Source organism: Carettochelys insculpta, chromosome 3, assembly GCF_033958435.1.
Source record: "Carettochelys insculpta isolate YL-2023 chromosome 3, ASM3395843v1, whole genome shotgun sequence".
In the NCBI taxonomy this organism is placed as follows: Eukaryota; Metazoa; Chordata; order Testudines; family Carettochelyidae; genus Carettochelys; species Carettochelys insculpta.
In genome coordinates, this window is record NC_134139.1 from 179272300 (window position 1) to 179377800 (window position 105501).

The following is a 105501-nucleotide window of genomic DNA, read 5'->3' on the forward strand; positions in this document are numbered from 1 at the left end:
TGTCTTTAACATTGTGTTATAACAAGACGTTCAAAGAGGTGTGTCAGTTAACACAATTTAACTGTGTGGTGAAGATGACAAGATTGTCTATTCAGACCCAGTTTGTACTACTCTGGTACAACGGTAGGAAAATTTCCAACAACAGTGCTGTGACAGGCTTGTGAAAATGTTCAAGTAAGGTAGAGGGATGAGCCCAAATACTTCCTGTGATTTGAAACATGCAAATTGTAGCATGGCCTAAAACAATCTATTCGTGAAGAGATGGTTCTGGTTTGTAGGGGCTGCAAGAATTCCCCTGTATAATAGCGATCCCAGTGTTCAGAGGAAAGGTGAAGAGTAAGGAAACACAACTTGCTTAGTTCACAGTTTAGTAGAACAACGTTCCCGAGAAAACAATTCCTAGCTGGCTCTGCAACAAGTCCTGCGTCCCGTAGGAAGGAGGCCAGGGCTCATCTAGCAGAGTCAGGTCGTGCCTAAGTGTCCTTTCCCCTGTGTTTGGTACCAGATCTGGGCCATGCTGAGGCTGGACCAGAAGCAGGTTAGGGGTAAAGTGTGTGGGAGGGGGGCCCATGGGTGTTGCTCTGGGAGGGGCAGCAGGAGGCGTGGCTCGGACGTGGGGTACGGAGCTGTAGTGCGGAGGGAGCCTGGAGTTCCACAGACACCTGCCCAGCGAGCCGGGCCTCAGCCTCCGGTCGCCGAGATTCTACTTAGAACCCAGGACGCTGCTAAGCCCCGCCCTTCCCTCGAGCCGTCTAAGCAGATGTCTCCCTCGGGAGTTGGGCGACTGAGGGCCCGCCCCCCAGGGAACTCCGCGAGCCAATAGGAAGCGGGCCACAGGTGCGAGCCACCTGCGGATCCCAGAGCCGGCTGAGCGAGCCAGAAAAGCCGACAAAACCCGTTTGTGCGGCAGGCTGCGCGCTCCTCCGGCTCTGCCTCCTCCCCAGCGCCCGGCCGCCGCCAGCCGCAGTCCCAACCCGCCCGGCCAGTTCTGCCGCTCGCTGGCTGCCAGACATGACACAAGACTACGACAAGTAAGTGAGCGAGCGCGGCTGCGCCGGCGGGGGAAGGGGCGAGGGGGTGATCCTCGCCCCTCGCCCCGGCCCGTGGGCTCCTGCCAGACGGGGGCCGGGAGGAGAGCGCGGGGGAGGGGCGGGGTGGGGCGGGGCGGAAGGCGGCTGTCCGGGCTCCCAGGAGGGGATGGCGGTAGCCTCGTCCCCTAGGGGGAGCCGGGCACCTAACCCTGCTCCCAGCGGCCGGGGCTGGCAGATCCCGGCCGTCCCCCGGGAGCGGGGCTGGGGGGCTCCGGAGCACGTGCTTCTGCGGCTGCCGGGGGCGAGGTGCGGAAGCTGCCGCCGCAGACCCGCTGGGTGCCGGTGCTGCGCGGGCTCTCGGGGCGTGCGGCGGGGTCTTTCTGCCCCTGCCCGCCCCCGGGCCCGGTGTGCCTGGACGCTCTCCCCTTCCCTCCGCCTGTCGCTGGTCCGATCGCTTTCTGCGACCCGCGCGAGCGATGCGCCAGCCGGCTCCCGGCTCCGTCCCATTCCCCGCCAAGCCCCGCGCCTCTCCGGCAGGGCAGGGGGGGACTCGGCACGTCCTCCGCCTGGGAGGGGCCCTGCTGGCTTAGCCCGCAGCTTTCTGTCGTGGCCGCCCCCTCCCCGGCTCCGTGCAGCCAGGGGACCTCGCCCGGCCCGCTGGGGCGGATCAGCTGGTCACCAGGCTGAGCCCGCGTGGGAAGCTGGGGTCGGGTGTTCGCCGGGACCCGCTCCCTTCTCCGCCCCTTTTCTGTCGCAAGCGAGCGACCGAGGAGACGGTCCGGCATTGAAACGTGACACCTGGACTGAGGCGTTGGTCACCGTGATCTTCCCCCCCTCCTCCGCTCGCCACGGCTCTGTTCGGAAGAGCCTCTGGCAGCCTGCAGGGGGCAGGGGGCGTCGGCACCTCGCCCAGTGCCCTCGTTTCGATGGGCTTCTCTGATGCCGGATCTGACAGGACTGCTGCCTGCTGTTTGGTCCTCTTGACGGCTTAAGAGCAAGGGCTGGCGGGTGAGAGCCTCGTTAACTGGAGCATCGTTATTGGAGGCCCACCTAGAGGATTGTTAATGACTTGAACGTTGGTGCCCTTATTTGAAGAGGTTTGCTGGGCTTGGCCTTTGGCAGTAGTACACCTTGATGCACAGATTTGTAAAAAGAAAATAGCAAAACCTCTTTTAAAGTACTACAAGCTTATTACATGTTATAGGACGGAGCTCTGATGGATTTTTATGAAACCCACCCTGCTGAAAAAATGGATTTCTCCAGGTAATCTGCTGTTTCTAGCAGTGTCCCTTGGGGCGGGGGTGGGGGGGGAGCCTCTAACAATCTTTACCATATTCAGACGGACAAAATATCGATTGGGAGCAGAGACCTTGTGTTATAAAGGCATGGTCACTATTTGCTCTGTGCAGGTAGGTGCTGTGGTGCAGCTATAGTAGTCTTGTATCCAGACAGACGCTTTGACTTGCATACTTGCTGGAAGCAGGGGTGGGGAAGGGGGAAAGGGAGGTGTTGCAGCACCCACTGACTTGAAGTCGTTTCCATTATATACAGACTTTGCAGTTTGAGTCAGTGGCTCTCACCACCCCGGCTATAAAAATCATTCCAGCAGCACAGTTGACTGGTCCTTATTGTATGTGTAATACACACCTATTAAATAAAAAAAAAAATTCAGTTGCAAAGAAATAGTTCAGAACTGTTTGGGATTTCTTGTGACATTTGCAACATGGATAATGTAGGTGGTTTTTCATTCAAGAACAGGGCAATACCTAAAAACTACTTTCTCAGTGCTTCCTCTCACCCCCCACCCCCCGATCTATTTTAAAAACTCAACTTTGTAAAACTTTTTTAAATGTTATAACATTTAAAATATAAGAATGTGCTCTTTAAATCTCTCCTCTCCTATTGGGAATGTGTGCTTGATATTTGAAATATGGCTTTTTGTTGTTTGTGGAATGCTCCTCTTTCTGAGGAAAAAATAATCATGTATGTATGTATGTATGTATGTATGTCAGATGCTTATTCTCTGCATAGCAGTTTGTTACTCATTCCAGTAATGCTAATCAGCCAACCATCAAATATGTGCAGGACTTCTTTGTGAAATATTTCAAGGTTCCTATTAGTGGTTTTGAGATCCATCAGTCAGTGAGTTACTGGCTCTAGATTTTTGACAATGTAACTGCTAATCAGGAGTAGGATTGCAGCTCATTGGAGAGTATTTAGCAAAAACTTGTGTGGTCAGATAGATGATTGAGGATTTTATAATGTATTTTGCTAACACAATATAGCACAGCAAAGGGTCAATGTTTCTGTTATAACGTATCTGTGATTAAAGTGTTGGATGTTAGTAGTTTGAATTCAAACTGATTTGCAGTTACATTGGCAACCTTTATCATTAGCCGTCTATCTCAATATTTGTGTCATGTACTTGTTCTTTTGTGTATGTACAACCTACCACAACAGACTCCTGGTCAGTGATGAGGTTTCTTGGTGCTGTAATAACTATTCAAACTTGTTCAAGGTGACCAAATAGGGTGATCGGTGCCAGTTAATTACAGAGACCAACAACCTAGCTAATTCACAACTTTGGCTTGGATACTCATTACAAATGACTACACCTTGTTCTTTTACTTGATAAAAGTAGGAGCTGTGCATCTGAATTCATCACAAAATATGCTTTTTTCATTTAGGTGGGCAGTTGTATGATGGGTTTTTCATAAAATGTCATTCTAGTAAGAGGGCTGTATCATAAAAGCCTAAAAAAATGGGAGACCTCGCCAATGTTCTCTCTGGACTTTTACATTCATCTGTGAATTTTTTTTCCATTCATGTGCAGAATGAAACTTTCTATGTGCACTGAGGCAAGTTCAAATGTGCGCCACCAATAGAAACAAAAAATCTAGTTGTAAGCACTCTGCTAATCAGCTGGGTGGCATTTGAATCTGTTCTGAGTGTCTGCAGAAGGACCCAGCTTAAAGGGACCTCACTGAGGCCCTCTCAATCCCCTGGCATTTTGTTGAACATTTTCTTAGGGAGATGAGGCCTCACAGTCCCATGTCTAAACCTCATTCTGTCGTCTGGATTGTAGTCTCTGGCTCAATGAGTTTGTCTTTATCTCTGTGTGCTATAGCACCAACCACACACTGTGTGTGTAAGACAAATAACAAAAAAATGCTCTGCTATTGAGTGTGCTAGTAACTGAATTGTGACAACAGGATTTCTTCTTTTTGACAGACAATAGTTTGGTTTGCAGATTAGGAAGATCAGAAGTAACAGGTTCTACTATATGAACAAAGTGGGTGAGGGGGGGAAGATTGAGATCAGTGTTCTGCTGTTGCTACAAAATCACAGCAATGCAGAGAACAAATGTTCCTGTGTTTTTTTTGTTGTGTTTTTTTTTTTTTTTTGTTCCCCCCCGCCTTTACTTTTTAGCAATTTGGTCAAGCAGAAAACAGACCAACTTTTCTGAAACACTTAAATGCATGACAGAAGACTTACTTGCAAACTTGATAATGGCATCCAGTACTTTTTGTACAGATCATTGTGCCAATATACATATCAAAACCTAGAACTCATCACGGGTCAATCATCAGAAAAACAAATTTGATTGTTTTCTATAAATATGTTCTCATTTTCCTAAAAGAACCTGTAATCCTCTTAAGATGTTGAATTCCTGTCAAACCCTACACTTTCTTGATAATTCTAAAGATAATTCTTTCTACAATCTTTAAGATGAGGTAAATTACCTTTAGGGCAATTGTGCATTTTATTTGTGTGTTGCAACGAGAAACTAGTCTTGCAAAAATGTAGTTTGTTTCCTGGCTTTCAGATAGAACTGAACAGGCACCTGAATGTTTTTGTATTTGAATTAATTATTATCCCATATGAATCTTCTCACATTGATGAAGGGGAACAGTTTTTTGTGGTCTGAATATCAAGTTTAAATGCCAAGCAAAGTTGACTCAGCCCTTCAACTTTCAGAAAGTAGATTAAGTAAGCTCCTGCAAGCTGCTACTACATGTGGCTCAATCTTTTATATGACCTTAATCCAAAGGCCTGTCTAGTCTGTGCAGACATCTATAAGTCCCTCATCATTTCCAAAAGAGCCAGTGTTTGCCTTGTTTTTAAGAAAAAATTTAAACTCATCCCATTGTCGCATAATGTGCGGAGAGCCAATCTGCTACCTTGTGCACCAGAAGTGGTTAATTTTACAGACTGACACCTAGCTGCTTTGTGTGTATATATAAATTCCCTTTCATCCAGAACTAGCAAACCCTTACTCATATAATTTGTCCTTAAATCATGCTAGTGGTCCCCATGATGTCAGTGAGCTCGTTTGAATGATTCAAATCCGTAGTTTGTAACACACTAATAACCCCTAGATGAAAGAAGTTATAAATGTAGGGTATTAAGTTGGTTATGATGTTTCATTCCTTCAGTATTCTAATGTTACAGTCTTTGAATAATCCTGCAAGTAAGGTCTACAAAAAAGATTCTCCCCTTTCTTTGGGGGTGGGTGTGTCTTTTTTTTTTTTTTTTTAACTGAAGAATTAATATATTTTTGTTTTTTCTTTTGAAAAATCAACCCCCCCAATTCTATAGTAATCATCATCAAAGCCTTGGTGCATGCTGGGAATAGCATGGGAGAATTGTTTGAACTAGTTTAAAACCAGTTCACACTAATGTGGTTTAAACTTTTTGCCTGAACAATGTATATAAAGCATATATGTTAAAAATGGAGTTCAAAAATGTTACCTTGTTAGGCTGGTAAAACTGTTTTGCTGCGCAAACATGTTTTCTTCTGTGAGTGCTTGGAGTTTTTCTTCACATAAGAACAAAATGTTTTGAACAAACTGATTGTTTTCATGATAGTAATACACCCAGTTTTGCCCCCCAAAACATGGGCATGTGTTTTTGTTTTTTTTTTATTCCCTGGTAGTCCACTGGGATTGTCTCAAGATGTTTTCATAGGTTATTTCAAAGGTAAACGATACAATAAACAGCTTGGCTTCTATTGGCAGAAAACTGCACTGCACTGTTGATTTATGGTCCCCTTTGGCTACATTCCAGGTATAGTATATAGGTCATAGCAGCTTTTAATAACTTTTAAAATATACCCCTAGGATTTTAAACAAGGTGCTTTTGAGGGAATTGTCAGACATTGAAAAACAGAGTTAACTTGGTTTTGTAACACAATGGTGGTATTTGATAAGGAAAACTCTTTAGTCTTTCATGAAACTTGGTTATAACCAATATGGAGAGAGTATGGATGAGTCAGTAGCAGTATCTTTTTGTTTTGTAACGTCAGTAGTATTGTAATACATTCATAACATTTTTTTAAATTTTCTGTATTGGGTTCCCATGTTTGTTAGCAAGCCAGATATCATCTAGGGATTTAGGGGTCATAGTGGACCACAAGCTAAATATGAGTCAGTGTGATGCTGTTGCAAAAAAAGCAAACATGGTTCTGGGATGCATTAGCAGAAATGTTGAGAGCAAGACACAAGAAGCCATTCTTCTGCTCTACTCAGTGCTGTTTTGGACTCAAGTGGAGTACTGTGTCCAGTTCTGGGCACCATTTTTTCAAGAAACATGGAGAAAATTGGAAAAAGTCCAGAGAAGAGTGACAAGAATGATTAAAGGTCTAGAGAACATGAGCTATGAAGGAAGACTGAAAGAACTGGGCTTGCTTAGTTTAGAAAAGAGAAGACTTAAAGGGGACATAAAGGTGGCTTTAAAGTACCTCAAAGAGGGTTACAAGGAGGAGGGAGAAAAATTGGTCTCCTTGGCCTCTGGGGATAGGACAAGGAGCAATGGGCTTAAACTGCAGCAAGGGAGGTTAAGATTAGACATTAGGAAAAACTTCCTAACTGTCAGGGTGGTTAAACACTGGAGTAAGTTACTTAGGGAGGTCGTGGAATCTTCATCACCTGGAGATATTTAGGCATCTGTCTAACCAGCTCTTATCTGGGATGGTCTGGTGTTTGGTCCTGCGGAGGGAGCAGGGAGCTGGACTCAATGACTTCTTGAGGACCCTTCCAGTTCTAGCGTTCTACATTTTGATCCTCAAAAGTTTTGATATTTTGCTTAGACTGACGTAATTCCATTCTATTCAGTGATAGAACTGATTTCCACTGACATACTTGAATTCAGAATCCTATCCCAAATCTTTCTGCTGACTAACCATTGACCAACCTTAAGCTGTAATATTAACAGACTAAAAATTTGACAGTTAATTCTAACATGTTTAAAAAGCTTGTGAAACATGTATATAAATAAGCTTCTTGGATACATTGTAACAAAGTTTCATATTTTTATGACCAAAGCAAAAGGCCGGTGTTGGTTCTTCAGAATGAATCTCTCTACTCCCAGAGGCGTCCATACACCAGCGAAGATGAAGCCTGGAAGTCCTTCCTCGAAAATCCCCTTACAGCAGCCACCAAAGCCATGATGAGTATCAATGGTGATGAAGACAGTGCAGCTGCTCTGGGATTACTGTATGACTATTACAAGGTAGGTTGGCAGCAGTAATGTTTAACAGCCAAAGATGTGCTTGTTTTGCCTGCACATAAAATAGTAATTTGCTAGGGAATGTAATGTAGTTGTTTGCATAGTAGCTACTAATATTTTAATGAGGACTTCTAATTTCATGGTTTCAACTTTTTTTTAAAAAAAAACAAAAAAACAAAACCTAAAACAACTTTGCTTTTCTGACAATAGATTTCTTTAAAGATTCCAGAATCAGATTTCTAATTATCTTTTGTAATACATCATGGTACTTGTGTAGGCTTCTGACACATTTTTCGGGTTCCAGTTTTTAATAGGTACTGCTGGAGTGAGGTGTAAATGAGTGAGTATATGGGGCAAGGGACAGTCTTTTTGTGTTCTGCTTGTATAGTACTTAGCACGATGATACTCCTGACCACAACTGGGCCTCTTGGGTGACTCCACAATATAAACAAATAATAATACGAATGAGCTTTAGGCTGGGATTTTTTTGAAGAGTCTAAGAACAGCCTGAATCCCATTTGCTTTCATTGTTCTGTCTGCAGGATCAGAGCAGAGATTTCTTCATTTGGGGTCTGAAAGAGCACAGAATATCCTTAATTTACTCTCAATCACAAATGTATTCTCCAGCCTTTTATACATGTTATGCACAAAGTACATGCTGCCTATTAAGAGTTAAACCAATTTTTCGGGAAGTATAGTCACTAGTATAATCACAAAAGTCAAAAGTATAGTCATAAAACTTCATGGGGTTTATATTTAAGTATTGCATAATCTCTAATGCAGAGCTCAGTTTAGTCCTTAATACATGTGGCAAAATACTTAAAATGTCATACTCCTCTTTGTCAGTGTCATGGAAATAGCCTTCCCGTTAAGGATTTTAATTTGGCAAACACATTTTTAAATTTGAAAAATTGTAAAAAAAAATTTGGTGAAAGCAGGGGTGAAGAGCATTAAGTGAAGCACAAATAACTTGCTGTGCTTTGGTGTTTATTCAAGGCTTCCTTCCCCATACCTGCCATTGGTAGGCTGTATGAAGGGTTTGGGGAGAGCAAACTTGCATGCAAAGAAGATATAAAATGTTGGAAGACGTGCTATTTCTAAGCCTAAAGTAAAAGAGCAGGTGGGAACTTCTAAGATCTGGAATAGAAAATTAAAGCTTGTTGGGGCTGCCACCTACAAAGGTTTACTTTTGGGGAAGGGGGGGGTGGTGGGAAATATTTTTTCCTTTTCTCCTGAGACAAGAAGAGCCTAACTCTGACAGGATTGCTTGGGGGGGGAAAAAAAAAATTGCAGCAACCATTTCAAAAGTTACTAGTGATTTTTATTTTTTTTTTGGGGGTGGGGCATGTAGAAGGGGGTGCCACCCTGTGATACCTTGAAAGGGATTCATTTTCAGAAAGTACAGAGCCTATGCCCTCTGAATATTGGGGGCCCTTGAACATGTCTTAAATTAGGCACCCAAAAGTGCAGTTTCCCAAAATCTTTAGTTACTGCAGAAAATCTTAACCCACGTTTTGTCTGATACACTTACATTCTCTACACCAGGCGTGTCCAGCCCCCGGGCCGCATGCGGCCCTGGACACCTAGTAATGCGGCCCCACAAGATCGTAAACTTTTAACATTATTATCTGATTTATATACATTAACTATATTATATATTTTATTTGAGGCCCAAGACAATTCCTCTTCACTCAGTGCGGCCCAGACAAGCCAAAAGGTTGGACACCCATGCTGTACACCATTTTAAAAACCACTGCATTTTGAAGTTTTTAGTTGGAAGCTATTTAGAAAAGTACTGTTTCTAATAGGATTTTCTGTTATCCATCTATAATTACTATAGCAAAAATTAGGCGTTTCCAATATAATTTAAATAGTTTGCATTTGTCAGGTAAAGGTGCAGTATTTGATTGTGCTTATGCAGCATGTTTCGGTGCTCGAAGGTGTGGAGTTAATTCCTTTTAGTGTGTGAATGTATGAGCTCATTTACACAGTATGTGCTATCAGTATATGCAGCTTTTGTGTTTTATCAGAATAGCTTCTAACTTTGGCATAAATAACATGTAATGACCAAATAATGAGAGATCAGCATTTGTATTTTAACACTATTTAGGAAGTTCTGACCAGCTTATACATCCTTGCCATGTAAATATCAGAGAAAAAATAACCATTATAACAGTCATCTTAGAGCTTGTACAGGAATATTGTAACATGAGCTCTGTCTTTCAACAGTGTATTCATAGAATCAAAGAACATTAGAACTGGAAAAGACCTCCTAGAGGTCATCGAGTTCAATTCCCTGCCCTTTTGACAGTATCAAGCACTGTCTAGACCATCCCCAATAGGTGTCTGTCTAACCTGCTCTTAAATATCTCCAGTGATGAAGATTCCACAACCTCCATAGGTAACTTTATTCCCCATTTTAAATACCGTGACTGCCTAAGGTCCAACCTAAACCTCCCTTGCTGCAGTTTAAGCCCATTGTTCCTTGTCCTATCCTCAGAGGCCAAGGAGACCAATTTTTCTCTTTCCTCCTTGTAACCCACTTTGAGGTACTTGAAAATCACTATGTCCTCTCTAAGTCTTCTCTTTTTGGAACTAAACAATTCCGGTTCTTTCAGTTTTCCCTCATAGCTCATGTTCTCTAGATCTTTAATCATTGTTGTTGCTCTTCTCCGGACCTTCTCCAATTTCTCCACATTTCTTGAAATGTGGTGTCCAGAACTGGACACAATACTCCAATTGAGGCCTAATCAGGGCAGAATAGAGCAGAAGAATGACTTCTTCTCTTGCTCACTACACTCCTGTTAATGCATTTCAGAATCATGTTTGCTTTTTAGGTAACAGCATTACACTGTTGGCTCCGTATTTAGCTTGTTGTCCACTATGGACCCCCTAAATCCCTTTCCACAGTACTCCTTCCTAGATAGTCGCTTCCCGTTCTGTAAGTATTAATCTGATCTTTCCTTCCTAAATGTCATGTTTACCTCAGACTGCTTCTCTAGTGTGTCCAGATCATTTTGAATTATGAGCCTATCCTTCAAAGCAGTTGCAACCCCTCCCAACTTGGTATCATCTGCAGACTTAATAAGCACACTCTCTATAACCATATTGAATGCAACAGATCCCTGCAGAACCCCACTTGTTATGCCCTTTGACTATGAACCATTAATAACTACTCTCTGAGAACAGTTATCCAGCCAGTTATGCACCCACCTTATAGTGGCCCCAGCTAGGTTGTATTTGCCTAGTTTATTGATAGGAAGCTCATGAGTCTGTGTCAAATGCCTCATGGATAGTTACCATGGTACAGAGTGAAATATCCTTACGCTACCCAGGGCATGTTGTCTCTAGTGATTTTTGTGACATGGGGTGATCTCTCTCTGATCTGCATTTGTAGGACCTAGTGGCACAGTGCGCTAAGATGATGTCTCCAAATACAACAAGGGGCTAGATGTTTATATTTCACTTTCCTCTACAGCATGGGCCACTGGTAACTTGTAGGTTTACACTAGTCTGAATGGTGAAAGTCTTTAAGACATGATTTGAGTACTTCAGAAACTCAGACAGAGGTTGGGGATCTATTGCCAGAATATGTGGGTGGGTTTCTGTGGCCTGCCAATCTGCAGTAGGTCAGCCTAGAAGATTGTGATGGTTCCTTCTGACCTTAATCTGAGACTGACTGCAAATATCCTGTGGAGAAGTATCCTGAATTTAGAATGGGGATGGGTAAAATATGGCTCTCCAGACCTTTGCATGTGGCACACCACCACCCCACAGTGCCCTTGCATGCTGCTCTGAGCAGCTGGCTGCAGGGGATATGTGTGTCTCTGCATGCTGCTGGAGGGCTAGGGGTCTTGTGCACTGTCCCCACTTCCAGCACAAACTCACAGCTCCCACGGGCTCCAGCTCACAACACCCTCCCAGACCCTGCTCCCCCTCCTACACCGTGGACTGTGGTCGTAACCCCTTTCTGGGCCCTGCATCCCAATCTCCTGCTGCAGGTCACAACCTCCTCCTGCAGCCCTTACCCCAGCTCCCTTCTGCATTCAGCTTTCATCCCTGAGGCCACACCTCCCTCATTAATATCATAGATGAGTTCAGACCTTGACTACTAACTGAATTCTTGGAGCGTCTCCTCCAGCAAAAATTAATTCCCGTCCCTGTGTTAGAAGATCTTTCTTTAATCCCTAACACATTTCTCCCCCACAAGTTTAAAAAACTATTCTGAAATTCTTGTTGGGGTTTGTCAGGTCAGGACGGTGGCTAGGCTTTATCTTTAAATAGTAAAATGTTATGAAGTAGAGAACTAGGTGGCTCAGAGGACATGTGGTAATGAAATATAGATCTTTTTTTTTTTGTCCTGGTTGCTGGTTTATATTTAGCCCAAATCAGTAGCTGATGAAAGCCATTACTGAGAGCTGGTCAGTGACTTACATCAGAGCCATCACGATCTCGCGGATAGACTGTCACCCCTTTACGTTAATGTCTAGTTATAAGACATTACTACAAAAGCAATAAATATTTTAATACACTTCTGGAGTCCAAAAGGTCAGTAGGTTGCTTATAACATGGTTTATAGTCTTCTATAACAGGGGCGAGCAAACTTTCTATATTGGGCACAACTTTTCTTCTGTGCAGCTAGCAGGGTCCCCCCGCAGCCTATTGAATGTAATCCAGACTGATGAAAATTTCAGTTTTGTTCATATGAAGAAACTAAGAAAATACGTATGTAGAGTGTAAAAACGTAGTCATTAAGTAAATGTGACTACACAGACCTAAAAACAGTAACATATTTCAACATTTTTAATGAGATGGATGAGCCTGAGACCCAGCAGCCAATCGTATTGCACCCTCATGAAATTTCATACCCCCCACTTTGTGCACCCTGCTCTGTAACATCTGATGTGTTTATAGCTATATATTAATCATGTTCAATCTTTCATACTTTATATATAAACAGTAACACAGAAGGAGCTGTGTTAGTCTATATACTATCAAAACAAAAAAGCAGTCAAGTAGCACTTTAAAGACTAACAAAATAATTTATTAGGTGAGCTTTCATGGGACAGACCCACTTCTTCAGACCATAGCCAGACCAGAACAGACTCAATATTTAAGGCATGAGTGTGATTGGGAAGGATATGGGACCCAGTGTTCAAAAACTCAGCCATGTTCTGCTGTGGATTTGTTCTGTGGCCTTGAACAAATTGCTCAGGGCCAGATTTTCAAAGACTGACTGCAGTTGGAGTTGTGGGATTCAGATCCCCTGAAGAGCAGGTCATCAGCCTCTCTGTCTGCTTCCCATCTTCAGAGTGAAGATATCATTTACCTAGGGGCACAGTGAGAGTTTGCATATTGCTGTGTCAAAACGAAAGACTATAAAGGACAAACATTTGCCATTTTTTAAACAAACTTAGTGGACTCATTCTAGTTCCCAGGGAAAGTGACCAAGGCTGGTCCCAAAAGTATCCTACCAAAAATCTCCACTGAGGCAAAGGTGTGACAAGGCAGGGGGAAAAAAATATCTAGGTAACCCTTGTGGGTAGATGGAGTTACTTTCCAGGGCTGTTGAATGGATCCTTTTCCAAGTAATGAAGTCCCCACCCAAACTGAAACATGTTAATTTTCTTTTTATCAGACCTACTAATGTCGGTTCTGTATTTCCCTCCAATTCCAGTTGCTGGCACTTGATAAGAGATGATCTTTCCAGCCAGGTTGGAAACTTGGCCCTGTCTTAAGGTTTAAGTAGTTTCTTATCTTTCTATGCAGGAATCCAAATACCAAAGTACTATCCCATTATATTAGCTTGGGATCCTTTTAGAAGAACTTTACAGGCGTAATCTGTGCTTTAAATAACTGATGCATAGCAGAGTGATACCTGGCTTGCCAAGCTGGGGGTGGGGGAATGGTAGTGGGGGGTGTTAGGATTGGTCATCCTTGCTTGGATAAGAACAGTTCAACTCTCACATGTCTTGTCTTGTACCTCTAGGTTCCCAGAGAAAGAAGGACTTCAGCAGCAAAATCAGATGTAGATAACCCTGACCAAGATCATGGCAAAAGGTATTGGATTCTACAGTTACATCAGGATGTCAGCTGAAGCAAGCATCACTAATTGGCTGCTTAAATGAAATTTGCTGCCATACCTGCAGCAGCTCACCTGTGTTTGTAATGGAACAGTCTTTTCTTCTGCGCCACCAGGGCACAGTGACTCTTGAAACAGCCCAAGGGCTAGGCAGTAGAGTTACAACAGACTTCCGGAGTCAGGGACAGCAGGTACTTGAGGTGCCCCAGGAGCAACTAGGGTTTGAATTTTGACTCAGTCAAGGCTCTGTCCACTTCTCCCTCCTCACCAACCACCAATGCAAGAGATGGAGGAGGAATGCAGTGGATCTGCTCTCTTCCTCACCATACATGAACTAAAGATAGTACCTCTTTCAAGGGGAATAAGGTAGCTAATAAGCCTTTACTCCCCATTGTTTACACAAGGGTTTTTTGACTGAGCCTTGTCTTCCAAGCACCCTCAAGGTCAAGTCCTTACGTGAACCTCATCAGTTACTAGGAGCTACAGCACTAACTACATTTGAAATAAGTGGTTGGGATTAATTTGAGTGGGATGCCATAAAGCATTGTGATGTATTAGTAGCTCATTAATGTGTGGTTCTGATTGTACTAAGTTTCACTTGCATAAATTTGGGGCCTTTTATTCAAGGATGGAAGAACCCACCAACAAACTGGGGATTGTGACATATGAATATAAATTAATATTAAATCACACTCCTTGCTGCTCTCTTCCTGTAACACTAAGCTGAAGAGAGAACTGATCAAGTTAGACAGGTTTTAATTACTCCAGCTCGCCTAACAAGATGACTGTCTGTCAATGAAGACCAGAAATCAGTGTGGTGGTATAAAATGTAAAGTTACATCAGCCAATCAGATGAGTACCTAGGTGTGTGGTGCCCTGTCAGCTGGGTCTTTAATGTATTGTTTTTTGGGCTGTTAATGTTAACCTTACTTAAATTCTGTCTCAAAGTTAGGGTGATAAGAGTCAGAAAAAACAGAGTTTTATAAATTCTAGAGCCCTCACCCCTGGTTTTAGTTGAGTTATTACCAGAACAGGGAGGTGGTATTCTGCATTCCCATAGCCAAAAGTCTAATAAATGTTTATAGAGGTGCTGTTAAATGTTTGATTTTTTTTTTTTTGAATCTTTTTTCTTTTAAAGGCAGAGCATCCCACCAGAACAATCACTCATTTCTGCTGCAGAAAACAGAGTGCAGGTTCTGAAAAATGTGCCTTTTAATATTGTTCTTCCTCACACTACCCAAATGGCCATGGACAAACGAGGTCACCTGACAACCCCTGACACCACTGTCACCGTGTCCATTGCAGCAATGCCTACGCATTCAATTAAAACGGAAACCCAGCCACATGGCTTCACGGTGGGCATCCCGCCCACAGTCTATCACCCTGAGCCCTCTGAACGGGTCGTGGTTTTCGACAGAAATCTCAGCGCTGATCAGTTCAGTTCCAGTGCTCAGCCTCAGAACTCCCAGAGGCGCACGCCGGACTCCACCTTCTCAGAGACCTTCAAAGAAGGAGTACAAGAGGTACAGAGATAACCCACCACGTTCTGTGTGTGTGTGTGTGTGTGTGTGTGTGTGTGTGTGTGTGTGTGTGTGTTTGCGCAACCCAATCAGTGCCTCAGTATCATGTTGCACCTCTAATAGTTATGTAAACCTGAAATCTCAGGCCAGCGGATTAGCAACAGAAGACCTTCCCAGAAAGGTCCAGTGGATTAAATCTATAAAACAAATCATTATCAAAAGCAAATGGGTAATTTTACACATGATGGAAGCTTTGGCTACGTAGCTTGTGGAAATAATCATCTGTGCGCAGCAACAGAGAAATAAGTAACCAGGCAACGTTTCAAGAGCTCTGCAACCAACAACTCTCATTTTGGCAGCTAAATAAACTGGTCAGATGCTCACAAATGCTCAGCTTCTGTTGTCCTTCATGAGAGGAGCTGGGCACTTGTAAGAAAATATGGCTGATGTAGGTGCCTGAATGAGTGCAGAGTTCATATAAAATATTTCTTGTTTGTTTAAATTGTCTTATTGCATCTATTGGAAATCTACAGGTTCACCAAAGCTTCCCTTTAAATTCTCAGCATATATTAGAGAGATGTGTACACAACTTCCATTAGCTACCAGGCTGTAAGAAGGTTTGATTTAAGAGGGGGCCACAAATTTGGTATAGAGTGTGCTTGCTAAGTCTTGTGCTTACTTGGCATATAAAGCATTATTGGATGGGCCCCATAAACTGCTTACTCTGTCTGTCTGCTAGCTACAAGCCCTAGTCATCAGATATTTAAGCCAGCTGAAGCTGAAGCTGGCTTGTAACTTCAGCTGTTGAATCTTGATTCTGCTGCTCTTGACTTAATTATTGGTATTTTTAGGTTTTCTTTCCCACTGAACTAAACCTGCGGATGGCCGGCATGAGTTCAGAGGACTATGTTTTTGACAGCATTGCTGGGTAATATATCAAGTTCTCTGTCCCTTATCTGCCTGATCTCTTGAAGCCAGTTTATTCATGACTAAAGGGCGTGGCTTGCTTATGGATTTTCTTTCGCATTACATTGCCTTTCTTCAGGCATTATTCTCAGAGGTGCTGAGCACACCTACAGCACCTGTTGGTTTTAGCTGGCACTGCATGCTCAGCAACCTGGAGGATTATGCCGGCAATATTTAGGAAAATCATCTTTGTAGGGTTGATAATGACTCTGTACTGCCACTTGGGAGTCTTATGCTGATTTTTCCTACCAACTCGGTATGTTGTGATCCATCTAATCATTTACTGCAGAACCCTCTCAAGTGCCTCATCACAATAAATTCCCAGAGATGCTTGTCTGCTGTCTCCGTGCTGAGAATTTGTAGCAGGCCCTGGAGGCTTGCTGTGTGGATTTCTGTATGGAGACCCATGATGCAGAGCGTGTGTTAAAATTGGAAAGGAAAGATTGTCAGGGGGGTTTGGTCATTTATAGAAACTCTTCTGTCATGTAAAGGAAACACATTGCGGTAAACCTGAATAGGCAGCCTGCCATCCTCCTGCTTGGCTGCCTCTTGGCTTTGAGTGCAAAGAGCTTTTCTAAATGTTTTCCCATGAAGGGCATTGATTGTCGACAAAGGGCTGGTCCTGCTTCCTGCTCCCTTCCCTAATAAGCCTGAAATTCCTCCAAATTAAGCATAAAACATTTAGATTCCTGGCAAATTTTTAAGCAATAAATGTCTTTTGTCACCTAGAAATAACTTTGAATACACCCTAGAAGCTTCCAAGTCACTTCGTCAGAAGCCGGGGGACAGCACAATGACGTACCTAAACAAGGGTCAGTTTTATCCGATCACCCTTAAAGAAATCAGCAGCAGTGAAGGAGTCCACCACCCAATCAGCAAAGTCAGAGTGAGTGGCAATTCTTGCAGCTTCCTGGCAGAGGTGTTGTGGGTATTTACTGCTTATTGGAGGTGCTGGACTGACTGTCTTGAAGTCCCCTAATTACAGCTGTCCTGGGGTGGGTGGAGCAGTTCAGGGCCTGGGGCAATCCCCTCCCAGCATCCCAGGCATGGGGCCCCAGGCAAACTCCCCGCCCCCCACCCACCCGCATGCTGCTGGTCCTGCTCTGCTCCTGCCCTCTTACCCCCCCTCCCCCCACTGCCCAGGCAACAGGGCCTGGGGATTACTTAGGGCTGAGCACTGTGGAGACAATAGTGGCTGCCATGTGGGTGGCTGGAACAGTATCCTGCTCTGCCCTGCTCCGCCACGCTGCCCTCCCAGCCTGCTGCACCTGCTGAGAGGCACAGCTGGCTGGGAGGGCAGTGTGGCATGGCGCAGCAGGCTGCCTCTCTTGCTGCCTGCGTGGTGAGTGCAGTGGGGGGAGGGGGAGGCAACCCCTGCTGCCACCACCACACCCAGCCCTCCGTCCCAGGTAACTCTCCATCTTTCCTGCCCATAGGGGCAGCCAGTGTGGGGCCCCCAACAGCACGGCACCTCAAGCATCTGCCCCAATTCGTCCCGTGGGTGGGACAGCTCTGCCCCTAGTCACACCACTGTCCAGACTCAATGCCCACAGCAGCAGGCCAAGCTTTCCCACCCTGGCAGGCCAACGAAGAGCAGAAGAGGCTAAGTCACTCTCTAGGTCTAGGGGATCATGCAGCATAGATGCCTTGAAAGAGAGCATCCAGCTCTCTTCAGCTGGGCAAATTCTGACCACCTTGATCTTCCAAGCCATAAAAGAACACTAGCGTGTTTTGTTTCCAGGCTAAAAGGGTGCTACCAGGTATAAGTCAGCTTTTCCTGTGTTTTGAATGCCAAATTCAGAAAACCTGATACCAAGTAAAAGCTTCCAAAACAAATTTTCTCTGGCCTTCTAAACATTTTTTTCCCCCCTCTTTCACTGCTCCATCCTTCTTCCTAAAGAGCGTCATCTTAGTTGTGTTTGCTGAGGATAAAACAAGAGAAGATCAGACGAGGCATTGGAAATACTGGCACTCAAGGCAGCACACAGCCAAACAAAGGTGCATTGACATTGGTAAGAACCTCTCTGGTTACTGGTGCCAAGCTCTAAGTCTACTTTCCTTGGCAGGGTTTGACCTTCTTGTGGCACTTCCTTTTTAAAGGGAATCTTCAGTCCAGGCTGAACGCTGCCCCTATCTTTGGCAAAACCCAAGGAATATTTTTGGGCAAGGTATTTTCCAAAGGGACTAGGGATTTTGGCAGCCTTAGTTGGGGGCATTTTGGAGGGAGTGGAAGTGGGGTGCGATAGAAGTCAGATTTTTCAGAAAATACCTCCCCACCCATCTGAAAGACTGGCCTTTTCCAAACTTCTCAAATTTGAGAATTTGAAATGGGAGTTTCCCCACATAGCTGGTTTGCAGTCAAAATCTTGGCCAGTGTAGTTAAACTGTGTCTGGACTCTGCAAGCTTCCTAAACAGTCGCTGTTTTTTGTTTTTTGTTTTTGTTTTTTTTTTTTTCTCCCTCCACAACCCCAGGAGACAAATCTCCCTGTTGAATTATTTCAGCACTCTTCAGTCTCCTTCCTCCTGCTGCTCTTGCATCAAGTCCTCAGTTGAATTAAAAAGAAAACACTGCAAATTTCCACTTGCCTACAGGCAAGGCTGTGACTGGCTGGCTTCCAGATTTCCTTGGTCGAAGGCTGGGTTGTGCTCCCACCCCCTTCGTTCTGTGAATAAAGGCAGGGATTAAGCCCTGGGCACTTAGAATTGACGCGCATGCAAATCTATGTTTGTTATTGAAGGAGCTTTATTGAGAGTTTATACGCTTGTGGGCAGTGTGACATTTCTCATATGTAACTATAGCTTATGGCACAGATATAGGCCATGCTTGGCGTCGCTGCCTTCCCCCCCCTTTTTTTTATTTTAATTCTTTTGTCTCTATTTTAATAAAGAACTGCTTTCAGCCTTTACTAACAGTCCGCCTCTGACAGCCTTTCAGAGGGTTTAACCCTTAGAGCATTGTGGAAGAGCTGCAGTTGCTGTTCACTTGGTCTGCTTTGTCCGATTTAAGATGCTGACCTCCTCTCCCTCCCGACAGCTGACTATAAAGAGAGCTTCAACACAATCAGTAACATCGAAGAGCTTGCATACAATGCCATCTCCTTCACTTGGGACATTAATGACGAAGCAAAGGTATGTGACCCAGCTTATGTTTCCTGCTCTTCCAGCATGTGGGGAAAGAGGGGTGTGTGTGTGTGTGTGTGTGTGACCCAATGATTAGCATGTAATGAGTTTGTTGACAGTCTTGGGTTAAGTAATAAGCAAAATCTTGCTGGCTGAAAGGGCTTGTGTGAGCAAATATTTAAAGCTGTGCAGTGGTTTTAGCAGGGAAATCTGTCCTTAGCTGATCAAATAGTGACCGATGAAAGTTCCAAATTTCTTCCTAAACAGTGCAGCAGAGGTGGTGGTGTGATTTAAGGTAACTGGGGGCCAACATGTGGTGTCCTGGTAATTGCCAGTTACTTTTTGTGGTGTTCCAACACAGAAGCCAATGTGGCAGGTTACCAGGAGCCTAGATTGCTGCCCCTAAATTGCATTAGACAGAGGAGATTGCAGCTGCCTTTACTTGTACATGGCTGTGTGCCGCTGAGATTCCAGAATGTGGCATGCAATGGTCCATCTTATTCCAGGTGGCCTCACTGAACCACACCCAGTGCTTTGGGCCACTGTTGGGTGGTCGACGTACTGTGTCAGTAGCTTTCCCAGCTGGTGTGACAGTTAATTGTAGCTGTTACTGTTTGAAGCTGTAACACAAGTAAATATGTAGAGGAGTTGTGTGACTGTCAAAGTACTAGAAAACCTGTCCGAAGAGAGCAGAGAGGATCCAGTGGCTCAGACTGCCCATCTGATGTAGCTGCAGCTACAAAGTGGTGTCAGAGGGTTTTCTGGAATTTATTGACTCTTGCTGGTCAGTTACGTAATAGACCAAGGGTCATCCCCTTGCTGATGGGAGAGGGCTTTCTCTGTAGAGAGTGTTTCCCTTCCTTTTTGAGACCAGCTTGAGCATATCCTCTCATCTCAAGCCTGCAGCTAGAGGCTAACAAAATGAAGGTGGCTAAAAAAGTACACAACGTTTATCATCCAGAAGAAGTGCTGCTCCTGGAAATAGTACTAATAAGGCAATGGCAAAACTCACTGAAACACATCTCCGTGTTGTCTGTCTGGAGCTCAACATCGGTGCTTTACGGAACCTGTCGAAGGCCAGGCCAGTGCTCTGCTCTCTGAAATGCACTGGATGATGGCTCAAGAGGGAGGCGTGGAGACCTGGGCAGGAGGAAGGAGCATTAATAGCTTGATGAAAGTGGGTTGTGGAGAGAAGAGGTGTTTAGCAGATGGGCAATGGGAAGCTGTTCCAAGTATTTACTGCTAAATAAAGTAATAAATAATCTCTACTTCTCACTGCCTAGCCCTGATGGTTTCTGTGCCTCCAACCTGAGTTTTTTTTGTAGCAGCTTGTGTTCACTGAAGCAACATTACTAGTAAGTCTGGCATCTGATACTAATCTTTAAAATTCATAGACCTGAGAACCTAGTGTCCTAGCCTTGCTCATGACACAGGGGATGGCTTTCCATTTTACCATGGAATTAGAGGGCAGGATGCCTTTTCCAGGCAAATGTGCTGAAAGGTTGAGACGTGGAAGTGCAGGATCATTCAGGAAACTACCTAGAATAAGAAGTGCTATTGGTAGACTGTATGGGACCCAGGAGTGGAGAGGTACACGCTGTCTCACTGCCGTAGGTTAGATTAATAATACTTCCATCCAAGGAACTCAAAGTCCTTTACTAATGCCAATTAACTGCACTTCACAATGACCAGGGAAAAGTAGGTAAAAGCTATTTGGAGATTGAGATGGTCTGTTTCACTGTTAGGAAGAGTCTGGTTTAGTTCTTAAGACAGTTGTGGCTTGTAAACGCACAAACAGGAGAGCAGACAAAGACGTGAACTAAAGTTTCAGTGTTGATCTTATATACCAAAGTGAACTTCATTTCAGTTCCTGTGAAAGCTGCTGCATACCTGCCTCAATAGGGAGAAGGTATTTTCTGGGCAGGTGGGTTTCAGAGAGTTGGGTGATGCAGAGAGGGGAACCATGCTATGGAATCACTGGCTCAAGTCTGAGGCAACATACTGAGGACTGAAGTCACCTCTGGAATGTTGGTCTAATGTCCTGTGTGAAATAAACAACTGGTCTTGGTTCGTTATTCTCGTGGATGGGTGTTCACATCCAAATTACCATGGACATAACTGGCACCCTTCCTGGGCCCTCTGCTCAGACTGCCAGGGAGTGAAGTTCCCCCTGCTGCTGCTCCCACTGGTACATGGTTCTCCAGGTGGGGTGGAGGCAGGGTGGAGGAGTTGTGTGGGGAAGATTGTGCTGTGCTTGTCTTGTGGCTGAATGGAGAGTGGCCGCTTCCAGGGCTGTCAGTTTGGCCTTAAATCCACACACAAGCAGCTTCAGCTGCAGGTTACACAGCCCCCCAAATTGGTGCCATCAGCCACTGAGCATGAGTCCTCACCTAGGCTGTCCCTAGCAGCCATGGTAACCTACACAGCCCAAGCACCTGCATGCCACTGCCCCCCACAGGAGGGGCATGGTCAGGGCTATGGGGGCAGGACCTGCGAGGACAAGAGCAAGACAGGGAAGCAGCGAGGGTCAGGCCCAATCTGCGCTCACCCATGGCTGCAGGAAGTGGAGCTACCCAGCCCCAGTCCCCTCTACGTCTCTGGCTCCCTGATGCATAGGTAAGGGGAGGTGCTTAGGCCAGGAGTGGGACTGCCCTCTGTGCTCACCAGCCATGGGAAGCAGAGCCATGTGACTGGGATCTGGTGGAGTTGAGTGGCCTGGGGCCAGGTTGCTCTGCTTCCCACCGCTGCTGGAGAGTCTAGTGGTGGGCCTGGCCCCTTGCTGCCAGCACCAGGGCCTGGAACTACTGGGGGAGGTGTCACTTAGGGGCAGAAGTGGAGTTCGGGTGGTGCCAGGACGGGAAGAGGTTGAACGGATTGGGGGAGATGTCCTGGGCACTGCACCCCTCCAAGGATGGCCCTGCAGAGGGGCCAACCAAGGAATGGGACTGGCCTCAGGACTTGGCCCCTCTGCAGAGGCAGCTGCCTACAGCACTGCAAAATCTGGGGTGGTTTGGTGCCCCAAATTACATGGCATTCCATGTGGCTGTGTATTGGTAGGGATGGCCCTGATCCCGACTGTTGGAAACTTACCAAAGCAAGTGAAACTGCAAGTCTGCAAAACTTCCCCGCTTGCTTCATTTTGAATGGAACTTGTTGGGCTTTTCTGGTGTGGTCTGTGCTTAGCAGACTCTCTCCACAGCATGGCTGCAGGCAAGGCTCCCAGCCTGGGGAGCCATGCGAGCTACTGGGCTCCAGCTAGCAGCAGGGAGATGGTGACTTGAGCAGTGCCTTGGCCAGGCCACCCCAGCCAGTGTCCTCACTAGCTGAAGTGCTTCCGCCCTGGCTGAAAGACTGTTTCTAGCTGCCCAGCACCCGGAAGTGTTAGGTGAGACGCATCCACAAAGGATTGCCTTTGTAGCAGATTAGGGTTCCAAGTCTCCTATTTAAACCTTTATTGTTTTTTCCTTGAGTGAGTGCATTTGACAGTGAATCAGCTTACTCATCACCAGAGCTGTAGCTCTTTCCCAACTCTGATCTTATCAGGAGGAGACCAAGCCAATTTCAACAATTTTTATTGCACGGTTCACTTACCTCACATTTTTTTTGACAAAAGCTTGTGTGGCACTGTGTATGGAGGGGGTGGGGAATGAGGCAAGAGTTGAGATTCCCATGCTACAGGGAAGTCTTTCAAGGCAATAAGTACAACACTTCTATTTTTAATAATGACCATGATCATCTATTGATAAAGTGCTGAATGAACTGATGTATGGTGGAGTCTTGATTATCTGGATGGTGCTTACTCAGCCATTCTGTTGATTTATCTGAAATCACAGGCCCAGGGCCAAGAGATTAACCCTGGGATGCTGTGGGGGTTTTCCCCCTACTCCCCCACAGATTCTGGTGTTTTGCTCTCCAGTGAGAGTGGCTAGGGCTGCTGCTGAATCTTAGAGATGTGTCTGTGTTAGAAAAAGTTGCAATGGTGCAAATGGTAGGTGCTGTGCATCCCCCCCCCACCGCCAGGCAGCAGTGTGCATAGATATTTACCTGTGACCCTTTTGGAGGGGGGCATGCTCTGTGACCCCCTGGCCCCAGCAGAAGGTCGCTCTTTCCTTCTGAGAACAGTGGCATTTTGTGCTCCCACCAACTATTGCAGTAAGTGGGCATGTCCCCTCCTCCCTGCTTTCACCCCACCCCCCCACCCCATGCATGGTCCTGATACTGGCTCTTTGGTGAGCTCCAGTCTTTGTTCACATGTGTGTTGTAATTTGAGCTGATCCTATAGATGTTTTGTGTGTATTTAAGGTTGAAGTGAAATATCCTCCCATGATGCAGGTTCCAGCTGTAATACCAGTGCGTTGTTACATAGTTTTTCTTCCCAGCATGAATCCTTGGAGCGGGGTCCCTGGAGCAATAGCCACAGCTGGGGAAATGCTTGTTCAAAAGAAAAATCAGCCATGGAAGTGAAGGTTGTCTAATGGATGTAGTATGCGTCATGGGTTTTGTAAAACATAATGGCACCATTAAATATTCTCCATCACTTAAACCACGAGATGCTGCAGTGCCATTATAATCAGAAGTCTCCTGTATCCTGAAAATGAAGTAGCTTGAAACAAAAATCACCCAGTGTTTAGGAGACAGTGCTCCTTGCGTGGAATGCTGTCTGGTTCTCAGCAGCATCCTGCAGGGAGCATGCACTGTAACTGCGCAGTCCCAAGCCTTGCATCTGCATTTGCAATAGGTGGCATCTGAGGCTGATGCAGGAGGTGGTGGTGAGGCTTACTCTGAGCAAGTGTGGCGACACATACGGCCGACTGTTTGCACACTGTCGGTTCATCTATGTGCATGGACACGTGGAGGAGCTTCCCACTCCTAAATCAAACCATGTGGAGAAGCTGTTCTGTAGTACTGTACTGCTAAACCCTGCAGCAGCTCCCCAATGCCCTCTGCTGGTTACTTGGAGACTGACCAGGCGTCTCAAACAGTGGTGGGCAACCTGCAGGCTGGTTGCAGCCTCTTGCAGTTCTGTGTGTGGTCCTCAGATATTCTAGCGTTTCAAATGCACTGGTTTTGCCGTTCCTTGTGCACGGGGTTGCTAGTTTCCATCCACATAGGTTTATTCTCACCCATATTGCTAAAGAGCCCCACACACAAAGCACGAGCACATGAAGACAGATGTGTGCGAATTGCGGACGACATTGACTGTAAGAGTTGTGTGCTCCCTCTGCATCCAATCAAAGCACTGCTACGGTTCAATCAGCATGCCCTGCAAGTGCAGTTAGCAAAACTACCCTATCCTGGGAGACTGTCATGGTTACAGCAATCTTGTGGTCCACTGAGATGAAGACAGACCACTCGTGAGGCCCTCTCATGAGTCTAGGTTGCCTACTGCTGCTCTAGAGAGCCTCCCAATGATGCTGGAGTAGGTAGATCTGGATATTTGCTGGGCTCTGCAGGGGATTTGTTAAGCCCTATAAGGGCCGAGACCCTGGTGCTGCCTTCCCTGTTGTGAATAGCTGAGGGTACTCCAAAAGGATTGGAGGAAACCTCGTCTGAGGGGCAGGAGAGAATCCATCCAGTGGGGATTTGGGGGAAGGGGTTGGGGACAGAATGAAAGATACCATGGAAAGCGCACTGAAGCTGGAGAGCGGGAGGGAGGATACTGTCATGTGGGGAAGGGGGAACAGTGAAGGCTGGAGACGAGGAAAGATGAACAATTTGAGGTTTAACCAGGGCACTGCTTGATGCTGCTCAGAGGTTGGAAGTCTGGGAGGTGCTCTCATGGGAATGGGTGAGTGGGCACAGTACTGGTGAAGGCATCTGATGTACGTGCTTGAGGTCCTCAATTACGTGGAGAGAACAGATGGTCTTGAGCCACCTGCTGGGCTAGGAATTTGCACATCTGGGTTCAGTTCCTTGTTCCTCCCCAGGCTGACAGTCACCTTGGGCTAGTCTCTCTCTTCCCCCCCGCCCCTCCTACCATCTGTAAATAAGGGTAATAGCATTTCCTTGCTCCTGCCTTTCCTTTGCCACATCTCCTGACACTGTAAGTGGTGTGGGCTTGGAACTGTGTACACATGTGGTGCCTGGTGTCATCAGGCCCTGCCCTCAGAGGAGCCTCTACATGCTGCTTTAACCATGGAGATCAACACTGGTGTCCCCTTGCTCTCAAAAACATGGTGCCTGTATAGAAGTCTGATGGCCTGACCCCATATGCAGCAAGGGCTGTGCCCTGACCTACCCTACCACCTCTGCAGCTTTATTGACTCACCAGTAGAACAAGTTTCCTGTCCCTTAAATTTTGGGTACACAGCCTGGTTTCAAGTCGGTGAGAGTTGGCTAATGCAGCCAGTCAGGCTCCTCCAAGATTGGATGGCTCTGCAAGATTCAGCTTTGCTGTCCAGCTGAAATGATGCTTGAGCCCATGCTGTGCTGGTATGTGAGACCTGTATGGACCTGAGCCACCATGTTTTGGGATCTGGAGTCTCCGCTCGCTGAATTGGCTTCCCTAATTTATTTAAATCCTCCATTATCCATAAGTTCTTTTATACAAGGTTGATCATACCCAGGAATCATTTCCCACCAATGAAAATATGGCCACTTCTGAAGCAAAAGGATGTAGCAGTTGAATGGTACTAGCTGGTAGTCTGGAGCAAGGAACCCTGCTCAGCTCATACTGGGTGGAGGAGCTGTACCTAGACAGAATGCACTCATCCAGTTTGGATCTTGATAAATATGTAGATATTAACACTCATCGTATAAAGATTCCATGGGATACCTCAACGAGCACAGATGACTTTATCTGGATTTGATATCCTATACAAATGATGTGTCTAGTAGTACCAAGCCCCAGTGCAATTTTGTGCTGGCTAAAGAGACCCACCTTCTAAACTGACCACGTAGCTTCCTGCAGCTCCTAAGTAGGTGTCCTTTTGGCCAGGGTATGATTACGCTATGGTTGAACATCCGTGGCTGCCTTGATTTGGCTAAGTTGACTTTGTAGAGCTTGGTGTGTGGGGCTGTAAAACTGAGGGGTAGATGATTGGGCTCTGGTTGGAACTCTGTAACCCTAAAAGGCAAGATGGAGGGTCCCAGAGCCTGGGCTCCAGCCCAAACCAAATCTCTGCACCTCAGTTTTACAGTCTTGTAGTCTGAGCTCCATGAGCCAGAGTTGGCTGACCCAACCTAGTGGTGGTGTTTAATGGAAGCCTAGACATATCCTCACCTGTGTTCCTTAAAGGTAGGGCATAGAAGAGAGGAAAGTGTGCATCATGGCATTCAGTGCTGGGGGAGGGATAACTCAGTGGTTTGAGCATGGCCTGTTAAACCCAGGATTGTGAATCAATCCTTGAGGGGGCCATTTAAGGATCTGGGGCAAATAAACTAAGAAAAAAGGGGTGGTGCTTCATCCTGCCAAGAGGGCAGGGTACTGGACTTGATGACTTCTTGAGGTCTCTTCCAGATGTATCTCCATATTATTATAGTAACATCTATGGTGAGTGACCCCTGAAATTGGAGAGGTGAAAAAAATACTAAAACTCTTTCCTGCCTAAGGAAAGTTGCAGAGAAACCTGACTGCAGTGACATCTTCAATAACTATCAGCTGTTTAATTGTTGTGCTAAAGGTGGAGAAGAATTGCACTCAAACCACCTGTAGATACTTTGGGCTGGTCTCGTGAAACAGGATATTGCCTAGCATGGGTGGAACCTGCCTGTGTATTGCAAAAAGCAGGAGTCTCTTTCGCTGATGTTTCTTTTCTCAACAGTGAATCACTTGCTGCACTTTGAAGTGAGACTTATTTTTGTCTGAGTGGTTTTGTGATTCTATTTTGCATAATTTTTGTTTGGAATTCACTGTAGGAACAATTTTAACTTTGTGTGAATATTGCATGAATCTATATGAATGCCATTCTCATGAACCATCAATCACAGGCCTCATTAAAATAAGGTGTTGCCATTTTTGATTGCATGAAGAAGGTACAGGTTTGCTTAGTTGGAAATGAATCCATGAAATTTGAATGGGAGGAGGGTTAGTCAAATGCATATTTGCATTTCCAATAAAAGAGAGCTTTTAAATTAAAGCCAAGGCTGTGGAACCACAAATACATGAGGCACACATTTATGTGTATATACAATAAAAACATTATGTACATTTATAATCAAACACAGGTACCTCCAGCCTTGGAATGCTCCATTAGAGGAGCAGCTAACTTGGGATCTTGAAATATCTAACTTCACTGTTGAAAATTGGAGGGTTTCCTCTGTGTCATTGTCACATTTGGGCTGGGTCTATACTTGCCCTAAATTTCAAAGGGGGCGTGTCAATCAGGGTGACGGGAGATTACTAATGAAGTGCTGTGGTGCATATGCAGCACTTCATTAGGCTAAATACCCCCTGCAGCAACTTCGAAGCTTCAAACTTCAAAGTGCTGGCATGCTTGCAGCTGCAGCACTTCAAGTGCACGCTCCATTTCGAAGTTCCTTTACTGCCTTTATGCATGCTAGCACTTCGAAGTTGGAAGCTTCGAAGTTGCCACAGGCGAGAATTAGCCTACTGAAGTGCTGCGTATTCGCTGCAGCACTTCATTAGTAATCTTCCATTGCTCTGATTAACATGCCCCCTTCGAAGCTGGGGGCAAGTGTAGACAAGCCCTTGAATTAACATTCCATTCCATGGCAAGATTTGAGTTTTGGAAGGCGCATCATTGTTCTGTCTCATGCCCTTGCTGGATGTCCTTCATAGGATTTACTTTCTGTTGCCATTTTTATCAGTCCTGCCACTGTGGTTTCTGGATAGACTGATGCTTGTGATATACAGATTGGAGCCATGGCACATACAATAGGACTGCACAGCTACCAAACAATCCATATTTAGGGTGTTGGAGCTGAGAGTTACATGTTGCCCAATTTTTATCTCCATGCCTGCACCCCAGCATCCCCTCCCTATGACACACAAGCCATGAGGCATGTGGGAGGTTTTGAAAAAGAGGTGGGCGGGGAATATTGTGGCTGTATCAAACTCAGCTACGTCTTGTCTGATCTTCACAGAGCCCTGCCTTTTTCACAGTGAAAATGTTCCCAGCAAGAGTTGTCAGTTTGCATTTAGAGATTTCTCCTTTGCTTTCCCAATACTTGCTGAAGATAGTCTTAGAAAGCCAACATGATTTTGCCTATCTGTATTAAATTAAAACTCTCTCTGATTTTAATGTGGCTTTTCTTTGGGTGAACGACTTCAGTGGAATCCAGACTCAAAGTGGCTTCGTCAGAGGTCAGCAACCCGTAACTTAAGAGCCGCAGTGCCTCTGGATACAAGACAGTCCTTAATAAATAATGTGAAACCATACTTTTTGTAACCCTTCTTTTAAGAACAGCACTCACACAATAACTTGTAATGAGATACATGTTTACTGCAGGATGTTCACAAATTGTTTACATAGTCTATTTCCTCACAGTGTGTGTACCTATATACCACTCGATATCTTTCTCACTTTCACTCCCAAACTGACTTTAATTATGCCAGTTTTTTTATTTCATGTTTAACTTCAGTTTTCTTTCTTAAAATGCATATTGCCCTTCACAGCAGGAATGCCACAGGCTTCCTTTTCAAAATCAAAACTTTATTAGCAACACCATCCAAACACAGATACAGTATCATATTCCACAATGCATTGCACATATTAAGGGGGAATTAGCCAATGTTTTGATCACATATTATTTGCTACATAGATATGAGTTGGGCTGCTTATTGGGATTTTAGATGTTCACTGTTTATCAAAAATAATCAGACTTTTTTTTTATTTTTTACTTTGCAATTATGGAGTTGGGAGTCACAAAGTCCTTAAAGAGCCACAGGTTGCAGACCATGGGGCCTGGGCAACCATTCTTCAGGGGAAGTTACAATAGAACCCTTTTTGCAAGCTTCTGAGTCGACTGCATGAACAGAAAGCTAAGCTACTAGCAGCTCTTTTAGAATCTCTCACCCATGCCCAGAACAGCTTTTTGTTCGGGATGCTGACAAGCACATTGTAAAGTCGCGGTATATCATTCTAGGTACATCTGTGCCTTCCATCACCATGTTCTATGAGACCTCACAGTCACAGACATGGCAATCTTGCAAGTCAATAAGAACAAGCAGAATAACAAATAGGCCTGAGTACCCTTAGCTGATAGTCCTTCAATTTTTTTATTTAATCTGAACAAATACCTTTACCTGCACATCTACTAATATAATATATGTCGTCATGTGCCAGCAATGCCCCACTGCAGTTTACATTGGCCAAACTAGACAGTCTCTCTGTAAAAGAATAAATGGACATAAATCAGACATCAGGAATGGTAATGTACAGAAATGTGTGGGGGACACTTCAATCTCCATTGGCCATTCAGTGGCAGATTTAAGGGTGACAGTTCTGCAACAAAAAAAAAACAATTAAAAAATCAAGTGGAGAGAGAAATCTCTGAGCTGCAACTTACTTGCAAATTTGACTCCATTAACCATGGATTAAACAGAGACTGGGAGTGGCTTGCAGCTTACAAAGGCAGTTTCTCTGCTCTGGGTGCTAATATCTCCCCATCAGACTCTGACAAAGGCTCACATCCCCCTGTCTGATCTGACTTATTTTTCCTCTTTTGATAAGTGCTGTTGATACTGGGCCATTTCCACCTTGCTGAATAGACCTTGTCAGCTCTGGCCCTCCCTCTTACTGGGACGCCACTCTTCAAATACCCCTCTGAACCCACCCCCTCACTCATGCATCTGATGAAGCGTGTCTTTGCCCATGAAAGCTTATGCTCCAAAATATGTTAGTCTATAAGATGCCACAAGACTTCTTGTTATGACAAAAGAGGTACTGCATTCTAGCCTTCATTCACACTATAAGAGCTAAAATTGATTTTTTACTAATGCTGGGTTTTATCAATTCGATTTTGAGCATGTTCATATTCCCACATGCTCCTCAGAAAATAAACTTATTGCTGGCACACACAAGTAGCTTAAATTAACTGCTGCAGCAGTGTATTGTGGGAACCTATCCCACACTTCCCTGAACCCCATAGCATTCTGGCTATTTTCATGGGTGCAGCATGGGGGGAAAAAATGCCCCACCAGTGGATGTGGTTATCTGACATCCTCCTACATTTAATTTCCTTCATTCCCCTGCTGTGTTAAACATCCCTTTTCCCAGGTGAGGAGTAGCTGGCCTCTATAAGACATGTGCGTTTTATAATTGAGGGGAAGGGAGGGGTAGTAAAGTGCTTATGGATTGGTTAGAAAAAAGACTTCCGGTTTTCCAACTGGCAGGCTTTCAAAACAGGATGCAAAAGCACTGGATCTTTGCAGGCTTGGACCTGGATTTAGACCTCCTAGAAAAGAAGATCCTCTGAGCAATAATTTTGTCTCCAAGGCCTAAGAGCCAGCCCAGGAGCACCAAGAGGTGAGTCCCTCCTGGCTGGGGCAAAAGGTGCAGAACTTTCTGGACCTATGGGGAAAGGAGGATCTACTCCAAGACCCCATGTGAAGCACCATAATGCCCAAGCCTGCGCTGGATGGCCACCACCCTGGCGGAACCAGGCCACCCCCCTGCTACAAGGTGGAGGACATCGAGCTGAGGGGGAAGGAGGTCCAGCCCAGGATGCCGGCTGACACGCTGGGGCAGGACCCACCAGCTGCACCTGGATTTGGAGCTCCTGGCAGAGACAGCCCATTTAAGGAGACACGGGCGCTACACTGAAACCGCAATGAATCTTTGACACAGTTATGGCTTGGGGCGGCTGAAAGACCCCTGACTATAGCCAGCCCCAAAAATCACGTCCACCGCAGGAGACTTCCCCTGGGCAGCTAAAAGATCCCAGACTACAGCCAGGTTTGGATCTGCCAAAGAAGACCCTAAGAATTAAAATATTCCTCATTGCAAGCCCTACTTCTAGAGCTGTGGTAACTGTAGAGCTACTGCATTGCCTCCATTGAAACAGTTATGACTCAGGGCGACTAAAACACCCCTAGCCGCAGCCAGCACCTGAATATCGTGACTGCCAAGGGAGATTTCCCCCTAGGCAGCTAAAAGATGGCTTTCTCCACTCCCACCCCACATGCCCGACTATAGCTAGTTTCTTGGCCTTTGGGTAAAGCCCATACAAGAATTTCCTCTGAGCGGGCAGTCACTCTAGTGACAAAGTGTTTTCTTCTGTTGCCCAAAAATCATGACGGACGAGGTGGACTTGCTCTGGCTGGCTACAGGACTCTCATCATGCGCAAGCTGCCTGGCACCTTGCATGGCACATCTTGTTGTTGGTTCGTGGTCAAGCCATGTGATGCGTCTGTGTGCTGGAGAGTTCCAGACTGCATGGCACCTCCGGGGGGCGGGAGGGGATGTGGAAGTCAGGACAAACAGCTGAAAAGACATTTCTTGTCCTATCATAGAAGCACAGCCTAGCTGCCACATGGTGTGGGGGGAGCAGCAGTGGTGCCAGGCAGCGTGGGGGTGGGGGGGAAGCAGCTAGCAGAGGTACACACAGAACAGACCACTACAGCTGTGCTAATAGCCAACAAAAAGATTTTTCAGCTTCTCATGACTCTACAGCCATGGGCTTCCAGGTGCCGAATTGAAACAGTCTTCCTGTTGCCCAATTCCTCCACACCTGAGAGCAGTGGAGAAGGAAGAGGACAGAGCGGAGAACTGTGGGGCACATACGGGACATGTATGGAGGCTAATGAATTCAATTTAAAGATACGGTGCTTTCTCACTACCCTTCGTTTGGAATTTTGAATTGGAGTTGAACACCAGACCTGTCAGGTTACTATGGTATGATATATCATTATGTTGATTTTAGTGATCCATAAATTAAGCTAGTGGAATTTACAGTGAAGACAGACACTTGGTAAAATTGGGCTAAATGACTTAAAATTGATATTATCTTGTAGTGTAGACCTAGCCTTAGATAGAATTGTGCTCATGTAGGGGTAGTTTGTGGTTGACACTCTTTCTGCAGCCCCGCAAATGGACAGTATAAACTAGTCACTGCCTCCACAGAAGGCAAATGAAGGCCTCCTAGGCCATCTAAGACTGAATGGGTCTCTCCCTAGTGAAAGACAGTGGGTAAGGCCAAGACTTGTTCTTGTGAGCTGTTGGTGTGTAGACCAATCCAAACAGAGGCAGTGGTTGCTTATGTTATAGACTAGGCTGGTAGAATTCAAACTTTTTGTACAATTTTGGCCAATAATATCAAAATTTATATATAAAATTTTCACAGATACAGGAAATTATGGGAGGTCAAATTTAAAGACCGTAGACAGATTCAAAGTTAAAACTTTATCAACTGTTGAAACACATTGTCAGCATCGCATGTTAAAACAAAGTAAATATCCTTAAATCAGCAAATCATATGTAGTTTGTACTTAACAAGCCCAATTCAGAAGTGTAAATCACTGTATTTTTGACTCTGTGCTCAAGCAGCATTTTTGGTGCTTTGACCCCCAATTAATTTTGGTTTATTGGTGCAAGTATTTTGCGGATGGTTTGTACATATACGGCAAAAACAACACTTACCAACAAAAACTGGATCCTCCCAAGCCTACTTATAGCAACTATCTGCCCAAAGGATTCCAAAATCCCAGGTAGAGTGAATATACAGGAATTCTTGAACTCACTCGTGAAACAGTCAGCTCTAAGATGGAATGTCACGCTTACTTAGGAAGATGCAGGAGCAATCCTTTAACAGTTTGGAATTGGAAATCAAGAAGAATAAATATCCAAATGAAATCCTTGAGACAATACTTGTTACAGATTAACCTGCCTCCAGCTAATTCACTAGAAATATTTTTGAATGTGAGGAGTCAGAACTGCTACACTAAAACCCGTGTAATAGCTAAGGACCCAGACTTCACATTTGGCGCACGTGAAGGAAGTCTATTGGGAAATGTTACGTGGGCACAGTAAACTTTTTGTGAGCACAGCCTTTGCATGCTTGGATACAGAAACTTAAAAGTAAGGGTGAGGGACAAGTTTTTGACAAGGGGCTTTGCAGGAGTTTGGGGAGGTGGTGAGAGGAGAGTTCCAGGTGGTCTCCAGGGCATGACTGGGGAAGTATGATGGTTTTCAATGCCTGGAAGTTGAATCTAGATGCAATCTGACTGGAAATAGGACAAACATTTTTAACTGGGTAATTATTGGTGGTACTTACTGTTACTTACTTATAGTGGTGGATTCCTTATCAGTGATTTGGATTTTTCTCTAAAAGATGCACATTAGGGGTTATAGCGAACTTCTGTGGCCTGTGTTGCACAAAAGGTACTGCCTGATCACAGTGGTCTTTCTGGGTTTGGAATCTGTAGAAGCTTAAATTTGCATGGAGCTGAAGAGATGCAAATGAGGGTGCAGAACCTTTTAGCAAAAGCCATAGGCACTTTGCCTTCAGGTATGTTTAGAAGAGATCTGACACTTCAGCTGAATGCTGACTATGAAATCAGTACTCAACCTGACTTTGAACTGTTGGACAGTGGCTTACTCCTCTGGGTATAAAAAAAATGTAGCATGATTACAGGGTTTGATTTCCCTGCAGTATTTCAGAAAATAAGATCACTGTGACTATTAGGAGCATAGGACTTGCCTTACTGGGTTAGACCTTGATCTAGGAGTATAAATATCTCCAAAGCTATTTTGTTTGTTTGGTGTGTGGTGTGTTTTTTTTTTTTTTTTTTTTTTGGTGACTCCTGCTTTTTATGGTGTGTGTGTGTGTGTGTGAGATATATTTCACCTTCATTTGAAAGCTCCATTATTTAGACATTTGACTAAAGTGTGAGAATTACTTGTGTGGTGCCAAGGTAAACTATAGAAAAAGGATTTGGGCGCACAGGACTTCCTTAAGAAGTCATCCTTCAGCTCAATGACAAGGAAGTTTCTGCGGTGCTTTGATTGTGCTTTAATTATAGTTTTTCATTTGGAAAAGCAGGTCTTGTTAGTAAAAGCTGCTCTGTGGAAAAGTTCTTGGCTGTGCTCTCCGCTCTTCCTTGAGGGCGCACATTACAGATCTTCTGACTTGATTTCTCTAAATTTTTTTAAAAAGTCCCTGTATTTATTAAAATTGAATTTTGTGGAAATTTTAAGGTAAACGTGATTCAAGAAAACCTATTACGACCAGTGCTCCTGCCAATTTTTTCTGTCTATGGGAGGAATAAATTTTATGTGCACCCAGGCATGTCCAGATGTGTACCACCAGTAAAAACACATGCTGCCCATTGTGGGCAGCTGTGAGTGCTTTGCTAATCAGCAGGGCAGCTCTTGAATCTTTCCTGGGTTGCTGCCCAAGCACTTAGCTTACAGGGAACACTGGTCATGAGGTGGTGTGGTCTTGTGGTTATAGCGTGGACTTAGAGTCATGAGATCTGGCTTCTCTTCTTTGCTTTCTCTGTGACCTTGGCAAAGTTGCTTTAATCTCATTGCTTTACCTTTTGCCTCAGTGAAGTAGGAATAACACTTAGGCACTTCAGAGGGGCATTGGGTAACTAACTTAATTACCATTGTAGTGGGTTTCTGAGAGTCTCTGATGGAAAGGTCTATAAAAGTGTAAAGTAAAAGTTACCATATGCACGCATCTTCCCTGGTACTAACGTTGGATATGCAGTACTACCAACACTCTTGATTCTTGCAGTATTTGTTATTAAGTTATCCAGTTCCAGGAGCCAGCTAAGTGGGGTAAATTTCAGCTTTCATTTAAAAATAAAAAAGCTTCTGGGCTGCGTGGTTTTGGAGAGAAGCTTAAAAATATGATTTGGGTATAACCTAAAATCATGAAACCAGAAGGCGAAAATTAACCAAAAGTGTATCTCCTTTCAGTGACAATCACCTGAGTTATGGGGCTTGACCCATGGGTTTTGAACATTTGTGGTTGATGATACTGTGCATTTTAAGTGCCATCTATTTTTAAAGCTGAGTCTTGGGAGATGAGATGAAAATGTTTCTGTACAGTAACAAGTAAATCTTAATATAGCCAAGAATGCGGAACTGCCCTTGGAAATAGGTAGGACAGCTGAAGAGGAATCTTGCTGAACAGGCTAAAGATGCTGAGCAACTTTTGTGGTTGCATTTTTTTCTCTTCTGAAAATGTTGGGGTGGGGATGTAGGTGGGTCAGTCACTTACCCTTGTATTTCTTTAAGAACTTAATTCAAATTTTACTCTGAACAAAATGACTGGAAGGAATCAAGTTTACATCAAATTGGAAAAGATGTTCAAGAACACACCTGTAGGTTCCATTCAGGTGGGATTTTTCAAGCAATCTGTTTGACATCGGAGGATTAGGATGTTGCCATTGGAAAAGTGAAACTCTCTCACTATGACTGGACATGTTGTGTTGAATTAAGCAGAGTATCCGCATATGCACCAGGTTAGGCTGGTTCCTGTTGCATCCAAAGGGGGTGGAGAGAAAAGACGTGTTTAGACCTCTGTCTTCCTCGTCTAGAATGCAGAAGATTGATTTAATAATAATTTTCCAATAAATGGATTTGGCCTTTAAAGCCAGACCTAATACATCAAAAGCCACTTTTAAACAGAACAAAAATCTATGTCATGTAGATGAACAATTTTCAAATTCATGTGGAACTAGAGGTTGAACCCTGCACTAATCCAGCACCCTTGGGATCTGACCTGTGTCACATGAGAGAATTTGCCGGACCACAGGCGGTCATATTGTCTAGCAGCATTACCAAATCTTCCACTGCTTACTGGGTTCTTAGAAGACATTTAAGGGAAAATAACAGCACAGAACACTGAGAGCCAGGGCTGGTGGCTGAAAACAAACTTTATGGGACCACAGGGAAACTTGGCCACACCCATGATAAGTGGTTGTCCAGCTAACTAAAATTATGACGGATTATGGCTGTTGCTGGACAAGAGAGTTCCAGATTAGAGAGGTTCAACCTGAAGTAGATTTAAATAGCGAATGAGTATATATGAATGTTGTACATGTCTAGCGACTAGACAGATGTTCCTAGCTTCAGACAACAGTGCTGATCACGTTCTGCATGGCCAATTAGAATTTACATAAACCTCTGCCTGCAACCCGTGCATAATACAAAGACTGATGTAAAGAGAGATCTAGAGCTTGAAAATGCCAAGACCTCCCAACTACAAGAAACCAAGGACTAAGGAATTGATGCATAAAGACCTGCCCCCACATACTTTGGAGCTTAGAGATATAATATAAAATGAAGTGTTTTTTTTTCCCCCAAGTTCCAAGGCACTCCTAAACCAGTCATAATGGCTGAGTCTGCACATGTGTTCTTGAGGAAAGTGGTCCTGACTTTCTCTTTGAGATTCCTAATTCATTAAAGTGATCAACAGAAGGGATGGACACAAATAAGCATTCATTATGGTCAGACAAAGCTCTGCACATGCAAGCAGTTAGGATCAGTACTAATTAAAAATAACACTTCTGCTCAGAAGGCAACCTTATCTATGATACAAATCCCAAAGCAGAGGAGATGCCCCAGTCCTTCACTCCATTCCCTTATGCAATGCAAAACACACACACTCATATCCCGATCCTGCCATTTTTACTTGGACAAAATATGGATTTGAAATCTGGGCTTTCTACCTGAGTACTGGCTGCATGATCAGGCTTAGATCCACATTGTACTAACACTTTTAAAGAGCTCAATGTTTGCTGTGTTGATATGCCCATGCCATCTTGGGAGGGATTCAGGCGGAGTGGGTTATTTGAAGCTGGCAAACCATCCTCATCAATCTATTGTTGATAACTTAGTTTCAAAACTCTTAATACTTTTTCCCAGCATTGCTCTAGTGGCTTTTAACTATATTTTTGCCTGCTGGAAATCAAAGACTGAAGCACTGTTGCTTTGGAATCTTGCACAACGCGTATAGAATCAATTTGACAGGATCATAGGGCTTTAAATGCTACCACCATGCAAAATTCTTTCACGGCACAGCTTAAAATGTCAGTACTAGTTTGTTATACAATTCTCACGAGAGAACTAGTTGTTGCCTTGGTGTTTCATAGATATTTATTGAAAAAATGTATGACTGGTTAATACACTTTTAACTCTAGATCTTTTCCCAAAGATTGTGGGCAACCAAATAGACGTTAAGGGACTGACTTTCGAAACTACACTGATTGTGAACACGGTTGGAATCGTAATGTAATAGTATGGCAAGAGCATCTGCCAGGAGCCAGCCATTTCCATGAAATACTCCTGACTCTTACAGTCATGTTGACCTGAAGAAGTGGATCTGTCCCACGAAAGCTCATCGCCTAACAAATTATTTTGTTAGTCTTTAAAGAGCTACATGACTGCTGGTTTGTTTTGTTAGTCATGTTGGCTGTGCATCTTAATTGTGTATGCAGTTCTACATGCAATTAACATTAACCTTTTTGAAAACCAAACTTTTTAAAATGGCAATTTAATCTGGGAACCTCAAATCTAATGCAGATATGTATAGTCTGTCATAATTAAGAAGGTATGTTAATGGCACAGATGATATTCTTACAAAAACAATGCCTTGGAAACAGGGATAACTTGTGTCCATAACCTGTAATATATAGGTAGCTTTACCCCTTTTTACAGTACTGGTAAAACGTGTTGCTACCTGTGCCAAAGATACTGCATAAAAATGCCCTTTTTTAAACCAATATAAGCAGTGGAAAACTAAACTTGGCAAATTGCAATACCAGCCAACTACCAGCAGAGATCTCTCACCCACTACTAATACGTAGAACTTCAGTTTAGTATTCTAAGCAAAGCAGACTGGCAGCTCTAGGTTCTGGAGCAGTGTTTTGTCCTGTCTTTTTCGAGACACATGGGAAAATTGTCTTCCTCTGCTACAAAGTTCTTACCTTATGAGACTGAAATTATTTATTAAATTAAATTAGTAAATTTAAAAAATCTAATTTACTTTTCCCACGTACTGTTTTGTTCTTCAGTTTAAACAGTGACAATAGCCCGTATTTCATTCCTTGTTCCAAGCACTAACAGGATGTTCGCAAAAACAATAAGCCCTGTGGCATCTCATAGACTAACAGATTTTTGGAGCATAAGCGTTTGTGGGCAAAGACCCACTTCATCAGATATTCAGTCATCAACCAGTGACCTTTCCGAAAATCAACACTCACTGTGCCTAAAAACATTTATCAACACTCCAGCATTCTGATGCCTCTGACAAATGGGTCTTTGTCCACGAAAGCTTATGCTCCAAAAAAAAAAATCTGTTAGTCCATTAGGTGCCACAGGACTTCGTTGTCTTTGCGGATACAGACTAACGCAGCTGCCCCTTTGATACGTAGCAGAATGTTGTGAATACAGCTGGGAAGTGTTCAAGACAAGATCCCATAAAGGTTTAAGCACATGCTTAACTGTAGGACCCGTACGTGATTCCACTGAAGTCAATGGGATTGTTCACATGTTTAATATGAATTAGGTCCTTTGATCTTTGCTGGATTGAGACCCATATTAAATCTCTGTATATAAAGACAGACCAGTCTCAAGAGTAGAACTTGATTATGGAGCTATCCTGGTTTTGTCTGTCCAAACTGATTTCAGTTGTGCTCTCTGCAAATGTGTCTGATGCATTTTAAGGGTTTTAAATGCTGATCTGGCCAATGAATGCAGAGCCTGAAAATTTCTGTCCCTAAAGTAAGGTTCCAATAAGCAAAATATTTCTCTGGACATAAAAAATTCCTAAGAAGTTAACCAGAGACTGGGTGTGGTTCCACATTGGTTGCTGTAATCCACACTAGAAAAGTGAGTGGCAGGTGCATTAGTGGCAGGTCCATGACTTCAAAAAAGAGCTAGAATAGTTCATGGAGGATAGCAACTGGGAATGGGCGACGGGATAGGTCACTTGATTACCTGTTCTTGTCACAGTCTCTGGAGCACCTGGCCGTGGCAAATGTTGGAAGATGAACTGCTAGGCCAAATGGACCTTTGGTCTCACCCAGCCTGGTTGCTCTTATATTCTTAGTTTCTTAATAATCATTTAGCTCCTGTGGCAAAAAGCTCATGGTTTTAGTTCTCAGTCTGGGATTAAATCCTACAGTCAAACCAAGTGGTGGTGTTCTACTGTGACTCAGCATGACTGGCTGAAGCAAACACACTGCATGTGTTAATCACTGCTGATGGAGGCTTCTTCCTTCTTTTGCAGGTATTTATTTCTGTAAACTGCCTCAGCACGGATTTCTCCTCTCAAAAAGGAGTTAAAGGGCTGCCCTTGTATCTTCAGATTGATACCTACAGCTACAATAACAGGAGCAACAAGCCTGTCCACAGGGCCTACTGTCAGATTAAAGTCTTCTGTGACAAGGTAAGGTCAGGCCAGTCTGCAAACAAGAGCTTGGGGAATGCTATCCCTCTAGCTGTTGTGTGTAAACAACCTTTTCCTTTCTGATTTGAACACATGCTGTTTTGGACAATCTGAAAACTCCATCTGTGTTCTGAATTTTTCCTCATATATGCCAAACTCTTCTCCTCGGTTCAGAGGTAAGAAGTGACCTCAGACAAATTTGCTGTCTTCAGAATGCTGGAGTGTCGATAAATGTTTTTAGGCACGGTGAGTGTTAACTTTGGGAAATGTCACTGGGTGATGGCTCTGAATATTACCGTTGCTGACAGCAACTAATTCTGTGCTTGGTTTTCAAATCAAACTTGAAATTCTTTTGAGTCAGGGAACAAACAAGTCTGTGGTTACTTAAAATCACTAAATATGGATTTTTTTTTTTTATTTCTTTGTATTCTTTCTTATTTTTCTTGTTATCAAAATATTTGAGCACTTCAGAAAACAGTAATGTGTTTTCTTGTTTTCCTACCCCCACTCTTTTGACACAAGACCACATCATTAATACCACTTTACTGATGGGGAAACTGAGGTCAAAATTTCCAAGCTTCCATTAGTTTTGGATGCCTCGGTATGAATGCTTCACTTGACACTCATGCTTTGCTTTTCTCTGCTGGTATAGAGTGCCTAGAGCTATGAGTGCAGCATTGGAGGAGAAGGAATATAACCTGAAAGTGTGTGAAGCTTTAAAAGCCCTAGCTGCATTTTCACAAATGCGTGTTTCATGGCTCACAACTCATCCAAATCTTGGCAGACTTTCGCAGGATCAGCGAAAAGCACATCTCTGAGCTCAGGCCTTCTCCCAGGCAAATTCTGAACCCTTAAACCCAACAGTGTAAGCCACCATTTTAAAAAAAAAAAAAAAAGTATCGGAGGGGTAGCCATGTTAGTCTGGATCTGTAACAGCAATGCAGGGTCCTGTGGCACCTTATAGACTAACAGAAAAGTTTTGAGTATCTTTCATGAGCAAAGACTCACTTCATCAGATGCTGGTCATGGAAGTCTGCAGGGCCAGGTGTAAATAAGCCACAGCAAGGCTGGGGATAACAAGGTTAGCTCAGTCAGGAAGGATGAGGCTTACTACCAGCAGTTGATCTGGAGGTGTGAACACCAAGGGAGGAGAAGCTGCTTTTGTATTTAGCCAGCCATTCGCAGTCTTTGTTTAAGCCAGAGCTGAGGGCGTCGAATTTGCAGATGAATTGTAGCTCAGCAATTTCTCTTTGGAGTCCGGTCTTGAAATTTTTTTGCTCTAGGATAGCTACTTTTAAGTCTGCTACTGTGTGGTCTGGGAGATTGAAGTGCTCACCCTTCCTCAGGTGGGTATTGCAGTTTCAAGAATGCTTGGTAGAGATCCTGTAGGTGTTTCTCTGTCGGAGGGGTTGGAGCAAATGCGGTTATAGGAGGTGAAAAAACAGAGCAACAGAGCCAGACGTGTGCCACGAAGCCTCTTACTACAGGACAAGCCCAAGACAGAAACCAACAGAACACCACTAGCCATCACCTACAGTCCTCAGCTAAAACCTCTACAGAGCATCATCAGGGATTTACAGCCCATCCTGGACAATGATCCCCCACTTTCACAGGCCTTGGGAGGCAGACCAGTCCTTGCCCACAGACAACCTGCCAACCTGAAGCAAGTCCTATCCAGCAACTATACACTGCACCACAGTCACTCTAACTCAGGGACCCATCCATGCAACAAACCTCGTTGCCAGCTCTGCCCACATATCTACACCAGCAACACCATCACAGGACCTAACCAGATCAGCCACACCATCGTGGGTTCATTCAGCTGCACATCTACCAACATAATTTATGCCATCGTGTGCCAGCAATGCCCCTCTGCTATATACATCGGACAAACTGGACAGTCTCTACGTAAAAGAATTAATGCACGCAAATCAGATATCGGAAATGGCAATATACAAAAACCTGTAGGAGAGCACGTCAATCTCCCAGGACACACAGTAGCAGATTTAAAAGTAGCTATCCTACAGCAAAGAAATTTCAGGAACAGACTCCAAAGAGAAATTGCTGAGCTACAATTCATCTGCAAATTCGACACCCTCAGCTCAGGATTAAACAAAGACTGTGAATGGCTGGCTAAATACAGAAGCAGCTTCCCCTCCCTTGGTGTTCACACCTCCAGATCAACTGCTGGTAGTAAACCTCATCCTTCCTGACTGAGCTAACCTTGTTATCCCCAGCCTTGCTCTGGCTTATTTGTACCTGGCTCTGCAGATTTCCATGACCGGCATCTGATGAAGTGAGTCTTTGCTCACGAAAGCTCATGCTCAAAACTTTTCTGTTAGTCTATCAGGTGCCACAGGACCCTTCGTTGCTGTCTACATAAAAAAAAAATTGCTCATGCAATGTTAGGCGATCTTAATACATCTGTCACTATTATTCCAGTTATAACGAATGGTTGGACATCCACTCAGCCTTCTTGTGCCCCAGCGCTGGGTTTATGCTGTAAGCAGGGCCAGAATATTGTCTTACATGCTTAGGATAAAATGTTCATAAGCGCCTAAGTTATTGCAAATGGGTCTTAGGCACTTTCCAGACTGGACAGAGCTTGGAGCAGAGTCACAGCAGGACTCTGGCTCTGATCGAGTCCCATAGTGGGACGTGGGTCTTGAATACTTGCAGACTCCAGTCAGTCCTTTTTTTCAAATATGTAAAAGCGTAAGGGAGGGTTGGGCACAAACTTAGAGCCTGGGCTTAACGGGCAGTGTAGAAGTTTAGAGGTTAGAGCCTGGGCTTAACGGGCAGTGTAGAAGTTAGAGGTTAGAGCCTGGGCTTAACGGGCAGTGTAGAAGTTTAGAGGTTAGAGCCTGGGCTTAACGGGCAGTGTAGAAGTTAGAGGTTAGAGCCTGGGCTTAACGGGCAGTGTAGAAGTTAGAGGTTAGAGCCTGGGCTTAACGGGCAGTGTAGAAGTTAGAGGTTAGAGCCTGGGCTTAACGGGCAGTGTAGAAGTTAGAGGTTAGAGCCTGGGCTTAACGGGCAGTGTAGAAGTTAGAGGTTAGAGCCTGGGCTTAACGGGCAGTGTAGAAGTGCTGAGTGATTTGCCCAATGTCAAATAGGAAGTCTGTGGTGCAAAAAAAAAATTTGAATCCAAGCTAGTGCCTTAACCATGGTCCCTGGACCCTTCGTCCATAATCAATTACAAACTAAAAAAGGGAAACTTCCAAACTCCCTCACTTCTAATAAGCCAGTTGTTAATAATATGGCAAATCCATCTTTGCTCATTGGTTCAGAGGAAAGTCTTTTGGTCTGCATCATAAATTTCAGGAAATTTAGTTAGTTACTCTATTTATACAATGTATTTCACTTTTTCATTTGGTCTTGTGTCTGTCTTTGCATTACTCTTCCCTGTACTTCACACCCTTGACCTGCATTGTGTGGAAAAATATTTTTCTGTTGGGTTTAATCTGTGGGAACCTCTTTGCACCCAAAATTACCTAGAGTGACACTGAAATGCTGGTCACCTGTGTATAACTGTGTATCTTCAAAGTGCCATGCAACTGCTAATGGATATTCACATCTCCCTTGCGAGGTCAGTAAATAGCTCCATTTGCTGGGGGACCATGTCGATACAAAGAGGTTGAGTGACTAAGTCCAGGTCAGAGAGAGCAAGTGACAATGCCAGGATTCGTATTCAGATGCGTGCATGCTAATCACTAGACAGTACAACCTCCTGCAACAGCCTTGTTGTACCTATGTTTTGAGTGTTATCTGAACACTGTTACTAACCTATACTATATTGTATAATTGTTTCTTAACTTATCAGATCTATAATTTTTTTTTTAAATTAAGTGATTTCTTGCTGTCAAGCCCAAAAACCATGTTGGTTCTATCACAGCGGCTTAGCCCGAGGGATGTAGTTTTGCTATTAGCTGCCAGTACTGGAAGGAAATTTGATTTTTGAATTGCTGAACTAGGATGGGTAGAGTCACCACATAGTACTTCAGGCAGGAATTCAGCCATTGAGAAATGTCTCTTCTTGCTCCTAGCCAATATGCTTTCTTCTTGCTTAGTCTGTATATTTTCCTACATAGTTGTTTGTGGATGAGAATAGCAGGAGGATTCTAGATGACTATACAGCAGGCTCTCTTTGGAGTTGATTTAACACTATGTGAAGCTTCTTGCAGTTGCTAAATTATTATTAGAGGTTTTCCTGATGAAGTTGTCAAACTTTGCTGCGTTAGGGAGAACTCTGTGTGCAAGGGCCTCCATTTTATTTTTGTAGCGAAAATCAGCAAATGTTTCAGAAATGCAACTTCTTTAACCACAGAAACATTTCTGCTGTGTTTTTTGTGTGACTTGTCATTTGCCCAGTGTTAGAGACCCAGTGGGATACATGAGCCAATCTGCGTTTTCTTTTACAAATCATCAAATCATTGTCTGCATGCCAGAATTGTCCAGTGCACCCTATGTTTTGGGAAGGTAATGAGACTAGGTGATTGGCCCAAGCAAATGAGACAGCAGGGGACTGGACTTTAATGACCTGTCAGGGTCCCTTCTAGTTCTATTATTCTATGATTTTTCTGAGTCTATGGACGCTGCCAATTTGGCTAGCCAGTACTTTGGATTCAGAGCAGTCATAACCAAAGTTAATAGTCAGGCCTATATATGGCTTCCTCTTAAGTTTTGGTCTCAGAGACATCCGTGTTAGTCTGTATCTTCACAAAACAAAAAAGCAGTTCTCTAATACGTTACAGTTAGTCTTTGATGTGCTACAGGACTGCTTGTTTGTTTGCTTAAGTTTTAGACAAAAGTAAGGAGACTCCATCACTGTTTGACTTTCATAGAACCTTCAGCAGCATCACCTGCTCACTTTGAGAGAAGCTCCCACCGAGATTAGGGCCAGTAGCAGTGGGGCCAATATTGGGCATATTTGATTACCCGGCACCCCCAGATCCCTTGGATTGCAGGATAGTAGAGTTGCTACTGTACGTGACTCAGGAGGGAGGACTGAAGACTGAGCCTGCATGAGCCCCGCCACACTGGGCAGAGGGGTCAAAGTTGAAGCCCAAGGTCTTCTGCCCTGGACAGGGTGGCTTGTAACTTCAGCCCTGGTTGGGGATATGAGGTCATGACCCACTTTGGGTTCTGGACCCACAGTTCAAGATCCCTTGCCTTACACATCCTCCTTCCTAAGATATCTGCATGCTTGTGCATCATAGAAACCTTGGCTTGCCTCTCTTTTTGGGTGAGGGTGGGGTGTCACCTTTATTTGGAGGGATAGGGAATTCAGTAAATGCGAGAGGTTCTGCTTCCATCTGCTCTTTATTGGGTGTTTGTTGATCCCGTAGCCACTAGCACTGTTATGAGGGATGAAAATTTATGCTTATGTTATTTCAGTCCTGTGAAAGATGTCTCGGTCGCTGGTGACTGACACTTTTTGACATGCCAATATGAGTTGTTGTAAAAGGCTAGGGTGATCTGAATTACACTTGATTATAGCATCCTGAAGATTTTTGATTAAATGTTCAACAAATATTAAAATCAGAAATAAATCAGATATACCTGTTTTAGGTCTTAAACACAGCTGTTCTCTGCGGTGCCTGGAAGTAACTGTAGTAACTGTGTGGTAACTTGCCATTTTACCCCAATTCAGGTGATTTGTGAACACTTTTTATTAAATTTAATTTGATGTCAGTACTTAAGAATAAAAACTGGACAGATTTCAAAAGAAGCATTAGTGTGTGAGTGTAAAGAGCAGGGTCATTGATCTGAGGGCATAAAGAGATAAAACTGAGGATACTATTGTTTTCTTTCTCCCCAATCTTTCCTCGGACAGGGAGCAGAAAGGAAGATCAGAGATGAAGAACGAAAGCAAAGCAAAAGAAAAGGCAAGTGCACTGACCCCAGCCAGTTGAATGCCTGTAAGTAGAGATTCTATGAAGTGTTTAAATCTTAGGCCTCATTTCACGTACAGTTTGTTTTCAGTACAATGGAATTCTCCTATAAACACGTAATTGCTTGTTTTTTTTTTTTCTGCCTCCCATGAAATAGCTTCACTTTAGGCAACTGTATAGGGGGATGTGAACTGTATTTTGCAATATACAGGATAAGTTAGACTTCAGTTCTTCACTTGAAAAGAAACTGTATTTTCGCTATTAGCAGGCTTCACTGTACATGCAGTCACTCTATGGCTGTAGAAAAGAGAGCAGAGGGATATGGCACTGTTGTCTGGATGAGCATGAAATCACACTTGGCACTTGCAATCTAAGATGGAAAGCACTTTACCAAGTTGGGTTACCATTATTATCCCTGATTTATGGGCTGTTTAGGTCCTGGTTTTGAGAAGTGGTGGAACACCTGCAAATCCAGCTGACAGTAGTAGGAGCTGGAGATGCACAGAGCCTCTGCAAATAGGCTGTAGCAATTTACCCATTGCTGTGCAGCCAAGTCACTGATCTCCTGAGTCAGAGCTTCATAGTTAACATGTTAGAGCTGAGCTGCCTCTTTTGAGATAAGTCTAGTTAGACATTGTTTCTTTGCATCTAAAAGTAAGCCCAAGGGGCTTGATGCTGTAGTGAGCGAAAGGATTTCTAGGTATATCCTTCCAAACGTGTTTGCTTTTAATTCTTTGGTCTTTCTTGCAGATCATACTTTTTTATGTTGACTCCTACAGAACCAATGTTTTGGTGCTCAGTTGCATAGTAGCAAAATGAAGTGTAAAATTTATATCCTCATTTCTCCTTCATATTGCGCACATGCAGCAGGAAAAGTGTGTGTTCCCTGTGTCTCCTCTGGCTGTTGGAAGATAATGTTACAGCCACTTGGCATGCTTGTCAGAAGCGCTGCTTTTAACAGTCTGACTGGTTCAACAAGCATTAACCTCACAGCTTGTTTAAACAGGGTATCCTGACACAGTGAATGCAAGCTGCTGGTGTGGCTTCAGAAGAAGGCAATGACACAGGGAAACCCAGTCGCTCGAGGGCAGAGTTTTTAAATATATCATAAAAAGAAGGCTCAATGCTTAGCTAGAATTTGTAATAAATATTTGCATCAGTGGATCTCCTATCCAAGGGCCTGGCAACCAAAATAGCAAGAAAAGCCTTTTTTTACAATTTGGTAAAAAACTCAGTCATTCAAGAGCTGCAATGCATGTGAATACGAGACAATCCTTCAATAAATAGCATCAGCCCATACTTTTGGTAACCCCTATTTTAAGAACAGCTTACACAATGATTTGTAACGTGATGCATGTTTACTGCGGGATGTTCACAAATTTTTTACATGTTCTATTTCCTCACACCTTCCGTGTGTATTTGCACCACTGTCTTCCTGACTTTCACTCCTGAAACTACTTCCTTTCTGGAGGATGCGAAGGGGGTTATCCAACATTCTGAGATCACGTATTGTTTGCTATTTAGATGAGTTGTTCATTTTTGGGCTTTTAGATGTTCACCACTTATCAAAAATAATCAGGAACGGGGGAGGGATAGCTCAGTGGCTTGTGCATTGGCCTCCTAAACCCAGGATTGTGAGTTCAGTCCTTGAGGAAGCCATTTAGGGATGGGGGCAAATAGATGTCAGGGATGGTGCTGGGTCCTGCCAAGAGGGTAGGAGACTGGACGAGATCTCCCGAGGTCCCTTCCAGTCCTAGGAGATGTGTATCTCCAATTTTTTTTCCTTTTTTTACTTTGGCTCCCAATGCTTTAATGGCACAAAAAAGTCCTTAAAGAGCCATGTGCTGCTCTGGAGCCACAGGTTGGAGACCCCTGTCCTGTCCCAAGTACAGTAGCCCAAGCGGGATCCAGAGGCTGCAGGGCATGGTACTGGAGTTTAAGGGCTGAGAAATTGCAATTATGTGCTTAAACCCGCCCCCTCTCCCTGCCGTCTGTAGAAGTTCATATTTTTCTTCATAAATGCAGCTTAAGGGGCTAAATGTGCCATGCTTGGGCTGATCGCAGGTATGCTATGTGTTTCCCCATTCAGTTTCAACAAATAGTTTGGCTGTTTTTGAGCTACAGGGGTTACAATCGATGAATTGCTCCATAATGGAGCTGGCTGGCAATTTTTTGGCTGAAGCTCCAGAAAATCCATTTTTCCCCCAGAAAATTTCAATTTTTGATTGTGTTGAAATATTTTCAGCTCTTTTGATGGGTTATTCAAAGTGAAATATTTCATTTGGGATGGGATTAACCCAAATCAAAACATCAGTTGGTCAATTCCAATTAAAAATCTTTCATTTGGGTCAGTTTGACATTCATCTCTCTTTATCAGAGCTGCTGCAGTGCCTCGTGGGAGCTGTAGTTTGGATACCTCATACCCCATTCACTGTAGACTAGGCTTCCTGGCTGAACTACATCACCCATCATGCAATGTGGTCTCCTAACTGGTTGAACTGATGTGCTGCATCCTAAGGAGACACTTGAGCACAGTGCTGTATAGTACAGAAACAGTTACAACAAACTACAATTCCTATGAGGCTCAGAGTGGCTAACGGGGGGCACAGGTTAATACTGAACCAGCCTGAAATGTTCTTTATTTCAGTTCAGAATGGTGAACCAATTTTTTTTTTCACAGAACCTTTTGCAAAATATTGGTATCTTGCCATGCTCCATGGTAGTAACAATGCTTCTGCAGTGCTTTCAATTTGAGGCTCTCCAGGTGCTTTTCACTATACAGTGACTGAAGCCTTACTAGCACCTGTGAGGTTGAAGCATTTCCCCCACTGGGCAGAAAGAGACTGAGGTATAGTGCATGGCACCATTACTCTGGAAGTCTCTGGCAGAAGCTGGACTCGAACCTAGATGTGACTCTCACTGTGCTGTGGCCCTAAGACCATCATTTGTAAATGTGAAAAATATTGATCAGCTCTGTGCACTCTTCTAGGGGTGATTATCTACCTGTGTTAGAACAAGGCACTTGCACAAGTAACCCCGCAGCATTACTGCCCGTGCTGAGCCCATATCCCAGGGGCCGTGAGCTCACAGAGGAGGAGTGAGCTACGGGGGAAATCTTTCTCAGAACACCAACCAAGAAGGGAAGCAATGCCACTTGGCAACCACTTCCTGCCCCTCGCTGGCCAGGCTGGCAGTCAAATGCTGCCATTGGAAATTGGGCTGCATGGGGAACAAATTGATCTTAGCTATTCCTTGGAGAGATATTACTAAATATGCCTAGGGCAACCGTATCTCCCTGTCCCAAGTATGGGACAGAGGGATATGGGGGGAGGGGTGGTTCCTCCAAGCCCAGGACAGTCGGGAAGGAGGTAGCTGCCGCCAGTCCCCAGGAGCCCTGGGAAAGCAGCAGCTGCCCATGCTTCCCTGAAGCCCAGGGAAGTGACTCCTACCAACAGCTGCTGGTGGAAAAGGTGCAAGGGAGGACGGCCCAGATATGGGACAATTAGTCCCTTTGTAAGTCAGGACGCCTTTTTGGCGTCCCGTAGATGGGGCTGTCATGTCCAATATGGGATGGATGGTCACCCTAAAAATACCTGACTTGTGACACCTTCCGAAGGAAGATGCAACCTAAGGAGTGATGTAGTGGCCCACAGAGTTGGTGAATCCATCAGAGGAGGGGAAGCCTCACACACCCCAACCCAAAACAACCCGCAACTCTTGGTTGTGAAATTTTAGCAAGGGGATTCAAAGACCTTCTCTTTCACACCCACCCCAGCACGCCCACTGCTTAAGAGCAATGTGTTGCTGTTAAGGAGGAAGGCTAAAACCTCATGGTTTTCAATATCCACCTATGACAATCTCCGATGTCTCTTTGCAGTTGCTGATGTCAAAGTGCCGATGCTCGCTTCCCACAAGCGGACAGACGTCACTGTCTTCAAGCCATCCCAAGATCTCGACACTCAGCCTGTTCTCTTTATCCCCGACCTTCACCTGTCTGGTCTTCAGCGTGGGGCTCTTGTATGTGGTGCCACTGTATGCCCATGTTCTGAAATTAAGGGCATTGTCTGCCTATGTGATGATACTGTACCTAGCCAGGGGGCTGATTCTTAAATGTGCGACCCCTGGAAGCAGAAACTTACTATTAAGTGTGATCATATAAACCTTCAGGCTTCATGCTAACAAATGGGGGTTAGGAGAAAACTTGCTCTGTGGGCAGGCAGTTCTTCACCTTTCTGTGAAGCATTTGGTGCTGGCCACTGACAGGATACTGGTCTAGAAGCTCTTGTCCAGTCTGTGTGTTCCTGTTGTTGGCTTCTCAGGTCCACTTTTTCACCTAGTTATTTCCCACCCACCCCTACACACACTTCCTCCCTCTATGATAGGTTGTAGCAAATGGTCCCATGCCATTTACCATTCAGTAGTCTAGTCTAGAGCACCTTTCTCTGTACATTCACAATTATTTCTTGTTTTGAAGGTCCTCCCTGTTACGTCAGAAGACCTGGAGGGTGAAGGGTAAGATTTGCCATTTCGCTCATTCTGTAGTACGACTGAATTACACAGTGGTGTAAAATCGGTGAGGAAGTCGAGGTGCCTGCTCCAAAGAACTTGCTGAGTATCTGTAATATTAGCTATTTTACTCTTCCCCTTACTTAAGCCCCAGACCAGAGTCAGACCTGTAAGCGCCAGGCCCAGGCTGGCAGTGTTGTTGTCTTCTCCAAGGGTAGATCTTGCATGGCTGACACTCTCTCACCACTTGGCCAGCTTGGCACGCAGGTTTGCTCTTCTGGGCTTTTGAGTGTGTGCCAGAAAATATTCATGCTCCAAAGGGTCATGCTGAGAATCTCCAGGCAAATAGCTGAGTCTGAGTTGTGCTTAAGCAGCACAAGGGGACTCTCTTGTGGGGGGGAGAGCAGCAGCAGAATCAAAGCATCTGGGCAGTTTTAAATAATGAGTATTGACTTGTCTATTGCCCATTGTAATTGAGGTCCTGAAATGATGTTCCTCATGAGATCCATGATGGGGCAGTGTCCCTGCATCCAGGCCAAGAGATTGCACCTGTTGACAGAGATGCTGTTGTTAATATGTTCTTTTTGCCCTATTGCAGCTCTAATATGAAGAGAGGCCCTTATATAGCCGAAGATGATTTTATTGCCCCTCCCAATAAGCTGACCCGAATAGAGGAACCAAAACGTGGTAAATTTCATATTTGTTGCATTGTCATATCATGAAAGAAAATCAGCTCGGGATAGGTTGCTTTTCCTTGGGTGGTGCGGAGAGGGTATTGTCTGTTCTTTCTTAAAGCGTCTGCCTGCTAGCAGGAGATGTACTTATTTTAGGAAGGAAATATTCTCCCCAAAAGGGGAGCCAGCTCAACTTGCAAATATATAATGTTGGTTTTAGGAGTTCTTGTCTGGTGATCAAGGCTCCTGGGTTCTGTTCCCAGCTCAGACACTGCCTTGCTGTGTGACCTTTCCTTGTACCTGTTTCCCCCACCTAGAAACTCACCATTTTGTTGGCAAGCAGAGCATGGTTTTAATGTGTATCCTTGCAAGCCCCTGCTGAGCAGGGAACTGTCATCATCCCTGTTTTGTAGCTGGAGAATTGGGCCATGGAAGGGCTGCATGACTTTTTTGTGGCAGGTGAGGAATTGAGCCTATGCCTCTTGAGTCCCAGTTACAGCCTTAGCCACACAGCTGTGATAAATCAAGGAAGAGATGTTAATTCTCATTCTTCCTTGGCAAATGAGCTTTCTTTTTCTTTCTTCTTTCATTGTAGTAAATCCATAATGTGGGGACCTTATTCTATGGGTAGCTGCCATAGCTTCATATTTGTGCTCTGAAACTTTAATACAGCACTTTTCATCATCCATCTCAAAGCGCTTGACAAAGGAGGCCAGTGCCATCGTATTCATTGCACAGATGGGGAAACCGAGGCCTAAGGGTGGCCTGCCTTAGTTACTCAGCAGGCCAGGGCAAAAAGAGTCATAGAAATCCAGAGTCCATCTGTGCATTAAGCCACACCACTTCCCTGTATAGGTAGTTTATTACTGTGTTCACTTTTAAATCCATTTTCCTCCTCTACTAAAGAAAAATTTCCAAGATCCCAGGTGTCCTTAATTCACCCTGTTCGGTTTAGAAGTTACAGCTTACTGTTCCAAGTCACAGGTACGCTGGAGCAGTGAGCTATCAAACATAGTAAACAATATGTGGTGCGATACCTAGTCATTAGACGGTGAATTAAGGACTTTGAAGCTGTTACAAGTCCACATTGCCCTGCTCTTATTGGCTTATTGCTCATCCTTAATATAGTTTTTAATGGGGCTGTTTTTCTGCAGAGTAGCTCTGTCTCCATGAGCTGGAGGGCTCTCTGGTTGTCTGGCTTCTCATTCTGTCAGTCCAGTCTTTGGAGTGGGGAATCAAATCCATGTCCTATTAGATGGCGCAGCATAGGATACCAGAACAGGAAGGGCTCTTGAGAGGTTATCAAGTCCAGTCCCCTGCACTCATGACAAGACCAAGAACCATCTAGACCAGTGGTTCCCAAACTTACGACATTTACGTATCCTTTTTGGGATTTCAGCCTTATTGGCATAACCCCTCTTCCAGTGCCATCCCAATGCTTATCTCCTGATTTTTTTAGTAATTTATTTTTGCCACGTACCCCTTGAAATCCTTTGTTGTACCACTGGTGGTGCACACCACACTTTGGGAAACACTGTTCGAGAGCAGTGGTTCCCAATCTGGGCTCTGTGGACCTGGGGGGTCCAGGAGGGTATTACAGGGAGTCCATGGAAAAATAAAAGATAGATAAAAATGATCATAGAAAATAAATTTTAAATAAATTACAAAGTTACAATCTATTTTTAAATTAAATGTCTTCCAGTAATGTTGTTAACTGCTGTTTGAAAGTCTGTGGTTTCCTTTCTCATTGTAAGTGTGCATAGAGGTTAGAAGTGGCTTTGATGGGGGCCCACAAATGGGTTGGGGTATGTGTGATTGGTGCTTTGCACTAGTGAAAAGGTTGGGAACCACTGATTTAAACCACACATGACAGGCATTTATCTAACCTGCTTTTTTCTTTAAAAAAAACCCTCTAAAGATGGAGGTTCCACGACCTCCCAAAGCAATTTATTCTAGTGCTTAATCACCCTGACAGGAAGTTTTCCGTAATGTCCAACTTAAATCTCCCTTGCTGCAATTTAAGCCCATTGCTTCTTTCCTAGACCTTTAATCATGTTTGTTACTCTTCTCTGGATTGTATCTATTTTGTCCATATCCTTCCTGAAATGTGGGGCCCAGAACTGGACACACTACTCCAGTTGAGGCCTAGTCAGCACAGAGTAGAGTGAAAGAACTACTTCTAGTGTCTTGCTTACAACGCTCCTGTTAATATATTCCAAAGTGTTTCCTTTTTTGCAACAGTGTCAATCTGTTGACTCATTTAGCTTGTTGACCCCTAAGTTCCTTTCTGTAGTACTCCTTCCGAGATAGTAATTTTAAATTTTGTGTGTGTGAAACTGGTTGTTCCTCTCTAACTGGAGTAGTTTACGTTTGCCCTTTATTGAATTTCATCCTGTTGACCTCAGACCATTTCTCCGGTTTGAACAGATAATTTTGGATTATTATCCTATCCTCCAAAGCACTTGCAACCCCTGCCAGCTTGGTATTTATCCACAATCTCTTTCCGTTATCTAAATCACTGATGAAGATATTGATCAGAACCAGTCCCAAAACTGATCCCTGTGGAACCCCACTTGTTATGCCATTCCAGCATGACTGGAAACCATTGATTACTCTCTGAGAATGGTAATCCAACCTGCTATACACCTGCCTTATAGTAGCCCAATCTAGGTTGTATTTGCCCACTTTCTTAATAAAGTGATAATGTGTGACTGTATCAGATGCTTTACTAAAATCTAGGTATACCACATCTACTGCTTCCCCTTTATCCACTAAGTCTTGTTATGCTAACAAGTTGATTTGACATAATTTTTTCTTTATACATCTAAGCTGTTACTTATCACCATATGATTTTTCAGATGTTTGCAAATGAATTCCTTAATTACTTGCTAAATTATCTTTCCTGACAAGGAAGTTAAGATGACTGGTCTGTAATTTACTGGGTTATCCTTATTTCCCATTTTATAGATGGTTACTGTATTTGTCCTTTTCCAGTCTTCTTGCATCTCTCCCACCTTCCATAACTTTTCAAAGGCGATTTATCTAATGTCTCAGTCAGCTTCTTGAGTATTCTAGGGGGAATTTGATCAGGCCCTGGTGACTTGAAGACATCTAACTTGTCTATGTAACTTTTAATTTGTTCTTTCTCTATTTTAATTTCTAAACCTGCCTTATTTTCTCCAGCATTCATTATGTGAGGCATCCAGTCACCACCTTGGTGAAAACCAAATGAAGAAATCATTTAAGAACCTCTGCCACGTCCAGATTTTCAGATATTGTTTTTCCCTCCTCATTGAGTAACTGTCCTACTTTGTCCATAGTCTTGCTCTTGCTTCTCATGTATTTGAAGAATGTTTTCTTGCTACCTTTTGTGTGTCTAGCTAGTTTGAGCTCATTCTGTGGTTTGGCCTTTCTAATTTTGCCCCTGCATATTTGTGGTGCTTTATAATCTTCTTTGTCATTGACCTAGTTTGTACTTCTTTGTAGGATTCCTTTTTGGGTTTTAGATCATTCAAAACCTCCTGGTTAAGCCAGGGTGGTCTTTTGACACATTTGTTATCTTTGCTACCAGTGGAATATTTTGCTTTTGCACCCTTAAAAATATCTATTTTGAAAAACTGCCAACTGTCTTCAGTTTGCCTGTTTATTAATAAGTATTACTGAACAATAGCTAGGAGATAAAATGGGGAAGGTAAGAGGTGGAGAAAATACAAGTGCATGAAACTAAAGATGGGGGAATGGCAACTCAGCATGAGTAACTGTACTGGTATCTGCTGCATGATTTTATTTAACTGTGTTTCATGGCAGGTGGAAAACACAGGTGATAGTTAAAAGACAGGGTTCTGTGTTCTGCTTGTTCACCTAGTCTGACTTCTCTAAAAGCATTTCTAGTGTAGCCTTTTATCTCATTAACAAATGAAGATGAAGGCAGGCTAGTTTCAAAGGCAAAGGTGTTTAGCACCTGAACTTAGGCCACTTTTGCATATCTTGTGCTTGTCACTCTTTCAACAAGTGAATAAAAAGTGGATTTTTGATTTACCTTAGTTTGTGTGCAAGGCTTTGCAGCATTATGTTGGTGTGTTAATCTGTGCTTTCACAACACTCACTTTTGCCTCATCCGCTGAGAACAAATTAGCATTAAAGCGCACTCTCTGGTTTGTATTCAGTGTTGCTGTATGTCCGAAAGGAGACAGAAGAAGTCTTTGATGCACTTATGCTGAAGACACCATCTCTGAAAGGTCTAATGGAAGCTGTAAGTATCAGGGTCATTCATGAATCCTTGTCTAGTCTGAAGCTGAGTGTGACACCTGATTCCCTAGTGCTAGACACTGAATACTAAGAGCATGGCTTAGTTTGCATCATTGCCACAAGTTGGTTCATCTAACTATTTCTGTTGCTCCCAGTGAAATTGTTCCCCACCTAAGTGACCTTTAAGAAAGGGCGAGAATGCTGCAGTTAACTCCTCAGCTTCTATTTAAAGCTGATTTTGGAACAAATAGAGTAAGCAGAGAGAGCTGTTAATGGGTGCCCTGCGTGCTATGGCAGGCTTCACTCACTAGGGATTTGGTGAGGTCAGCTGAGGCTCCAGTGAGTTTGGTGGTGGTTCCAGGTACGTTCTAGATAGTGATCTTTCAGTTAAAATAGCTGGAGTCTAGAAACTTCAATCATTCTTGTTCAAAATCTGAATTCTTATGTAAAGCAAAATAGATCCAGGGAATCTCCACATAAGAAAGTGGAGGAAGCATTTGGCTTACGTTTTCAGGTAACTAATGATTTTTACAGCCTCCACGTTTGTGTGTCCAACTTTGAGACACTTTGAAAGGGCTTGATTTCTGAAGAGTGAGTGCTTGAGAAAAATGAGGAGTGATTTAGGTGTCTCAGGCTGGCTGTCCCAAAATGCTGAGGCACCCAAAATCACTTGTCATTTGAGAATATACACTTCCATTTTATTTTTCATGCAGATCCTCTCTTCACAGAGCTGCAGAAGATGCTTTTATAGACTTCCCCCCACCATTGGTATAAAAATTAATCAGCAGGGTCCTACTTTGTGGTGACTTTCATATTTGAGGGTAACATTTTAATTAGTTGCTGAAATGGTTTCTTGAGCATGTTCAAGTGACTTAGTGTTATGTTACTTTGCTTTGTTTTCCTTTGAAGCCTAGCAAATTGTATCCTCCTTACCGGGGCAATTTTAATGCCAGGTATCGGGTGTTTTTGAACAGAGCTACAGCAAAGTACCTATTTTTTGCAATGAAAAAAGTGCTTTTTCAAAAATTCTTCCATAATAAAAAATGGATGAAGGAATTTTGCTTTATCTTTATATGGACATGCTCACATGTATATTCAAAAATAAAAAAAGTCTTTGGTCTGAGGCCAAGCTTGGGAAAAAAACGAACATTTCAGGAAGTTGTGAGCAGGTGAAAACAGGGAGGTTGGAATGGAAATCGCTGTGTGCTCTCAACTGTAGCTCTTGCTACTGGCTACTGCTGCAATGGTGTGATTTAAGCTGTGTCTACTACATAGTGCCCAGTATGGATTACAAGGATATGAATTGCTGAGCACCCAAATATTTTGTGCTCCAAGTGAGCTCTGTAAATGCTACTGGTAAAAACTCAAAAGGTCCCTGACTTCGTTCACCAGGTGAAGTACCTTCTTAGTTTGCACTGCCAGCATTCCCACGGAGTAGTAAAAGCCCGACATTTTGGTGCACTCTGCATTCGCATCCCTGTAGTCTGACAAAGTGGGTCCTTGCCCATGACAGCTTATGCTCCAATAAATCTGTTTGTCTATAAGGTGACACAGGGCTTCTCGTTTTTACGGATCCAGACCAATATGGCTACCCCGCTGATACTTAGCCCTGTAGTCTGTACTCTGGTGTAGTGTGAACACCATTCCTCCATGGCAAAATATCACCCCCTCCTCCTGTTGCCTGCTGGGGAGAAGGCAGAGTGCAGACATTAGCTTCGGGGAGCACTTGTTGGACTTAGAGTGAATACTGAAATGGTTGGTCATTTGATTTTGGTTGGTGGTTTTTTGTCCAACCAGTTCCTCCTTAAGGCTTAAAGGTTTTAGGATGGTATAAGTGATAGTACTCATTATCCTCAGGAGCCAAAATCCATTCCCTAATCTGAGATTCTCCCATGGCTGTTGTGGTTTGCACTTACGATGTATTACAAAGCACTTTGGGGAGGAAAGGCAAAGGTGGAGTTATTGACCCAGTTATATGGTTGTAGCATGTTCCACCGAAGCCCCTGATGTAGGTGCATGCAGACTGTCTGCATTAGAACAGATCTAAACCTGGGAACCCTCCACCTGTTAGTACTTAATACAAGCTGACCGCTATCAGTGCAAGGTTAGAACAAAAACGCAACTGTGTAGATAAAGCAGCTTGCCAAAGTAAGTTAGATGTAAGGCAATAACAGCTTTGTTCTGTTTTTATGGAGGCTTATGTAATGAGGTGACTGCTGCACTGCTGGGTCCTTTTTTTTTTTAAAATACTGAGCTTGTTTCTCAAGTTTGTCGGGTATTTGCGGTCGACTTCTTTTCTTGGCAAAGCATGTAGGTTCCTCACCTTATTGCTTCTGGGAGGTGGGAGCCATAGCATGTCCTGCCCTCTCCCCAGGAGCCCGCTCTTCTAGCACATGCCCATCTGTTCTGAAACCAAAGTTCACACTCACATGATGCTAGACTGGTTGGGGTGCCCAGTCCCTTTCCTTTCTGCTGAAGAAGAGCTGTGCTGGATTTTGCTGGTGAGCTGGGAATTTTGTGCAAACCATATATGAAAAGCAGTTCAACTGCCAGTGTTCTCTCTTGAGTGCAGAGAGGGCCATATTAGCATCCCTGTGGATGGCAGAAATCCACCAATGCAGAAAAATACAATTTGCATTTTTACAGCAAGTCCTTTTAGTTTTCACATTTTGTGGAAAAATTAAAAACATATTAACTAAATTTTGCACTGAAAGTACAACCAGCGTCTAGTGAGTGCTCACAACCACCCCTTCCTGGCGTTGATTTTTTTGAATGGGCTTTAAATTTGTATAGCTCGCCATACTCCAATAAACTGCTTCCAGTGTACAGAGGTTATTAATGGATTATGAGGGCTCATGGTTTAATGCATCTCAAATTTCATGTCAGCCTCCGGATGTGAATGGGTAAAGTTGTGAAAAGATGCGGACAACTTTAAAATCAACCCTAAAAGTCATGTCACTGTGTCTGGTATGGACAGATTTCACCATGGTAATGTGCTGTGGGCTGAAGAATTACATTGGGAGGCAAACAGTATGTGGAACACAGGGAAAGCACTATACACACATGGAATGAAGAGAAATGAACACAAAGGTCTCAAGCAGCAGGTCCTCAACAAGAGTAAAGAAACAATGCATTGTGACTGGATCTTTCCAGCATTTTACAACTGTAAATATGTTGATAAAACATTGTGATCAGTGGAAACCTATGCCTGTTGGGCATAGGGAAACCAACGCTGAGCGTTTCGTTTTTTTCACAAGCACACATTTTCATGTTTTCTTAAATTGAAGTTTTGTTTTAAATCATAGAAAACTGGGATCCCCGGTGGTCGATGCCAGTTTTTATTGAGGCCTGTTCTGCTCTATAAAAAACCACTATGTTGTGGAATTCGGTTACCGTTGAATGGAGACAGTCATGGTTAAAACAAGAGTCAGTTATCATGGAAGTCAGAGGGTTTGTTGAGGGCATAGTCCGTTGGCAGATGAGAGCACTTATATTGAATTACTTATATATGGATGTTTCAAAAATTTTGGCCAGAAACTTCAAAGTGAAAATAAGAAAATGAGCCATTGCATTCCTAGCCCAATTAACCCACTAATGAACTGTAAATCCCAGTGATTAAAAAATTGGCATGTCCCGCTGATTGGGCTACATTTTTAGGAATGTCAGTGTCATTCTTGAAGGTACGGGTTTTGTTTTGGTTTACATCATTGTATCAGTAGTAGTAGGATTCTGAGTAAAAGTGACATACAGAGTACAGGCTCCCTGACGTAGGGACTGTTTTATCTTTCTTGTTATGTTCTAGATATCTGACAAGTATGATGTTCCTTTCGATAAAATTGGAAAAATCTTCAAGAAATGTAAGAAAGGGTGAGTATGTTGACAGCAATTTTTCATCTACGTCTACGGCAATTTTCAAAGAAAGGGTGACTTCCTGTGTTTGGTGTCAGGCCTTTAGATAACACGTTGGAAGCCCTGCCCATGTGCTCCTGTTGTGCACAACACAGATGCTTAATCTGCTCCAAAATTCATAGATTCCAAGGCCTGTCAGGACCATTGTGATCATCTAGTCCTACCTCCGGCATAACACAGGCCACAAGACTTCCCTGACTTAATTCCTGTTTGAATTACAGCGTCTCTCTAAAGGAAACACAACAGTCTTGATTTTAAAATGGCTGTTGATGGAGAATCCACAACTCTGCTTGTTTCCTTCACTGTTTTTAAAAAGCAAACAAACCTACACTTTATTTCTACTCTGGATTTGTCTAGTTTCAGTCTTCAGACACTGGATCTTGTCTATACCTGCGCCAGATTGCAGTGCTCTCTATCAGCAGATTTCTGTTCTGTGTAGGTATTTACAGGCTGTGATCACTCATTCCCTACCCTTGGAGCCCTGTGCAGTGCAGATGTCTACCCAGGGATGCAGGTGACCATGGATAGACATCTGTATCCACTGATCTGCAGGGCTTGACTCTCAAACGTATTCTTCTCAGCCCCACTGACCCCAGACAGGTGAGACTGTGGGTGGTACAGCTGCTGTAGGAAGGATCTGCCAGTCCTTGCTCTTGGGAGTGATGGCACCATGCTCCTCTTCATTGGCCACAGAGTCTCTTGGGAGTAGAGGCCTGTGGATCAATATATACCAATGTCCATCCACCGATACATGCCTCCACAGGCAGATGTGTATCTGCACAGGGCTCTGCCTTTCTTCTTAAGCTATATCCATTGAGCTCCGTGAGCACTTCACTAAAAGGCTAAGGCTCGGTTTCCAACCTTTCGGTCACTCGTGTGTCTGTTCTATGGATCCTCTCCAATTTTTGTCCTTTTTCTTGAGTTGTGCACACACAAACTAGACACAGTAGTCAGTCCTTTAAATGTGCACGGCTTTGGAAAGTGCTGTGAAGAACTGTTCTGGTCTGCGTTGAGGTATCACAGCAGGACTGTCTGAGAAAGCTGTGACTTAAGTCTTGTGCTTGGCTAGCAAAACCATCTCTTAAGGCAGTCCAAAGACCATCTCAGCAAAAAGCAACTGGTCTGATATGTCCTGATTACAGCAATTGAATGGCCATCCCCATTGTATGTGATAAAACACAGAGGTGTCAGGTTGTGTACAGTGGTGGTGTATCTGTGTTAACTGGCCCTTCACCTTGAATGGTCCCTTGAAATGTGTGTTCACTACTTACGCTAAACAGCCTGTTCCTGCATGTGTTTAGCTGTGACCGTTGGGGTGTGTCTGTACAGCAAAGGAAAACCTGCAGCTGGCTTGGGCTGTGGGGCTTTGTCATTGCCAGGTGGACCTCCTGGGTTTGGACTGGACCCTGAGAACTGGCACTCTCCCACCCTACAGGGTCCCGGAGTTGTGGGCTCAAGCGAAAGTCCGGATAGCAGCATAGCAGTGAAACAGCCCTGCAGCCTGAGTTGGCTGGTGTGGGCCATCCATGGGTGTGTAATTTCTGGGTGAACATACCCTCTGAAAATCTTTCCTAGGCCTGAAGAAGGGCTCTCTGTGTCTGGAAAGGTTGTCTGCCTCCCCACCAGACGCTGCCAGCAAGCAAGATGACTTCAGCCACCTTCTCTGTATTTGTTAGGTGTCCCACTGAATCAGTTCAGAGCTTTGTGAATTGTCCGTGTGGCTTGAAACTGATTCTGTTTCAGAAAGATTGGATCAGGAGTGCTGTGCTGGGAAAGATTTTCCTGGTCTAGGAAAACCTTCTGGGTGTGTGTGTGTGTGTGTGTGTGTGTGTGTGTGTGTGTTAAAAAAAAACAACACCTGTTCGTCTGTGGGACACACACAACCTTTGACGGTCTGAAAAAGTACAGAGAGAGAGAATAGCCACCTGAGAACAGCCAAGAGCCTGACTGTTATGGCACCTGCTTGGGGTGCCTGCAGCATCCTGCTTCAGAGCAGGGATTTGTACCTGGGTCTGCTGCATCCCAGCTGAGTGCCTTATCCACCAGGCAATGCTGGGCTGGGGCGTGTCTCAGTCTTTCCTGTTGGAGCTGTTCCACTTTTGTATGAATAAGTCTACACTGGGCCAGAAAGCAAGAAACTTGTTCACTAGGCTAGTGCTTGGGGCACTCACCTGCAGGGCAAGACCCCCAGTGCAAGGCCCTGCGCCAGTGAATGTTTATTTAAACAAAGAGGAATCAAACAGGGTCTTGGAGCTGGTTCTTCCAGGTGTCTTGCATCCAGGTGAGTGTCAGAAACAGGAGTGTGTATGAGGTGCTCACTGTCTTCCCCCCCCACTCTGTTTGTCATTTCTGAGATCGTTCTCCCTCCCTTTCCCATCAGCTGGTCTTGCAGCTCTTTCAGATCCTAGATGACACTTTCTAAGTGGCTACAAGCCAAAGCAGCAACCTTTGAAACAGGTTAGTTCAATTAAACCAGGGCAAGGGATGAGGGGTAGCAGAGATCCCAAGTTATTTCTGGGCAGTCTAAGTGTTCTCTTCAGCATCAAATGAACAATAATTAATGTATTTCTGTTAACTTCTGTACCTTCAACTACAATTCTTACCAGTCTGATTTCTTAGAATCCTGGTCAACATGGATGACAACATTGTGAAGCACTATTCCAATGAAGACACCTTCCAGCTACAGATTGAAGAAGCTGGAGGAACTTACAAGCTCACTCTCACTGAGATCTAAAGCCAAAGCCATTGAACCTCTGTGGATTTTATATGAAGATCTCAGATGAACATTTTTCTGTACTTTTGTCAGCTGGGTAAAACACTAATTACTTTCTCTAGAAGAAACCCAATGGGTTGAGTTCTCGCAGGGATTGGAACAGTGTTTAACAAGGTTAATACAGTCACGTTTCTGTTCTTCCCAAAGGACAAAATAATACTCCTTAACTCAGTGCACTTGAAACGAATGAACAAAGATATCAGGAACTAAATAATATTTACATACAAAACATTAGCAAATGGAGAGAGGGAGAGAAGGTGGGAAATGTGGCCCTTTATAGTGGTGACACTTAATTTCTATTTATCAAGAGAATGTTCATTTGCGCCTATCAGCTGATAGTGTCTTATTGAGCTGCTCTCTGCTGGATTCAGCTGCACACCTCCCCCTGATGCTAATGGGAGCTGCAGGCAGGTATGGGAGACTAGCCTTGATAATGTTTACTGCTGAACGGGACATGTTGCTAAAATCACTTGTGTAACTTTTGGGGGAATGTAAAACTGTCTGTCTTGCTCATGAAGAGCTTGCCTAAGTTACTGTGTGAACTCCATTTGCCATGAAGCTTTATTGTATATAAGTGCAATATATTTTTGAAGGTTTGTAAATGTGTACATACGAGTCATATATAATATATATAAAAACTATGGTGTTTCTGTCTGCACAATGAAGATATGCAATGAAGCCTCCCTAAAGGATATCATATACTAGCAGTTTATTTAAAACCCTAGTATGCTCCAAGCCTGAGTGCACATTGTACATCCACAGCACAACCAGAGCTGACTTGGTTGAAGAGGATTTTCCTAAGCAGAATGAAGGGTGCGTACTGTGTGGCAGACCCCTCTGTGCAGTGAGGGTGGTGGGTTGGGTGTGGGTTGTATGCTACCAAATCAGGTTCTATAGTAGCTGTTCCTCATATTCTGTGCCTGTTGAGAGATTTGTGTAGTCTCCGTCTTGGAGCTGAGAGCTTGTGCTTCCAGGGCCACAGCTGCCCCCTTGGGTTTGTGAAGAAATTTTCCCCGTGGACAGTCTATTCTGTAGATGCCTCTTAAGGCTTTCTTGCACCTTCTGAATCCAGAGTTGACTGCTGTCAGGGACGAGACCCTGGGCTAGATGGGCCCGTAGGCTGCTCCAGTCTGGCCATTGCTATGACCCGGAGAACTTGGGCGTGCAGGCACATACCTAAGCATCTAGAGGCTCAAGCCTGAGCCACCAGCAGGGCCCTGTAGCACAATGCTCACAGCCCAAGAAGGGGTGGCAGGCTGGAAAGCACTGTGCACAGCATCTGCCATGAAGTGTCACGCATCTAGCTGTGAGCAGAGAAACTGAGCAGTGGCAGCCAGAGACCAAAACACTTAATAGTTAACATTTAAAATTGCTGCTGTGCATTGTACCTTAGCATTTCCTCTGACTGTTTCCCATCTGCTTTGCACCAGGCCTCTCTCTCCCCATTCCTTCTCGGTGAGGGCAGGGACAAAGATTTGCTGACCTACTGAGCTCTCCAGGTTCTCCATGCCAGGTGAACATTTCTCCATACAGGTTTTTCAGCAAAGGCTGTGCACTTTGGCAGACTGCAGAGAGCCTGTAGGACTGATCCCTGACAGAGAAACATACATGTAATGCAGGGAGCAGCAACCTTTCCGAGGCAGAGTGCTGAAATTTGACCTTTTGACCTCTATGTACGGTGGGAGTGCAGATGATACTTTTTTAAAGTCACTAATAGTTCTGTTTACAACAGCTTAATTAATAAATAAGTTCAGATGCAGAGTGTTACCATTTAGGTGGTGGTTAGTAGCATTAGCTGGTCTTTTGTTAATCCACAGGCAACATGGCTTGGAGCAAGCTCCCGGCCACAAGGAGGATGGGGTGGTGGGCCTCAGTTCCTGCCTCACATGCTGATGAAAATCAGCTCCCGTACCACTCCTGGCACCTGTGCCGGGGTTGCTGACCCTCAATGTAATGCCATGGGCCTACTGATGAGACTGCACCCACTCTGTGAGTTCTCCTCAGAATATCCTAGTTTTAAGGGAAAAAACAAATCTCCTGTACCCCAAGTTTCTGTGAATCTAATGCAATTTGGGCTTCGTTCATGAACTCATGGAGAAAATGTTACTGTGGCAAGGGAATTCTTATACACTCATGTAGAAATACAAATATATTCTTTTTTTATTGGAAGTGGATGTTTTATTACAGAAAATCAGTCTAGGACTAGGGCAGTAGATTTAGATCGTTCGTTAATGTAGACATGACAAGAAGTTGGTTCTCAACACTAATATTTTAATGAATTATGCAATTTAAATTGGGGTGGTTTTCCACTATGAAATACTCTGGGAGATGGGTCTTATAGCAATAGAACTATTGTATGTTTTATGAAACTCAATTTTTGGTCTTGCCTGCTGTTTTTTAATTGTATAATTTGAAGATTGTATTTTAAACCAAAGCTATTAAATTTTATATGTCCATTTCTAATTGAGTTTTTTCCAATTAACAAATTTTAGCCTCCCTTCTGGGAAGACAGAAAAGCAATTTTAAAACAAAAATAAAACCCAACCTTGTCTCCTCATTTCTCTGCAAGATCTCCGACCCCTAAGAAGGTCTCTTGGGTTGCCTCTCCTCCTAGCAAACACCAAAACTGGATTAATATAATTCATTAATGGGTTTCAACACAAATAGGTCACTTGAGAGAGTTTGTGTGTGGATGCACACATGCACATTTTTACTGTTAAGGAAAAGGATCGCCCATGGCTCCACTGAAGTTGATGGCAAAACTCCCATGGGTTTCAATAGAGCCAGGATTTCACCCATTGTTCTTCTGGCTGTGGAGTTCTGCTCTAACTAATACTGTAGTTCTTTAACTGTACTGCAAAGTTCAGAAAATGTCTTTCAGATTAGTCTCTTCATACATGAAACATTTTCTGAACCCTCAGCCTGTCCCTGCCCACAATATGCACTTTTTTAAAAAACGTAAAGAGCTGCTCTATCATAAGCCTCAATTTGCATAGCTTGATTGCACTCTGCTGAACACCACTGGCCCATTGCAGTTCAGTACTTCTGCAAGTGTATTTGTGTGTGGCTGAAGACTTAATGGCAAAGTAGCCTCACCAGAACCGTAGGCCCTCCCAGTCATGGCTCACCTTGCTTCTAGCTGGAACTGGGTACCATTGGCTTTCCCAAGGAGTTGACAGGTGCTTGTGCGGAGTTACAGTTCCATAGGTGATGGAGTGGGGGAGGAGAATATATTCAACTTAAATTCTGGGGAGAGGTAGACCTCTCCTTAGCCATAGAAGAGGTACAATACAGACCATGGCAGCACATGCTCCCCCACCTTGGCTTGCCCCACTTCTCCACCTGTTGCAACTCAGCTGATTTTAATCATGAGAGAGCCAATGGGGTGGCTTTTCTGACACCAGCACCTGTCCCCCAGCAAGTGCTAAACTATCCCAAGCTGTTGGGGTCAATACAACCTGAGTTTTGGACAAGGGGAAGTGAAAAGACAAAGGCTCTGTAACCCACAAGCACTCACCCCCAACAAGCCACTTCTCCAGTTTCTCTTCCTAGCAGGCACTTACCCTGTCCCCTGTGTGTCTGCCACTGTTAACTCAGAATTACCTTCCTGTATATTTCCTCCCAGTACTGCTGCAGTGAAGGCTCTTTGTAACGAACACTCCTCTCTCCCCCAGTGCAATAGTTGGAGGGCCTTGTGCGATTATAGTCCCTCTCGGGCTGGGGTTAAAAGATTACTAATTTCTGTAATAGGTACCCACTGCTCTGCTGTTGGTGCTTCCGTAACTCAGGGAGGCAGCTGCTTTTTTTCCTCTGGTCCTTGTTCATGTGTTTGGAAGACATTTTATATTTTTACAGACAGAACCCTTCTTCCCCAAGGTTACCAGCCTGAGCACAGCCTTAGCTGGATTGGAACTCAGCCTTTTCTTCTAATCCAATGCCCAGCAGCTTTTATCACCTCATGGCATGCTTCAGCACTCATAATTTCATGGCACAACCAAAATATATAACCCACCCCCCTGCTCTAAAACCAAAGCTGCTGCCACTGCCCCAGAGCCACCGCTGCCACCACATGCTTCTCCCCCAAGCAGTGGGGTGCTTGTGCAGAGTGGCAAACAGCACTCCCAGGGTGCGGCTCTGAGGCACGCTATGCCTCTTCTTGGCACATCAGTGTGCCAGGGCACACTGGTTGACACATGCTGTCCTAAGGGAAAGGAGGCTCCTGCTCACACAGGGCTCCCATGGGGATTGGGGAAGAGCAGCATAGATGGCAGAATATCTCTGCTACAGCCCTAGTCTGTAGCACTTGTTCCCTGTCCCTGGTGTGCTGCATTCTGGGGTGTGTTAAGAACCCATGATGAGTGTGTTTGAGCATGCTGGGGGCTGCAGCCATGACAGCTGGCACCTTCCTCCCTATGTGCCAATTTCCATTGGTTCAGTTGCAAACCAGACCTTCAGCGTGGCAAAGGGACTGGTCTGCCTGCAGTGATTTGCCCAGTTTGTGAAGACTGAAATTTCAATTGGTATTGCGGGGGAGGGGAGACTGTTCAGTTCAGGGGACTGCAAATAGATGTAGAGCCTTTCACTAAGGTGGCTGGATAAAATTTGGCTCTGGTGGAAATGTCCAAAACCTATCACTGGATGGGCTTTCAGCCTGTGTGAAGTAAATGTGATGTTGGGGCCCATAAAGAACCAGGCCAACCTTGGTTGGATCTGTTGACAGGCCAGCTCCTGTGAGAGTGTTATGGCAAAGCTGGTGCTGCTGGGGCTTGGGGGCTTTTTGTGTGTGTGTCCTGGGGGCTTTTTTGTGTGTGTGTGTGTGTGTGTGTGTGTGTGATTTCATTCACCAAAGATGTCAGTGTGGCACTTTTCCAGCACAGATGTTTGTGTGCTCTCTCGCACACCCTTATGGGAAACAAAAGTTGTGTGGGGAGGGGGGCATGTAATTCTTTTATCCACAAAGGAGAGGCATGATGGAGCTATTGTGAAAGTAAATCAACTCCCAGAGGTTCAGCCAGCCTACAACTAGACCTCTGTCATCTCTTGGAGACCGGAGCTTGCATTTTATAACAGGACTGACCTGCTTTGAATTCAATATGAAATCTGAAGTTTGTGGCCGTGTCTACACTAGCCAAAAACTTCGAAATGGCCGTGCAAATGGCCATTTCGAAGTTTACTAATGAAGCGCTGAAATACATATTCAGCGCCTCATTAGCATGTGGGCGGCCGCGGCACTTTGAAATTGACGCAGCTTGTCAGACGGGGCTCCTTTTCGAAAGGACCTCGACAACTTCAAAGTCCCCTTATTCCTATGAGCAGATGGGAATAAGGAGACTTCAAAGTAGGCAGGGTCCTTTCGAAAAGGAGCCCCGTCTGGATGAGCCGCACGGCGGCGAACCACGTCAATTTCGAAGTGCCGCGGCCGCCCGCGTGCTAATGAGGCGCTGAATATGTATTTCAGTGCTTCATTAGTAAACTTCAAAATGGCCATTTGCATGGCTATTTCGAAGTTTTTGGCTAGTGTAGATGTAGTCTATATGTGTCCCAAAGTTGCCAGGCTCTTGCCAGGAAGGTCACAGTGACAGCTCTTTCCCTGGCCTGGTCATTAGATGTATCATTATGGAGCAGTGAAAACTATTCTGGGGCTTTTTAAATTTTATTTCTGAGGGTTTAAGTATTTGCATTCAGCATTTTTTGTGGTTTCTTGTTTGTATAGAGATCTGTTTCCATTATCCAATTGATTTATTTGGCTGGACACGTGCTCTGGGACACGCTCAACTGATTCAGCTTCGTTTATTTTGCAATAAATAAAATGTGCCCATGGCCCAATCTTTGGGTGTATGTACAAATATACAAAAGAAAACAACCCAGTGACCAGTGTCAACTGGACTGAACTCCAATATGCCTCCCCTATCACCAGTCGTCTTGATGACAGCCTAAATAAATAGCTGAGCCCTGCTCTGCCCTGTAAGTCAGTGAACTTAGCTTTTTGTGAAAAACAAACAAACCCCCAAACACAAAATACTCTGGAGTAGACGGCACTGCTGTGCAGTGATGCCAGAATGGGGGAATCGGGGCTTGTAGCCCTCCCAGGTCTCAAGGCGAACTCTGCTCTTTCCCCTCCCCCCCAGGTTCATGCCAGCTCCCCACAGCTGCTGAATGGGTTGTAGTAGGGCAGGTCTGTGGCTCGGAGGCTCCACCCCCAGCTAGAGTCAGGTTGAGGTAAGAACTGCATTGTGTGGGCAGCTGTGGAGAGCATGGGGCCTTCCACCTACTCCAGGTAGGGGGCAGGGGCACTGGCAGGGGGCTGTTTTTGACTCCACTCTGGCACAGCCTAGTACCCCAGGAGGAGCAGCCTCCATGGCCCCACCCCAGCTTCTGAGAGGCCTTGGGGAAAGATGGGCGCACGGGCCCCGCTTCTGAGAATGCTGCAGTGTCCTTGCTGCCATGGTGTGACAGAAGGACAAGGCAGTCTGCCAGGGATCCAGGACCCAAATCACTGGGAGCTTATGTATCTAGCTTTGCACTGGAAGCCAGTGCTGGTTTTAACCGGCAGGGGCTAATGGACGATCAGGGACTATATCTGGAGCGTACTCAGCACAGGTGGGGATGTGCCCTACCATGTGTCCAACAGTCAGTCAGCTCTCCTGGTAGCAACCAGTCCTGCACGACACGCTGAGCTGACTGAGGCATCTGACTCTATTCATTTCAACAGTGTTGCAGCCACTTGTGCCAATGGTAATTCTAGTCCCATAGCGTATAAAGGCCAGCGAATGCCATGCACACTGGAGAGCTGCAGTAGGGAGTGCTGGTATTCCCAGTGCTCGCAGCTAGAATGCCCCATGGAGAAGGGAGGTGTTCAGACTTCTTGGTGAGGAGGGCCCTGGGCCATGCGCACGGTCCCCAAGAGGTCGTTCCAAGGAGATGGTGTGAGGGGAAAGAAGGTGCAAGGCGGGAATGGCTGGAGACACAGGGAGAAGTCAGCCAAAAGAAACTGACAGCGCCTGTCCAGCACTCCTGCAGCAGCTAGCCAGGAGAGTTACTCAGTTGTTTGCCCCCTTGGGATTTGTAGTAGCACCCTAGTCTGCAGCAGGCTCTGGGTGGCTCCCCTCTTTGTCACCACAGAGCTGGGAGTGCTTCTGTGGGTGCTGGTGTGAGCCCAGCTCTGCACATGGACAGTGTTGGGTTTCTCCCAGCAATGGGCCACCTTTAGTGTTACTCTTTTGAAAAAAGAACTGCACGGATTTTGCAAACCTTAATAAATGAAATCCAGTGGAGCACTTTGGAAGCCAGGGGTGTTTCTAGGCTCCCTATTGCTTAACTTTCCTTTAATGGCACTAACAGGGCTTTGTGCTGATGTGTTGGATAACATCTCACAGCTGAAGTTCTCTAGAGTGGACTGGCGCATAATCCCCATTTTGCAGGTGAGCAACTGGGCGAGCTTGAAGTAGAATCCAGGTGTCCTGATTCCCAGCCCTCTGCTCAAACTCAGCCCCCACGTACACGCTTGTTCACAGTTCCAGCCAGGGAACAGGAAATGGGCCAATTATCCCTGGGGAAGGAGGACCGAGTTAGACATGCTGTTCCAAAGCCCCTGTCATGCCCAAGGTAAGGTTGTTGTTCTGAGACCAAAGGTAAGTCATTAAACCCTAATGAGGACAAATGCTGCAAAAGCCATTGCCTGTTTTATTAGCCCTCCTGTCACCAGATTTATCAGGAGTTTGGTTTATTTCCCCCTGTGGGATGCCACCACCTGTGTTGCTGCCCTTCAGCTTTGTCAACAGCCAGCTGCATTGGAGGCACTGTATGAGCACGGGCCTGAAAAGAGAGAGAGCCCCTCCAGCACACCCAGCTCCTTGTCTGGAGTGATTCAAAGACCGAATGTGTTTAACGTATTGTGGTTTCAGCCAAACATTGCCGAGCTTTGTGCCACATTGGAGCTGGCCCCTGGCTGGAGCTGTTCCTGCTTTCAGGCACTGGGTTGTGCTGGTTGTGCTCTGGAGGACAGCCAGGTAGCTGAGAGGGCTGCTGGCTGCCACCCTGCTTGGTCCTGTGGCAGGCGTGTGGTCCGGGCTTGGAAGGGGGGCACGAATGGACTGGCTGGCTGCCCGCTGTTAGGGGTGAAAACATGATGCAGAGTTGGTTGGCCATGAGTGGGTGTGTGACACAGCTGTGACGTGGTTTCCTTCCCTTTCGTCGTCCCCGTCGCCTCTTCTCTGGCAGAGTCTTGGTTGCCCTGGTTTGCTCTGCTGCTTTGACTGCTGAGATCTGATGAGAGGAAAAAAACCAATCAAGTGATCCAAGAACTGCGTATGGAGCCTCTTGTGTGTGTATTTAACTACCTCCTTGGAACTAGTGCTGTCACTGCTCCTGTCCTCGCACTGCTGCTGTGTGCCACTACCCAGCTCCTCCCTGCCTCTCTGCTCACTGCTGGCTCTTCCCCCGCATCCCTGGGGACTTTGACCTCTCCGCTGGGGAGCACGCTTGGAGCGTGGTTCCTCTCACAGATCTACCTGTTCAGCTCGCTGCCTTGGATCAACTCCAGAGCTCACGGCAAGAGCCACTCCCTCAACCTGCCTTTGGCAGTAGGGCAGACGGGCAGGGAGAGAAGCAAGCCCATGGTCTTAATGGTAGCCCTGGCTCTCCCCTCCCGACTGTCACTACACCCAGACTCCAAACTCTGCAGAGCTGGGAGCCTGTATCTTCCATGCTACAAAGCCCACTGTGGATAAATAATATATAGTAACGGTCTCTCTCTCTCTCTCTCTCTCATGCAGATTCTCTCTCTCAGGGCAGGTCTACACGACAGAGGAAGGCCGAATTCAGGTACACAGTTCCAGCTGCCTTAATTATGTAGCTACTGTCTGTTCCTTAATTCGTGCTTGTGTGCTGTCTCCACTAAGAGAGGTCCGTGGGAGCCTGCACTCCTGTCACTGTCCCTGACTTCTAATGGGGCAGGAGTACCATGGTGATGGGGGCACCCTGTAAATTAAATTTAGCTCTTCCCCACTAGGCACGCTCAATCGAGCTCCGCAAGAGCAGCCACAGCAGGGTCAATCTGCCCTGTAGTGTCGATGTTCCCTCCGCTCCGTTCTGACCTGGAGGGCTGTTTATCACTGGCAATGTCACTCAGTTCCGGATAACTTTCTCAAAGGCTGGCCCTAGGCACGCCCAGAAGGATACGGGAGCCCTTCTGCAAGAGAAGGCACTGATGAGCTGTAGAGGCCAAAGGGCACACACATAAGTCCATACATGGCCTACTGTGCTTGTTGCAAAGAGCAGATGAGCCCGTTACAGGATCTGTAGCTTGCAGCTGTCTCTTTCGGTGAACCTATAGCAAGCTATACCTTTAGCTCTATCGGTCCGCAGTTCCATCTGCCGTGTTGGTCAAGACGGTGTCCCTTTTCTTGTGCATGCTAGTCCATGGGCACATCACGAGAGGGTGCACCTTTAGGGAGTCCCTTACTGCAATGTGTGTGTCTAGGGGTGCTGCGCCCGGCTCATGCACAGGAGGTTGATTCAGGTTGTCAGTGCCAGTTTGGGTGCTTGGGTGACCATATTTTCCTGTGTGGAATACAGTGAGTCTGGTAAAATTACTAATAATTTAAATAATTAAAAAGTAGTGAGATCAATGGCAATCGATTGGAACAATGACAAAAAAACATTCAAATTACCATCACATTGAGTGAGCCACTGTTAGAAAGCAATATTGTGTCATTGGATTCTGTTTACCCTAGTATCTTTAAGGCTTTAGGGTTCACATGGGGAGAGGTCACACACACTCTCTCTCTCTCTCTCTCTCTCTCTCTCTCTGTGCTTTCCACCCTCCATGCCTGGCTGGGTCCCCAGGATCAACCCACCTCTCCTAGTACCTGATGCCCCCCACAAGGCAATATCTGGGGAAGCACACAAGTCACATACTCCCCACCCCAGATTTCTGCGTGGGTTCACACCACAGCATGGCCAGCAGCAGCTTCTTGGCCCTGTGTGGGAAGGGACAGGAACAACTTCCAGTCACAAGGTGTTGGGGGTGGGGGCGGTGAAGGGATCGCCAGCCCACATCTTTGCAGGGCTCATTTCTCCCCTGCTCTGCTGTGGCTGGAAACAGCTTGTCCCTTCTTGCCTCCATAATGCCAAAAGGCAGCTAACACCTGCAGGCTGCAGCCAGCCACTGACATGACGCAATCACTTCCTGTCCCCGGCTACAGCACAAGCAGGAAGGGGTTAAGCCCTAAGGCTACGTTGTGCCCCAGGGCCTGGGGAATCTGACTGCAGCAGTTCCTGTGACGCTAGCTACAAAGATGGCTCAGCAGGGGAGGGTGCCTAGGGGATGGAGCAGTCCCATGTCCCCTGGGGAGAAGGAAATGGGATGGGTGAAGAGGGTGCTTATGCCCGTGCCCATGGGGCTCCTGCGGAGTCTGCAGAACTGGGGCACAAACAGGCTAGCAATGGCTTCCCCTCCTCAACCCCCTACTCCAGAGTGTAGCTGACGCGTGGCAAGGCTTTGCGGGCCTGGCTCGTGCAGGGGCTGTGCCCCAGGCCAGAGGCAGTGGGGGAAGGAAGGAGCCACTAGTCAGCCTGTTGATGAGCTGAGCACCCTGACCAGGGTCTGGTTCTCCATGGAGTGCTGGGAGTGGGATGATATGGAGGGTAGTGGTGGTGAAGGGGCAAAGCAGGGGGAGGCCAGTGAAAGGGGGAGAATGCAAAAGGCTGACAGGTGGACAGCAGGGGTGACATGTAACCAGCCGCTGCCTGGCGCCAGCCCACATTCAGAGCAAGCAAGAGCAAGTGTTTCAGGGACTCGCACCCGATCCCTCCTCTCTGGGAAGCGCAGGTCCCTGGGGCATCCGGCCCTGCCGAGCTCTGCACTATGAACAACAGTCAAGACTGTTGGGGTCTGGCCCCACTACTCACTCGGCCCTAAATGTCTTTGGCATGTGTGCTAAGATCCTCAACTATAAAATACGGCAATAGGACCTAGTGTCTGGAGTCAATATAGCAGCCCCTCTACTTACAGCAATGTGTCCCAATGGCCAGAGTCAATAAACATGGCTACTTCTGAGTACCATGCAGCCTATTGGCTCGTGGGAGAAGTGAAGCACACCCTAGGAGTTTGTGGTGCCCATGGTACAAGCACTCAGACCCTCTCTGCTCTTCCAAGTGCAAGTCCAAGCCCATGGTCCTGGCAGTGCCAGGAGTGCTCCCCATCAAGTTAGTGGAGATCCTTCCAGAACATGTTAACTGGTTCCTCCATTCACTCACCCGAGAAAAGTCAAAGTCCCCTGGGCTGCCTCCCACCCTCTCGCCTACAGCAGGACTCCACGTTCCCCTGACTCTCTGGGCCTTTCCTGCTAGAACAGTTCCTTCTCCAGGCTTACCAGGCAGCCTGGAGCCCATGTGCAGCTCTGCATGTTTTGGCTCTGTAGTCAAGGCCTGCAGCCATTCCCTGTTAAAAGCCTAGGTTCCTTGTCCTTCAGCGTCCTGCCCAGAACTGAAATGGGCTGCTTCCTTTTATACTCTGCCCCCAGGATGCACAGAGGGGTGGACATGCCGTTGCCTGCAAAGCACAGTTAACCTTTTTGGGTTGATGCCTATCACAATTCCACAAAGGCCTGGGGAAAGCTTGGTACTGTGGAAATACATTTACAATATGCCAAGGCGAGATGCACCCATTTATTACAGGAGATCATCGGTGCCCACTCCATGGGTGCTTTGGGCTGGACAAGGATAGTGACACTGGAAAGCAAAGTTTGAAGCTTGGAAGCAGGAACCAGTAAAAAGGAGAACGCAACTGGGCTGTGGAACCTGGGGCTGAGAAAAGACAGAACTGGGACAGGGCAGAAGAGGTCAAGGTTGGGTGGAACCAGTCACAAGAGTCTGAGGTGTTAGAACACACTCCACTCCAGGGAATAGACCCAAAATTCGTTACTTTCAATCGGTACATACCTAACTCAACTGTTTAATGACATCTTCCACCTCCAACGAGCATGCCGCTCTCTGTGTTTGCATTGGACCTGGGTTGCCTGTAGATAGGAAGCTTTCGGGGCAAAGGAAATAGCATGCGTTAAAATAGTGGAATGTCATGCGGCCATAGCTCAATACTCAACAACTATGTTACAAGTGCCCTATTAAGATTGCAACATCAAGTACTCAAAAATTAGGCAATGAGAGAATTAAGGTTATCTGTGCATTTAGCTGCTTTTGAAATGTTAGCTCTTGTCTACATTGGGTCTTTTTCAGCTACACAGATGCCACTGGCTTGGTACAGCCTTTTAGTAGGTGCATTTCATTAGCATCAGATATTTTTTTATACCAGTGCAGCTCATCAGCACTTCACAATAGCTTTGCACTGGTGCAGCTACACTGGTGCAGAAAAATCAAAGACAAAACTCAAGGATTGAGCAAGAAAGAAAGAATGCAGCTCTAATCAATGGTGTTCCCAGGCAGTATTTGGTAGGAGGTTGGTGGCAGGGCAGTGGTCAGGAGGTTATTCCAAATATAGTCGGGGTACTAATGAAGCCTTCCATGAAGCCTCTAGACCCAAGCCTGGCTAAAGGAGTGGGGGTTGATCAGATGAGTGTTGATGCTCTGATCGTGAAACAACAGTACACATGAAATCTGATGCTGGTACCACTAAATGATGAAAGATGCTGGCTCAGACGTTGCCTGGATAAACAAGGTCTGTGGCACCAATCGAGCGATTGGGATTGGGTCAATAAGTTGGCTACCAATTGGAATGTGAACATCTGAACACTGTGGGTGAATGGAAAGTTAGAGCTGCTTCGAAAGAAGATGGAGAGATACCGATGCAATGTACTTGAACTGTCGGCGATGCGCTGGACGGCATCGGGAGAGATGTGCAGTTGCAAAGTCATTTGGTCAGGGAATGAAACGAAGCATGAGGCAGGAGTCGGATTCCTTCTCAGCACAAGAGCTAGAGGAGCACTGTTAGGATACAAACCAGTGAGTGCAAGAATGATGGCAGTGAGATTCAAAGCAAAACCATTCAACATCTTGGTCACTCAGGTATATGCACCTACATCAGGCAGTATGGAGGGAGAGATCAAGCTATTCTATAAAGACTTGGCAAAGACACTGGAGGAGATACTGAAGAGAGATGTGTTGATCATCAGAGGAGATTGGAACGTGAAGGTTGGAACGGATAATGAAGGTTGGAAGAGAATCATAGGAAGGTTTGAATATTGAGAAAGAAATGAATGAGGCAAGAAACTACTAGAGTTTGCTATGGAGCATGAGATGGTGATCTGAAGTGGACATGGCAATCAAATGATGGGAAGTCCAAGAACATGATCTTGTTGAGAAGCAGATGGGTAGCATCAGGACAGCAGTGCTGAACTTTCCAAGGAGCAGATATAGACTTGAACCACAGTCTAGTGATCCCAAACATCACCATGAAACTCAAGAGGAAGTGTAAGACATAGTTTAAAAAAAAGGAGAGAGATGGTAAAGCTAGGTGAGGAAGTAAAAGGGAATGCATACAAAGCAGCACTCAAAGAGAAGATTAGAAATGCAGGCACAGAGAAAGATCTAGATAAGAGAGTCAAAGTGATAGCCATGGCAATAGAAGAGGCAATTGAGCAGACTGTTCTGGATGAAGAGAAGGTATATAAGAAGTGGATTATGCAGGAGACGCTGAAGTTGGTCCAAAAGAAGAGAGAATTGAAGATCACAAGGGATGGTTCTGAGAGGGCAGAACAGCAATACAGAGTGAAAGGCAACAAGGTAAGGAAAGCGTCCAGAAAGGATAAGGCGAAATGGTTAGAAGAGTGGTATTACAGTGGGTGTAAGACTCAAGAGGTTTATAAGATGATCAGGAATATTAATAGGAAGTGTCAGCCAAAGCAGATGTCTATCAAAGATGAGAATGACGTGGTGCTCATGGAAAAGGAGAAGGTTGTGCAGTGATGGATGAGATGTTGCACCGATCTGTACAAAGCACAATTGGATCCAAGTGTCTCAGAGGGACTGATGGAGGAACTGAAAGAGAGATCTCCCCCGAGCACCGAGAGCGAGACCGACATTTCAAAGAGAGATCTCCCCCGAGCACCGAGAGCGAGACCGACATTTCAAAGAGAGATCTCCCCCGAGCACCGAGAGCGAGACCGACATTTCAAAGGAGGAAGTAGAAAAAGCAGTGAAATGACTAAAGAATAACAAGAGCCCTGGAAATGACAAGATCACAGAAGAGATCAAATATGGTGGTGAAAGTATGATTCAGGAAATACACCGACTATGTAATATAGCATGGAAAGAAGAGAAGGCACATAAGGAATGGACAAGATCTGTGCTAGTGACAATACACAAGAAAAAAAGTGCATTGGAGTGCAAGAACTACAGAACAATTGCCCTAACAAGCCATCTAGGCAAGGTGCTGCTGCTGATACTGACAGAGAGTCTGAGATCACAGAAAGAAGAACATCTAGTGGATGAGTAAGTGCGATTCAGGAAAGAAAGAGGTACCATACAGCAGATATTGGCACTAAGTTTGATAACAAAGCTAGCCAATGGAAGAACAAGAACATCTGCATTTGCTCTGTCGACTTTCAGAAGGTATTTGACAGTATAGATCAGAAAGTGATTTGGGTGGTGTTGGAGTTGTATGGAGTAGATAGCCAACTGAGACAGTTATTGAAGGATGTCAACAACAATGCGAAGGCAGTGGTGAGAACATGTGAAGAGTTGAGAAGTGGGTTTAGAACAAGTAGAGGTACGAAACGAGATCTGATATCACCAAGTATCTTCATCATGTATCTAGAGAGATTGATGGACAAGATGAAGGAAGAGGTAGAAGGGATATCTGTGCATGGGATGAGAATCAACATTTTGAGGTTTGCAGATGATATGTTTATCATTGAAGAAGACGAAGAAAAGCTAGCGAGAATGGTGCAGGTGCTAAACGAGGAAGGACAGTAGTATGGACTGATTATAAACTTTGATAAAACAAAAATAATGGTATTTGGAGATAAGTAAATGGGAGGGAAGAGCAGTGTAGATGAGATTGAAATGGCGAACGTAGAGAAGTTCACGTATCTGGGAAGCAACACAATGTATGATCTAGACTGAAAGAAGGAAATAGCAACTAAAATAGCAAAAGCAAGAGTGAATTAAAGATGATGGATAAGATCTGGAAAAGCAAAGTAATTAGCTTAGGAACAAAGCTGAGTGTCTTGAAAACGTGTGTATTTAGCAACATGTTGTACCAATGTAAGACATGGGTGATAACAAAAGATGTGAAGGGAAGGATATTGGCATTTGAGAGGAGTTGTTATAGAAAGATCCTGAGCATAGAATGAATGCAGAAGGTCACCAGTGAGGAATTATACAGGAAGATACAGCTGAAAGAGAACCTACTGCAGAAGGTTATGCAATGGAAGTTATAGCTATTTGGGCCTATCTGCAGAATGAATGACAAGTGAAAAGTTAAGACCCTGGTATTTGACATAATGGAGGGTTCCAATAGAGGCAGACCCCACAGAGAGTGGGTAGATGATATAGCAGATTGGTGCAGAGCTAGTCTACAGAAATGAAGCTGCTGCACACTGGACACAGACAGATGGAAGGAAATAGTGAGGGAGGCATCAGACATCAACGGGCACTGAGCCAATGGTTGTTGATGACGATGATGATGACTAATGAAGATGAAAGACTGACAGCTAAAGAAAGGGCCAAAGGGAGGAGAGCATGAATGTGATGGAGTAAGAGGAAATGGGATGAAGGAGGAAATGGGATGCGGGTGGTGCAGTGCTGTGAAGATGAGAAGCAGGAGGCAGAAAAGGAGACAGGGACAGGACGCCTGGGGGAAGGGCAGTTATCTCCTGTTAGCTCTGAATTTACTCAAATGGGTAGAATTTAAATGGGAGCACTGAACGTATACAACTATTGATGTTAGGTTTTAATGCCCAAACATTAAACCAGAGGCCAGGCTGAGGCATAAAGTTTTAGTCAGCCTACGAAGACTGCCTAAGGCACCCGTTAGAGCCATTAACATGGCTTTACTCAGCCAGGGGCTTTGCATTTGGAGAACATGATATGTTTCCTCCCCAGCTTTCACCGCTGAGCCATCTTTCCATGAACTCTGAAGAAATCCCATTGCTCCAACCACCCTGGATGCTAGCTAGAAATAGATTCAAGCCACAAAGTCTGGTTTCAAAGTCCTGGAGAGTTTAATTTCGGCTCATCTCTAATGTTGTTTTTCCCCTTCCTAATGTCTATGTATCAGGCAGAAACACAAAGTGCCAGGCAAGTTTTTAATATGGTATCAACTGGTTTTAGTTACAGATGTGATTCAAACCAAACCAAACAAAGGAGGGGAAAGAAACCAACGGGAGTGAAAAGCAGCCCAAGTAATGGTATTGTGACTAGGCAAAGTCATCTGGTGGAAAACAGCTAATTTCACTGGTGGGAGCTCATTCAACCAACTGACTTTTCTCATGGCTGCATACCAAAGTAATTAGGAAGCATCTCATGCAGTATATAGCAAGGAGGATATTGAACATATTGCTGGGGAGTTTTTGTAATGGAAACAGAGCAGTCACATTTTTCTAAGAAGAACGGAGACCATGAGAAAGCCAAAATGGCAGAAAATTGGGCTTTAATGAGAGGATTTCTATACTATTGAGTCTGCTGTGGTTTTGTACTTGACCTAGTCCCCAGCCTTTGTTTACCACACAAATAGACTCCTATGAATGCACTGAGTCCAATGGGTGCCAGTGGAGATTGCACGTGTACAGCAGGGCTCTGCCTATGCCAGGCAGTTTGCCAGGTGCATGCCCCAGGCTGTCCAATCCCCTGCCCACCTACCACTTTTCACCATTTCCACCTCCTTCCCCAGCAAAGAAGAGACTGCCAACAGCAGCAGAAAGCTTCAACTTACTCCCGGGAGGTTTTATAGTAGTACCTGTAAAATCAAACCAACGTAATTTAACATAAGCCACATCCCAGACCAACCTCAGTCTTCAGTGAGAGGCCCATATTCTGGTTATTGTTTAGTCTGGGGCATGGGCATCTCACAGAAGACGTCGTTCTTAATACTGCTCTCCCTTTTCTTGTCTTGCATTGTGGTTCCCACCCCAGCCTCTGCGGGTAGCCATGGACTCTCTTTTCCTTTACTTAGCATGTGCCGCCTGGCTAGACCAGTGCAACTCTATTGACTTCCATGGCATTGAAGGGGAGGGAATGAAGAGAGACTCTACTGCTGTATCTTCAAAGTCCATGTAGAAGCAGCACCTAAGCAAGCTGTGCAACAGCCCTGTGTGAGAGGGAAGTAAGCAGCACTTCCCCCTGGGGTAAGCTAAACTTCTCACACATGAGGTCCTAAATCTATGTTTTAGGCATCTCGATAAATTGCCAGGTTTTGAAGTGCTGAGCACCCAAAGCTGCCATGGACTTTGGCTGCTCAGTCCTTCAGAGAGCCACATGCCATGGGTAGTCAGTGTAATAGGCCGGGGCAGTGGAGGTGAAAACATTAATGGCTCAGCCATCCTGGACAACAGCAAAGAGCTGTGTCTCCGCTCTAGCAGAAAAACCTTGGATGTGCTCCAGCACTCTCCCTGTCTCCAGGGAATAATACAGCAGCACGGGCCGTTCAGCCATGAGCTTGAAAGCAGAGCCTTGTGCAGACAGCTTGCACTTCTGTGGGCTGCAAAAGACCAGAGGGGCATGGTTCCCACCTGGAGCTCACAGAGCAGCATACTGGCTGCAGAGAGTTCTAAGCCACGCAGACACCTACCTACCTGCCAGAACTGGAGCCCAATGCCTTTGCTGCTGGGACATCCTGTGACTCTCCTAAGGAAACAGGAACCTCTTGGCACATGCCTGAAGAGCCAGCTCTGATTGGGCTGGCATCCAGACCCAGCTGAATGAGGGAAGTGCAGTTTCACTGAGGTGGGTAGTCAAGGGGCATGATTATGCATAGCTCCATAGCTTGCAGGGGTCTGTGCATTCAAGTCTCCCTGGAGCCTTGTCCAAGAGGTAGGTGTGCAGAGCTATTTACTTCTGCCCACTGACAGCAGTGGGTGGAGTGAGTTTTCACTTATAACTCTGTGCTGGTTTGTAGTAAATTCTTAAAAGTCAGCTCTTTAGCACTTCCAAATAGGAGGGCTAACCCCTACCCAAAGTGGGGATTGAAACCCACACAGGCACATCTAGTGGTACAGAACCTTAACCTGTCGGCCATTCTGGTGAGCACTTGTTAGCCCACCATAACTTTTTGGGACCTTGCCAACTAACTGTGGGGTCTTGACCATGTCAGGCACTGCATCACTTATGTGGGCATGGAGACAGGTAACCTTAAAGATCTGGTTCCATAGGTCAAGGAATTAGAGTCTTAGTCTTGTAAACTGAGGTCATGAGCTCAAATCTGCCTGGCACTTTTTGACTGAGTCTATAGTCCACAGGCAAGGATGTGCTGATTTGATCTCACTTAATTGGATTTTAACCTGGAAATCTTCAATGATCTGAAACTCAAAAAAGAGTCCTGCAAACTGTAAAGGATGCAGAGAATAAATAACACTGGTATAAGAAAGATCAAGGCACAAAATTAGATTAAGCTAGAAAGAGACATGAAGGGCAACAGAAAACGTTCTTAGAAGCAAAAGGAAGACAATGGACAGGGAAGGCCTGTTATTGATGGAGGTGGTGGAGGGCAATGATAACAGAAAACGTGGCAATGGCAGAAGTGTTAAGTGACATTCTAGTTGCAGTTTTCACCAACACAGTTAGCAATGCTTGGACGTCTACCATTCTGAATGCCAGTGAAAGTGAGGAAGGATCAGAAGCTAAAATAGGGAAGGAACAAGTTCCAAATTACTTAAGCAAGTTAGAGGGCTTCAAATCACCAGGGCCTGATGAAATACATCCGAGCATACCCAAGGCACTGGCTGAGCAGATATCTGAGCCGTTAGTGATCATCTTCAAAAAGTCATGGAAAACAGGAGAGACTCTAGAGGATGGGAAAAGGGCTCACCTATAAAAAAGACAATCTAGGGATTTACCGATCATTCATCTTAACTTCAGCACCTGGAAAGATAACACCGAAAATAATTAAACAATCATTTTGCAGAAACACCTAGCAGATAATAAGTGGATATGTAACAGTCAACATGGATTTGTCAAGAACACTTGGTGGTCAGGAAGTCTCCCCACTGTCCTCTGACCCAACTGCCACTGGGCAACTTGCTGGTGAATCCTAACTCACCATAGGCAATGCCCACAACACTTCCAGTTGGAGGAGCCATTTTGCCTTTTCGCTATTTAAGCCAGAAGGCGGCACAGGAAGTTGTTTGAGCAAGTAGGTGAATGGTTGGCTGGCTGCAGTATCAGATCCTGACTTCTCACCTGCTTGCTAAGCCCTGCCTTGTTTCTGATACCATGGTTCTTGATACATGAGTGGCAAGTATAATAGGTCAGGGAGGCCTTGTGGTGTTTTGAGGGAAAGTGTTTTATTTATTATACCCCAGGCAGGTTCTGGGGTGGCTGAGGAGGTGGTTTGTACTCCCCAGATACAAGAGAAATTACTGAGGAACCCAGGAAGTTGAGTAGCATATACAACCTCCTCAGTTGCCCAGGATCCTGCCTGGGGCATAGCAAAAACTTCTTCCAGACTAGAGAGATGCTTTCCCCAGATGGCTTGGGGGTCTGAGGAGGGGTAGGGTGTGGCTGCAGCTGGCCACCAGCAGGTGTGTAGGAGTGGGGGCCCTTGGGGCTTCAACTGGCTCAGGGCTCCTCCAGTCAAGGAAGGAGTGCTCAGGGCTCCTTCAGAAGGGCTGGAGGGTGTCTTTGGCCTCCGGCTGCCATGGTAGAATGGGGTGTGTGTGTGTGTGTGTGTGTGTGTGTGTGTGTGTCAGTGTTTGAGCCACAGATGGAAGGGCCAGAGCCACAGCTAGCCTCCCTGAAGGGGGCTCCATCTGCTGCCCAGGTCGAGTGCCTAAACATGGATAGAGGGGAAATTAGCTTAAGCGAGAAGTTCTAGGCCAGTGGTGAGTCAGTGGGATGGGGGCACGTGTTAGTGAATTATGAATGGGACTACCACAAAGAAGTGCTGCCTCCCCACTGCATCTACTTGTCAGATCCCAAACCCCGGTAAATTGGCGTTGCGCCCCTGAATTAAATGGGCTGGATCCCACGCTGGTGTAAATTGGTATAGTTCTACTGAAGTCAGTGGGGTGATGTTCTGGTCCCATCTGTAATAGTTTACTGAACTGAGAGCTCTCCTGTGCCAGCCGGGGCCAACCATTCAGTTGTGCATTTGCCTAACCTTCAGTGGCCTGTGAGCGGGTCCAAATCTCAGCCTGGGCGTGGTTTGTGCTCTGCTGTGGCTTAGATTGTCGCTGAATGTGAGGCATGTATTGGCGAGGCACCAGGGCCCAGGTCCAAGACTCACAGGGATTGTGCGGGAGAGAGACCACCTAACGTATGAACCATAAAAGCCTCCAGTTCCTTAACAGCACAAAATCCCTGCTGTGGCATGCATCCCTGGCTGACATCAGGGGTGCATCTAGTGCTCATGCTGCACCAGAAACAACACCTCTCAAGCAGATAGAACAAACAGGCCTGGTGAATCCCACCCCCCGCTAAGCGGGGGTGATCGAAGAATTCAGATCAGGTTCTGTTCATGTCACCGGACTCCCCATGCTGCATGCGGAGGCAGAATGTATCCTGGCTTACGTTTGCACAAAGTATCCAAACGCCAGGTTATATAGTGACCCTTTTTCAGGAGGACACCAGGGACTGTACAACACACATTTACAGAGCGGGGCTGAGAACACTGAGCTTGCTGAGGTCACTTCCAAGTGCTACCTAGCAGAGGTCTAAGGCACCCAGGCCACTTCCAGCTTTTGAGGCCCCTAGTCCTAGTAAAAATAGATAATGAGGACACATGAAAACAAAACAAGGCACAAAAAAATAAAAGAGAGTAAGGCAGAATGGGAACTGGTTTGAATTTAACACGTGCTTTTTCTGTTTCAATCATCGAGGGGGCACATAAAACAAGCTGCAAAACTTCTCAAATGCCAAAAAATGACCGAGTGTTAAATTTGAGCTCCCCCCACTTTGAGCTTGAGGCCAAGGCCAAATGGCCCTTCTGTTCCCCCATCCCCGCCCCTCGACTGGCCCCATTTATCATTCAAAACCCCTTCCTGTTTGCTAAGAGATAGCCTTCCTTGTTCCCAGGGTCATTTTACTTGGCAGCTATTGAGACAGCCTGCCCACTCAGCTTTGCTTTGACCTTTCCCCTACTTCCAAGTGGTAGACCCTGTACATTTGCTCTGATAGTATTTATGGGAGTCACATGTCATATTTGACCTTTGACCCCTTTATTTGGAACTCTCTCCCATTCTCAGAATCTGGAAAGCTTAGCAGGGAGCGTGCCTGAGCTATCCACCAGACCTGCCCCTCAGTATATTTTCCTATTTCGCCCTGCAGTGTAATTAATTCCATGTTTCCTGTAACTCTGTTATGAAACTAATAGGATCATTCTTGAATATGCTGCTCGTTGATTTTGGGATGTAAGTTTAAACCACCAAGCAAAATGCAAAATCGAGCCACAGTAATAAATATTGCACTCACCGCTGTTCAGACTAGCAGTAATGTGCTACATGTAATCAGACTTCTATGTGTAAAAATCTGTTTAAGTTTTAAAAGCGCAAGTCTGAAAAATAAGCTAGTTAATGTTTGGACTGAAGAAAATCTCTTCAGAGAAACTTAAGTGCTCAATTGAAGCAGCAGTTCTGTTAGTGTTAATCAGACTTCCCTCTGCTGAAATTAATTGAGTTGCACGTGTTAGTCAGAAGCAGGCCTTCCATGTGAATCCTCACACATTCAGAGGCAGCAAAACAGGAAAGGCCTTGATAGCAATCTAATGGTAAGCTATTCATTGGCAGACTCATGAGCCAGCTGGGTGCACTCTGCTGCACCCAGTGTCTCTTGCAATTGGTTCAGAAGCAATCAGTGAATACTTAGCAGGAAATGGAAGCCTCTGGAACAGTCTTCCAAGGGTAGCTTCTTTCCATAAGACATTTAAAACAAACTGGGCTAAAACTCTACGGCAGTGCTGAGCAACCAAAACTGATGAGCGGGCCACATGAACTGCCCTCCTTCATCTCAGTGGGCTGCGGCAGCCAACAGCCCACTGGGGTTCCACTTGTGGCCCATGGCCTCTCACATAGTGGGGCACCAGAGCCCTGTCCTTCCCACACCGCCCCTCCATCCCAGCACTTTTGGAGCTCTAGGAATCACCTGAGTTGTGCCTCTCCCCTCCTCCCTCTCCTTTCTGTGGGAGCTTGAAAAGCTGTGAACAGCTGATTCGTGGTGTTCCATTTCTGGGAGGGAAGAGGGGGAGCAGGGATGGAGCATGAATCGGGTGATTCATGATGCTCTGACAGTGCTGGAAGGGAGGCAGAGGAGTGCTCCAGTACCCTAGTGCGCAAAAGGAACATGGGGGAGAGGCCAGATGGAGGGTGTCATGTGGCCCATGCCACAAGCTGCCCTCCACTGCGCTAGGCACAGGCCTGTACTACTAAGGGGAAGGGCTACAGTGTGCTGTGTAAGCTTGATTAATGTTTGTGCTTTGTTTTCAGGGCAATCTGAAACCCTCACACGCACCTCACGTAAGAAGAGCTGGAGGCACCCTGCCAAAACCACAGTTGATGACATCAGGATGTGTTGTTAATGAATGGATGAAGTCATGAACAATCCTGTCCTGACCATAGGCCCAGCACCTTGCAACTGTGTGACGCAGTGAAAATGACCATGCGACACTAGGAGAAGCCACATTTCCAGAACACGTCTCTCCAGTGTTTACTATGAGCCTGGTTCCAAGTCAAAGGAGAGGATCTGGAGAAAATGTAAACCATTTCCAGAAGGAGGAACAAGCAAAGGGGAAATGGTGTAAAAAGCCAAGAGTACAAACGATCTGTATGGCTTATCACTAGCTGTGCAAGTCCTGACCATGACTGCTGGTGATCCCCAGGGGAGCACCACTCCAGTCATTATTTCATTGTTCTTTCTGGACTATTTTGCAAGCTCTTTGGGGCTGTCCAGTAGTAGCTCATTTTGTGACTCTAAGGCCACATTTTACCTTTGCTCTGTGCAATCTTCATGGCTGTGAAGGCCAGAAGGGACCAGTATGGTTACAGGGGCTAACTCACCTACATAACACAAGCTGTAGGTTTCATTCAGTGCTTCCTACCTATTCTCTCTGACAGCAATAGAAAGACATTGTGCTGTGACCTGCAGCAGGAGTTTTCAAATTGCGGTCCACAGAGCACTCCCTCGTAGCACAGGGAGCTGTCTCTCACAGGTCTTGTCCTTCAAAGTGGCTCCTTCCGTTAGCTGAGAGCCGACTTCTGATAATGTCAGTCAGACTGAGAAGCACCTTACTTCACGGGCGCGCTCATTGACTATGGGTCATGAGTAAAGTGAAGAACTTGAGTATCAGAATCTGGACCATGCAGTTTATAGAAGATTTTCAAATCAAAGAAATACCTTGCTCATTCACTGCCCATCTTATTTTGGCAATGTATCAGGTGGTATGGTGTAAATTCAACCATAATTACATTTCTTCAGGTGGGGGTAGCAAATACAAACACACAAAACTAGAGAACCATGAGAAATTAGAGCAGAAAGAACTATACATGACAATTGGAGACAGTGTTTCAATATGTCAAGTCTGTGCCCAGGAACAGAAAATTAACTGCACAGTTATCAAGTGAGGCGGCCATAACCCATAGTATTAAACTGCATTTTTAAAAATTTGTCATCTTGTAATACTGTCCTTATATCACATTTTCACACAACCAATACTTGCCACGGTGCTGGTATGGAATCAAAAGCTGGGAAATATGTCAGCATCTCTCTCTACCATAAAGTAGCACACATAAGCCAGTGATGTACCAGAAAGTACTGCAAAAAACACCATTTATGGTTCTACAGCATGTACTGACCCCCCTCTACAAATGATCCAGGCCTGGAGCTTTCAGGCAATAAAAGGAATTTTGCCACCTCTTCATTGAGGTTTCTGAGACCCAGGCTGAAGTGGATCTTTTGGTTCAGATGAAGATGTTATTACCCCTTTTGACCCATGTGATTAGCCAAAATTTGGGGTCTTATGGGTTGTATCCTTTCAAAGGAGAAAATGATGACAGAGTTAGTTAGGTACATCTTTGATGCACTCCTCTTTCTTTACGAAGAATGTACATTGTCTTTTTCACCTGTGTACAGCAGAATTCAAAACACAAAACCATTTCTTTGCTCACAGTTCCACATCTCTTTGCAGTCAGCACTTTTCTTAAAAAGCTCTCTCTCTCTCTCATAGCTTTTTCTCTGAGTCACATGACAAGAGCTTTTCTAACTGCGCGCCAGGTTTCCTTCCTGTGACTTGTGTGTGCTTTTGTGGTGTTTCTGCTCTCCCTCACCAACACACACACACTCACAACTGCAGTCAAATCAAATCCATTGCACCTATGCAGTTTACTAGATTTCTGGGAAATGCCATTACCCAAGCTTGCTTGTGCTTTAGTCCTCAGGTGATGGTTTGGGGCATTTAATTGTTCCTTCATTTTAACCAGAGTGGAAGGTGCCTACCATGCTCAATAGCTTCAACAAGGCAGTATCACAGCCCCTAGCATTACAATCTGAACCCGCAGTGTTCAGAACAAGCTGGGTTACCCCACTGTGAGTGGGGTGTAATATGAGGTCTAAAAGGCCAAAACAATACTTTCATGTAATGGATGTGAAGTTTGAATCAGGATAAATCAAGATGTTTTTAAGCCCCTCTGAATTTTGCCCAACAAGCAGTCCTCAGAAAAACCTGACAGATTTTTTTTATTGGAGATACAACAATGAAGCTCATGTGCCTAGGGGCAGATTGTTGAGGCAGGAACAAGCTCAGTACTATCCAAAGGGACTCATAGATAAATGCAGCCAAGCCCCAGAAGAGGAACATAGGCAGGGAGTTTATTATTATTAAGCTGTAACACACCGGTGTTCACAGCCAGTTTGGTTGTCACCAAAACAAGAAAGTGGAGCTTTGTTAATGTTCACAGATTAAGGGTCAGCTTCACAGCAAAATTCACCCAGTCAATGAACAGTTTATGGTTCTGTCTTTCTGGAAGGGACCAAATCATCTTATATTCATCACTATTTTGTACACAACAGGGGTGCCTTAAGAAAAACAAGCTCAGATGGACTCATGTCCTTTTTGGTAAACATTAAAGCCACGTCTACGCTAGCCAGTACATTCAAAATGTTCAGCCCTCTTTCAAAATAGGGCACGGAGCAGCTGTACCCAAAGCACACCCTTTCGAAAAGAAAATCAAAGGCATGAGCCCGAGCTTTCAAAATCGCTTTTTGTAGCTGAAAATAGCAAAAGCCCTCACCTTGAAAGGCTCTTTCGAAAGAAAATGTGGATAGCCACTCTGCAACCCACCCTTTCGAAACTGCGGGTCATCTATGGCACCAGCCAGCCAGGGTGCAGATATGTGCTGGCCAGGGGCTGTAGGGCTCTATGAGCCATGCGTGCAGCAGCTCTTAAAGCTGCACGGACCCAGAAACCTTGTGCAGGAAGCTGAGAGTGTGCCATGAACAGCCATCACACTCACTCCCTCAGCACGCCTCAGGGACACCCCCTTAGCAAGAATGCCAGGTATAGCGAGCAGCCAGCCCCCTCCCCCCAGAGGAGCCTGTTTCCCCCCTCTGAGTGTTCCTAGGGCTTGCAGGGGACTGGCCAGGCTCCGAAAAAATGAGCCCCATCCTCGACGGAGCCAGAGCTCAGGGACCTCCTGGGCCTCTGGCAGGAGGAGGAGGAGGTCTTCAAACAAATGGGTACCAAGTGCTGCAACACAGCAGCTTTCACCCAGCTCGCGAATGGATTGGTCTCCTGGGGACACCCTGCTCACACTCCTGACCAGGTCAGGAGTAAAGTGAAGGAGTTGTGACAGGCCTATGCCAGGGCTTGGGCTTCGGCCAGGTGATATGAGGCAGGGCCTTCATCCTGCCCCTTCTACAGGGAGCTATGGAGCCTCCTGGGGCCCAAGGACAGCTCTGCCCTGGCTGATGAGCCCCACCCCGGGGAGGAGGAGGAAGTGGGACGCCCCAGCAAGCCTCACCATATTTGGCACAGAGCCAGGAACAGTGGTCCAGCGAGCAGCAGGAGCTGGTTATTGAGCTCCACTCCTGGTCCTCCAGCCATGCCTCTGCCAGCTGGGCATCCCCAGCCCTCAGCAGTGGACCCTCTGGTCAGTACCCGCCGCGGCACACAACCCAGGTAACTGGGCAGGGGTGTCACAGCGACCAGAGGGCCACACACATGCCCAGGGTAGCCAGGCCGGATGCGCCCCAGCTGGCTGTGGTCCTTGGGACATAACAACGGCCGTCAGTGACACTCAGCACCCCCTCCCATGAACAGCACCATGGGCCACTCTCATGGGGCGGGGGTGCATGGGGCCCAACCTTGGAAGGTGGCCACCCCCATGGGAGCAGGGAACCCATTGGCCCCCATGATCTTCCAGGGCTGTCGTGATGTAGGATGGGGAATTGGGGCGGGGGGAGCTCCTTGGGCCTCATGGCCTGTCCCGCCGTTTTCCTTTCCATTCAAACAGCTGCGCTGTCAGAGGGCCAGGAGAGCCTTGCACTGTCCATGGGCCTGGATGGGCCACTGAAGGTGGTGGATAGAGACCAGGCAGCGCCCCGCCCCCCCCCAACAAATGGCACCAGGGTAGACCCATGCCAGGAGGGCCCAGAGGTGGGGCGTGGCGGACATCCTCCACACTGCCTCCATCCAGCGCCGGGGGGAGGTGGCAGAGCGGTGCCTCTGCTTGGAGGAGATGGTGGCAAACTGGTGGTGGGCAGTCTGTGGGGAGCTAATGGGGCTCCTCTGGGATGTGGCAGCCATGCTCAGGGAGCTCCTGGCCCAGCTGGCCCCTGGGCTGCCCCTCCTGGAGACCCCCCCACCGCGCCCGAGTCCCCTACCAATCTGAGGCCCCTGCACAGCCCACCTCCCTTTCCTCCCTGTTCCACTGGAGACCCCCAAACCAAGGGCAAAGGGCGGGGGGGGGGGGGGGGGGGGGGGGGGGGGGGGAGTCCTGTGGCTGATGGGACTCAAGGCCCTCCACCCCTGCCTTGCAGTAAGGCCTGCCCCCCCCCCCCGCCATGGAGAGGTGCTCCCACATTCCCCACCTCAATGTAACTAGTTCAGCCCCCCCCCCCCCCCCCCAACGCCCCTTCCCCACTGTATATAGGACGATTCCCAATTATTTATTTTTACACATTGTTGTTAAACATGCTTTATTTAGTCCACATAAATATGTGCGCCATGTGCTCAGGGTGGTGAAAGGGAGGGTGAGTGTGTGGGGGTGATGGCGGGGAGCCTGTTTGGGGTGGCCAAGGATGTGGTTAGTGGGGCCCCTGCATGAGATGCTCATGGAGGGGTTCCGGGATGCGGACTCTGCCCCATTGGGCTTGGAGGATAAGGGCGGCTGCTGGCTGGGCTGGAATTGGGCGCCCAGCCCTGCTAGACTGCCTTGCCCTTGCTCTCAAGAACGTTGTGCAAGGTGCAGCAGGCACCCACTTCTTGGGGGACGTTTTTCACTCCCACCTCCAGGTGTGCCAGGAGACACCACCACCGGCCCTTCAAACGCTCAAAAGCTCACTCCATGACGTTTTGGGCATTGTTGAGCTGGGAGTTGATGTGCTCCTGGCTGGGGCAGCCTCTATAGGGCCAGATGAGCCAAGGTTGGAGGGGATAGGCTGGAGGGGATAGGCTGCATCAGCCACCACGCACAGGAGTGTGGTGGTGTCCCCAAGTGGGAGCTCCCTCTGGGGGATGAGGGTCAGGCCAGAGTTTTTAAACACCTGTACATGGTTCACACAGCGCCACCCCCCCCCCCCCCACACACACACACACACAAAGACATCCTGGAACTGGCCCCTGCTGTCCAGCAGGGCCTGGAGCCCCATGTAGAGGTACCCTTTCCTGTTTATATACTGTCCTCCACTATGGTCTGGGGCACATAGCAGCATATAGTCCTGTCCAGGGCACCAAGGTAGTTCAGGAACCCAAGTACTGCAAAGCTGGAGATGGCTGCATCCAGGTCCCCCACACACATCACCCTCTGCAGGGGCATGGCACTGATGGCCCAAACCACCTGCATGGGATGGAGGGTATGTGCACTCCTGAGGGCATGATGAGGAGTGCCTGCCCCCCATGCAGCCTCCACCCCTGTGCCCCCTGGCCAGCTTCCACACAGCTATGGCAACCCTCTTTTCAAGGGGGAGGGTGCATGGCATCTCTGTGTCCCGGTAGATACACATCTCCTAGAGCTGGAAGGGACCTTGGGAGGTCCTCTAGTCCAGCCCCTGCCCTCTTGGCAGGAGCAAGCACCATCCCTGGCATCTATTTGCCCCAATCCCTAAATGGCCACTTCAAGGATTGAGCTCACAACCCTGGGTGTAGCAGGCCAACGCGCAAACCACTGAGCTACCCCTCCTGGTGTCTCAAGGCAGGAGCTAGCCACTGGCAGAGCTCCATGAGGGTTTGTCTCCTTACCCTAAAATTCTAGATCCACCTGGCATCATCCCACTCCCCCATCACCAGCCGCTCTCACCAATGGGAGCTACTGGGATGGCTCCAGAGTTGGTGGGGCACTCAGGGGTTGCTGGTGCGGGTCTCAGGTCCAGGGGTCACATGGCCATGGTACAGGGGAGGCCCTCAGAAGAAGGGGAAGGGCGACTGCCACTGCTGTGGACAGCAGGGCGAGCACACCATTGGCAAGGGCCAGCAGGAGATCCAGCTGCTGCTGCTGGTCCCTCTAGCCTCAGTCATTGGGTCCAGTGCCTGCATTCAGTCTGTGGGCGTCATGGCAGCTCCGCAGGCCTCAGCATGTGCAGGGCGAGGGTGTTGGGGAGGAGCCCTTTAAGGGAGAGGCTGGTTGCAGGCCCGGAAGGGCTTGTCCACCATGTGACCCTGCTCGTGGCATTTCTTGACCCTTTCTTTTGAAAGGGTGCTTGGGACAGTGTAGACGTTCTCTTTTGAAATAGCACCGCGCACTTTTGAAAGGGCGGATGGGAAGCCCCAGCCTCTGCTCGTGTGTGGACACTGTATTTTGAAAGGCGATCTTTTGCTTCGTTGCTTCAAAAGGGCGCCTTTTGAAATCGCACACTAGTGTAGACGTAGCTAAAGTAACGTTTTGCTTTAGGCCACATGGCAGAGCTTAGCTTCAACTGTGCGCTTTCCCTGCAGTTATAGATCTTACACAAGTTCTCATCACCATGGAAATGAGTGAGAGACCACATGTTAGTGCTGACATTTCCCACAAGGGCCCAAGGACAAGATATTTTTCTCAGACTTTCTCTCCTGTCCCTATTCCCTCAAGCATAGGCTCTTTGCGTTTGCATTCTCCAGAGGGACTTCCTAGGCACAGTGCTTCGAATCATAGAATGTTAGGATTGAAAGAGACCTCAGGAGGTCATCTCATCCAAGCCCCTGCTCTAAGCAGCGCCAACCACACCTAAATCTGTTCCAGGTCCCTTTGTGCTTGTATGATTTTTTTTGGTGTGGCTCTTACTTATCTTTAAATTTCTGCTATGAGAAAACTGAGCTGGAGGGGGAAACATTCCTGGGGTGGGGAACAGTGGAAGAACAAAGTGATGGTCATTTTTTTACCCACATAGAACAAGGATAACAGAAGGAGCATGATGGGATGCTTGAAGGATAGGGGTAGCAGAGCTAGAGGAAATCAAGTTGAGTAGGACTTTGTAAGGGGGAATAATAATAAGTAAATAATAATGGACAAAAGAAGTGGGTGAAAGTCATTAGCCCAGTGGCATAGGCAGACAGCAGGATCAGGACACCAATGGGGTAAGCTGAGCATCACCCAGCTGAATGGTGGAGATGGAGAGAGTAAGACATAAGGCTTAAAGCAGTCTGGGTGTCATAGACCTGACCCCAGTGAATAGGAAGGGCATTTTTCCACTGAAGATCTTGGAGCACGTTGAAAGCCCTCCTCAGGCAGCCAAGAAAAGTTCATGTCTAAGGAGGGACCTTGGGAAGACCTCGCTGAGTGCTCTCACTGGCATCATCTGAGGGTGTCTAGTGCTGTGGGAAAACCTGGGAAGTGGGAGAGAGTGTTGTGTGCTTTTACCTGAATGCAGAATCTGGGTGTTGACCGCACCCAGCAGCGATTCCCAGGCATTCTGTGTACTGGGAGGGAGAGGCTTTTCTGGGATTTTGAACAAACTAAAGCTGAGTGTCAAAACAAATGGCCTGTGTAAAGTTTCTTTGCAATACCTCATGTGGGAGGGACAAATTGCCCGGTTAGTTGAGCACACATGAACCTTGACCGAGAAACAGGCCAAAGACAGCTAAACAACAAGCAGACAGATAAGAGCCTGGGGTCAAACACACCCATATTTTAAAAAGCCGGGAGCTCAGGGACAGCTGCACAAACTGAACAAGATGAGGAACCAAAACGAGCCTCTGATAAGCTGCACCCTTTTACCTCAAGGATGATTTTGGCATCTGACTGGGGACACTAACATTTAAATGAGAGAGAAAGAAACCTGGAACCTGTTGGGGAAGCAGCGGGGTATCTCTATGTGTCCTGAGCCTCCACATAAGCCCTGTTCTGCATGAACCTGCCAGGAGCAGTCCTGCTACACCAGGGCGACTCAACATTGCACTGGTGAGCCAACATGCGCAGCTCCTGCGGGGTTAGCCTACACAGCCATCCACAACCTCTCTGGAGACCTGGCTGCCGGCTGGTAATCATGGCTTTGGCAGTGACTTTGGGGAAATGACTGCTTCCCCAAGAACTGAGCTCACCAAACTCATTTCACAGCTGCCACCAACTGTCATCAAAGGTTGACTGTTTACAGCCATTGCTGATTTAGGTGGGGGCTCTGAACCCCCACTCCAGGAATACCAGCACCCTGAGCCATTCAGGCTGCATCTACACTACGAGATAAAATCGAATTTAAGGCAGTTAGCTTGATTTTACCATGTGACTTCTTCCCTGTAAAGACAGTTAGCTCTATTTTGGGTGCACCAATCTGGAGATTACAAAATCACAGCTGCCCGACGGGGATAGCGTCAAGCTTGAATTCAGAAGTTCGATTAAAGGCGTGTGTGGAAGCGCCAGGTCTTAAAATCAAATTTATTAGCCTCCAGAGGTGTCCCGTATGTAACCCACAATGCCCGTCACTGCTCCGCTCTGGGCACTGCTCTCCAGTAACTGGAACAGCCTGAATTTCCAAGCAGGAGCAGCGAGCTTTTAGCTGTGGGCTCATTTTATTTAGTATGAGAGCCTCAGAAATGTCTTTCTTTTTTTCTATGCTATTAGAGCTGTGAGCGCATCTACCCATTCAAATAGCCCCTGCAGGGAGTTCTCGGCTCTGGCTTTACACTCGTTGTTTTTTCCTGCCTGCCTGGCACCAGCCCTGCCCCACTGTACCTCGTGTCAGCAGGGTTGTGCTGGGGGTTGTGCTTGCATTACAAGCCAAGAAACTTCTTGTTGGGGGTTTACATTTGTGTACGAACCCCCTTCCCTCCCCCACAGGTGCCATGCAGTCTAGATCTTTCCTGCACTCAGCCACATCACGAGTAGCCCCCAACCCAACCCAATAAAGGGATGTGCCTGCCGGCCAGTGCTGACCATGCTGCCAGTCGCACTTTTAGGGCTCCAATGGCAGGAAAGATAGTCTGGGCTTTGCTGCTGCCGTGGGGAATTCTCCCCAGTGGTTAAGATGCAGGGGTCTTTGCTGCCGCCATGGGGAAGGACTACTTCAACTGGACCCCCAACTACTGACCCCCCCCTTCACCCCTACCAGGCCTCACTGCTACCATGGAAAAGTTTCCCCTGGCGGCCAAGGGGCTTGCTGCTGCCAGGGACGGAACACATCAACAGGTCCTCCACTGAAACCCGCCCCCCTGGCCCATACCAGGGCTTGCTCCCGCCAGGGAAAAGTCTCCTCCTGCAGCTAAGGGGCTTGCTGCCACTGGAAAAGGACCATTTCAACTGGTCCCCTGTTCCACCCCTACCAGGGCTTGCTGACGCTGGGGGGAAACCAAAAATTCTTTTTTTCCTGCACTTTTTTCTCCTCTTTCTTCTAACTTTACAAAACAGTCCAGGACCTTGCTAACACTCTCCCTAACACCAATATAGTGTATGGGGAAACCAAATATTCTTTTTTCCTGTATTCTCAATTTAGACAACAATCTGGGCCCCTACATTATTTTCAGGGGTCACATGGAGGCAGTGATGGGAAGTGGGACAAGTGGCTGGCCAAATGAGAATACAGTCACTGCACTTGTGTTGGCAGTATATTGTGTGGGGAAATCAAAAATTCTTTCTTCTGACTTTGAGGGTCTCTGCATTATTTCCAGGGATTGACATATTTTCAGAGCTCGGGAGGGGAATGAGGAAAATGCACTGTGGGAAGATGACATCAAGACCAGCGAGCATACCCAGAATGCTATGGGGATGAGGGAACTGTGGGATAGCTTCCCTCAACGCACTACTGCAACAGTCAATGTTAGCTAGTTTGAGTGTGGCAGCAATGACGTGACTTTGTGGGGAGCACGGTGGAAGTGAGGATGGTCAAAATCAAACTTATAAATTCCAGTATTAGAAAATCAATGTAAATAAATTTGATTTTAACTCGCAGTTCAGACGTAGCTTCAGTCTCTATGATACAACTTTTATTGACATCATCAGTCAGGTAACTGAGTTAGTTTGTATCTTCAAGAACAAGAAGTCCTGTGGCACCTTATAGACTAACATATTTTGGAGCATAAGCTTTTGTCGGGGCAAAGGGGGCAAAGACCTGCTTCATCAGATGATGTGCCATCAACACAGGGAGTGACCATGCACACATTCTCCCCTGACTAGGGTGCCCACATGTCCCGTTTTTACCACTCCAGCCCTGGAGCACCCACTGAATCAGTGCTAAGGTCCAATTCATGGGCGTGTCCTACCTAGGGATGGCACTGTCATTCCTGCACCAGACTCAGCTGCCATCAAAGAACTCCCCAGTGCATATACACTGTGCTTCATGAAGAGCGACTGTGCCACAGCCATTGAAAATTACCAGGTTTCAGAACATTTGGAATTAAATCATTATTTCTTTTCCAGGTGTTAGGAGAACCATGCCTGTGTAGGGGAGCAGAGGAGGTGAATGTGGGGCACAGGTTATTTTGCTAGACTCCAGTGGTCTAAATAAAACAGAGCAGGGGTAGAAACGTGACTTCTAAAAACATTTTTTCTCTTTGAATTTTGATATGACGATATATTTCACAATGCTGCAATGGCTGCGTTCTGATCACTTGGACATTTATTTATTTGTTCTACACTTGCCTGTTGCCTGTTTATTGAATTCAGCGCTTCCAACTTTCCACCCTACAGTGGCGACAGCAAAAGGAAAAGAGAGACAGCAGTTTTATTTTCCATTTGTAGGGGGGTGAGCAGAGGGGACAGCATTCTTGTTTTAGGGCATATAGCAGGATTAATCCAACACTGTCCACCCCAGGTTCCTCCTAAGGAACTGGCACGCATGTTTCTTACAAGGGGTGGGATTTAATGGTCTGAGAACAGACTTGGGATTCAGAAATATTCACTATGTTATCCGATGCTGCAGCATTGATAAGTAAGGGCCCCCTTTCAGTGGGGCTCCCAATGATGACTGGACAATGAGGGTGGATGGTACATTGTTTGAATTCCTTTTCCCACTTACGTATTGCCAGCTGCTCCATTTATCTCCTTCAGCATTTCTGTGGCATTTCCCTTTCTCTGGCATGTGGCTGGGTGAAATAGTATCTAGAAAGATAGGGACATTTAAGGAATGGGAAAGCAAAGTGGTCCTGTGGGATTTAGCTGTATTAACCCTGAGAGCTGTGCCCACACAGGCCCTTACTTTCACTTTAGACCAGAATTCTGTGGATTGGGCTCTGGCTGTAAATTCAGACAATGCTTTGACTCTGGATATTCCCTGCACGTCTGGGATGCTACCTAGTCCCTTCCCAACTACTCCCATGGTCTTCTCTGATACTTCTCATGGGACTCTTGCCCTTAGCATTCTCACCCAGTCCATTCTGCAGCCCTAATGCCTGCACCTCTCGCTCTCTTCAGCCACCAGCTTCCCTCTCCTTTGCTATCTCCAAAAGCCACCTTTGCTCATGCTCACTTTCTTGCACCTTCTGTAACGCCTTCTCTGTAGCTAGGGTGAAGTTTATTGTCAGGTTTCCAAAGAGATCTCAAATGTTGCTTTCTGAAAGAGATGCATAATGGGGTCCATGCCCCACTGCAGCACATCCGTATGGTCAAGTCTGGGGACGAGTTCCATTGAGGTCTGATGTGCCTCTTCTGGTGGTTGCTCACACCACATCTCTCCTTGCTCGCCAGGGCACATAGAGTTTCTTTGTTAAGACTCAGACCTCCCACCAGGTCTCTGGACAGTTCTCCCTTTCTGGGGTATCAAAGTCCCACTGGGTCAACTGTCTGCTTGCCATTCCAGGCAGTCTTCTGCTCCGAGGACAGACCCTATGCCACATCCCAAGCAAGTGGGAGGGGAACCTGGATCCCTTCACCCTCCACACACAATAATCTAGGTTCGAGTCTACAGACTGTGTTGGGAAGAACACCGCAGCGGTCAAACACTCTGGCATTTAATTTCAAAAAGGGGAATTACACTAAAATGAGGAAGCTAGTTAAACAGAAACTAAAAGGTAGAGTAATTAAACTAAAATCCCTGGAAGCTGCATGGAAACTGTTTAAAGACACCATACTAGAGGCCCAACTTAAATGTATACCCCAAATAAAAAAACACAGTAAGAGACCTAACAAAGAACCACCATGGCTAAACAGCCATGTTAAAAAGGCAGTGAGAGAGAAAAGGGCAGCTTTTAAAAAGTGGAAGTCACATCCTAGTGAGGAAAATAGAAAGGAACACAAACACTCCCAAATTAAGTGTCATAATGTAGTAAGAAAAGCAAAAAAAGATTTTGAGGAACAGCTAGCCAAAAATTCAAAAAACGATAGTAAAATGTTTTTTAAATACATTAGAAGCAGGAAGCCCGCTAAAAAGCAGTGGGGCCCTTGGACGATAAAGATATAAAAGGAGCGATCAAGGAAGACAGTGCCATTGCGGAGCGATTAAATGATTTCTTTGCTTCAGTCTTCACGGCTGAGGATGTTACAGAGGTTCCTAAATCTGAGCCAGCCTTTTTAGGTGACAAATCTGAGGAACTCACTCAGATTGAAGTGACATTAGAGGAGGTTTTGGAGTTAATTGATAAGCTGAACAGTAACAAGTCTCCAGGACCAGACGGCATTCACCCAAGGGTTCTGAAAGAACTCAACTGTGAAATTGCGGAGTTATTAACAGTGGTTTGTAACCTATCCTTTAAATCCACTTTGGTACCAAATGACTGGAAGACGGCCAATATAACACCAATATTTAAAAAAGGCTCTAGAGGAGACCCTGGCAATTATAGACCGATAAGTTTAACATCAGTACCAGGCAAATTAGTAGAAACACTAGTAAAGAATAAAATTGCAAGGCACGTAGAAGAGCACGAATTGTTGGGCAAAAGTCAGCATGGTTTCTGCAGAGGGAAGTCGTGTCTAACTAATCTATTAGAATTCTTTGAAGGGGTTAATAAACATGCAGACAAGGGGCACCCAGTGGACATAATATACCTAGATTTCCAGAAAGCCTTTGACACGGTCCCACACCAAAGGCTTTTATGTAAATTAGGTGGTCATGGGATAGGAGGAAAGATCCTTTCATGGATCGGGAACTGGTTAAAAGACAGAAAACAAAGGGTGGGAATAAATGGTAAATTTTCACAATGGAGGAGGGTAACTAGTGGTGTTCCCCAGGGGTCAGTCCTGGGACCGATCCTGTTCAACTTGTTCATCAATGATCTAGAAAATGAGGTAAGCAGTGAGGTGGCAAAGTTTGCAGATGACACCAAGTTGTTCAGGACAGTCAAAACCAAAAGGGATTGTGAAGAACTACAAAAAGATCTCAGGAAACTGAGTGATTGGGCAGCAAAATGGCAAATGAAATTTAATGTGGGTAAGTGTAAGGTAATGCATGTTGGAAAAAATAACCCAAATTACGCGTACTACATGATGGGGTCAAATTTAGCTACGACAGATCAGGAAAGGGATCTTGGAGTTATAGTGGATAGTCCTCTGAAGACATCCACACAGTGTGCAGGGGCAATTAGTAAGGCAAATAGGATGTTAGGAATTATTAAAAAAGGGATCGATAATAAGACAAAAGATATCATACTTCCCCTATATAAAACTATGGTACGCCCACATCTTGAGTACTGCGTGCAGATGTGGTCTCCTCACCTCAAAAAAGATATATTGGCATTAGAAAAGGTTCAGAAAAGGGCGACTAAGATGATTAGGGGCTTGGAACGGGTCCCATATGGGGAGAGGCTAGAGAGACTGGGACTTTTCAGTTTGGAAAAAAGGCGATTGAGGGGCGATATGATAGAGGTATATAAAATCATGAATGGTGTGGAGAAAGTGAATATAGAAAAATTATTTACCTTTTCCCATAATACAAGAACTAGGGGACACCAAATGAAATTGATGGGTAGTAGGTTCAAAACTAATAAAAGGAAATTTTTCTTCACACAGCGCACAGTCAACCTGTGGAACTCCTTGCCTGAGGAGGCTGTGAAGGCCAGGACTCTATTAGGGTTTAAAAAAGAGCTTGATAAATTTTTGCAGGTTAGGTCCATAAATGGCTATTAGCCAGGGATAAAGTATGGTGCCCTAGCCATCAGAACAAGGGCAGGAGATGGATGGCAGGAGATAAATCACTTGATCATTGTCTTCTGTTCTCCTTCTCTGGGGCAGCTGGCATTGGCCACCGTCGGCAGATGGGATGCTGGGCTGGATGGACCTTTGGTCTGACCCAGTATGGCCATTCTTATGTTCTTATGTTCTTATGACTGTTTGTAGCAACTGTGGTCTGCTCTGAAACCCAGTTGTTATTTCTTTGTACTTCTTCCTGGTCCCCTGCTCTACTTTCTGGACCCCTTTTCTGAATTTAATAGCCCAAACTGCCTCCTCCCAGGGAGTAGCCATAGACTGCTCCGTTCTTTGTACTTTCTTTGTCTTCTTGCCAGACTCCATAGCCCCCGAACCCACCTCTCAGCTCCAAGGGAGTGACTGCAAACCAGTGTTGCCTATAAGCTGAGTGCTAGGATGGCCAGCCAGCAGAGATTCAGGAGCCTCATACCTGATTAGCAGAGCATCCACAGCCACCCACTACCAGTAGCATGTGTTTCTGTTGGTAGTGCACAGCTGCATGTACTTGGGTGCACCTAACAAAATTTATTCCACATACAGATGGATAAAAAATTAGAGGGAATAATCCCATAGTCTACTTCCAGTGCAGCCCCTTTCTTTCTTTCTTGTTCCTTTATGGTGCAGTAGCAGCTTCTTTGACACTCTGACGCCCCTGCTACTGCAGTTCGTGCATAAAAAAAAATCGCTACCATCTCACCCCATCCTTAATTCTCAATTTATGTGACTCTGCTCTCTTGATACTCTCATCAACCCTTTCATCTGGAGTGTCTCACTTCTTCATAAAGAAGCTTTTTTTTCTATTCAGTTCTCACTCTATTGCCACAACAGATGCTCAACTGTTTTTTGGACTTTGCATGAGTCACACAAGCCATTTTTGGTGTTTGCTTAGTATTATATAAATTGCCATTCAGGTTATGGTAACCTGTTAGTGCTCTAAATATAGTTATTTCACTTCTGCTGTCACAGCTATTCAATCTAAGCCTTCTGCCAGGTGGAATCAGTGGCAAGGTTCAATATCTGGCTTTTTCCTTTTCAACTATATAATGAAGAACTAGCTTGAGCCCTTCTCTAGTAACCTGGGAGAATTACACATCACTCCTGGGTACTTCTCACAGGCAATAGTGCCCATCTCACAAACACAGAGTCTGTGCATAGGAAAGAAACTTTTAATGAAAGCTGGGAAGTCACCCCACGTTAATTGGAAAAGGCTGCAGGACAGTTCATAAACATACAACTGTAAGCAGGGCAGACACCCTGGCGTATGTGGGGCAGAGTCTTCTACCTCATGCTGTTGAGCGCTACAACCAAGATTTCCTTTACTGTGGCCTCTGCTCCCTCACTATATCCCCCTCATAGTGGTTGTCCGTGGTCAGTGAGGACCTCTGTCTGAGTTCACTTCCTACATGGCAGCAGGTGGGGAGAAGGCACCTTGCTCGTTCCAACACCTGAGCTCTGCTGGCCATCCTTGTCGTCTGCCTGCCACGCGGCTGGCCACCCTGGCAGCTGCCATTTTGCTCCACCAGCCACATGCCCAGCTGGTCACCCTACCAGACACTGTTCCACCAACTGCCTTCACCATCTGCTTGCCAGGGGTGGCAGGTGACCCACTGGCTTGAGGAGGCTGGCCCCTGGCTGGCTCCACAGAGAGCTGACCCATCCATTGGAGAGTTCAAGGAAGTTATCCTGGGCCCTGCGCTTCATGGGGACACAGGACCTGGGTGGAGCGGGCGGCGGGGTTTGGTGGCAGCAAAACTGGCCCTTCTGTGCTCTTCCCCCCCCAGCCCGCCCCAGGGGGCATCCCACTGCACTCCTGGTGTTGCTTGGGAGAAGAAGTGTTGGGGTGTTTGGGGAAGTGGCTGAAAGGGGGCAGGGGAGGAGCAGGGTGGGAAGAAGTGGGGCAGGGACTCTGAAGAAAGGGTGGGGTGGGTGCAGGGCAAGGATAGGGGCTGGGTGGGGGTGGGATGCCCCCAAGGGGGTGGGGTGGAGGCTGAATAGGAAAGGTAAGAGTGGGGCCTGGGGTGGAGGGAGGGGTTTTCTCAGGCCCTGCCTCCCCTGAAGGAGAGCCCTGGCCCTGACCCTCCCTAGGCCCCATTTCCCTGCCCCACTTCTCCCAGTGGAGCCTGAAGCCTGCCCCTTTCCTTGCAGCTACCACCCATCCCCCACCAGTGTGCCAGACAGGCTGTGCAGGGCTGTCCCAGCCCCTGGGTATGGGTTAGGTGGGCAGCTTGCAGCAACCTCCTTCCCCCCTCCTCCCAAACACTGGGTGCCTCAGCCCTAGTGCCTGGTTCCCCTAACTGGGCAGGCCAGCCACCCAAGTCCCAGCCATGGCCACCCTAGTCCTAGCCCAGGGGTCGGCAAACAAAATAGCCAGAAGAGCCATTATTTCCAATGTGGTAAAAAAAACGCAATAGTTCAAGAGCTGTGTGACTGTGAGATGGTCCTTACTAAATAATGGCAACCTCTTCTTTTGGTAACCCCTACTTTAAGAGCAGCGCACACACAGTGATTTGTAATGTGACACGTGTTACTGCAGGACATTCACAAACTTTTACATATTCTATTTCCTCTCACTTTACATGTGTGTTTGTACCACTGTCTTCCTGACTTTTGCGCCCGAACCCTCTCTCTCCCTGGAGGATGCCAGGGGGAGTTAGCCAATGTTTCGAAATCCCATATTGTTTGCTATTTAGGTACGAGTTGTTCATTTGTGGGCTTTGAGACATTCACCGTTTATTGAAAATAACCAGGAGGATTTTTTTTTAAATTTCCAATTATAGCATTGGGAGCCACAAAGAAGTCTTTAAACAGCTGCATGAGGCCCCAGAGCCACAGGTTACAGACCCCCTACCCTAGCCCCATCCCCAGGCTGCTTCCCTAAAGTCTGGAACCAAGGGTACAAGTGGGAGGGAGCCTCCTGAGTCAAGTATGGGTTTGGTCACGCTGGGCTGTTTGGGGCTGGAGAACCTCCCCGAGCCTGCAATATGAAACATCTATGCCGCTCACCACTCTGCCAACTGCTGGGCTATGCACAGTCACCTTCTGCTGCTAGCTGCTTCTTAACTGTGACCTCTGCCTGTCAGTTCCTTGAGGCTGCCCCCCAGCTGATTTTCAGCTCTTAGCAATTGTCAGCTCCTAGTGGGAGCTTTGTTGCTAAAGCAGGATATTCTGGGTTTTGTTTGTTACTTGGGTTCCCTTAAAAGTGATCTGCAGAAGGAGGGGTGGGGGAATTCATGCACTTTTTGCTTTTTTGGTGACAAGCATCAGAGGTGTAGCTGTGTTAGTCTGTATCTTCAAAAACAACAAGAAGTCTTGTGGCTCCAAAATATCTGTCAGTCTATAAGGTGCCACAGGACTTCTTGCTGTTTTTGCTTTTTTTGACATTTGCATTTTTTTCTTCAATATAGCCAAGCATAAAAAGTCTTCCTTACCTTTCGAAAATGCTAGATAACTGGAGTGTGAGCTTTCTGAGCCATCAGCTGAAGTGACTGAATATGATTTGTGTTATATGTTTTGAAACAAAGATAAACAATGCCTACCTTTAAAAAAAAGAGAGCTTTTCTTCCAAATGTGTACCAAGCGTTTGAATTAAATAAGGATTCACCGAATAATGTATCAATGCTTGGCTTAGAAATCATTTGATTCCCCCAACCCGCTTCCCCAGTTTTATCTCCAGTGCAGACTCACATGTCACTTGGCAAAATCCCTGAATTTAGGGAATGCTGTACGATGCTCACCAGTGAATTTGGTAGTTGATACCAATGTGAAAAACAGAAGGCAAAAGCAGAAGTGAAGAGAAACAAGGTGGCTGCGGCCACCCTACCCTGCCTTTTGGAAGGGGCATGTTAATGAGGGAGTTTGGAAGATGCTAATGAGGTGCTGATATGAATATGCAACACCTCCTTAGCATAATTGCAGCTGTGTGTGATTTGAAAGTGCTGCTTTTGGAATGCACACTGCCCATGTAAACAGGGCCTTTTGAAAGGACCCTCTATTTTGAAACCCTCTCCTTCCTATTTGGTTTTAGGAAGTAGGGGCTTTCGAAACCAGGGGATCCTTTCAAAAGGTCCCCGGCTACACGGGTGGCATGTGTTTCAAAAGCAGCACGTTCGAACCACGTGCAGCCTCCATTATGCTAATGAGATGCTGCATAGTCATGTCAGCACCTCATTATCATCTTCCAAACTCCCTCGTTAACATGCACCTTCCAAAAGGGAGAGATAGCGTGGCCACAGCCGGTTAGATTAACACTATTTAACATTTGCCTGGAAGGAGGATATGAAGATTGGGATGAAGTGGCACAGGAAACTGCAGAGGAAGCTTTAATAGTGTTGTGGTTAAGCACTGAACTGAGGTTATCTGAGCTCAGCTGCTGGTTCTGCCTCCCACTTCCTGTGTGACCTTGAGTAAATGACTTAATTGCTTGGTGCCTTGGTTTCCCTAGCTATACAATCTATATAACAATTCTTCATTATCTTAGCGGTCTGATATGAGCAGGCTGATCTAGATTTCAGTTTGACAAATAGGTAGAACCTGGTGGAGAATTTGAGCGTGGAAGGCAGCTTGTGTGAAAGTGATCACAAAGTGGTAAGAGTTCCTGATTCCAAGGAATGGTAGGAAGGAGACAAGCCAAATAAAAACGGGGGATTTCAGGAAAGCAGACTTTAGAAAATTCAGGGAGTTGGTAGGGAAGATACCCTGGGATGCAAGTTCAAGAGGAAAAACAATTGAAAACAGTTAGCAGTATTTTGAAGAGAGATTAGTAAGGGCAAACTATTCCACAACATAGGAAAGATAGAAAGTGTGGCAAGAGACCACCCTGACTTAACTAGAAGATCCTGAATGATCTAAGAATCAAAAAGGAATCCTACGAAAAGTTGGAAACTAGTAATATAGGAATAAGGGGATTTCAAAGTTGGCAGGATCCTTTCGAAAAGGACCCATCTGGATGAGCAGCACAGCAGTGAAACACAGCATTTTCAAAGAGCTGCGGCCTCTGGCCTGCTACTGAGGCGCTGAATATGCATTTCAGCGCCTCATTGGTAATCTTTGAAATGGCCATTTGCATCGCCATTTTGAAGATTTGTGCTAGTGTAGATGCAGCCAATATGTTTATCATTTTTTTAAATAATGGCACAGAGAGTACACTTACAAAGTCTGCAGATTATACCAACCTGGGAGGAGTTACAAGTGCTTTTAGAAAATAGGATTAAAATTCAAAATGATCTGGAAAATTGGAGACATGATCTGAAGTAAACAGGATGAAATGCAATAAGGACAAATGTAAAGTACTTCACTTATGAAGAAACAATCAGTTGTACATGTATAAAATTGGAAATGTTGATGTAGGAAGGAGTAATGCAGAAAGAGAGCTAGGGGTTGTGGTGGACTCACAAGTGAAATATGAGTCAACCACATGACACTGTTGCAAAATCAAACATAATTCTGGGAAGTATTAACAAAATTTTGTAAACACAACATCAGATGTCACGCTTCTGCTCTACTCCATACTGATTAGGAGTATTGTGTCCAGTTCTGGCTGCAAGATTTCAGAAAAGATTTTTAGAAGGTCCAGAGAAGAGTAACAAAAATTAATAAAGGCCTAGAAAACATGACCTATAAGGGTCATTAAAAAAGACTGAAAAAACTAGGTTTGTTTAGTCTGGAAAAGAGAAGGCTGACAGGGGACATGACGACAGTATTCAAATACTGTATAACACTGTTACAAGTAGCAGGGAGAAAAAATATTTTCCTTAACATCTGATGATGGGACAAGAAGCAGTGGGCTTAAATTACAGCAAGGGAGATTTAGGTTCAACATTAAGAAACCTTCCAAACTGTCAGGGTTAGTAAGCACTAGAATAAATTGCATAGGGAGATTGTAGACTCACCATCACTGGAGATTTTAAAGAGCAGGTTAGACAAACACTTATCGAGGATGGTCTAGATGGTTCTTGATCCTACAATGAATGCAGGGGACTGAATTTGATGACTCCCCTCTCTCTTCCCCTAAGAGTCCCTCAATTTTTTTTGATTCTGTGATTTAGCCAGTCCCCTTCATCAACGCATACAGTAGCAGATGTTTCCGCTCAACAAACATTGCCAACTTCTCATTCCCCTCACGCTCAAAGCCATTTAAGCTGCCACTAGGGCTATGTCTACACTAGTCCCTTCTGTTCCGAAGGGGCATGGTAATGAGTGAGTTAGAAAGATGCTAACGAGGCACTGCCATGAATATGCAGCATCTCATTAGCATAATGGCGGCCATGCATGATTTGAAAGTGCTGCTTTAAAAATTGCGCGCCGTCCATGTAAACAGGGGCCTTTCAAAAGGACCCCCTAGACTTCAAAAGCTCCTTTTTCCTAAAACCAAATAGCACATATTCATGGCTGGACCTCATTAGCATCTTCCCAGCTCGCTCATTACCATGGGCCTTCCGAAAGGAAGGGGCTAGTGTAGATGTAGCCTTGCTGATTCTCAACTTGTAACTTTGGCTCAAGCCTTCGGTAAGACGTTATTCAAGTGATCACTCCCATGTGAAATCCCAAGACATATAATAAAATTTATTTAGATAAAAGGTATTGAGTAGATAGCAAAGACATTGGCCAAAATAAAATGAAAAATTTAATTATTAAACCACAAATGCTTAAAGGACATCATCAGTTTAATCAGACTTTTATCTGAAATATTTTTCTACTACTATCTGGGTGCGTCTACACTAGCACTCTATTTAGAAATTAATTTCAAAAGTGGCCCCAATTTCGAAAGAGGCTGCGGAGCATCTACACACTCAACAGCCTCTTTCAAAATTGTTTTCGGTGAAAACGGGTCCGAATTTCGAAATTGCTCTTCCCATCCGGGATTGGGAAGAGCAGCCCCTTTCAAAATAAAATTTCGAAATAGTGCATGTGTAGATGGTCCACGGGTCCGCCATGGTGGCAGCTCCAGGGAGCGCGGGAGACTCGCTAGCAAGCCCCGGCGGGGCTGTATGGTCCCTGGGCCAACCCCTTAAAGCTGCGAGGTTCTGGAAACCCCGTGCAGAAAGCCGAGAGTGTGCCTAGGGCTCGAGAAGCACAAGCTCAGCCCTGTACACGCTCTAGCAGCCAGGTGGCCGTGCCATCCAGCCCATCAG

General features: G+C 45.7%; 1 protein-coding gene across 1 annotated transcript; it reads left to right on the forward strand.

The window, feature by feature from the left end:
* Positions 1 to 1011: 1011 nt before the first annotated feature.
* On the forward strand, positions 1012 to 62939 carry GRHL1 (grainyhead like transcription factor 1). The gene is made up of 16 exons (XM_074988949.1): positions 1012 to 1031; positions 7355 to 7541; positions 13528 to 13598; positions 14759 to 15143; positions 15992 to 16068; positions 16836 to 16992; positions 18007 to 18118; positions 19142 to 19236; positions 39373 to 39531; positions 45365 to 45416; positions 49300 to 49439; positions 49897 to 49934; positions 50527 to 50615; positions 54769 to 54854; positions 58653 to 58717; positions 61379 to 62939. Exons 1-16 carry the CDS (start codon positions 1012 to 1014, stop codon positions 61491 to 61493), a joined length of 1848 nt encoding a protein of 615 aa, XP_074845050.1. The 3' UTR covers positions 61494 to 62939.
* Positions 62940 to 105501: the final 42562 nt, after the last annotated feature.

What these genes read in the sequence shown, in the direction of transcription:
- GRHL1 (XM_074988949.1), top strand. Translation starts at nt 1,012, where the DNA reads ATGACACAAGACTACGACAA. An exon ending in TACTGTATGACTATTACAAG is followed by an intron (nt 7,542 to 13,527) that starts GTAGGTTGGCAG and finishes TTGTACCTCTAG; the next exon opens with GTTCCCAGAGAAAGAAGGAC. An exon ending in GTTTTTGACAGCATTGCTGG is followed by an intron (nt 16,069 to 16,835) that starts GTAATATATCAA and finishes TTTGTCACCTAG; the next exon opens with AAATAACTTTGAATACACCC.